This window comes from Anabrus simplex, chromosome 4 (assembly GCF_040414725.1).
Source record: "Anabrus simplex isolate iqAnaSimp1 chromosome 4, ASM4041472v1, whole genome shotgun sequence".
Lineage (NCBI taxonomy): Eukaryota > Metazoa > Arthropoda > Insecta > Orthoptera > Tettigoniidae > Anabrus > Anabrus simplex.
In genome coordinates, this window is record NC_090268.1 from 392,803,547 (window position 1) to 392,947,725 (window position 144,179).

Consider the following 144,179-nt stretch of genomic DNA (forward strand, 5'->3'; position numbering starts at 1 on the left):
TACGGATTCAAGAAAGCGGAAACAGAGGAGAAATTTATTTGCAGGGATGATTAGGTAATCAGATAAGGAGATGACTTGTGGTGTTATTACTTCAGCCTAAAGATGTCCGTTACTAGAAGAATAAATTTTCTCACAGTTTACAACCGACTTCAGTGCAAACGTTTGGTGGCAAATTATGAGTTCACACAATTTGTGTCAGGCCATGGAGATTTCAAATCATATTTTGAACATTTAAAAATTATTTTGACGGGTGACTATTATTGCTTTTATGGGTCTGCTCAGACAGTTGAGCATTTAATATTTGATTGTCCTAGGTTTACAAGAGCAAGATTTGATTTGGACTCTCATTTGAACTGCTTTAATATTCAGCTTTCACAAACATTATACCATATTTTCATACAGAAATGCTGTTACAAACATTTCCAAATTTTCATTCATCGCATCTTTCGTAAACTGTTTCTGTAAATCACCATCATTATGTTTAATTTATAATTGTATGTTTCGACTGTAACCCTAAAATACTTTGTAAAATCGGGTTCATTTGTATTGCATATTCATAATAATAATAATAATAATAATAATAATAATAATAATAATAATAATAATAATAATAATAATAATAATAATAATAATAATAATAATAAGCCTAAAGAGGCAAGGCAGACAGAGACAAGAAATTAAACCAGAAAACTGAAGTAGAAGCGAAATGCAGTACAAGTTACAGCAAATGCCAGAAAAAAGTTAGGGTATGAAATAATGGGCTACACTCCGCATTACAGTTGAAATATAAACCACCCTAAGTGCTATTCGAAGACGATTGTAACCTCCAACGATATTCCGAAAATATCCCGCAGAATGGCAGCTTGACGTCTCTCTAGCCTTCTACCCAACGAACAATCACGAGTTGACGTGAGCGATGACGAAAATGGCATTACGTTACGCCCCTGCTGGCAAGCAGCCAGAGACTTTGTCATGGCAACCAGTAGATGTGTTATCGGTCTGTGCGGGTGTCGGTGTCTCAGCTCAGAGCACGAAACCCGCCAAAATTTAGATTTTCTCCGTCATTTGAAGAGTAAGTGAAGTTATGTGCATAACTTAATTTTTAAATGAAGGGAAGATTCACATATAGTGTATGGATTTTACAGAAAATGAATAGTGTAAGACATAATTGAAAGAAACCTGTTCTGGTTTTCATATAAACACCAGTCTAATAAGAGATTTTTAAATCATATTCAAATTTAAATCTGCTTCTGGATGAGTATACTCTAAATATGAAATTTGGTCGAGATCTATCCAGCCGTTTCGCCGTGATGGTGTAACAGACGGACAAACAGACAGACAAGAAAGCTAAAAAGCATCACAATAAATGAATAAATCACTCCACATAGGGTTCGAGTCTGGAAGGGCATCTAGCCGTAAAACATGACCCAATCCACATCTGCAACACAGATCGCATTTGCGACCCCACCGGGATGTCGGAAAAGAGGTATAAGAAGATCAGTCTTTCATAAAGAATCTAGAATCACTAAAGTAAACCCATTTATTGGAAAACTGAAAGCTTATAGGCCTATTTGGATTTGGATTTCATGATGTATACAGTGGACAGTTATTCTTAAAACAGGGTACGCTGCTATACTACACTGGCGAAAAAATCCAAACACCAAGAAAGGGTTGTGGTAGATTAACGAACGTTGGTAGGCATGTTTATACATCTGAGGAATGGCGTTGATTCAAATTTCCCGCAAATCGCATTAGCGTGGCGGTAGTAGCGGTCCCATGACTTTGCACATCAGGTTCACTTTAAATACGGGATGTACTGTTGGAGAGTATTAGTTACCTGAGAGACTGGACGGAGTGACTGTGAGTGGGCCAAGAATGCCTTTACGACGACGAAGAGGCCAGTATTATCAGCTCACTGCGGTTGAACGAAGCCGCAATTGAGCTACGTGAACGTGGATTTTTCTTCCGCCCTATTGCAGAACTGCTTGGCAGGAATGTCTCCAATGTGCATGCGTGCTGCCAGTACTGGTCACGTGAAGGTACGCTCGAAAGAAGACCTGGCTCTGGACGTCCCCGTGCCACCGCCGAAAGAGCAGATCGCCGTATTCGGCATATGACTGTGGGGCAGCAAACTGCGTCAGCAGCAAAAATTCGAGCGGTAGTTAGCACCAGAGTGACGCAACGAACTGTTCGAAATCGGTTACCTGAAGGACAGCTCCGATCCAGACACCTTGCGGCGTGCATTCCAATTCCCTCAAACTACCGCCATCTGCGACTTCAGTGGTTTCAAAAGAGAGCTCATTGGAGGATGGAGTGGAAGTCCGTTGTGTTTTCGGATGAAAGCCAGTTCTGCCTTCGTGCCAGTGATGTCAGTTAGAAGGAGGCCAGGGGAGCGCCTGCATTGCAGTGTCTGCTGCGTCGAGGCACTGGACCTACATCGGGTGTTCTGATCTGGGGAGCAATTTCCTGTGACAGCAGGAGCACTCTCGTGGTTATCCCACGCACCCTGACTACAGATGTGTACGTCCGTCTGGTGATTGGACCTGTCATGCTGCCATTAATGAAGAGCATTCCCGGAGGTATTTTCCAACAGGATAATGCATGCCGCCCTGCCGCTGTTGTAACCCAACGTGCTCTACAGAGTGTCGACATGTTGCATTGGACTGCTCGACCCACGAGCTGTCCCCAGTCGAGCACGTATATCATCAGTGGACGACAATTTCAGCACCATTCACAACCGACATGAACCGTCCCTCTATCGATCGAACAAGTGTGACCGGCATGGAACTTAATCTGGCACTTATACGACACAATGCATGAATGTTTGCATGCCTGCATTCAACAGTCAGGCGATTACACCGGTTATTAATGGACCAGCATGGCACATTTGCGGTGGCTTTTCTCGCACGGATATTAACCTGAGGTCTTGCACTTTTAATCAATTATATGTGTCGATGAGCCATATCACGATATGCCTCAATATATAAATCAGAATACTGTGGTATAGTTTTATTTAATACATTATTCAGTCACAAGGAATGAAGGCAGGAACCCTGGAGGGCCGTGGCGTAGCTTATGGGAACCCCCGCATCGATCCGGTAGAAAAGGACTCCATGATTTCAAATTGAGTCGTTAGCCGTGAATTCAGTCATGCAGAACCCCTAATTTAACAGCTAGTCCAACAGCTGAGAGCTGGAGTGCAGTATTTGAACGTGGGGATCCGTATACCAGTTGTATCAGGTTAACAAACTTCGCTATCCCAGGGCTGGAATCACTTGAATTTAAGCTGAGATATCCGCAACTGAGCTACATTCCACAGGTCCGAATTTATACGAAATTAAAAACAGAATTATAATATGCAAAGAGGCAACAATAATGACTACTTGTGCTAATTTGAAAGAAGTGTGAAGTTACAGGCAAGGCCGTCGCCCGCTGATCGGCCGATACAAAGAAGTGGCCAATGTTTTTCGGGAAATCACCTTGGCAGTAGCGTCATGGCAAGGCTATATAACCCTGCGTGGAGGGGGAAGCTTTCTCATTCTCATTCTTATTCTCAGTCAGCACTTATTGGTGACATTATTCCGTGTACGCGTAGTGAGTTACAAACACTTGTAAATTATTATCGTTTGAGATTTGCAGATTTCAGAGTGTTTTCAATTCTTGTGTTATTAACAGTAATTATATGCCAAGTGCGGCCTGGCGTAATTCGTAATTTACCTAATTACATGTTTTTGTGAACTTTCTAAGACTAGTGCTCAACAACTGTGAATTAGCTTACCAGTATAAGCCATTCAAATTCGCGTCCGCGAGTCGCGAATTAACGTGTGCGTTCCGTAGATATAACTGCCGCTGAGAGGGATTGATTTTGACCGGGCTTAATCCAATAAATTAGTGGCGTGCTGATCGGACTAATTATTTGTGCGTAGATAATAGCAAATTGTAATCTACGTAAGTTCAAAATCTTGTGTACGTTCACACCAAACGGTAAAACATATGTCCTAAACTCCAACGCAATTACAGACGATTCCCGGATAAGGAAGAAGACGACCATAGCATTACCAGGATTCGAGAGGAGAACCGTTCAGCCAGTGATATTTGCAGTTGTGATGGGCTCAGCTGACCATGTCAAAGCGATCATGTGATTCGTCGCTGATGGGGAGATTGCTGCAAAGATATGTCCTAGCCTTATAAGCATGCATAATATGATAGTCAAAAGAGAGTATTGGGATTCTCAAGTAATTTAAATGTTAACTGATCGTCAGCGAATACTTGTTTTGTTTAGTTTTGCAATATAAGTAAATACGTTCAGGGTTGTAGTGCATGTGTTAGCCCTGTTCAGTGTATATAATTTAATCAGGTGGGAACTAGGGGTAAAGGTAAGTTGGCTAAGTGTGTGTTTTATTTTCTTACTTAGTGTATTTTATTCCCTTGTGTAATGATATTTTGATAGAGTTGTAGGGTAAAGTATTTTAATTATAAGTAGGCTACACGCCGTTCAGGCTTGCGTGATTCTGGGAACAGATTAGAGACAACCATTAGAGTAAGATGTCCTCCTGTGTATGACGCATGCACATCTCAGCTGTGACGAGATGTGTGTTATATTTTCATTCACCGTTGAAAATACAGAAGGATCTTCTCTTTTCAGGGCATGCGAGTTCGGAAGACTAAGGGCATTGAACTGATTATATGTGATGTGAGAGGCTAGAAATGCCGAGCGATGTTGATGGGGCTAAATGAATATTAAAAAGGCAGTATAAGCCGGGATGTCACTGGTAGCACGCAATAAATGTGTTAATGCGCCAGCCTGAGATTTGCTTGAATTTGCACTGGCTGTGCGTATATTATTGTGAGAGAGTCTTTGTGTCGTGTTACGGTGAAGAGAGTTGGCCTTGAGTTCGACAAGTTTGTTATGCCCCCACGGAGACAGCTTTTAATCAGCTGTGAGCTGTGCGCTCCTCTCTAGTGAAAGTATTTACGAGCAGGGTCGTTAGTTCTACGAACTCCACTCCCCGTCCCGGTTATTTGAGTGTTTGTTGTTATCCAGCTGAGCGTCCAGGCCATGTAGAAAGAAAGAGCGACCTTGTCTCGAGTCGAGACAGGAATCGTTAGAGCCTGGCTACGTCGAGATTCAATCCCGACGACTCTATTTATTTCAATTATTTGTATGTATTTAATTTACAGGTGATTTTTGTGTTTATAATTTTGTGTTGTTATTTTTGTTGTGTGCTTTTCGATTTGCTTATGTCGTTGTACAGCGTTGTGTAATGGGATATGCTAGCCAGCAGGATAACTTACAGGAAGTAGGTTCTGTCCTAATTAATTTTCTACTAGTTGCTTACCCCTTATTATAGTCAGTGTTGTTTTGGAAGGTAAAATCAGGGACAGCCCTGAACGAGTGTTATATTTCTTTGTATCCGTATTTCGGAATGTATATATGATTAGTCAAACCAAGAACGAGTGTATCGATTATCACATGCGCACCTAATGGACGGTTTTAGATCGAGCCAACGGGCAACTGACTTGTGGATTTGACGCTGCAGTCACACCATCCAAAACTATGTAACGATATGCAAATCCCATGTAATGTTTTTGGAATCATTATCTCTGGTCGCTACCCGTATTCTCTTTATATATAAAACCTTCTTAATATGTGAATATGTCCATATACGAATCATACACGGATCTGGGTGATTTCCGACAAAAGAGTAGCGTTACACAAATGTTGCAAATTTTGGGCTGGGTAGAATTGGGAGAAAGAAGAAGAGGTGCTCGACTAAGTGGCATGTTCCGAGCTGTCAGCGAAGAGATGGCGTGGAGTGACATTAGTAGACGAATAAGTTTGAGTGGCGTTTATAAAAGTAGGAAATATCACAATATGAAGATAAAGTTGGAATTCAAGAGGACAAACTGGGGCAAATATTCATTTATAGGAAGGGGAGTTAGGGATTGGAATAACTTACCGAGGGAGATGTTCAATAAATTTCCAATTTCTTTGAAATTATTCAGGAAAAGTCTAGGAAAACAACAGATAGGGAATCTGCCACCTGAGCGACTGCCATATATGCAGATCAGTATTGATTGATTGATTGATTGATTGAATTTTTATGACCGTTTTTGAGTCAGGTTTATTTTGATTTTACATTATACTGAGATAAATAATTATGTGGTAAATTTATGTTTTGGAGTAAATAAATCCATCTTACCCGTACACCTGTGTTCTCATTCAGTAGATATGCATCCGTATTCCATAAAACTTTCAGTATAATTTTTTAGCTAGAGATTGTTTTGCAGCCCATCTCCGAACGTACCACGCGCTTTTACTCTGAGCTCAACCGAGTTTGTGACAGGTTACGGTGCATTACCTCGACAAATATATTGACAAAATTTCCGTATTCTACATTCCTTATTTCATTGCGTTAAGATATTGTTTATCCGCCAGTACATTTCTCACATCTAAATATGTATAAATTCGTTACTACCCCGGAAATAGAGGGAACAGACGTAAGAAAGTTTGGCTGTCGTCTTACATATGTATGTTACCAGCTGACGGTAGCCCGTCTGGTGGCCGTGATTGTTAAGGCGATAGTTCTATATGATGTAACACCGTGCTTAGTTGGCTCAAGTACCGAACTCGATAGCTGCAGTCGCTTAAGTGCGACCAGTATCCAGTATTCGGGAGACAGTGGGTTCAAGCCCCACTCTCGGAAGGCAAGAAGAAGACTTTCCGTGGTTTCTTATTTTCACACCAGGGAAGAGCTGTGGCTGTACCTTAATAAAGCTACGAGCGCTTCCTTCCCACTCATATAAATTTCCTGCCCCATCGTCGCTATAAGACTTATCTGTGTCGGTGCAACGTTAACCAACTTGTAAAAAATTTGGCTCAAGCTCCGTTGGTAAAGACATTTTCGCTATCAAAATGTTGACCGGCAGGATAGGAGAGGTGGTGGTACGCAATTAATATTCGCTAGGTCCTTTGCCAAACTCTAATACAGAGTGAGGGCATACGAAGCTGTTGATGGTGATTCGTCCGTCGGATGGATACGTTAAGCCTTCAGCAGACCCCTTAATGATATTCGACGGGAAAAATCTCTGTTTTGACACCGGAAGAGTTTGTGAACTACAAAAGTTAAATATGATAAACATTAACTTCTAGAATTATAGGTTTAGGGCTCATCTCTAATGTTAAGAGGCAGGTCAAGGGGCACTTCGTGTAGAGGTTTTGTCCTTTTCCCCTGACCATTCATACATACTATAAGGGTTTATGTAAAATAAATAATGAATGAATGACTGAATGAACTTGAAGTTTTTGGATTATACAGAACTGACGCTGATACGGAATAACCAGAAATGCGAGAAACTACGCCGACGTGAACGTTATTGTAGCGGGTGACCTCAATTTACCAAATGTCATTTGGTATTGTAATGCGAAGGACAGAAAGCATGATCATCAAATTGTAAATAAGTTAATTTGGGAAAGACAGCTGAATCAGTACGTAATGGAGTTACCTAGAGGGAAGAATATTCTGGACGTGTTCCTGGGGAAACCAGATGAGCTCTATAGTGAAACTGAAGTAATAGATGGTATTAGTGATCACGACTTTTTCGTCGTAGTTAAAAATAAATGCCATCGAAAGGAATGTTGTAAAGGTAGGAATATTTCGTAGTATCATATGGCTGATAACACAGGCACGAGGGAGTTTTTGAAACGTGATTATGATCGGTGGAAAACGGGAAGTAAACATGTAAACAGACTGTGGGATGAGTTTAAAGAAATTTTGAGCAATGTGAATACCGGTATGTACCGTTAGAGGTAGTAATGAATGGTAAAGAACCGCTATATTATAGCAGAGAAGCAAAGAGACTAAGAATGAGGTGCAGGTTGGAAAGAAATAAGAGTTAGAAATGGCTGTGAAAATAAGGAGAAATTGAAGGAACTTAATAGGAAATTGAAACTAACAATGAAGTCAGCTAACGGTAACATAATTTAAGCACATTTGTCAGTCATACAAATTTTAGTTAAAAAAGGAAGGAAATGTACAGGTACTTTTGGGCAGAAGCAGGTTCCAAGTAAGACGCTCCAGGAATCATTAATTAACAAGGAGAGTGTGTAAGTGAGGATATATAATTGGCAGAAATATTCAGTCAGCAGTATGTAAAGATCGTTTGTTACAAATTTGATATCCAGATAGAGGAGGAGGTGACTAATACTGACGAAGAATTGAAATTTACCTATGATAACAATTATGTTTACGATAAGATACAAAATTTTAAAACTAAAAAAGCAATTGGAAATGATAAGATTCCTGGAGATATACTAAAGGCTATGAGTTGCTATATAGTGTCATATCTGAAATACTAATTTGAATAATTTTTGAGTGAAGGAGCTTTACTAAATGAATGGAGAGTTGCCACAGTATCCCCTTTGTATAAAAGGAAAGGCAGATACATATAAAGCCGAAAAATTCAGCCCAGGAAGATTGACATGCGTTGCATGTAAGCTTTGGGAAAGCATTCTTTATTATTATACAAATAGACAGGTTTGCGAAATTAATAACTGGTTCGGTAGAAGGCAGTTCCGGTTTAGGAAATTTTATTCAACAGAAGCTCAACTTGTAGGATTCCAACAAGGTATAGCAGATGTTTTACATTCAGGAAGTTGAATGGACTGCATCGCGATTGATCTATCTTGGAGTTTGATAGTGTATATCATGGGAGACTACTGTAAAAAATGAGTGGAATCTGACTGGACAAAAGTGTGACTGAATGGGTGGCTTTATTTGAAGAAAACTACAACTCACTGAATTAGAGTAGGTGAAGCATTGTCAGTTCCTGTAATCATTAAGAGGGGAATTCCTCAAAGCAGTACTATTGGACTTTTATGGATTTTTATGTATATAAACGATATGAGTAAAAAACTGGAATAAGACAAAAGGATTTCTGTATAGAGTAATAAATGATTAACAAGTTTGTGAGCGACTGCAGAAAAGACCTCGACAATGTTGTGAGATGGACAGCAAGCAGTGGTCTCTCGAATTCACGCCATATAGGTGACCTGCAGGTATATGAGGATGAGGCCCTACCTAAAGCAATCGGATGAAAAAAATCACAACGTCGAAATTGGTCAATTCAGCAACCGCACTGTTTTCCCTGCCAGCAACTCCTCCTCCTTATCAACGGTGCACGTACCGTGTAATAACCCGGGCATCAATGAAAAACAGCCTGCAATAACGAGACATTGGGAGTGAACAGCCGATACCTAATCCGTTGAAGTAAGAAGAAGTAAGAGAAAAAGTATCACTCGCACAGCCTCAAATGAAATCAATTAACTTAATACAACACAAGCGCCAATGATGATCCTTCAGATCTCCTCTGAGAAAACTAAAGTTCATAGAGAACATCAAGCTGGTATCCAGAGAGCTGGAACAGTGGAAAATCAGGCATGAAGAAAAATTGTAAGTACCTCTGTAAGTGAATGGAACCTAACATCCATAAGAAAATTCACTCCCATCGTTTTCCATTTTCAAACCAGCCAAATGCTGGGGCTGTACTTTAATCAAGGCCAAGATCGCTTCTTTCCCACTCATAGTCATTTCCTGTCGCATAGTAACTATGATCACTGCAGAATGCACACATGAACTATCTAGTAATAATAGTAATAATAAGTTAATAATAATAATAATAATAATAATAATAATAATAATAATCAACGAAATATTACAGTACATTGGCATACTGAGAAAAGCCCTAGAGAATGTAAGCGTGCATTAATTCATCCACTTCGTAAAAAAGCAAAAAAATCAGTTATGGACAACTAGAGCGGAATTTCTATACTGTCGATCATCTATAAAATCCTCTCTAATGCCCTGGTTAATAGGTTGGAAGAAAAAACACAGCACATACTGGGTGAATATCAGGCAGGATTTCGAAAGTGGATATCGTGCGTGGAGCAAATATTCAACCTTAAAACTATTCTTCAATTTCGAAATACAAGACAAACGGTGGTCACTTTTATTGACCTGGAAAAGGCACACGATTCTGTAGACCGATATACAGTGTTTGGCGTGTTACAGGAATTTCACGTTGTTAGGTTAACAAGGTAATTGATGTAGCAAACATTGACTGACACAACATCGAAAGTAAATTATTAGGAGAAATTTCAGAACCATTTGAAATCGAAACGGGAGTCAGACAAAGAGATGGATTACCTTCCATAATGTTTAATTTAGTTCTGAGAAAAGTGATTAGGATACGACAAAATGAAACTGAAGGCATAAATATTGCTAGATGTCTCCAAAACAAAATTCACCTTAGTTGCCTAGCATTTGATAATGATATTTCTATTCTGTCAAACAACAGACAGAAAGCAATCCAGTTTGTAGAAAAAACTTCATAAAAATCATACAAAACAGGACTCCAAATTTTTTTGTAAAGACAAAGTATATGAAAGGGAATAAATCGAATTTCAACAGTAAACCAAATAAGGAAATATCGCTTAAGTAGACACATTTATCTTGGTGAAATTATTGAACCAGCAGGATTAAATCGACAAGCTAACAAAGAAAGAGCTGCAAAACTTCAAAGAGGATACAAAATTACTTGGAACAGATACAATAAAATAAGTATATCAAAAGGGGCAAAATTACATTATAACACAGTATTTAAAACAGGAGCATTTTATGCATCTGAAAGTAGTATAATTGGTAGCAAATCTCGAATGAAGGTGATCGAAAATCAATAATGGAAAATCAAAATCTTAGGACCAGAATGAGAAAATGGAATTTGGATGAAAAAATCACATAAAGTCTATCTAGTTACTGAAAAAATCAGACACAATCAAAGGCGTGCTCGGTTCGCCCGAAACGACGTGGGTTCGAATCCCTGTCGGGAAGTTGTACAATTTAAGAAAGATTTCCACTTCCGGAGGTGCACATGGCCCTAAGGTTCGCTCAGCCTACACCAAAATTGAGTACCAGGTTAATTCCTGGGGGCAAAGGCGGACGGGAGTAGAACTAACCACTCTACCCCATCTAATGCCGAGGTTACGGATAGTGGAAGCCTTGACCTTTCAGCCCTCCAAGGGCCTTCATGGCGTTGCTTTGCTTTTTACATAATGATATTTGTTTTTACGTCAACTAATGAATTTTTACGGTTTCCGGAGACGCCAAGGTGCCGGAATTTATCCCGCAGGAGTTCTTTTATGTTCCAATAAATCTACCGACACTAGTCTGACGTAATTCAGCACCTTCAAATACCACCGGACTGAGCCAGAAGTTGGAGTCAGAAGGCAATCAGATTATTATTATTATTATTATTATTATTATTATTATTATTATTATTATTATTATTATTATTAAAATGAACGAATAAATCATAAGTGGAAAGAACAGGAAAGTATGTTTTTCCTTATGTTCAATTTCATTTTACTAATTTTGTTTGGATTGATTATTTTTTGCTAGTTGCTTTACGTCGCACCGACTCAGATAGGTCTTATGGTGACGATGGGACAGGGAAGGGCTAGGACTGGGAAGGAAGTGGGCGTGGCCTTAATTAAGGTACAGCCCCAGCATTTGCCTGATGTGAAAATGGGAAACCACGGAAAACCATTTTCAGGGCTGCCGACAGTGGGGTTCGAACCTACTATCTCCCGAATACTGGATACTGGCCGCACTTAAGCGACTGCAGCTATCGAGCTCGGTGGATTGATTAGACTCTACAATTCTTTGATTCTTCTGTTCTCACCATGCACTGCTGTATGCAGGTTTCGGGAGAGCTGGCTATCAAAAACCACTTATGGCTGAGTTTTCCATGCCTGTCCCATCCTGCGGACAATGTATTTTATATAATGTGTTAGCCAAGGTCAACTCCGCACGTTTAAATGTATGAAGTTTGAAAAGAACTGACAATCCTGATAATTACAAAAAAAAAAAACAGGTTGGAACACTCATGACCTTGTAGCAGAGTAAGATTTTAGAAGTCATCTTTCTTAACTGTAATCAACTGATGACGTGGTTCACTCTGCAGATAAGAGCGATACCACTGTTTAGTATTTATGTGTAGCCACAGTCTGGTTTCAGCGTCAGTGAGTGAAGGTCATATGTACCCTTCAGTGCCAGAGAGGTTGTAATTCTGATTGAAGTAGGAGTGTGAGGTAGGGTTTTCATATTCAAATCGATTCTATTGGAAGTAAGTTGTAGTATAATTTGACAGACTCTGGTGGATGGTAGTTCTGTTGATATACTGATGGCCTGCTTTTATCACCATCTCAGTTAAAAGAATGGTACTTTATTAAATTTTGTGATTTGATTGGGAAGTGGAGCATGAACATGAGTGTTTATTACTTTACTTAAAGAGAACTTCAGCTGGCAGAAGACCATGAAATTGAAGGCCAAGTGATAAATACTAACTGGGTATAGTATTCAATTTTTGATTATATTGTGTTCTAACCTAACCCTAACTACAGCCCTGCAGGGCCATGGCCTACCAAGCGACCGCTGCTCAGCCCTAAGGCCTGCAGATTACGAGATGTCGTGTGGTCAGCACGACGATCCTCTCGGACGTTATGCTTGGCTTTCTAGGACGAGTGATAGAAGTCGAACGGAGACTTAGAGAAACTAACAATGTGCGTTAAGTGTCCTGTATCCTTCACACCGTATAAGGGACGTTTCTTAGTCTATATGGATCATACTCATCTCTCGTCCCATTGCGCACAGGATCATAAACGGGAAGATAAATTTAGCTTATATTTAGTAAATTTCAGTTTCATTTAGCTCAGCATCTAGCAAAGTTTCTTAATACCTTACCATCCTTAAACCCCATATCTGCCCACATTTCTATTTATGGAACATATGCATTAACCTAGTTAATTTTAATATATCTTCTTCCGTGGTGGATAATTTGATAACATCTTTTATTTTATTAAAATTATAATTTGCTTTACGTCGCACTGACACAGATAGAATTCATGACGAGGATGGGATAGGAAAGGGCTACGAGTGTGAAGGAAGCGGCCGTGGTTTTAATTAGTGTACAGTCCCAGCATTTGCCTGGTGTGACAATGGGAAACCATGTAATAGCACATTTAGGGCTGCCGACAGTGGATTCTTAACCCACTATCTCCCAGGTAACTTAATTTACTTAAAATTTAAATTTAAAACTAGGTTCTTACATGTTTAGTGTTCTTATAACTAACTCATTATATGCCAGTATATAAACTAGGTATTAGAGGTTTTTGATTACCTCAGTGGCTTAAGAGCTCTCTGCCTACGCAGAAGGCCGAGGGTCGAATCCTGGTGGAACGTGGGTTGAGATTTTCATCTCAGAAATCCTGTAGGGTCAGGAAGGGCGTGCTGTTGTATGGGTCATCAGTTCATAGACTCGTTTGGTGCAGTATCACATGGTACCCCATCCTATGCTAAACTTTTTCAGTTCTGCGTAACTACTGCATGCCACATCAACTCTAGTCTGTCATATTCCAACGTTGGTCCACCCCTTCCGTTCTTACCGCAAACACTTCCCTCAAAAACAAACTGGACAAGTCGTTCTCCTATCATCAACTCGATTCAGTATCCCTTCATTTGTCATTCGAGAATAAAATATTATAATAGGCTGCGTTCATTTTGCTCATTATATACTTAACATTTACAGAGAGAGAGAGAAATGAAATTAGATTATGTGACTTTTAGCTTCCCCTAACATTCTTCTGTAACACCACATTTCAATGTCAAAGTTCGAAGTACATCTATTTTAAAGAAAAACGTTCCTTGCTTGTGCTAGTCTGCATTTTAGACCCTCCTTACTTCTGCCATATTTAGTTATTTCCTGCTCAATTAAAAACAATCATATACTTCTTTTCAGAATTAATTTCCTGATCTAATATTTCCTGCATCACCTGACTTCGTTCGACTGCACTCCATTACGTTTATTGTGGATTTATTTATTTTTCTCTTTTACTCCTTGTCCAAGACTGTGTCCATCGTGTTCAACAACTTCCCCAAACCTTCTGAAGTCTTGGTTAAAGTAACAATATCATCGGAAAATCTCAGAGTTTGGTTTCCTTCTGCTTGAATTGTGATTTCGTTTCCGAATTCCTCTTCCTTTATTTTCGGTTCTACATAATCATGGAAAATGAGAGAGGACAAAGTGCAGCCTTGCCTCACTGATTTCTGGATTGGTTCCTTTTTTCATACCCATCGATTCTAATCACTGCAGACTGATTTTTGCAAATATTGTAGATTTTTCTTCTTTCTCGGTACCTGATGCCGATCATTCTCGGGGTCTCAAATAGCATGTTCCAACCAAAATTATCGAATATATTTTCTATATTTACGAATGCCATTTACGTAGGCTTGTCCTTCTTGATTCGGTCCTCCAAGATCAGATGTAAATTCAGAGCTGCTTCACGTCTGAAGACTCGAAAGTTACAGTCCGGTACAGGAAGAAAATGATGATAGTGAAGTAGACGGATAAAAAAGATGCTCATACGGTTAGTGCTGTCCACGAGAACAGTGTTCAACTTTTAATTAAAAAGAGAGGAAATCGTAAGTTCAAGACTACTCTGAGTACAAAGTACAGTAAAGGAATGGGAGGAGCCGATTTATCTAATCAAAGTGTCCGTCGCCAATTACTCTGCGATACGAACGAGACTATATATGAAAGTGCTGAGGCACGTATTCATCATTGCTGTTTTCAATTAATTTGTTCCATCCCGAAAGAAAGGTGGGACGGATTCTCAACTGAGTTTTCGTCTCAATGTGGTATCAATGTGGAATTGACAGGAGTATTGTGATTCGACATTGAAACCAAAACGTCCAAGCAGAAATTCCGGAGATCCAGTGCAACGACTAACTGCACGTCTCTTCATATCTGGGAACCCTCCGACCGGAAGTAGGAATCACTTAAGAAAACATGCTGTCAGCCTGCCAAGACGAAGGCAGTGGGAAAATGTCTACTGTTGTGAAGAATATGACGTAGCACTTTGTGCTTGTCCATGCTTCCGAATTTACCACCTGTGAGCAATTTCTGAATGGCCTATAAACCACAAAGTTTTTATAACCTATTGCTGCATATCTGGAAACTTGGGAAAGGGCATCATACTAATGCATGGAACACTTTTTATATTCACTTTATTCGTGACACTTTCCGTATATTTATTTGATCGTTCAGCGTTAATTACGAGCGGTATATGGCAACAATGTACGAATTGTGGAAGGAATCACATTCAGAGAGTTTGCAAAAGAACGTGCAGGAGGAAAGTTGATAGTGACTGCGTGATCAGGATTCTGATATTCATGGCTAAAGACAGCCATGGACAACACGTCCATAGTTTTGAAACTGTACTTTCACACGTGAGCATTATTAAAGCATGGAAGTTTCAGAATCAAAATAATTTCTACAGTGCGTCTCTTCCTTAAAAGACAATACGCGTTAAACGAGGCGCACATACAAAGTTGTGCAAGGCCAGGCACATGATATGACAACAGGCGCGTTTTCGTGATATACCACAATATTTCTTATATACAGTGCCCTATTTTTAATTCGAACTCCAAGGGGAATCAGAAGAATCGAATTGTCTGAAATTCGAGTTAAACGAGGATAATTTGACGAAAATGTAATACAGTACGTCACTGTATAGCTACATAGCATTTAATAAATTGTAATAGTTATTGGTGTAAGAGAAAATTGAAGAAACCTATCCTTGTCTGTGTATAATCCCAGTGTCAGTTCAGTGACTTTAAGTAATATACACATCAAAACCTGCTCCCGAATAAGTTGACTCTAGATATAAAAAAGTACAAAAAAATGGTCTTGGATGAATATATCAAAGTAAGACAATATAAATGAACTTAAAGTTAGGGGAACCCCTGCAATTTTATTTATAAGCTGCCATATTATTATGATTCATGGTGCGGGTTACTGCAGTCACGTCCGAGTTCGTGAACCATGGGCAACTGCTGAGTGGCCTAGTAAGCGGTCCTGAGAGTCGGGATACCAGTTGCTACGGAATGGGAGTGGGCATCTCGGAAATATTCTGAGTCATGGACTTCCTTGTGTTCAGGAGGCTAGGACTACACAAGCCACCGGTGGTCCCTAACACGTTAGAGGAGAGATCCTTTCTTGAATTATACGTAAGAGGGTAGCATCCTGCTTTGTGAATTTACCGAACTACGAACATTTAAGCAAGCCTCAGACCTATGGGAGTAACGCAGTCCCACTCCCATTTGACAGGCGAGGGACTCCTTGGAAACAACTTGCCGAACAAAATTGAATTATATAGCGAGCTATCTATATTAATGGGGCTTGTGGAAGAAATAAAGTAGAACTGGCTGAGTCAGCAAAGAGGATGCATCCGGATGGCATAGTAGTAAGTGACATTCTGGTAAGGAGAGATAACGAGGAAGAGGTAGGATATTATAAAGTGTACTTGACGGGTGTTAAAAAGGGAAAGGCAGAGTGTGGGGCAGGGCTGTTCATCAGGATTACTATTGCATGCAACATACTTTCTGTTAGGCACGTAAATGAGCGAATGTGTGGGTAAATTATGCAGTTGGAGGAATTAGGACGAGAGTTGTCTCAGTGTATTCACCATGCGAGGGTGCAGATGGGGATGGAATTGACAAGTTTTACAAAGCATTGACTGACATCGTATTCAGGGTCAACAGAAAGGATAGGATAGTGCTAATGGGCGATTTAAATGCCAAAACTGGAAATGGTAATGAAGGCTACGAAAGGGTGATTGGTAAATGTGGGGAAGATATGGAAGCTAATAGGAATGGGAAACGTCTTCTGGACTTCTGTGCTAGTATTGGTTTATCAGTTACGAATACATTCATTAAGGATAAGGCTATTCACCGCTACACATGGGAGGCTGGAGGTATCATGTTCAGAATAGACTACATCTTCTCCGACTTCAAATTCAGGAAATCTGTTAGGAATGTACGGGTTTTTCGGGGATTTTTCCATGAAACAGGCCACTATCTGATCTGTAGTGAACTAAGTATCTCTAGGCCTAGGATAGAGAAAGTGAAATCTGTCTGCTAACGAATAAGGATAGACAATCTCCACGACGAGGAAAATGGACAGAAGTACATGGATATAATCAGTGAGAAGTTCTGAAGAATGAACAGCAAGCAGTTTCAGGATATAGAAAGGGAATGGGTGGCATAGAGGGATTCTGTTGTAGCATCGGCAAGGGAATGCCTAGGAACATATGTGTGTAAAGATGGGAAAAGAGAACATCTTGGTGGAATGATGAAGTGAGAGCAGATTTTAAACATAAAAAGAAGGCTTTTCAGAAATGTCTCCAGACAAGGACTGATTCAGGCAGGGAATTTTACGTATATGAAGTAAACAGAGCAAAACAAATAGTTGTTGAATCCAGAAAGAAGTCGTGGAAAGGTTTCGGTAACAACCTGGAAAGGCTAGGTCAAGCAGCAGGGAAACCTCTGAACACTAATAAAGAATTTTAAGAAGTGAGGGAAAAATTAAATGAACAGTGTTTTGGGTAATTCAGGTGAACTCATAATAGACCCCAGGGAATCACTGGAGAGGTGGAGGGAATATTTTTAAAATCTTGTCAACGTAAGAGGAAATCTTCGTGGTGGTATCGCGAACAACCAAGCTTATGGGAAGGAGGAAAATAATGTTGGTGAAATTACGCTTGAGGAAGTAGAAAGGATGGTAAATAAACTCCATTGTTATAAAGCATCAGGAATATATGACATTAGACCTAAAATTGTGAAGTATAGTGGGAAGGCAGGGATGAAATGGCTTCATATAATAATATAATGTGCATGGAGTGTTGGTAAGGTACGTTCAGATAGGACAAAAGCAGTAATTGCACCTATCTATATCAGCAAGGAACAGGAATGATTGCAACAACTATCGAGGTATCCCATTGATTCGTATACCAGGCGAAGTATTCACTGGCATCATGGAAAGGAGGGTGTTATCAGTGGTTGAGAGGAAGATGGATGAAAACCAGTGTGGTTTAAAACCACAGAGGGTCTGATCATGGTCAAGATCAGATATACAGTATTCGGCAGGTAATTGAAGAATGCTACGAGAGGAATTGTCAGTTGTATGTATGTTTCGTAGATCTAGAGAAAGCATATGAGAGGGTACCAAGGAAAAAGTTATTCACCATACTGGCGGACTGTGGAATGAAGGGTAGATTATGAAAATCAGTCAAAGGCATTTATGTTGATAATTGGGCTGCAGTGAGAATTGAAGGCATTTCTTGGTTCAGGGTACTTACAGGGTTTAGACAAGGCTCTATTCTTCCACCTTTGTTGTTCGTAGATTACATGGATCATCTGCTGAAAGGTATAAAGTGTCAAGGGGAGATTCAGTTATGTGGAAATGCATTAAGCAGTCTTACCTATGTTGACAACTTGGTCTTAAAGGCAGATTGTGCCAAAGCCTGCAGTGTAATATGTTGCAACTGAAAATAGTGCAATGAGTATGGCTTAAAAATTAGCCTTTCGAAGACTAAATTGATGACAGTAGGTAAGAAATTCAACAGAACTGAATGTCAGATGGGTGATACAAACTGAAACCGGTAGAAAATTTCAATTATTTAGGATTTGTGCTCTCGCAGGATGGTAATATAGTAAGTGAGATTGAATGAATGTGCCGTAAATCTACTGCAGTGAGCTCGCAGTTGTGATCATCAGTATTCTGTGAGAAGGAAGTCAGCTCCCGAACGAAACTATCTTTACATCGGTCTGTTTTCAGACCAACTTTGCTTTACGGCAGCGAAAGCTGGGTGGACTCAGAGTACCCTATTAATAAGTTAGAAGTAACTGATATGAAAGTAGCGAGAATGATTGCTGGTAAAAACAGATGGGAACAGGGGCAGGAGGGTACTCGGAATGAGGAGGTAAAGGCTAAGTTAGGAATGAACTCGATGGGCGAATCTGTACGTATAAACTGGCTTCGGTGGTGGGGTCATTTGAGGCGAATGGAGGAGGATAGGTTGCATAGGAGAATAATGGGCTCTGTTATAGAGGGTAAGAGAAGTAGAGGCAGAGCAAGCCGGCGATGGCTAGACTCAGTTTATAGCGATTTAAAGGTATATCATTAAATGAGGCCACAGCACTAGTTGCAAATAGAGGATTGTGGCGACATTTTGTACATTCACAGAGGCTTACAGACTGAACGCTGAAAGGCATAAAGGTCTATAATTATGATATATATATATATGGAAAATGAAATGGCGTATGGCTTTTAGTGCCGGGAGTGTCCGAGGACATGTTCGGCTCGCCAGGTGCAGGTCTTTGGATTTGACCCCTGTAGGCGACCTGCGCGTCATGATGAGCTCCGTGCCAGAGAAATCAACCATTGATGGTTAAAATACCCGACCCTGCCGGGAATCGAAACCGGGACCTCTGTGACCAAAGGCCAGCACGCTAACCGTTTAGCCATGGAGCCGGACTATATATGGATGTACACTGACTGACAGAGCAAATGCAACACCAAGAAGGAGTGGTTCGAAAGGGATGAAAGTTGAGTAAAAAACAGAGACGGCACGGACGAATAATTGATGTTTATTTCAAACCGATATGCAGGTTACACAATGCGCACGGCATCGACTCAGTAGGATGTAGGACCACGGCGAGCGGCGATGCACGCAGAAACACGTCGAGGTACAGAGTCAATAAGAGTGCGGATGGTGTCCTGAGGGATGGTTCTCCATTCTCTGTCAACCATTTGCCACAGTTGGTCGTCCGTACGAGGCTGGGGCAGAGTTTGCAAACGGCGTCCAATGAGATCCCACACGTGTTCGATTGGTGAGAGATCCGGAGAGTACGCTGGCCACGGAAGCATCTGTACACCTCGTAGAGCCTGTTGGGAGATGCGAGCAGTGTGTGGGTGGGCATTATCCTGCTGAAACAGAGCATTGGGCAGCCCCTGAAGGTACGGGAGTGCCACCGGCCGCAGCACATGCTGCACGTAGCGGTGGGCATTGAACGTGCCTTGAATACGCACTAGAGGTGACGTGGAATCATACGCAATAGCGCCCCAAACCATGATGCCGCGTTGTCTAGCGGTAGGGCGCTCCACAGTTACTGCCGGATTTGACCTTTCTCCACGCCGACGCCACACTCGTCTGCGGTGACTATCACTGACAGAACAGAAGCGTGACTCATCGGAGAACACGACGTTCCGCCATTCCCTCATCCAAGTCGCTCTAGCCCGGCACCATGCCAGGCGTGCACGTCTATGCTGTGGAGTCAATGGTAGTCTTCTGAGCGGACGCCGGGAGTGCAGGCCTCCTTCAACCAATCGACGGGACGGGAAATTGTTCTGGTCGATATTGGAACAGCCAGGGTGTCTTGCACATGCTGAAGAATGGCGGTTGACGTGGCGTGCGGGGCTGCCACCGCTTGGCGGCTGATGCGCCGATCCTCGCGTGCTGACGTCACTCGGGCTGCGCCTGGACCCCTCGCACGTGCCACATGTCCCTGCGCCAACCATCTTCGCCACAGGCGCTGCACCGTGGACAAATCCCTATGGGTATCGGCTGCGATTTGACGAAGCGACCAACCTGTCCTTCTCAGCCCGATCACCATACCCCTCGTGAAGTCATCTGTCTGCTGGAAATGCCTCCGTTGACGGCGGCCTGGCATTCTTAGCTATACACGTGTCCTGTGGCACACGACAACACGTTCTACAATGACTGTCGGCTGAGAAATCACGGTACGAAGTGGGCCATTCGCCAACGCCGTGTCCCATTTATCGTTCGCTACGTGCGCAGCACAGCGGCGCATTTCACATCATGAGCATACCTCAGTGACGTCAGTCTACCCTGCAATTGGCATAAAGTTCTGACCACTCCTTCTTGGTGTTGCATTTGCTCTGTCAGTCAGTGTATGTATGAAATATTATTCTTTAATGTAGTTGAAAGTTTTACAAGAAATGTACCGGTACTGTATTAACACTAGTGAATAAACAGCATTGACACAAAATTTAGCACATGTAACAATACACTAATTCCATTGTTCACTTTAAAAATTTAGTGATTTTTGTCTGTTCGTGTTTGTTCAATTTTACATGATATACACAACAATTTAGTTTTAATTTAAACATGCTATCACGATTTTGAAAGCTTCAGGCGTGGTCGGTACAAGCTATTCTATTCATTACTGCCCTCCTATTAATCATTAGATAGAATGGAATTTTGTAGCAATCTGGCAGCTTGTCGTCTTCTGACACATCTCCGCATACTGCAACTTCAGGATCAACAGATAAATACACGTCATATCTGACTTCAGGAAATTATTTCTTGCCATCGCTCACGTTCCATTTCTAGTCCTTCTGGAACTGTTTCCTTATTCCAAGGTTGACAACTTTGGGATGGCTGAAGGGGAAGTTTTCCCGAGGCCAAGTGCAGACGCCAATAGAAAAGCGATGGCTAAGCCTGTTAACAATAGGTTCTACTGACCTTAAATAGGAAGCTACAATACTATAATACAATAATTTGAAGGCTTTAATCCGTGGAATCGTTGAAAATGTACTTGTGAAACAATCCTGATTTCGAACTATCCAAATTTAAGCATCGTAAATTCGAATTATAAGATTTTTTTTTTGCATCGATTAGAATAGGAATTTGAAGGGAAATACACTTTTGTACGAATTGCCAAATTTTCGAAATATCCAGTGTTGAATTAATCAGAGACCACTGTACTTTTTTGTTGTATATAATTGTACCTCATGCACTAGAGGTCGATCGGCAATACAGGTGGCAGCGCGCCGGCCTCTCATCACTGGGTACCATGGTTCAAATGCCAGTCACTCCATGTGAGATTTGTGCTAGAGCCAGGACAGATTTTCCTGCGGGTACTCTGGATTTCCCTGTCATCTTTAATTCCAGCGAAACTCTCCAGTATCATTTCATCTGCCAGTCATTAATCGTTGCTTCAGAGCAGTGCGACAGTGTTCATTATTTGGGAGATAGTGGGTTCGAACTCAACTGTCGTCAGCACTGAAGGTGGTTTTCCTCGTTTTCCCATTTTAATACCAGACAAATGCCGGGGCTATACCTTCATTAATGCCACTTCTTTCTCACGTCTAGCTCTTTGCAGTCCCATCGTCGCCATAAGACATCTCTGTGTCTGTGCGACGAAAAGCAACTTGTAAAAAATATATCGTGGTGCAACAGTGTTCTGATCTCGAGGTACTAAAACACCGTGCCACATGGTTTAAAATTTATTTAGTGAAGCTCCTGACTCCTGTATGGCAGACCATCACTTGAGGTGTCATTTGCTTTGCCTCAGTGGGTTGTACATATATATGGCAAAAGACGATCAAATAGAAGTCATGCGAGTAATTTCCATTGTGAGAAAGTGCTAAAAAGGTGCCTTTCTTTCCTAAAAGAGGTGCTGGCCTTCTGATCCATAAATTGGCAGATTCAATCCTGGCCTTTGCCTGAGAAGGGAACTGCAGAATTTAAAGGTGGAATAAGTAAGCTCTTATTAAAGCCAGGAACAGTTCTTCGGCCATTACACACTGTTCAGTTTTGGACTTCTTCTGTAAACTTTTCTCTCTTGCCCCGGGACGATTACATACAACACATTATAGTTTATATTGGGGTACATAATGGTGTAATGGTTTAGCTGCTTGCCTGTTATCCCGGCGACCGATTTTTAATTATTTGGTGTTGCTGGGGTAGGATTTTCAGGAAGGCCATGTGACCTAAAATCCCCGGTCACAATTCCTTCATGGCTCGGTGCATGCAGGAATCCTGAGCAAGCGGTATATACTGTGGAAAAAGAAGCAGAAGAAGATAATGATGATGATGATGATGATAATGATGATGATGATGATGATAATGATGATGATAGTTAATATTATTTGGCTTCCAGCTACAATCATTTGTTGTTTGTGATATAATTGCTGTATACTCGTACTTTGGGGGTTATGAAGTAAAACAATTGTATCTTGGGGATACGCCAAACAAAACGTTTGAATACCACTGCACTATATCATACCTGCTTTCATTAAAAAATGTACTATTTGCTTTACGTCACACCGACAACTATAGGTCTTATGGCGACAATGGGAGAGAAAAGGGCTAGGAGTGGGAATCAATCGGCCGTGGCCTTAATTAAGGTACAGAGTCAGCATTTGCCTGGTGTGAAAATGGGAACCATGAAAAATCATGTTCAGGGCTGGCGACAGCTCAGAGCTATGCGCCCCTAACCGCACGGCCAACTCACTCGGTGCTGTTGGATTTACTGCCATGTAAGAGCACCCCTGCGGTACAAAATTACGCCATCTCTGAGTCCCCGAAAACCTTAAAAGTAGCTAGTGAGATGCGAAGTCCATAACCCAATTATTATTCTTTCCTAAGTTGTGGCAATATTATGGGCAATAAGTGGCTTCAAATTACCGATCACGCGGTACCATATCACCAATGTCAAGCGTCAAAAGGGTCATCAGGAGCGTCCTAACACTGAGGCGTCTGAGGGTCATGAGGCGGCTTCCGTCCTGCTGGAACCCCCGCCGAGCACGTCCACTGCCGCAATGGTGGAAAACAATTTGGAACGCACGGTCTTCATTTTGTGCAAATTCGTTTAGAAGCGAGGAAATAAACAGCCCCGGCAGGTCAACTGAGTATAGGGAGGTTCGATTCCCACCTCAACCATACTCGAAGTGGTTTTCCATAGTTTCCCACTTCCCTCCCAGGCAAATGATGGTTTTGTACCTAGCTTAAGGTCACGGCCGCTTCCTTCGCACTTCTTGTCCATCCGTTCCAATCCACCCATCCTCACCCCAATAATACCCTGTTCAGCATAGCAGGTGAGGCAGCCAGGGCGAGATATTGGTCCTTCTCCCCAGTAGTACCCACGACCAAAAATGTCACGCTCTAGGATACCATTGTGACAGTAGAGGTGGGATCCCTCGGTGAGTCCGAGGAGAAAGCAACCCTGAAGTGTAAACAGATTAAGAAAGGAAGAAAAAAAGAAGAAAAGAAAGAAAGAATAAAAGAATGTAAGTATAAAATTTCATACTCATAATCATACGATCAAATATGAAACATAGGAGTAATTTATATCGTGAAGGAGTGGAAAATTATTTATTTCTTTCCTAACAGGATCGCTGGCCTTCTGATCCCAACTTGGCAATCAAAAATTACGAGATTTTATATTGCGTCAAAACAAACCTATACAAACCTGTTCGAAATTTTCATCGAATTTGCTGCATCTTCTTTGGTCTCTAGTGAGAAATGTCGACAGTAAAAGAGCGTTTTGTGCACACATGAACGTTATATCTGATCGTAGTGAACCTTATCGGTCATTGTTATAGGGGCATGTTTTTAGCCTATGATATCATGTACCTTCAAGACCACCCTGAATAACCTTAGAGATCCTTGTATTTTAATTTATTGTCTGGGAGAAGTTGAGTGGTGCAGTGCTCGTGGGAATGGAATAGCTAAATAATTAGGAAATCTCTGGAATCTCATAAGACAAATTTATGACCCCAAGCCAAGCGCGTTAATTTAGACGCAGGACGCTAAACCCTTTACAAAAGATGGCGTGTCAACAAAGATTTGGAGCGAAAAGAAAATTAATTTATATCTTAAAGCACAGAAGAAATGCATTTAATCTGAGAAGAAAATTGCAACCTCCATAAAATGAGCAAAATTTTGATATGCGACTTGGGTATAACTAAAAGTGCATATGCGAGATAAGTACTTGGCGCGCTTCTTGCAAGGAGACCACCGGAGGGAGAATATCGCGGGGAAATACGTAGCTTGGGTACGCGAGACGTGTTATAAATATGCAGCAGTAGAGCACTCGAGACCGCACTCTTTGACTGTCTCGCGACTGCGACGGTGTGATACTACTCCAGGAGGACATCGTGAATCAGATCTAAGCGGCGAGCTGTTAACATCCAGCACAACCTACCAGGGAATAGAATTTCCCTTCACGTATACAACGTGAGAAACATCGCAGAGAACGAGAGAGAAGAACAGCAAGCTGTAGCAACGGAACAGCTGTCGAGACAACCGAGCATCGACGCGGGGACTCCAAGAAGGCGGAGCTTACCCCAATACCGGAAGAGACTGGACCACCTTCACGGAAGCCGTCGAAGAATCATTCACCAGCCAGCATGAACCCAGTGATCTACATAACTTTGCAGTTGGCAGGGTCATCTGTCAAAATGAAATAAACTTCAAGGTTCCAAAGAGAGCCGCCTCACAATGTCATCGGTACTCCCAGGTCAGACAGATCCAATTAATCATTAGCATGGGCTAGATTAAAATTAAAATTCAAGGTGGCGTCAGCCACGACAGTTATGTAAATAATGGTTGATATAGGATAGGTATGCACAGACCTCGAACTCTGGACGGTAGATATGGTTGTATATTTTTATATTTTCACCTTGTATTAGGTTTGTTTCTGTTCGCGGCATCTTTTATGCATTGGTCACGTTAGCTAGGTCTTTTTGCCAGACACGGGATTTCAGAAGCAGAGGATTTTGATTTCTTTGGTTATTGTACGTAAGTTTTTCATGCTGGAGACAGATTCCTTGACTTGCACAGGTTGGCATGGCTGGAGGTGTTAGACATGGTGCTAGCTCTCTTATGCACGGTAGAGAGAGCTAATCACACGCATGATGAGAATTATATGTATGAGTGCTGTTGAGATAATGAATAATTTTGGTAGTGCCAGGGAATTGAACCCAGGTGTCATGATGAAAAGCCCTATGGAGGCAAAGTATGTGAGCGTAATATGTATGCCCAAGCACTATGAAGGCAGATATTGATGATTTCAGCACTAAAAGGTTAGATGTGTGTTAATGTAAGGGGGAAAGAAGTCCCTATAGTTGTACAGCTGTGCGTAGTGTAGGATGGCGAAAAAATTACTCAGCCATGTGATTTGTGCGAGGCAGGGCAGTCGAGTGTGACGTCATTGACGGGAAGATAGTGTCTCTGTCTGTGTGTTTGTTTTGTTTTCAAGTGCTTAGGGGGGAGTCGCCCTCGGCTTGTGACCTTGCCTATAGCGGCCTGGTAGGACCGCAGTTCGTTTGTTTGGTTTATATTTTCTTGTCTACTTAATCTCGCCACATGTTTATTTCGCCACGTATTGTTGGAGCGGGGATATTTATGGATTTAGTGATATGTGGGTGTACCTTACTTATGTTGGTTCGAGGTCATGTGACGTAACATTTTTACGCACGGGAGATTGCTTTCTGATTTTTCCTTTTGCCCAGATAGTTCTCTTATCTTCCTATTTCGACTTATTCTGTTATTCCACCCTTGTTCCAGCCCGGCAGACCGATGGTTTTGTGACGAAGAGGTTCCCAGCGATATCATATTGGAAAATATCAGATATTCAAACTCTTTGTATATATGATTTTGGCTTTACAATTTTTGTAATAAATTCATCACGTTATTTTATAAATGCAGCTTGGTTTCTCGTATTTTGTTCATTTTTATTTTAGATTATTCTTACCTGATATGTCACATATCCTGTTGTTTATCGTAATTTCCCCCTTCGTTTCCATGGTATCCCTGAGATGTGTGCGACTGAGTTGCTGTGCGAGGATATGTGTTCAGGTAAGACTATGTGCACAAGCTCACGTTTGTGGGAGTTTTTTTTCACTACTGTGCTCTGGGTTCGAGACCGGTATTCGCCTGGCCGGAACCACAGGGCCCTGTAGGGCACAGTAGGATCGAGCAAGTGGCTGCGAGGCTTGGGATCGCGTAGCCATAAGTTTGCATCGGGAGATAGTGGGTTCGAACCTCACTGTCGAGAGCCCTGAAAATGGTCTTCCGTGGTTTTCTATTTTCACACCAGGCAAATTCCGGGGCTGTGCCCTTTCCTTTCCCATACTCGCTATGGCACTCAACAGTAAAGAAAGAAATTTATAAATCGCTGTGTTTAATACTAATGGGGGAGAATTGGTAGATTTACTCGTTTATAGACCAAGGTTAGGTGACAACTGCTACATATATTCCATGATCTGTTCCTCATTTCTTCATTTCGAGCTATGGTGAACAGACGTCATTAAGTGTTCAATGGGAAGAACCCAATTTTTTCCCCACCGTTCAACTTCCTTTTCCGGTTATTCACTCGATAGATTTATTCACGAGGTATAAATGATCTAATTTACTTTAGACGAAATTGTTGTTGCCCTGGGCTGTGTATCTGTAAGCATGGATTCTGGAGATGGTGAGTTCGATCCCAGTCCTAACCTTTCCGTATACTATCTTTTCCTAATACCCTATTTTTGTTGGTGTGAAATTAAACCACAAAGAAAAAGATAAAACGTTCTTAATATTAAGAGTGAGTAATTGAGAATATTAGGAACTGAACATTCGTAATCTTGACATTTTCAGCTAAAATGATACGCCAAGGTATCTTGAAAATTGGGAGCCTACACCCAGTGACATGTGTGCTGGCCTTTAACAGATATACCAGCGCATCTGCAGTACAACCTGATCTTAATCAAGTGAGACCCTATGAGGAGATTCCAGGACCCAAGCCACTTCCGTTCATCGGAAACGTTTGGAGATTTGTTCCAGGAATTGGTGAGAACCTTCACATATCCGTCACCTAAATGTTATCTATGCCCAATATTCTTGATGTGAATGCTGATGGTATTTCTTGGACGTGAGGCCAGAAATGTCCGAATTAATGCTGATTTCACTAACATTTCAACACCCCAAAGGAAGCTATTGGTCAACATATATTGTCAATCGTTTTTGAGAATGATTTAAACCATGGGAGTAGTGTACTATTCAACATCAAGTGCTGGTGGTGTTCACCCCATGTTAGGTAATATACATCTCTCGAATAACATAAAAACAGCACTTCAATTTTCTCATCATGCACAGGACCTATATTGCTGTACGTTTGCGAGACTATAGAAGACTATAGAAAAAAAGATTCTCAGACAAATGATCTGAGCACCAATGTTGTAAAATAATTTAATAATACGCTGGGACATCCGAATTCAAACAAACAAATCACAAAATATGAATACTAAGATAACCAACCCAGTCAAGCCGTCTGGGCACTTCTACTTTGTAATGAGCTAAAAAAAAAGCACTTAAAAAACGAGACCCTTCGTTAATTTGCAAATCTTTTATACATTAAAAAAAGCTTTGTCCAGCCCGTTCCTCCGCTCTGCTGGACCGGTTAGCTTCATTCTTGTTCTGTTCTCTCCGGAAACACCTGGCGGTTAATAATCAGGCATATCTAAGTAAGCTACAGTAAATTTTGAACAATCCTAAAATAAAATCACTAAATGACCACACTAATACGAGGGTGAGTCAATAAATAAGTCGCAAACATGTGTGTGCCTTATACCATTTGAAATTACGCGCGCAAGTTTTGCCAGCAGATGGCAGCATATGTATGCTTGACGTACGACATCTCGCAGGCACTCAGTCAGTCAGAGGCTGTTAGTGCACGATGGCACATATGTTGCATGACTGTACAAGAGAAAAGCAGCGTGCAGTTGTGCGTTTTTTGTGGGCCAAAGGACTGTCCACAGAAGAAGTGCATCGCGAAATGCATCCCGTCTATGGTGAAAACTGTTTCTCACGGAAAGCTGTGCTCAATTGGATCCAGAATTTTCACCATGGAAGGAAAGGTATCAGAGATGGGGAGCGTCCTGGTCGTCCTGCGGAGAACGCTTGGAATATCCACCTTACAGTCCTGACTTAGCCCCCAGTGATTTTCATCTGCTTGGGCCCATAAAAAACATTTGGGTGGCCGTCATGTTCATACAGATGATGCCGTAATCTATGAGGTTACACGTTGGCTGCGACAGCAACCAAAGGACTTCTTTTCTGCTGGATTTCAAGGACTTGTAAAGAGATGGTATAAGTGCCTGAGTGTACAGGGCGTTTATGTGGAAAAGTGAAATAAATGTCAGAAAGTTACTTTGATTATTTTTGCCTCAATTCAGTTTTGCGATTTGTGTACTGACTCACCCTCGTAATAGCAGGCGAAGGCTTACCCTAGCCTGCTATTCATCGATAAAAACTCGTGGTAGACTGGAAATAATTCTATAATAAGAGCAATAATATTAATAATAATAATGTTATTGGTTTTACGTCTCGCTAAATAATTATTTCTACGGTTTTCGGAGACGCCGCAATGCCGGAATTTTCTCCCGCAGGTATCCGTGCAGGAAGTCTACCGACACTAGGCTGGCGTATTTGAATACCTGCCAACACAAGTTCATAATGCCAGCATAAAATAATTGAAGAAGTTGCCGCTACATTTTAAAATAAACTACCTGTAGTACCCCTCGTTGACGAAACAATAATATATCATGTGCAAAGTTATCTAACTATACACATTTTCCGCCAATATTCAGGTAGACTGTTTTACTCGGGACGTAGCAGTAATCTCATTTATCGGAGATTAGTGGCAGCAGAAGAGACAAAACACGACACTGCAGTGGTCAAGGTAATGCTATTGTTGATCAGTTTTATGAGCTTTCTATATTGTAGGCCTTCACATTTTGTTTTCTTTCGACTCTGCGATATTAGAGCATCTAATGTAAAGGCAGTCCTTCTCTTTTATTCTCCAAACGAGCATTCCTTTACGATTTTTTTCATTTTTTATAATCATCTTCATAATTTCCCTTGTCTATACGCCAGATGGCCATGCAGTTTTACACTTTTAGACAAGCATGACAATAACTATCGCCAGTTAACAGGATTAAACAACATTGCAATGCTCGGCTTTGATATGGACTAGGCAACAAATGTCTAAATTCATGAATTCTATTATCATAGCCTGTATAGAGAAAATGTATGATATAAATAATTGGAAAGTGCATTCTCTAAAACTGTGCTTATATAATATTCTCGATGGGACCAATAGCATAGGTCTTTAAAAATTAAATGTTATGCACCTTCCCCTAAACTGCCATTTCATCCACTGTGAATAAAAATTATTTACAGCCTAGTCTGTAGCACCTTATTTCCAGACTTAACATACCGATTTTCATTAAATTTTGTTCGCTCATTTCCTGGTGGTTCGGTGCTGATCTGGACTGAGCAATAAAAATCGAAATTCATGAATATCTCTGTTATCACAGGCGGAACGGTAAACATGATCGGAAATTTAGTTCTATGTCATTGTAGTTATGTAGTATTTGTCCATTGGACCACTAATAACATATATATGAGAACTAACGTTTATACCTTCCCTAAACTACCATTTCACTCAGCGTGAATAAAATTATTTATAGCCTATATTTTATTGTATCATTTTCCGACTTTATATACAAATTTTCATTAAATTCTCATCAGCCATTTTATCGTGAAGCGCGTACATACAAACAGACAGACAGACAGACAGACAGACAAAAATGACGGAGAATTAAAAAGTGCAGTTCCTTCTTATACTGTGGACACGACCGATATGGAAGAACCATCACTTTTAAATTCTGAGCAGTGTACAGACAACCCTCTTATTTTATATATGAGATTTGTCTCTAGAAGGCAGTTCCTCGTAGTAAAGGGACCCAGTCGTGAACTGATTGAGAAACACTACTGTAAGGTACATTTTGGCCTCTAATGTTTCAAAATGTTTGCATACCCGCGGTCTACAATTTTAATTGTGAATCTCAGTTCAATACGGGAAAACTGAAGTTTTTAACTTATACCCGTTTTCTATTCTACTATCTGACACAGAGGGAATTCTATATTATTCATGTCAAATTACTCGTACGCTGAAATTTTGTGTTTATTTTTATCTTTCAGGAAATTTAGCAAACCTCGAACTCAGCAAGCGGTTAGAAGAACTTTACAAGCAGTACGGAAAAATAGTCAGATTGTCCGGTATACGGGGTCGTAAAGATGTGGTTTACCTGTTCGATCCACAGTATATTGAGATGGTGAGTTTTATTATGTGATGACATACTTGACGGTTTCTTGAATGGTGATTTCGTGTTTGTAATATAACTGAAACTGGTAAATGGAAAGTCTCGAATAATCATTTCAAATTAGTATTACATTTTATCAGGATACAATTGCAGTACCACCCTTGTAGAATATGATGGGTTGGACTGCCTAAGCTACGATCAGCTTTGGTAACATATCTGTGCTAGATCATGCTTTCTCTAAAACGGTTATACCTTCAACAAAAATTTCCTGCATACATACACAGTCTAGATCCTCTAATTATTATATTGTTTGGAAATATTGGCAGCTCGATAGAACTCATGGACATTAATTTTTTTTCCTTTTCGTTGTGATTTGTGAGACTTATTAGCAGAATCTCAAATGCAGGTTGAGTTCTGGAAACATATCAGAAGAAAAGAAACAAATAGTACCATTGCAGGTATTAAAGATAAAAATACAAATATTTAGATCTTCGGTAACTTTATTACACTAGTTCTTGCAGGTTATATCTTGATTGTATTCGTAAATTCATTACTGAATCCCGAGTTACTAAGTTATTTCGGAAGTACAGATCTACTTTTCTTACCTCATCTGATTAAAATAAAAATATATTTGAGTTATGTACTTCCAAATTCGATGTATAAACAAAGGAACAGGAAGGAGTGACACAACTATCGAAATATTTCTTTAATAAGTATACCAGGCGAGATATGGACAGGCACTTTAGGAAAGACAGTGGGATCAATAATATAGGTTAGATTATATGAAAGTATGCGTGCTTTGTGAAATAACGGAGAAATGTCAGAGGCATAGATACAAACGTACCTATGGAAAATATGTTGACCATGTTGTAGGTTTATGAAATCGGCCGAAATTTATCACAGCCAATCAAAATCATTTATATTGGTAATCAAGCCACAGTGAGAACTGATGGTACAATGCTTTGTTCTGCTTGGTTCAAGCTAGTGTTAGACAAGGCTATAGTTTTCACACTCATCGTTCAAAGTTCACAGCGGTCATTTACTGAAGGTTATCATGTGAATGGGAAGGATATAGTTGGCCTATACCGACGACGTGCCCTTGATAGAACAGTTTCCGCCTCCATAGCACAACGGTTATCACTATTAACTAGTCCTCGTGGACCGTAATTCAATTCCTGGTACTGTCAGAAATGTATTGTTTGCTAAGTGGTAGGTAGTATGTTAAATGAAATCGATCGAAGGAGTAGCAAAACCAGTGCAGCGAGCTCATAGTTGCGACACATGCCAAAACACTTATTTTAAATTACGATCTCACGGGAAAACCAATTAATGTATACATTTTGTAAATATAACATTAGTACTACCATTTATAGTACTAGCTAGGCGATTTACCTAAAAATCAAACGTAATCCGAAATATGCGGCTTTAAAGTAACGTGATGTATACCGAACAAGTCAAGTTCACTGTCCCAATGGAATAGCAACTGAAATCCACATCTAATACTACACTTTAAAAGATTTTACTCGCATACTATTGAAAATGATTAGGTAGTAGTATCTCTCCACTTCTAGAAACGTTCATTATTTAAGTTTTCTGTGTGAAGTGCATGTGAGTTTCATATAAAAAAAATACAAATACTTTCAGATAGATTCCCTGAAAAAGTTGCCACAAGGAACTGAATGAAAAGATTTAAATGAATGCAGTATTCAGAGTTTCATTATTTGTTCCTTCAACAATATCGAATATTTTGTTTGAGACATTTAGAAAGATGAATACAACTTATTGGACAAATTTGGGTTACAATGAATGTGAAGGAACCTAACCTGTTTTGCGTTGTTATCCGTAATTATAATTGGAACAAAAAGACCACATGTTTCAACTGTAACGTTGTACGATCTTGAATGCATAAGTCATGCATCACCTAATTTTAAAAACGGTAATACTTCTAAATAGATCAATTAAGCTGTCATTTATGCAGTTTTATGGAATATTATTGTTAAAGAACTTTAGAAATTTAGCATGTGTTTCAAAACTTTCAATAATCGTCGCCATAAGACCTATCTGTGTCGGTGCGACGTAAAGCCCCTAGCAAAAAGAACTTTCAATAGCTCTAAATTTGAAATATGTGATGTCGATCACATTTTACCAATTGTTGAGCAGGAAAACCCAGCAATGGGTTTTACTCTATTCGATATCAGTCATCTTAAAAATTCGGAAAGTCTATGTTTTGACAAATAAATTGTTGAGATCCTATGGAAATCTTATTAATGTCCTACGACTTATGATGACGTGATCAAAGGATCCACAAAATGGTAAGATTATTTGCTCGTTTGTTTGTTCACTCCCAGAAGGTTCTCTAGTATTGAACCCTTGAACTTACCATTCCATCGTTGGTCGGCCACGGCTGCTACAGTAGAACAATCTAGAATTCTTAAATCATGGGTCGTTGCGGGAATAAATTCGGTCACGATCTTAACCAAACGATGGGGTTCAGAAGAGAGCCTAACTACTTGAAACGAGGAGCAAAATGTGCTTACTGACTTTTATTAAATCGAAATAGCACGACAACATTATTAATTTAATATACATTCTTGAAATAAAAAATGAATTATTTATTATTGAATGTTTCAAACACAGTCACATTGCATAGCGTTGATTTATTTCTTACAATATCGAAGAGTTGCTTCGGAAAAGTTAGTACATTAGTGGACAGCGAAACTGAAAAACTGAAAAAGGGAAGACCTGAAAACCGGGCACCTATTATTCCAAACGAGAACTGAGAGTTAATCCACACGACCCGTGGAAAATCTGACTTTCAACAAGTAGAACGCCTGATTTTCTCTCAATTAAGGTTATCCACCAGTCGAATACCCTTTACGAATACGGAACACCCGCCGAATGGACCCTTAATCGAACCAAATTGACTATCAGTAGCTTTGGATAGGTTGCGAAATATTATGGGAAAGCATGGTGTTCACTATGAGTTAACAGCATCATTCACAATTGAAATAAAATTCCACCATGTATTTGTCATTCATGACACCCTTAAGTGATAAGGTAATCCCGATGCTAAATGTGCATCACCCAAACAGCTGTTCGGAAGGAACCAACAACAACATGATCCGTGAGGATCTTACGTTATGTCGTTCTAAAGGATCAAAACTGCGAAATGCAGGAAACACTTATTCATCATGCATTTAGAAGAAATGCCAAATACTGAAGTTAATTAAAAAGTGGAAAGTCACTTGAAAAGTATTATTATTGAACCGATTTTCAGGTTAGAAATGGTTTTGTTACGCTTAATAAAATTACCAGTCCACATTGAAAAATATTACAACTTTAAGGAATTCTTTCCCTTGAAAAACAATGACTACCATTACAGATCTATCTATTTATTGTCTGTCCCAACACACTACTTATAAAGTGATTACTTAATCAAATTCAACTACGAATAAAATTAAAGTACGACAAAGATTGAAAATAAAATAGTGCTACTGGCTGACGAATCGAAACCGCATTCGCAACTCAAGTCTCACACTAATACACTGAGTGTCAATATGCACACTATCAAAACGAAACGGACGTCAGAACGACAAAACAATTAAGTCCGTAAAATAAAATAACATATCGAAGTCATTAAAACTCAACACGCACGGAGAATTACAGTAAAAATATTGAATCTCCATCAGGTCGATATCCAATCTTTTGGGCAGCCCTCATTCGCCGATAGCGGCCCTGTTATCTTAAGGAACACCAACAGCTGTTGGAGCTACGCACTAGTAGGCCTCATCATTACCGAACTGACCCTCTTCATAATTTATATTTTACTGTAGGTGCTACCTTCGTCCAGGCCACTTCGCAAAAACAAAAGAAACATCTAATCTGAGACTTGAGTGTGTACAGCTGACATCCCAAACCTATCGTCGGGCTCACTTAAAATCTGTACACCTTAACACTAATCTCTATGTACATGATACCTTCCAAATTCTATCGTCGGGCGTGAACTAGGACGTCTCATCATCAGTAACTCCAAGGATAACATGTGACGTCCTAAATCTATCGTCGGGCGTCAAAAATGGGTCGTACTACGCATCCCTTAACATATCAGGCGAACTAGCAACTTCAAACAAACTCTGACATTTCAATACTAAACCTGGTCAGACTAATAACACACAACGGAACAACGTCTCTTACTATTAAACGAATGCAAGTCGAAAAATACAGTAAGTCTCTTTATCGTTACAATACGTGAACTCGAAAATAAATATACTTGACGAACAATTCTCCACCTCAAACACAATCTCAGCCTCTGCAATGAAGTTTTTAGGGAAGCAATGATAATTCCCAACACACGTCTACCATTTAGTGGATGCCTTCAAAATAATAATCATCACTACCGCATTAGAAACTCTCAAATCGCCTATCGTCAATTCCAACTATTTATATCAATGACATATCCAGTGAAACGAAATTCAATACAACACCAACCATGTGTTCTAAATGCTCTTTCATCCTTGAGGTCACATTATCTTAATATTCATACTGCACACGCTCACCTCCTGAGTCCCAGACTAGCATTTATCTCAGGGGTGATCAGTTCGAAAACGATAAAAAAATATTATATAAAGAAAATCAAAAAAATATATATCGGCGCATCAAATGAACACAGGGATGAACGGGGCATGCAAATTTAAGGTTACGGGGGACGACTCATTCATGGATACCAATTTTTGACTCCACAATAGGACTGGGAAGTGACAACTTAAATTCCATGGGCATATTGGACTAACTACAATGAAAAGATATGGAAACTGTTTCCTATTGAAATTGCAATGAGGAGCAATTTATTCACTTATTTTGCATACTACACATGATGACAATTTTACATTGGGGCACTTTTAATCCTGAAAAATAAATGACATAATACTTGGATTTTACCTCACTACTCTGGTAGTGTAAAACATCTGGTGAATTCGCCCCAATTGGTTACTGGGGATCGAATTCACATCCGTATGATTGGACGTTTCACCGCTGGAGATCTTCTTTCGGAGACGAAGGCACGACAGTAACATTTTACTGTCGTCTCCTCGTTCCGTTTGGACATGAGACACTTCCGGTATGTACATTCTGGTGAGCCGGACACCCACCTTGGAAAATGTTATCGCCTCGAAAAAAAACGGGAATTTATAATACGGACAAACTCTAGCCTATTATTTCCAGATTCACAAACACGCCAGGTAGAGTTCATTAACTCAAAGCCTATTTCAATATTTACACTTGTCAATACGACAAGACGTACGGAAAGGTTCATTACTATGCTCTGACCATGAAAACATGTGCCGTCCGTGGGTTATTTACGTATCTACCGCTAACAATCTCCCCGTGAAAACCCAACATCTGGTTCGGAGCAGTTCGACACAGGATGACTGTCCCTAGCATATCCTCCTATGATCATTAAATAATATCATTACCATTCTTTATCTGATCATTATCATATTCTTTGACTACCATCAATTAATTTTATTATTATCATTAATTTCAATTATAATCCTGTATTTGATTATTATCCTTTGTCATCCGGGATGATTATATGCCAACCCTTGCCGACGTTTCAAACGAAGGTTAGTTCTTCCTCCTAATTTATCCGCGCAATATAATGATCAGCTTCCTCATAAATATTTTTATTATTATTATTATTATTATTATTATTATTATTATTATTATTATTATTATTATTATTATTATTATTATTATTATTATTATTATTATTATTATTATTATTATTATTATTATTATTATTATATTCGTAACAATGAATCATCGCCCATTAAATATCTTAATTTCCTTTCATCATAATTATTATTCTCAAATTACTATTGCAAGTTCTCTCCTTCAACTTTTCGTTATTATTATTATTATTATTATTATTATTATCATTATTAACATTATTATTAATAGTGGAAATCGTGATTATCGTAACCCGCAATCATCCTCGCTATAATACTTCAACTTCTCGCTCTGATTATTTTCATCAAAATAATAAAAATAAAAAAGTAGCTTCATTGGTTATTCTTCTTCTCCTCCTTCAAATATTTTATTTATTATTATTATTAGTTAAAAATCTGAAATTTTCCATTTCTACTCCCAACATCATTATTATGTCCAAAATATAAAAAAAATTCTTCAAAAAAAATTGTAGCTTAGTTTTTATTTATTATTATTATTAATTTCAGAAAAAATTAATTTTGCCTGTTACACGGTAGTTCACTCTTAATATGTTTAACGCATAACCCCTTTTACGATTCCGATTTATCTTGGCACTAAGCACTTGATTTAAGACAAGATTCACTTGGAGTACGATTATTGTTATTATTATTATTAAAAATGGAAAGATGATATTTTAATTTCCACTCTTTAGAATTTAGTCACATATGTTAAATCCCGTTATGACCCACTACATACTCTGGCTCTTTCATAATCTGGCTGTCTAATAGAAATTATTCCTAATTAAAATACAAATGATCACCGCAGTGAATGAAATTCAAATAAATGGGTTAGCACAAAAAAAAAAGGAATTTAACACTTGAAATGAACTTAAGTCAAAGTATTACAAACAGCATGCATTAATTGAAAGAATTATATCCCATATTTACATTATATACAACAAATAAATACTCAAATTAATTAATCTAACCCATTATTACGTTAATATACATTAGTTCGTCCGTCTAACAAAAAAATAAAATCATGGACTCGGGAGGCGGACCATGTTAAGTAACCATAATTAATTTACACTGAACCCCGTTTAGTCGCGATAACATCCCCCAAATATCAAAATTGCGTACTCATTCCTATGTAGAATTCCATTGTCTCGTAGCGGATGAGATATAGGCCTTACGGCCCCATGGTGATCTACTCGTCCATCATGTCGCACAATACAAATTTAACACAATAAAACACTTCTGGGTGACTACCCATGATTAATACCTTATTACACTATTGTACACAAGAATACCAATAACAAAAGAAAACACTTATAGGTGCTCCTAGACCCCTGACACTCGCACAATATAATCTTCATATACGCCCGAAACACACGTCGTGACACATTACGACGAAATGTCGTTCATTTGAACCGGCGCGTATCGCGTCTTCAACCGGCACTTCCTGGTTTATTTCTAAGCCGTCTTGATAGTCGCCTAGCTCCTATGGTTCCCTGCTCGGATAGTTATTCACCGTCTGTCTTGACGTGTTTACTTCAGGCTCCGCACACTGCCTTCCAAAGGTACTATCGGCGTTCCGTTAATTATTTATTATTCAATCACATGGCATTTATTAAATTCAACATACCGTTGTACTGATTAGTTACACTCGGTACTATGGATAATTTCACTGTTCGTATTCATTCTCCTGATAACTCACGCACTTTCAGCTTTAACTGACTTCGAATGCGTCCCGAGGTACTGACTTACAGAGTCAACGTGTCAGAGTCTCAACTACTTCATACGACTGACACGACTGGTGACCGATAACGACTGGTGACTGGTAAGAACTGAGTGATGTGAGGTCCGCTACTGGACTTTTATGGACGATATGATTTCCCTCCGGGGTCATCCGCGGTCAGCTCCTGGAGATGGGGGTTGGTTATCCTAAATCGGCATATGCAGGTGGATTTGGATCTCTTGCTTTATCCTACTTAATACACTGGCGATACACATTCATGTGTCGTATTCTGAACTCATATCGTTCGGTGATCATGGAAATATCACTTAATTTCTGTCCTCCACCTTTCGCGCGCTAACTCGGCGTCCCTGATGGCGTGCTCATCTCGACCAATGGCGAGATAGCGTGGGTCATTTCCACGAATTCATTACTTGAATTTATTACGATTACATTTAATCAACATGGGAACGATATCACAAAAATCCCCTCTATTCAATTATGTGGTTGGAATAATTTAATTATTGTTATCGGAGAAGCTAACTGGAGTTCACTCTGAGTTTTTCTTATGTTGGTTTATCTGCGGGCCTATGATAAATTTTCTCATTGGTCAACACCGCTTCGGTTAGTTTGAAATCTCTTCCTTGTAACGTTGACAACACCAAATGCCTCGGGCGTGGAAAAATGGCACGTCACATTCTCGGTATTGGTGATACATCTGCTCGCCCTTGGTCCGAAATATATACTCTTTCACTTCCTCGAAGTCATTATTCTGTTGTTGTGAGCTCTAGATTTAATCCTCTTATCTTCTGGCCAAGAAACATTTTCCCCATAATGACAAGCTTACTGTGGCGACTGACAGTCGCGATATGTCTAGCTTATGTCGAAATTATACCGTCCACACAAAACTGACACTGTATTCATTTAATATTCCTTTATATCTGTATTTCTCGTATCAAAACCAAATCATGAAAGATAGAGCCTATCTCATCAGGGTACATTTTCCTGTTGCTCGGTAAAAAAAATCTTGTGATAATCATGAGATTTTTTTATATATCCGCATCATACTTTCATCATGATTTGATTACTGCTTTCGTTCCTTTTCGATGGTGACTGATCTCGTCCCGCAGATTCTGGTTATTGAGTCTCAATTCTTCATTCTCTCGTTGAATCAGGTGGATCCTGTTAACAAAATCTTGGACATCGCTGTCGGGCTCTCCGCATTCTTTGCATGGTCTTGCTTCTATTTGCCTATGGATCAGCTGGACTTCTTCTTCTCTTCCGTCTTCTTCTTCATCATCCTCTCCTTCGTCCTCATCTTCTTCTTGGCCATCCTCTGCTTTATTGAAACTCTGTCGTTTTCCTCCTAGCTCCGAGTTGTCGTTCGTCCTCGAATCTAGGGGCGTTTGGATTTAGCTGGCTACTATATTGAGAATGTGACAACGGCGCGTTCCTTTCCCCGTAGCGACCACCATTTGCCTCCTTATTCCATTTGTCTTCTAAATATTGCTTGGTCTCCTGATGTAGCTCCTCCATAGTTTGTATCGTCGAATCTATGTATGGTTTCCCATCGTCTCGGTCCCAAACACTGCATGGCTTGTCGTCCTTTCGATCATGATTTTGGATTGCCTCCTTCCATTTCCTCTTCTTCAGCTCATCGAGGTACTGCTGGGTTTCTGGGTGTCGATCATCCATATCTCTACGGGATTCCTCCGTGTAAGGTCTTCGGTTACTGTGATTTCTTCGGTGGTACGGCTGAGTTTCGCTCCTTCCATTCCGATATCCACGGTATCCCCTTTCGTCATGGAATTTAACATGCTTCTTTTGCCAGTTGCCTTCCGCAAATCCTCCTCCGTGATTCCATTGTCGGGGTCTCCATCCTGAATCATACATCCTCTTGGGTTCTGGATCGGTACTCGTTCCTTGACTTCTAGTACTGATGGTTCTAGTTTCCGTCTGCCTCTCGACGTTATTTATCTGTTGTTCTCTAGGCCTGGGTTGCCTCTGGTTAGAGTGATACGTGGTCTGATCTAATTGACGTAACAGAGCTTCCGCTTGTACTGCAGTCTGAATATTCGACGCAATCATCATCCGCTGGACCTCAAATGGTAACTGCTTCCCGATAGCGCTAATGAGTTCTGTCTCACTGACCGGATTGTCTAATTCCCGCATCTTATGAAATTGGGATACGAAATACTCTGAATATTTAGTTGGGGACGATGTTGAATAACGTCTAGAATAAAACTCCAACCTAAGATCTTGCTGTTCTTGGATACTCCAGAATTTTTGCAAAAACGCCTGTCGGAATCCCATGAAATCCTCGAATGTGTATAAGAAGGCCCTGAACCACATTACAGGTGCTCCGTCCAAAAACTTCTCTACAGTTCGTAATTGCCGCTCCGCCGGAATTTTATTTTCACTAATATAGTTAGTGATCTCGCGGATGAAGCCTTTAGGGGTTATATGTCCTCGAGCGTCGTATCTAGGTGGTTTGTCGTCTGACATTTTGATGACGTGGACCACAGATGTCGGAAGGGCATTTGATGATGATGACGATCCGTCTCCTACTTCAAACTTAAGTCCGGTCGTATCGGCTTGTGACATGCCTTCCTTTTTATGAAAGCCCTGATTGTCTGGGGTCTCGAACTCTCGGTACTGGAGATGGAAGTCCTGAAGTGACCCTGGCTGTTCTAACCTGGCCTTGACCTGTTTCAGATCCTTTCTAATCTCATCCAGCCTTTCGGTATTACTGTCTGACATTTGCTTGGCCACTGAATTCTGCCCCGTGTGTACATTAAATTGTTCCACTATTCTGACCTCTGTGTCAGCGATCGTCTGGCTTTGTTCCGCCAACCCATCAGTCTTTCTGAACAATGCTATATTTGCCTCCTCACACTGTGTGAGTCTACGGCTACGATCTTCCGAATTCGTCTTTATATCCTGAATTTCATTTCTGAGACCGGCTACTAGTACTAGGGTACGAACAGTTTCACCTCGTAACTCATCGATTCCCTTTTCGTGCCTGTCCAAAGTATTTGCAGTATGTGCACCTTTACTTTCCACGTGGCTTCGGATGATATCGTTTTCCTTGCGACATTCAACCCTCACCTCTTCGATGTGCGCCTTTAAATCTTCGCGGTCGACCAACCTCTGAGCTGAAATCTCCTGAATACTGGCCTTTAATTTCTCCTTAATTTCGTTACGTTCTAGTAACGCCTCATCCCTGAATCGGTCAACCTTTTCATTGACACTAATAATACAAGAGTCGATATGCCCTTTCAATTCGTCCTTAGCGACATGACACGCCTCTTGGACTTGGGTCATTTGGTCCCGTAATTCCTGTCCTAGTGATATACTGGCAGCATGAACCTCAGCTATTTGTTCTGTGAGTTTTATTTTATTAAATTCACACGCGGCCTGTACCATATCGACTTTATTTTCTAACGAAACGTTAGCGGCATGTATTTGTTCCGTCAGTTCCTGTCTATTAGTCTCAATTTTACGCTCTAGTGAAACACTCGCGGCCTGAATTATAGATGTCAGTTCCTGTTTAGTAGAAACACTAGCGGCCTGCATTTGTTCCGTCGTTATAGCCAAACCTCGCATCAAGTCTTCCAAAGTTAGAGCTTTCACCTCTCCCTGTCCTTCTAACTGTTCACCTTGGGGACGCTCCCCACCTTCGTCTGACATTATATCAAATGAGAAAAGAGGGCCGATCAGCCTCTCATCTTATCGCACACGATTACGACAATGTTGGGTCTAGGCCCTATCATACGGATATATCCTCGTTAATAATTTCTAAAAATTTTAAATTTCCAAAATCAAAACCAAAACAATATTTTTCGCTTTCACATAGCGAATTATTATATAACGTAATTCAAATTTGCATATTAATTGCCATCACGTGCTTATAATGCCTGAAATTCATATCATTAGTCACTCCAGACTATGACAATAACAACAACAACTATCGATAATACCACGAAGAAAAAATTGAAGTCACCTGTCTTGAAATAATTTAAATTTAACTTACACAGTTCCATTATCTTTTTATTAATACTTGAATCTGGTTCTCAGTCACATATTTACCAAATACAGTATTCCTAATAAATTTTGCCTATATAAAATCCCTGCCCATGGATAGTTACATTTATGTGGAGTCTCACTAAATCACAATAAGTTTTAATTTTATAGAATAGGGAATTATTAATTTAATGAGCCTTTATAGCAATAACTACTCTTGTATAATTATCAAGTCTAGCCCCGTTCGAAACTAACCTTACTTTAACATGAATTACTACTTGACATATCTAAAACCACTATTTAACTTAACCGTGATGCGGTCAAAATTTAATTAAAGATCCCGATTGGGTTTACATTGAAGTTAAACAACTGGGCCTATCTATAATGCAATCGGGCACTGAGCTGGTCGTTAATGATATCGTCGCTAATACAACAAAAAGTTCAGATGTGTTTTTTTTCGTAAAAAATATAAAGTCACCCGTTGCACAAACATGATGCAATAGGCCCTTTTACGTTGGGCGCCATTATGCATCCGCTCACCTCCTGAGTCCCAGACTAGCAATTATCTCAGGGGTGATCAGTTCGAAAACGATAAAAAAATGTATATAAAGAAAATCAAAAAAATATATATCGGCGCATCAAATGAACACAGGGATGAACGGGGCATGCAAATTTAAGGTTACGGGGGACGACTCATTCATGGATACCAATTTTTGACTCCACAATAGGACTGGGAAGTGACAACTTAAATTCCATGGGCATATTGGACTAACTACAATGAAAAGATATGGAAACTGTTTCCTATTGAAATTGCAATGAGGAGCAATTTATTCACTTATTTTGCATACTACACATGATGACAATTTTACATTGGGACACTTTAATCCTGAAAAATAAATGACATAATACTTGGATTTTACCTCACTACTCTGGTAGTGTAAAACATCTGGTGAATTCGCCCCAATTGGTTACTGTGGATCGAATTCACATCCGTATGATTGGACGTTTCACCGCTGGAGATCTTCTTTCGGAGACGAAGGCACGACAGTAACTTTTTACTGTCGTCTCCTCGTTCCGTTTGGACATGAGACACTTCCGGTATGTACATCCTGGTGAGCCGGACACCCACCTTGGAAAATGTTATCGCCTCGAAAAAAAAACGGGAATTTATAATACGGACAAACTCTAGCCTATTATTTCCAGATTCACAAACACGCCAGGTAGAGTTCATTAACTCAAAGCCTATTTCAATATTTACACTTGTCAATACGACAAGACGTACGGAAAGGTTCATTACTATGCTCTGACCATGAAAACATGTGCCGTCCGTGGGTTATTTACGTATCTACCGCTAACAATCTCCCCGTGAAAACCCAACATCTGGTTCGGAGCAGTTCGACACAGGATGACTGTCCCTAGCATATCCTCCTATGATCATTAAATAATATCATTACCATTCTTTATCTGATCATTATCATATTCTTTGACTACCATCAATTAATTTTATTATTATCATTAATTTCAATTATAATCCTGTATTTGATTATTATCCTTTGTCATCCGGGATGATTATATGCCAACCCTTGCCGACGTTTCAAACGAAGATTAGTTCTTCCTCCTAATTTATCCGCGCAATATAATGATCAGCTTCCTCATAAATATTTTTATTATTATTATTATTATTATTATTATTATTATTATTATTATTATTATTATTATTATTATATTCGTAACAATGAATCATCGCCCATTAAATATCTTAATTTCCTTTCATCATAATTATTATTCTCAAATTACTATTGCAAGTTCTCTCCTTCAACATTTCGTTATTATTATTATTATTATTATTATTAACATTATTATTAATAGTGGAAATCGTGATTATCGTAACCCGTAATCATCCTCGCTATAATACTTCAACTTCTCGCTCTTATTATTTTCATCAAAAAATAAAAATAAAAAAGTAGCTTCATTGGTTATTCTTCTTCTCCTTCTTCAAATATTTTATTTATTATTATTATTAGTTAAAAATCTCAAATTTTCCATTTCTACTCCCAACATCATTATTATGTCCAAAATATAAAAAAAAATTCTTCAAAAAAATGTAGCTTAATTTTTATTTATTATTATTATTAATTTTAGAAAAAAATAATTTCGCTTGTTACACGGTAGTTCACTCTTAATATGTTTAACGCATAACCCCTTTTACGATTCCGATTTATCTTGGCACTAAGCACTTGATTTAAGACAAGATTCACTTGGAGTATGATTATTGTTATTATTATTATTAAAAATGGAAAGATGAAATTTTAATTTCCACTCTTTAGAATTTAGTCACATATGTTAAATCCCGTTATGTCCCACTAAGATCTGCTTTATATCGGTCGGGACAACACGGTATTCGGGACCGTACCTTCACTTTCGTACTGCCGTTAATTTTATATGGGGACACATGTCCTCCCAAGACACATCTCACAACCTATGGCACATCGCGGCTGGGCAAATACCTCCAATGCCGGCGATTGCTAAACTATTCCTTCCAATTTGAACTCCATTTCCTTTCATCGGAACTTTTCAAACATTTAATTCATAAATTAATCCTCGGTGCGTGGATTCTACCACTAATAACACTGGCATATGCATTTATATCATCTTAGGCCTTGAGATTCATCTATTTCATCATTACAAACAATACGGCTCAATTTATTTCACGCCGGATATTCGTCCCTCATGACTTCCAACTCTAAATATGGGCTCAAATCATACTGGGCTTTTAACATATCGTGACCATTCTAATTCACGTGCCTTTATCGCTTTTAAACAAATATTTAATGGTTAAAATAAAGTCCAAAAACGTAAAATCAAAAATTTACGTAGACTCAAACTGATTACGCGAATGAAATTCTTTAACGCTACATGTCATCTCCACATTGATTATTATATTTGCACTGGTTAACTCACGAAGCACTGACATTATTATTATTATTATACTTTAACTTGCACACGCCCAAATATTATTATTATTATTATAATTTTACTTTCCTTTGTCAACTCACAAACATGATTATTATTAGTATTTTAATGACCTTCCGTACGCAACACAAATCTTACATACTCTGCCTCTTTCATAATCTGGCTGTCTAATAGAAATTATTCTTAATTAAAATACAAATGATCACCGCAGTGAATGAAATTCAAATAAATGGGTTAGCACAAAAAAAAAAAGGAATTTAACACTTGAAATGAACTTAAGTCAAAGTATTACAAACAGCATGCATTAATTGAAAGAAATATATCCCATATTTACATTATATACAACAAACAAATACTCAAATTAATTAATCTAACCCAGTATTACGTTAATATACATTAGTTCGTCCGTCTAACAAAAAAATAAAATCATGGACTCGGGAGGCGGACCATGTTAAGTAACCATAATTAATTTACACTGAACCCCGTTTAGTCGCGATAACATCCCCCAAATATCAAAATTGTTACTCATTCCTATGTAGAATTCCATTGTCTCGTAGCGGATGAGATATAGGCCTTACGGCCCCATGGTGATCTACTCGTCCATCATGTCGCACAATACAAATTTAACACAATAAAACACTTCTGGGTGACTACCCATGATTAATACCTTATTACACTATTGTACACAAGAATACTAATAACAAAAGAAAACACTTATAGGTGCTCCTAGACCCCTGACACTCGCACAATATAATCTTCATATACACCCGAAACACACGTCGTGACACATTACGACGAAATGTCGTTCATTTGAACCGGCGAGAATCGCGTCTTCAACCGGCACTTCCTGGTTTATTTCTAAGCCGTCTTGATAGTCGCCTAGCTCCTATGGTTCCCTGCTCGGATAGTTATTCACCGTCTGTCTTGACGTGTTTACTTCAGGCTCCGCACACTGCCTTCCAAAGGTACTATCGGCGTTCCGTTAATTATTTATTATTCAATCACATGACATTTATTAAATTCAACATACCGTTGTACTGATTAGTTACACTCGGTACTATGGATAATTTCACTGTTCGTATTCATTCTCCTGATAACTCACGCACTTTCAGCTTTAACTGACTTCGAATGCGTCCCGAGGTACTGACTTACAGAGTCAACGTGTCAGAGTCTCAACTACTTCATACGACTGACACGACTGGTGACCGATAACGACTGGTGACTGGTAAGAACTGAGTGATGTGAGGTCCGCTACTGGACTTTTATGGACGATATGATTTCCCTCCGGGGTCATCCGCGGTCAGCTCCTGGAGATGGGGGTTGGTTATCCTAAATCGGCATATGCAGGTGGATTTGGATCTCTTGCTTTATCCTACTTAATACACTGGCGATACACATTCATGTGTCGTATTCTGAACTCATATCGTTCGGTGATCATGGAAATATCACTTAATTTCTGTCCTCCACCTTTCGCGCGCTAACTCGGCGTCCCTGATGGCGTGCTCATCTCGACCAATGGCGAGATAGCGTGGGTCATTTCCACGAATTCATTACTTGAATTTATTACGATTACATTTAATCAACATGGGAACGATATCACAAAAATCCCCTCTATTCAATTATGTGGTTGGAATAATTTAAATATTGTTATCGGAGAAGCTAACAGGAGTTCACTCTGAGTTTTTCTTATGTTGGTTTATCTGCGGGCCTATGATAAATTTTCTCATTGGTCAACACCGCTTCGGTTAGTTTGAAATCTCTTCCTTGTAACGTTGACAACACCAAATGCCTCGGGCGTGGAAAAATGGCACGTCACATTCTCGGTATTGGTGATACATCTGCTCGCCCTTGGTCCGAAATATATACTCTTTCACTTCCTCGAAGTCATTATTCTGTTGTTGTGAGCTCTAGATTTAATCCTCTTATCTTCTGGCCAAGAAACATTTTCCCCATAATGACAAGCTTACTGTGGCGACTGACAGTCGCGATATGTCTAGCTTATGTCGAAATTATACCGTCCACACAAAACTGACACTGTATTCATTTAATATTCCTTTATATCTGTATTTATCGTATCAAAATCAAATCATGAAAGATAGAGCCTATCTCATCAGGGTACAATACGGGCTTTACGTAACAAGTCACTGGACGTTTACTACCATGTTTTTTAACCTTTACTAGAGTCGTTTTCACTTGGGATCTTACTAGAAATCTACGGTGCTTCACACAGTAGTCGTCTCAAATTTCGGATTGGTAGCGGAAAACACTACAGCCTGTCTCAATACAGCCTGTTTCCTAAATACTTCCTCGGCAAAATATAGCCTGTCTCAAACTCATTCTCCTCGCCTTATCCCAGCGGTATCACTTAAAATCCGTTCTTCATTTAATCTTCAATATTCCTATCCCTCTCATCTCCACATAGATATAAATTCTTCGCTCTCAATCCTTTTTTCTTATATTTCCAAGACCCTTTTTCATAATTCAATCCTCTGGTGAAAACAACGACCACTATAAAACACACCTCTCACTTTACTGTTATTACGACTTTCGGACCTCAAGAATCCAAGAACACACCGCGATTTTTCTCGTATCATTGATATACACGATGTCCCAAAATTTTATTCCCCATGAGTAAATGTAACTCTATCGAATTTCACTGAAATTTTCTTTGAATGCCTGCGATCCTTGTAAAAATGTACTGGTTAGATGCACTTTTAACATAGAAAAATTTCTTTATCCCGCGGTAGACATTATTATTATTATTATTATTATTATTATTATTATTATTATTATTATTATTATTATTATTATCGACAAACATTTCCGAATTCAACTTATATTTGAAATTTAGATATTCGCCACGACTAATTTACACTTATAACTTTCCAAAATTCCTCGCTTTGGACAATATCTCATCGAACATTAACACCAAATTTAAACGTCGCATTTTACAGTTTCTTGACGTGAAATTTACACACTGAAATTTTCACACGCTGACCAAAAATTACAACACCTTTCGCCTGATAATTACAAATATCAACCCCACAATCATCTTGAAAAATTTGTTGGGACAGAACAATAAAATCTAACTACGACATAATACAAATATAGACAGACCTGCACAATGGAGTCATTCCCAGTATTCTGGCTACATCGTCGCCAGCTGACCTCGTGCCTTTAGCCGTACATTTGCACAAATAACATTATCATTTCCAACATCTCACCCTTACAAACACTTTCTTTTTCACACGATATTAAATTACCACACAAATCACGCACTTTTCTCTATAATTTACACCACGAACTTCCCTCGTTCTGCAGTCAACTGCGACTGTCTGGTTCGTTCCCAAAGTTGTCTCTCTCTGTTACTCCAACAAAACAGGTGTTCAACAGATAAAGAAAGCAGAACTACTCTGAATAGCTTCCCCAACTCTCTTACCACTTTCAAACGTACATGAGGTGATATAATAAAATCTGCTGTGTATATTTTAACAAACGCCTACACTTTCATAGTTCGTCGGCAAACGTTCAGAACTTTTCAGTCACCTTCTCTTGCTAACAGAGTATGTGGACCTCAGCCACGGACATGTATTTAGTTGTTTGTAGATCAATCTGGTGCAATTTTCCACTGACGACGGGCGTAAGCTCCCGCTGCTTCAAGATCCAGATCGACACTGAAAAATATACGGTGGGGGGTTCCTTTTATAATCCCAGGAGGGACGCTATCCACACTATTAAGCTTGATTGCGTAATCTGCCAATTTTGCGTCCAATAGATCGATTTTTATGAGTCCCAGAATTCCGGACAGGCTTGTAATTATTTTAGATGTTAATCTTATAATTTTACCACACTCACAACAGGGGAAATAAATTATTTCTGCCCGTGCGTTTCGCGCGTTTTCTTCATCCATTGACCTTGGCACGTGGAGCTAGTTCACTGATCTGACGCTGACATGTACTTAGGCTTAACTGCATTTATGTTTTTCCCTGGGGGCTCTGTCTTCACGTAGGGTTTACGAATAATTTAACTTATTTATTTCTTTATTTACTGTATTGCCAAAATCCCTCGTTATATAGAATTCCGTGAATTTAAAGAATTATCGGGCACTCGAGGTCCGCCGAGGTGTCACGGTATTTCACGAGCTTGCTGCAGGTGAGATCTTTCCCACGCGACATCGGGGCTCTTAGGAGCGCAACATGGCTGCCCTCAAAAATAAACGTAGCTTGTTGATACGAAATAAATATTGAGAAAAAATATTTTTCTCACCGTAGAATTATGGGTTCAGTATAATGCTTTAGATCGGCATAAATAGGCATATCAAAACATTTACGTTAAAGCAACAGATTAATCTTATAATTAAGGTTCAATTTCCATTAACTTTTCATCGTATAGAGTATAATATAATCATATTAATGTTGTCCTCGAAGAATATGATACATATTTTCAACTGTTCATTGGAATTCTGTAAGGTTTCTAAGATGCACCTCACAATTCATTTTATCAAAGGAACTAATACAATTATTTCTCTTGCAGGCTTTCAGAAACGAAGGACAATGGCCACTGAGGACGACCTTCCAATCAAATATAAAATACCGAAGTGAACTGAGACGCGATTTCTTTAAAGGTTTTGAAGGAACAGTGACTTCGTAAGTCGTTATTTGTACATATAACCAACTGCATGTAAGGACAATGGAACCTGCACTAAATAATAGATCGAAATAAGGCATTCAAGATGACACGGTTTAATTCGTAGTTTTAAAGAATCATCTGCCTGTTATAACTTGCTTCGTGAGATCTATTCAATCACAATTAGATGCTGCTGCTTCTACTCCTGCTGTTGATGTTGGTGACAATTATTTTTATTGTTTTAAGAAGTTTTGAGGGAGCAGGACTGCCCAGTGTTATTGTCACTGGTTTTTCACAAAAGCAGTCGTGGTCCCACTCCTTGCCATTGTACATGCAAATTTTGAACTGAAAAAAGTCCGTTTCAATGGTTTGCATTCCATGTAAAATTTAAGATCTATAATCCGTGGAAGTGTCATTAATATTGCAATCTAATTATTACTCTAATCATCGTCAAATTTCATGGACAACATGTAAAATATTGTTTATAAATGAGTTAATATGATGTTCTTTTTGTTGCAGTCAAGGTAAAGCATGGCAGGACTTCAGAACCAAAGTTAACCAACCTATGTTGCAACCACGTAACAAGAAATTATATGCTGGACCAATAGACGGCTTGGCTAAGGAATTCATTGAGAGGTAAGTTGTAAATGTTTGTATTTTCAATATAATAGGAACATATTATAATACCGAGGTTAAATATTCGTAAATCTTCCGGCCTCCAAATAGGGCGACCAATTGAATCCAGAATGCAGTCAAAAATAAGTGTGCATACATTTTGAATTTATATATAGAATTGGAATATGGTAAGAAAGAACTGTTGCCGTTTTGGGTCATCAGTATAGATATAGATCTGCTGCAGGCCTCCATGACACCCCAATTTAGTGCTAAACTGTCAATTCCCTTTCAACTATTGGAATCCACATCTACTCAGGTTTGTCACATATTTGGACATTCATGCCGACTGTAGTCTCTGTAGCAACCATTTTTGACAAGTCTTGAGTTTCTCAAGATACAAGCTATTATTCCAACCTCCAGCTGATCAAATTTTTTAGAATCGTCACTTTTCCAAATGTATTCATTATGTTGTATCCGACCACCCGTCCTTTACCTTTCTGCTTGTCATAACTACACGAGCTCCGTTATGGGCACGTGAAATGAGTTTGTTTGACTCTTCCTAAGCGAGGATTATTGATATCAGTTCGCGAGTTCATTCTCACAACTAGTCAGCGTACTGTATCTAACTGTCACTTTGTTTAACTATTAGGATCACGGCGACGAGCGACATGCACACCGCGTCTCAGACAATTCAAAGTGTGGTTGCGAAGACCCTGCTCGGTCTCATTTAAGGTCTAGTCCCTTCCTTTCCACAAGAAACATTTCCTCTTCCTTCTACTCTGGCACACTTTCTCTTTAACGGTCAATCAGAAATTGTTTATTTTGCTTATATGGCACAGTTAACGGACTTTAAGTGTCCTAGGCACTTGATAAACAACAGGATAATTTATCTACATTCTAATTTCGCTCCAGACAGACCAATAACGCATATCCGAGCTTGTTTTTAGATTATTCCAGTCCTGTCTTCGCTCATATTTCTGCAGCTTTCGTTGCTAGTAGGGACACATCCTGACAAAGTTCCTGCCTTCGTTCTCTGTCATTGGCTAACTGCCTCTCTGTCATGTGAGGTTAAGAGCTGGCTACCTGTTAAGGCTTATCCCTACCGCTCCTAACCTCACAAAACATAATTTTATTAAAGAATGTTTTTAAGAAAATTTACAATAAAAATAGCAAAAAGCACTGCAATATCATGATATAAAAACTGGCATAAAATGTCCAGAACTGTCCTTTTATAACATGAACACTACACTACACTGCACAAACACTAAGAACTCACTACATCACTGTAGTGCGTCATGATCGGGAAAGCAGTCTCTTTCTGCTTCACAGTTACAACCGTGGCCTCAAGTGACCTTACTACCCCGGTAGTCACCTTGAGAGGCTGGGGGAAACCGTGGGAAAACCCCAGTCAGGGTACTTAGTCACCTCTGTCGGACACCGGTGATATGCTCCATATAGATGTCGCGCGTGAAGCTTATTGTGTCTGACACACACAGTTTCTTGAACAGATTGAGATACTTTTTGCTACAGATGGAGAGTAGCACCTTATCATTAGCTGGGTCCCAAGATCCTAATGACCCAACTAATATAGCGTCCACCTCAACAGATGTAAATCGAGAACGAAGAGCCGTCACCAAGGTCGCATACTTGTCTTTTTTTGGTCTGTCGGGCATCTTCGAAGGCGGATTTCCTGTTCTCAAACGGAATAGAAATGTCCAGAATCAAGGCTTTACCATCTTTTACTAGAACCAGATCTGGTCGTAGATTGCCGTGAACGACCTGGTTTTCACTGAAGATGTTATACCTCGTTGCAGCTGCCCTTTTAACCCTGCTCACTACAGCATTGTGTCTCTGCTGATAGAGTGCAGAGTACCTCATGCAATGATTGACTACATGAGGCAGGGTTTCGTTATCATAACCGCATCTACTACACCTCTTGTTGCCATCAGATTTTGAACGGTGACTCACATTGAGCGGTAAAAGATTCAGCCTAGCTCGGTGGATAAATCTCCAGTCTGCAAATCTGGTGAATAGACCGGTCCTCAAGAAGTGGGAGCTAGCTGTGTCTGCGGCTACACATTCCATAACTTTCCCTTGATCGGGCAGATTGATCAGTCTATTAAGGTGCTTGGACTGTAGGTTAATTCTGAGGGTCTACAGCACCTTATGACGATCATTACTGAACAAGGTTTTTTCATTAATAGTTAAAGATGGGACGAAGTCTACAAACTTCCATGTAGTCTGGTTTCTAGACGATGCCTTCCGAGCTTGAGTGCAGACAGATTGTAAAGGATTAGAGTTCCGTCTGAACTCGCCCTCGTTATGACCGTTTAGTTAAGCTGAAATGTCATCTTGATCAGCAGGTCTACCAATTCTCTTAAGGACCAAGATCTTCAGGTCATCCAAAGCAAGCTCAGCAGTGCATAAATCCGTGGATGTAAGGAGCTTGAACGCATTGTCGATCAGATGATAATCAGAGTCACAGTCTGTAACTGGCAATCCAACACACCCATACTTCGTTGGGCCGTACAAGTAGTCATTACTGGCCTCTTGAGACAGGTAAAGAGTCTTTTTGACCTCGGCCTTAATGATGTTGTCAAGTTTTGACCACTCGCCCTTTTGGTGTTGTGCATTTCTCATGAGAAACTGGCTACGTGTCCAGGCTTAACCTTACCGAACTTAACCTCATATAACGTAACCTTACGCTTGCTACGTGTCCAGGCTTATCCTTACCGAACTTAACCTCACATACGTAACCATACTCTGGGTACGTGTCCAGGCTTATCCTTACCGAACTTAACTTCTCAAAACATAACCTTACGCTGGCTACGTGTCCAGGCTTATCCTTACCGCTCTCAACTTCACATAACGTAACCTTACGATGGCTACCTGTCCAGCCTTATCCTTACCGCTCTCAACCTCAGATAACGCAACCTTACGATGGCTAACTGTCCAGACTTAATCTCACCGCTCTCAACCTCACATAACATAACCTTACGCTGACTACGTGTCCCGGCTTATCCTTACCGCTCTCAACCTCACATAACACAACCTTATGCTGGGTACGTGTCCAGGCTTACCCTTACCGCTCTTAACCTCACATAACACAACCTTATGCTGGCTACGTATCCAGGCTTATCCTTACCGAACTTAACCTCACATACGTAACCATACGCTGGGTACGTGTCCAGGCTTATCCTTACTGAACTCAACCTCTCAAAACATAACCTTACGCTGACTACGTGTCCCGGCTTATCCTTACCGCTCTCAACCTCACATAACACAACCTTATGCTGGCTACGTGTCCAGGCTTACCCTTACCGCTCTTAACCTCACATAACACAACCTTATGCTGGCTACGTATCCAGGCTTATCCTTACCGCTCTCAACCTCACATAACACAACCTTATGTTGGCTACGTGTCCGGGCTTATCCTTACCGCTCTCAACCTCACATAACGTAACCTTACGATGGCTACCTGTCCAGGCTTATCATTACCGCTCTCAACCTCACATAACGTAACCTTACGATGGCTACCTGTCCAGGCTTATCCTTACCGCTCTCAACCTCAGATAACGCAACCTTACGATGGCTAACTGTCCAGACTTAACCTTACCGCTCTCAACCTCACATAACATAACCTTACGCTGACTACGTGTCCCGGCTTATCCTTACCGCTCTCAACCTCACACAACACAACCTTATGCTGGCTACGGGACCAGGCTTATCCTTACCGCTCTCAGCCTCACATAACGTAACCTTACGCTGACTACGTGTCCAGGTTTAACCTTACAGTCCTCGGGTTGGACCGCAGGCCTAAGGGCGTTAACCGTAGACTACAGACCCTAGTTCGAAGACTAAATTTAAAAATCATGTTGGTCTTGAACTTATGCACGCGTGAACCTCCACTCTAATGATGGTTTTACGATATTCCTCACTTTCACATCGAGACGATATATCTATGTCGCTCTAGCATGAAAACTATGATCTGTTCTAAAAATTCTCGCAACTCAGCAAAAGCCTACATTTATTCTCTCCTATTATAACCTGTACGAAAGGCATGTTCAGAAAAAATGATTGGAAATGTAATTTTCTACAGCATTTGTTATGTCGTATTTCTCGATAGAACAGGAACTAACGCGATTATACGAAATGTATTGTAGAGCGGTGTCCTGACAATGTGCACATCTCAGCAGAAAAATTACTTTACGGGGTCGAAGGCCGGGTGTTTTAAATAAATGCAAGCTTTCAATGCATAGTCATTTAGTTAGCATGATATTCTGCAGAACAACAGAAGGAGCCCTCAGGCTGAGATTCATCTTTTGAGTAATTTGAGAGTTGTATTATTAGAAATTCATCTCTCATGGAACGACCAATTCATATCCATAGTTGCAAAAAGTGTGGAAAGATATTTCTCCGGAGTTATCACAAGAGACGCCATGAGATGCACCCGCCCACCTCCTGAGTCCCAGACTAGCATTTCTCTCAGGGGTGATCAGTTCGAAAACGATAAAAAAATTTATATCAAAAAAATTATATATATATTGGCGCATCAAATGAACACAGGGATGAACGGGGCATGAAAATTTAAGGTTACGGGGGACGACTCATTCATGGATACAAAATTCTGACTCCACAATAGGACTGGGAAGTGACAACTTAAATTCCATGGGCATACTGGACTAACTACAATGAAAAGATATGGAAGCTGTTTCCTATTGAAATTGCAATGAGGAGCAATTTATTCACTTATTTTGCATACTACACATGATGACAAATTTACATTGGGACACTTTTAATCCTGAAAAATAAATGACATAATATTTGGATTTTACCTCACTACTCTGGTAGTGTAAAACATCTGGTGAATTCGTCCCAATTGGTTACTGGGGATCGAATTCACATCCGTATGATTTGACGTTTCACCGCTGGAGATATTCTTTCGGCGACGAAGGCACGACAGTAACTTTTTACTGTCGTCTCCTCGTTCCGTTTGGACATGAGACACTTCCGGTATGTACATTCTGGTGAGCCGGACACCCACCGTAGAAAATGTTATCGCCTCGAAAAAACGGGAATTTATAATACGGACAAACTCTAGCCTATTATTTCCAGATTCACAAACACACCAGGTAGAGTTCATTAACTCAACAGCTACTTTAATATTTACACTTGTCAATACGACAAGACGTACGGAAAGGTTCATTACTCTGCTCTGACCCTGCAAACATGTGCCGTCCGTGGGTTATTTACGGATCTACCGCTATCTCCCCGTGAAAACCCAACATCTGGTTCAGAGCAATTCGACACAGGATGACTGTCCCTAGCATATCCTCCTATTATTATTAGATAATATCATTACCATTCTTTATCTGATCATTAGCATATACTTTGACTACCATCAATTAATTTTATTATATCATTAATTTCAATTATAATCCGGTATCTGATTATTATCATTTGTCATCCGGGATGATTATATGCCAACCCTTGCCGACGTTTCAAACGAAGGTTAGTTCTTCCTCCTAAATTATCCGCACAATATAATGATCAGCTTCCTCATAAATATTTTTATTATTATTATTATTATTATTATTATTATTATTATTAGTGGAAATCGTGATTATCGTAACCCGTAATCAACCTCGCTATAATACTTCAACTTCTCGCTCTTATTAAATTCATAAAAAAAAATATAAGTTTAAAAAAAAAGTACCTTCATTGGTTATTCTTCTTCTCCTTCTTCAAATATGTTATTTATTATTATTATTAGTTAAAAATCTCAAATCTTTCATTTCATCTCCCAACATCATTATTATGTCCAAAATATAAAAAAAATTATTCTTCAAAAAAAAGTACTTTTCTTAATATTTATTATTATTATTATTATTATTATTAAAAAAACTTAAATTCGCCTGTTACACGGTAGTCCACTCTTAATATGTTTAACGCATAACCCCTTTTACAATTCCGATTTATCTTGGCACTAAGCACTCGATTTAAGACAAGATTCACTTGGAGTATGATTATTGTTATTATTATTATTAAAAATGGAAAGATGATATTTTAATATCCACTCTTTAGAATTTAGTCACATGTGTTAAATCCCGTTATGAACCACTAAGATCTGCTTTATATTAGTCGGGACAACATGGTATTCGGGACCGTACCTTCAACTTCGTACTGCCGTTAATTTTATATGGGGACACCTGTCCTCCCAAGACACCTCTCACAACCTATGGCACATCGCGGCTGGCAAATACCTCCAATGCCGGCGATTGCTAAACTATTCCTTCAAATTTGAAGTCCATTTCCTTTCATCGGAACTCTTCAAACATTTAATTCATAAAATAATCCTCGGTGCGTGGATTCTACCACTAAGAACACCGGCATATGCATTTATATCATCTTAGGCCTTGAGATTCATCTATTTCATCATTACAAACAATACGGCTCAACTTATTTCACGCCGGATATTCGTCCCTCATGACTTCCAACTCTAAATATGGGCTCAAATCATTCTGGGCTTTTAACATATCGTGACCATTCTAATTCACGTGCCTATATCGCTTTTAAACAAAATTTTAATGGTTAAATTAAAGTCCAAAAACGTAAAATCAAAAATTTACGTAAAATCAAACTGACTACGCGAATGAAAGTCTTTAACGCTACATGTCATCTCCACATTGATTATTATATTTGCACTGGCTAACTCGCGAAGCACTGTCATTATTATTATTATACTTTAACTTGCACACGCCCAAATATTATTATTATTATTATTTTACTTTCCTTTGTCGACTCACAAACATGATTATTATTAGTATTTTAATGACCTTCCGTACGCAACACAAATCTTCCATACTCTGGCTTTTTCATAATCTGGCTGTCTAATAGAAATTGTTCCTAATTAAATTACAAATGATCACCTCAGTGATTGAAGATCAAATAAATGGGTTAGCACAAAAAAGGAATTTAACACTTGAAATGAACTTAAGTCAAAGTATTACAAACAGCATGCATTAATTGAAAGAAATATATCCCATATTTACATTATATACAACAAACAAATGCTCAAATTAATTAATCTAACCCATTATTACGTTAATATAAATTAGTTCGTCCGTCTAACAAAAAAATAAAATCATGGACTCGGGAAGCGGACCATGTTAAGTAACCGTAATTAATTTACACTGAACCCCGTTTAGTCGCGATAACATCCCCTAAATATCAAAATTGTGTACTCATTCCTGTGTAGAATTCCATTGTCTCGTAGCGGAGGAGATATAGGCTTTACGGCCCCATGGTGATTTAACCGTCCATCATGTCGCACAATACAAATTTAACATAATAAAACACTTCTGGGTGACTACCCATGATTAATACCTTATTACACTATTTTACACAAAAATATTAATAACAAAAAAAACACTTATAGGTGCTCCTAGACCCATGACACTCGCACAATATACTCTTCATATACGCCCGAAACACACGTCGTGACACATTACGGCGAAATGTCGTTCATTTGAACCGGCGCGTATCGCGTCTTCAACCGGCACTTCCTGGTTTATTTCAAGCCGTCTTGATCATCGCCTAGCTCCTATAATTCCCTGCTCGGATAGTTATTCACCGTCTATCTTGAGGTGTTTACTTCAGGCTCCGCACACTGCCTTCCAAAGGTACTATCGGCGTTCCGTTAGTTAGTTATTATTTAAACACATGACATTCATTAATTTCAACATACAATTGTACTGATTATACACACTCGGTACTATGGATAATTTCACTGTTCGTATTCATTCTCCTAATAATTCACGTACTTTCAGCTCTAATTGACTTCGAATACGTCCCGAGGTACTGACTTACAGAGTCAACGTGTCAGAGTCTCAACTACTTCATTACGACTGACACGACTGGTGACTGATAACGACTGGTGACTGGTAAGAACTGAGTGCTGGTAAGAACTGAGTACTGGTAAGAACTGAGTGATGTGAGGTCCGCTCGGTCACAACTGGTGACTTCAAACGACTGAGTACTGGTAGGAACTGCTGTGATGTGAGGTCCGCTACTGGACTTTTATGGACGATATGATTTCCCGCCGGGGTCATCCGCGGTCAACTTCTGGAGAGGGGGGTTGGTTATCCTAAATCGGCAGATGCAGGCGGAGTTGGATCTCTTGCTTTATCCTACTTAATACACTGGTGATACACATTCATGTGTCGTATTCTGAACTCATATCGTTCGGTGATCATGGAAATATCACTTAATTTCTGTCCTCCACCTTTCGCGCGCTAACTCGGCGTCCCTGATGGCGTGCTCATCTCGACCAATGGCGAGATAGCGTGGGTCATTTCCACGAATTCAATACTTTAATTTATTACGATTACCATTAATCAACATGGGAATGATATCACAAAAATCCCCTCTATTCAATCATGTGGTTGGAATAATTTAATTATTGTTATCGGAGAAGCTAACTGGAGTTCACTCTGAGTTTTTCTTATGTTGGTTCATCTGCGGGCTTACGATAAATTTTCTCATTGGTCAGCACCGCTTTGGTTAGTTTGAAATCTCTCCCTGTGAAACGTGGCCACACCAAATGCCTCGGGCGTGGACAAAACCCGTACGTCATATTCTCGGTATTGGTGATACATTTTGCTCGCCCTTGGTCCGAAATATATACTCTTTCACTTCCTTGTAGTAATTATTCTGTTGTTGTGAGCTCTAGATTTAATCCTCTTATCTTTTGACCAGGAAACCTTCTTCCCCTTAATGACAAGCTTACCGTGGCGCCGGACTGTCGCGATCATGTTGAAATACTCCCGTCCACACAAAACTGACACTGTATTTATTTAATCTTCCAATATATCTGTATTTCTCATATCAAAATCAAATCATTAAACTAGGGGCTATCTCATCAGGGTACAATATCTATGTCGCTCTAGCATGAAAACTATGATCTGTTCTAAAAATTCTCGCAACTCAGCAAAAGCCTACATTTATTCTCTCCTATTATAACCTGTACGAAAGGCATGTTCAGAAAAAATGATTGGAAATGTAATTTTCTACAGCATTTGTTATGTCGTATTTCTCGATAGAACAGGAACTAACGCGATTATACGAAATGTATTGTGGAGCGGTGTCCTGACAATGTGCACATCTCAGCAGAAAAATTACTTTACGGGGTCGAAGGCCGGGTGTTTTAAATAAATGCAAGCTTTCAATGCATAGTCATTTAGTTAGCATGATATTCTGCAGAACAACAGAAGGAGCCCTCAGGCTGAGATTCATCTTTTGAGTAATTTGAGAGTTGTATTATTAGAAATTCATCTCTCATGGAACGACCAATTCATATCCATAGTTGCAAAAAGTGTGGAAAGATATTTCTCCGGAGTTATCACAAGAGACGCCATGAGATGCACCCGCCCACCTCCTGAGTCCCAGACTAGCATTTCTCTCAGGGGTGATCAGTTCGAAAACGATAAAAAAATTTATATCAAAAAAATTATATATATATTGGCGCATCAAATGAACACAGGGATGAACGGGGCATGAAAATTTAAGGTTACGGGGGACGACTCATTCATGGATACAAAATTCTGACTCCACAATAGGACTGGGAAGTGACAACTTAAATTCCATGGGCATACTGGACTAACTACAATGAAAAGATATGGAAGCTGTTTCCTATTGAAATTGCAATGAGGAGCAATTTATTCACTTATTTTGCATACTACACATGATGACAAATTTACATTGGGACACTTTTAATCCTGAAAAATAAATGACATAATATTTGGATTTTACCTCACTACTCTGGTAGTGTAAAACATCTGGTGAATTCGTCCCAATTGGTTACTGGGGATCGAATTCACATCCGTATGATTTGACGTTTCACCGCTGGAGATATTCTTTCGGCGACGAAGGCACGACAGTAACTTTTTACTGTCGTCTCCTCGTTCCGTTTGGACATGAGACACTTCCGGTATGTACATTCTGGTGAGCCGGACACCCACCGTAGAAAATGTTATCGCCTCGAAAAAACGGGAATTTATAATACGGACAAACTCTAGCCTATTATTTCCAGATTCACAAACACACCAGGTAGAGTTCATTAACTCAACAGCTACTTTAATATTTACACTTGTCAATACGACAAGACGTACGGAAAGGTTCATTACTCTGCTCTGACCCTGCAAACATGTGCCGTCCGTGGGTTATTTACGGATCTACCGCTATCTCCCCGTGAAAACCCAACATCTGGTTCAGAGCAATTCGACACAGGATGACTGTCCCTAGCATATCCTCCTATTATTATTAGATAATATCATTACCATTCTTTATCTGATCATTAGCATATACTTTGACTACCATCAATTAATTTTATTATATCATTAATTTCAATTATAATCCGGTATCTGATTATTATCATTTGTCATCCGGGATGATTATATGCCAACCCTTGCCGACGTTTCAAACGAAGGTTAGTTCTTCCTCCTAAATTATCCGCACAATATAATGATCAGCTTCCTCATAAATATTTTTATTATTATTATTATTATTATTATTATTATTATTATTATTAGTGGAAATCGTGATTATCGTAACCCGTAATCAACCTCGCTATAATACTTCAACTTCTCGCTCTTATTAAATTCATAAAAAAAAAATATAAGTTTAAAAAAAAAGTACCTTCATTGGTTATTCTTCTTCTCCTTCTTCAAATATGTTATTTATTATTATTATTAGTTAAAAATCTCAAATCTTTCATTTCATCTCCCAACATCATTATTATGTCCAAAATATAAAAAAAATTATTCTTCAAAAAAAAGTACTTTTCTTAATATTTATTATTATTATTATTATTATTATTAAAAAAACTTAAATTCGCCTGTTACACGGTAGTCCACTCTTAATATGTTTAACGCATAACCCCTTTTACAATTCCGATTTATCTTGGCACTAAGCACTCGATTTAAGACAAGATTCACTTGGAGTATGATTATTGTTATTATTATTATTAAAAATGGAAAGATGATATTTTAATATCCACTCTTTAGAATTTAGTCACATGTGTTAAATCCCGTTATGAACCACTAAGATCTGCTTTATATTAGTCGGGACAACATGGTATTCGGGACCGTACCTTCAACTTCGTACTGCCGTTAATTTTATATGGGGACACCTGTCCTCCCAAGACACCTCTCACAACCTATGGCACATCGCGGCTGGCAAATACCTCCAATGCCGGCGATTGCTAAACTATTCCTTCAAATTTGAAGTCCATTTCCTTTCATCGGAACTCTTCAAACATTTAATTCATAAAATAATCCTCGGTGCGTGGATTCTACCACTAAGAACACCGGCATATGCATTTATATCATCTTAGGCCTTGAGATTCATCTATTTCATCATTACAAACAATACGGCTCAACTTATTTCACGCCGGATATTCGTCCCTCATGACTTCCAACTCTAAATATGGGCTCAAATCATTCTGGGCTTTTAACATATCGTGACCATTCTAATTCACGTGCCTATATCGCTTTTAAACAAAATTTTAATGGTTAAATTAAAGTCCAAAAACGTAAAATCAAAAATTTACGTAAAATCAAACTGACTACGCGAATGAAAGTCTTTAACGCTACATGTCATCTCCACATTGATTATTATATTTGCACTGGCTAACTCGCGAAGCACTGTCATTATTATTATTATACTTTAACTTGCACACGCCCAAATATTATTATTATTATTATTATTTTACTTTCCTTTGTCGACTCACAAACATGATTATTATTAGTATTTTAATGACCTTCCGTACGCAACACAAATCTTCCATACTCTGGCTTTTTCATAATCTGGCTGTCTAATAGAAATTGTTCCTAATTAAATTACAAATGATCACCTCAGTGATTGAAGATCAAATAAATGGGTTAGCACAAAAAAGGAATTTAACACTTGAAATGAACTTAAGTCAAAGTATTACAAACAGCATGCATTAATTGAAAGAAATATATCCCATATTTACATTATATACAACAAACAAATGCTCAAATTAATTAATCTAACCCATTATTACGTTAATATAAATTAGTTCGTCCGTCTAACAAAAAAATAAAATCATGGACTCGGGAAGCGGACCATGTTAAGTAACCGTAATTAATTTACACTGAACCCCGTTTAGTCGCGATAACATCCCCTAAATATCAAAATTGTGTACTCATTCCTGTGTAGAATTCCATTGTCTCGTAGCGGAGGAGATATAGGCTTTACGGCCCCATGGTGATTTAACCGTCCATCATGTCGCACAATACAAATTTAACATAATAAAACACTTCTGGGTGACTACCCATGATTAATACCTTATTACACTATTTTACACAAAAATATTAATAACAAAAAAAACACTTATAGGTGCTCCTAGACCCATGACACTCGCACAATATACTCTTCATATACGCCCGAAACACACGTCGTGACACATTACGGCGAAATGTCGTTCATTTGAACCGGCGCGTATCGCGTCTTCAACCGGCACTTCCTGGTTTATTTCAAGCCGTCTTGATCATCGCCTAGCTCCTATAATTCCCTGCTCGGATAGTTATTCACCGTCTATCTTGAGGTGTTTACTTCAGGCTCCGCACACTGCCTTCCAAAGGTACTATCGGCGTTCCGTTAGTTAGTTATTATTTAAACACATGACATTCATTAATTTCAACATACAATTGTACTGATTATACACACTCGGTACTATGGATAATTTCACTGTTCGTATTCATTCTCCTAATAATTCACGTACTTTCAGCTCTAATTGACTTCGAATACGTCCCGAGGTACTGACTTACAGAGTCAACGTGTCAGAGTCTCAACTACTTCATTACGACTGACACGACTGGTGACTGATAACGACTGGTGACTGGTAAGAACTGAGTGCTGGTAAGAACTGAGTACTGGTAAGAACTGAGTGATGTGAGGTCCGCTCGGTCACAACTGGTGACTTCAAACGACTGAGTACTGGTAGGAACTGCTGTGATGTGAGGTCCGCTACTGGACTTTTATGGACGATATGATTTCCCGCCGGGGTCATCCGCGGTCAACTTCTGGAGAGGGGGGTTGGTTATCCTAAATCGGCAGATGCAGGCGGAGTTGGATCTCTTGCTTTATCCTACTTAATACACTGGTGATACACATTCATGTGTCGTATTCTGAACTCATATCGTTCGGTGATCATGGAAATATCACTTAATTTCTGTCCTCCACCTTTCGCGCGCTAACTCGGCGTCCCTGATGGCGTGCTCATCTCGACCAATGGCGAGATAGCGTGGGTCATTTCCACGAATTCAATACTTTAATTTATTACGATTACCATTAATCAACATGGGAATGATATCACAAAAATCCCCTCTATTCAATCATGTGGTTGGAATAATTTAATTATTGTTATCGGAGAAGCTAACTGGAGTTCACTCTGAGTTTTTCTTATGTTGGTTCATCTGCGGGCTTACGATAAATTTTCTCATTGGTCAGCACCGCTTTGGTTAGTTTGAAATCTCTCCCTGTGAAACGTGGCCACACCAAATGCCTCGGGCGTGGACAAAACCCGTACGTCATATTCTCGGTATTGGTGATACATTTTGCTCGCCCTTGGTCCGAAATATATACTCTTTCACTTCCTTGTAGTAATTATTCTGTTGTTGTGAGCTCTAGATTTAATCCTCTTATCTTTTGACCAGGAAACCTTCTTCCCCTTAATGACAAGCTTACCGTGGCGCCGGACTGTCGCGATCATGTTGAAATACTCCCGTCCACACAAAACTGACACTGTATTTATTTAATCTTCCAATATATCTGTATTTCTCATATCAAAATCAAATCATTAAACTAGGGGCTATCTCATCAGGGTACAATATCTATGTCGCTCTAGCATGAAAACTATGATCTGTTCTAAAAATTCTCGCAACTCAGCAAAAGCCTACATTTATTCTCTCCTATTATAACCTGTACGAAAGGCATGTTCAGAAAAAATGATTGGAAATGTAATTTTCTACAGCATTTGTTATGTCGTATTTCTCGATAGAACAGGAACTAACGCGATTATACGAAATGTATTGTGGAGCGGTGTCCTGACAATGTGCACATCTCAGCAGAAAAATTACTTTACGGGGTCGAAGGCCGGGTGTTTTAAATAAATGCAAGCTTTCAATGCATAGTCATTTAGTTAGCATGATATTCTGCAGAACAACAGAAGGAGCCCTCAGGCTGAGATTCATCTTTTGAGTAATTTGAGAGTTGTATTATTAGAAATTCATCTCTCATGGAACGACCAATTCATATCCATAGTTGCAAAAAGTGTGGAAAGATATTTCTCCGGAGTTATCACAAGAGACGCCATGAGATATAGTGTGCCCGTCATAGTCAGTCTGCGAACACGAGACACCCCAGGGGTGCTCAGTTCGGTGGCTGTAGGCTTATAAAATAAATGAATGTTACAGGATTTTATCATAGGGTTCATCAAATAAGCACGTTCCAAGTATAGAACAAATGTGACACTTTTATTTAATTAAATGCAATATTGGCCATCCTGAAATCTGTGATTATGATTATGATCGTTACGTTATGGAATTTAATATGGTTCTTGATGTAACAAACCTAGGCACAAACAAATGGGATGGTACACGGCAGTTGTTTCCCTAACATTCTAACAGAGTATTTACATTGTGAAAAAAATTTATTTTTTTATCGTCTTTAAAGTTATTAAGTTATTTGTTTAAAGTTGGATTAAAAATTTTCATTCAGAAAAAATGAGGTCTGGGCCAAGCCTTCATCGACAATCTGGAAAAAATGCAGTAATTGTAAGAACGAGTATAATAAAGAAATATCCAGGATTCAAAAAGTTAACACTCATAGCAAAAAATAAAATTTACAGTCGTTATCTAACAATTTTGTAATTAGAAAATGAAAATTTGAATTTGCCTTGGTTTTCTCTAAGTTAATCCGAGACGTCGGATATACCTGTTCACGTCATCTCACATCTCTTTTCGTGAGAATTTATACTGAACGTTAAGTATTTGACCAATAATTAAACAAAATAAAACGCCTCCTGGGCTTGCAAACGTAAGTAAATGGGGAGAATACCATCCATGTGGAAATCCTGTCCACTATCAATCGATAATATCAGTGTCACACATTTCAGAACAGAACACATAAAAAATAATCCTCTAAATACTAACAAATTACTACTTCTACAGCTAACTACGGAAATTGTCAAGAAGACTGTAAGTACCAAGAAGAAAATATCTACACTATGTACATGTCGACGAGTGTCGATCAACCGTATTACTCTCCTGTTAACGAATTTATTGAGTTACAGCAAGATTGAGTTATCACATGAGAGCGAAAAATTGCATCAACGAATGAGCTGATATAGTCACGAATCAGATATTATTTAGATATTTCGTCGAAGACCTGTTCTTTAGACCTAAGGCCTTCTCGAACATTCATCTGTACCTTGAGCTTGAAATGACTGGATTACTTGAGAAAAGTTGGGATATTCCCACGAATTAAAAAGTACATCAATTAACATGGACTTTCATTTTCTTCATCTGAAGACACCAATATTAGGCTACACTGCATTTATCGCGAATAATCCATTAACATGTGAAAAGCTCTGTTTCACGAAGATTTGTGTCATGCACAATTATTCCATATACTCTACACGTACAGTGTACCACAATGACGACCCTAACTTGTCGCATCCTAATCTCAAATATGTTTAGTCATGAAATATCAGGACCTACCAACGTCCTACAAATACATAATATCCACTTAAAAGTGTCTCGATGATTAATTACTCCAACTAATTATCACATGCTCCCAATGCACATGTTCACATTAAATTCGTACATAGAATTCGGACTCAATATCCCGATGACACGTTGTCTCAGACACGAGGTACAAGTAGAAGTTCCATTACAAGGAAAATATAGAAAATGTGGACGAAATATCCTACCATTAAATCCATCGGACATAAATTAATTCATATTCGTGACGAAATTTACTCAATAAGCAAAGATGGTGTCGATAACACATGGATAACTCTATCAGAACCCTCACTGTCAAATTCATGGCCACATGGTCATTAAGTAATCACATGTGTCAGTTTTACGACGTATTCGAGCAAATAAACAACCATAAAATGTGTCAAAATAGCTTACTAAGAAGAAAGAAAGAATAGAACAAAACTACATAGAACAGATATAAATGAGACGTAATCGACTTAACTTATAGAGAAATCTTCATGTCTGGAAGTCTGGGTTCTCAATCAGCCATGCCAGGATGAAAGAATCTGCATCCCGACGCCGCTGACGATGGTCGATAGTTTAGAACTTCATGGTGAAGCACTGGTAATCCATGATGCGAAGTTCCGTCCTCTTCTGGAAATATTCACGTCCACGTCTTCCGCGTCCACTCGTGAGAAAGCTGAAACTTACACAAAGTGTTTTAGCATAAACTCCAAACACACACGTAACTGTATTTTGGAAGTGACACGTACTTAAGGGATTAATATCTGCACATTCGACGTCTGATCACAGCACTGTTCTAAATTGTATCCAATTATCAGAGGTGTAGAGCACAGGAGTGAAGCCAGTATTCACGACGTTCCACGCTGAGCGACTGAAGGTGATAGTCCAGGAACACGCCAGTGTGTGAGAATGAGTATTCGTATCACATGACTTAAATATCATGTCTGGTGCACATGCACGGAAGTAAAGTCAATTTAGACACTAAATTCTTCTACTGTACGAATCTACACTTCATCACCATTTCAGCCACAAGGTCGTGTAAATTATTTCAAAATTTCAGTTTTTTAATTTATATCCCCTAAATGTGCTATTTTTTATCCAGTTTATTTTGATTTAATCCTTGAGCCTTCCGTAATTATGCACGTCGCCACCAAAGATATTACAAATATTTCATTCATATCGTTCCTCGCAATTACAGGTGACACGCGCTGGCCTCCTTCTTTCACTCGCCAACCTTCATTTTTTTATTTTTATTCCGTTAGCCAGCCGGCCGCTCTCCGCACAAAAAAAACTCGTTCTCGCCCTTGTCCAAGGTCGCGCGCACCCCATCTCGCCGACAAGCGAACACAAGCCGCACCAACACCTGTTCACTCATCGGTGGCCTCACGGTCACATCCACCTCTTACTGGGACAAAAAATTTTAAACAAGGTTAAAATATTTTAGATCATGTTCATTCCTTAAAATGTGGTCCGTATGCTGTCTACTTCACTGTTTAATTTTCCATGGTATTTATAATTTCCAAGCATCTGTCAGTTGTCTGAACGGTAATCATTCTGCACGACACAAACTGGTATTTCTTCGACAGCCGACCTGGGTCTTTTCTTTTTTCTTTCTTCGCTCTTCTGCTTTACGGTAGAGTCTTAGGTTCGAGGCATTGAATATAACTGTTCATAGGAGAGTAATAGTTTGATATCTTCACATTGGAGCCTTTCTTCTGGCGCCCTGATTTTCAGGTTGATATTGTGGTGCCGAAGGATTTAATCTATCGTCATGAGGTGAATTCCGGTGTCGCTGGAACTGTGGGCTCTCGGCTCCCATCATATCTGGATCGGTGTCTTGATTATGAATGGCGTCCTTCCATTTCGAGCCTTTTTCAGTTTCCTTCCTTAATTCTTCAATGTACCTCGTGCTTTCTCGATGACGGTTCTCCATCTCGTCTCTGAAATTCTGGTAGTTACGATCCGAATAATATCTAGGTCTATCATACGGCCTATTCCGTCTGTAGTCCTGTGGTCGGTCCCGTGTCCTGTAATTTCCCCTTCTTCGGACATTCTTCGGATCTTCCATCCTGTCCTCTCTGGGTCTCGTTCTTCTCTCTTCCCATCGGCGGTCGTACGCTCTGGGATGGTTTTTGTACTCTTTAGGTCCACTCTGATTTCCGTTTTCAGGCATTGGAGTCGAATTCCGGTTTTTCGGAGTGTCTATTACGTTGACCTGGTAAGTATTGCTCCTTTGAGTTTTCGGTACTGTTGAGACATTCATAGTATGGTCGAGTTGTCTGAGGATAGCCTCAGCCTGAACCGCGGTCTGAACATTGGCAGCAATGAGTAAACGCTGTACTTCCACAGGAAACTGCTTTGTTATCGCTTGAACCAACTCATTTTCAGATGGTGGAGTGTCGAGGTCTTTCATTCGTCGTACTTGATTACAGAAGTATTAGCGTACTGCGTCTGCCCATCTATGGAATATTTTCGTGAATACAAATCCAACCGTAGTGCTTGTTGCAAATCCGCTCCCCAGTATCTCTGTAGGAACAAGCGCTTGAAACCTTCATAGTCTTCAAACGTATAACGGAAAGCATGGTACCAGTTGAGCACGTCTCCCTCTAAAAATTTCTCCGCTGTTCGCAGATGTTTTTCAGTAGGGATCTTCTGTTCACGAATATATTCATCAAGGTCCCTAATGAAATTTTTAGGTGTGACCCCGTTTAAGTTGTTGAATTTTCTAGGCCTGTCCTCGCTCATTCGGATAAAATTAATGATTTGAGGTACACTTTGGGCCGGTGTAGTACTGAGATTTACTGTGGGTTGTTCGATATGGGTAATATTCTGAGACGATTCAGCTACGGGCGATATTCCTTCTGTTACAGTAGATTTAGCCTGTACGACCTCTTCGACATTACTCTGTCGGTCCATTAATGATGTCACTAAGACTCTAGTGCTCCTATCCTGCAACTTCAAGAATCCTACTTCCTTTTCTAATTTTTGGAGGGCGTCCATATTTTCCTCCATCTTCTGTTTCCCGGACTTGACATCTCCGGCAAGATTAATAATTTGTTCGAGTATTTCCGACGTGTCCTTGTCAATCATGCTCTTGATATCATCGAACTGAAGTGAAATATCTTGTATCTCCATTTGGTTGACTGAGATACTGTCCTTTACGGATCGGAGATCATCGTCGACCTTCTCTTTTATTTTCTTTAAGTCTTCTGTGACCTCTCCTCTAAGATTTTTCACTTGTTCTGACATCTCTTCTTGTGCCGTAGAAATCTCTACCTTTATAACATCTATCTCCTTCCTCACGGATTCAATGTTATTTCTTACTAGGACTACGTCACTCTGAAGAGCGGTGACCTTCCCGGTGATAACCTTATTATCTTCTTTAATCTGGCTTGTCAAAGTAACAACTTGTTCCAGGGTTTTTTTCTGATTTTCCCTGCACTCTAACACGATATTGTCAATCCGACAACTAGTTTCCTCCAGTTTTGCATATAGTTCGTCACGACCCTTTTTCGCCTCTTCCTGTATCGCAGCACCCATAATGTTCATTTTTTGACTCAATCGTTCATTACTATCTTCCTGTATTCCCTGTATTTTTCTGAGTTCCTCTTTATTCTCTTCCTGTGCTCTCCTACACTCTTCCTGTGCTCTCCTACTCTCTTCCTGCATTTTTCTGAGTTCCCCTTTATTCTCTTCCTGCATCTTCCTAAATTCCTCTTTATTCTCGTCCTGTATTTTCCTACTCTCTTCCTGTGCTCTCCTGCTCTCCTCTGTCATAGTTTCTAATAACTTCCTAATCTCCTCGAGATCCATTCGATTATTCATAAAGTGACCTGTGTCAGCAAACGCCGAAATGCAGAAACTTTCCCCCAGACATGTTGATTGTGATAAGGCAAATTCAAGTTTCATGAAGAAAATTCCTAACCCTCATTTTTCCATGTGAAACACATCATCATAAGTAAAATATTCTGAAAATTCCGCGTACTCTGTTAGAATTCTACCTAACTGGGATGGCATTAAATCTGAAATGAACCTGCCGAACCTTGAATAATTAGTAATTTGAGCAAGTCAATTTAAACCACGTGGAGAAGCAATTAATCAAATTCCACGATGGATTAAGCCACTTTTTAAGCCACAAATCGAGCCCCACGGAAGGGACTAGCCACTAAGATGTGCCCGTCATAGTCAGTCTGCGAACACGAGACACCCCAGGGGTGCTCAGTTCGGTGGCTGTAGGCTTATAAAATAAATGAATGTGGCAGGATTTTATCATAGGGTTCATCAAATAAGCACGTTCCAAGTATAGAACAAATGTGACACTTTTATTTAATTAAATGCAATATTGGCCATCCTGAAATCTGTGATTATGATTATGATCGTTACGTTATGGAATTTAATATGGTTCTTGATGTAACAAACCTAGGTACAAACAAATGGGATGATACACGGCAGTTGTTTCCCTAACATTCTAACAGAGTATTTACATTGTGAAAAAAAATTTATTTTTTTATCGTCTTTAAAGTTATTAAGTTATTTGTTTAAAGTTGGATTAAAAATTTTCATTCAGAAAAAATGAGGTCTGGGCCAAGCCTTCATCGACAATCTGGAAAAAATGCAGTAATTGTAAGAACGAGTATAATAAAGAAATATCCAGGATTCAAAAAGTTAACACTCATAGCAAAAAATAAAATTTACAGTCGTTATCTAACAATTTTGTAATTATAAAATGAAAATTTGAATTTGCCTTGGTTTTCTCTAAGTTAATCCGAGACGTCGGATATACCTGTTCACGTCATCTCACATCTCTTTTCGTGAGAATTTATACTGAACGTTAAGTATTTGACCAATAATTAAACAAAATAAAACGCCTCCTGGGCTTGCAAACGTAAGTAAATGGGGAGAATACCATCCATGTGGAAATCCTGTCCACTATCAATCGATAATATCAGTGTCACACATTTCAGAACAGAACACATAAAAAATAATCCTCTAAATACTAACAAATTACTACTTCTACAGCTAACTACGGAAATTGTCAAGAAGACTGTAAGTACCAAGAAGAAAATATCTACACTATGTACATGTCGACGAGTGTCGATCAACCGTATTACTCTCCTGTTAACGAATTTATTGAGTTACAGCAAGATTGAGTTATCACATGAGAGCGAAAAATTGCATCAACGAATGAGCTGATATAGTCACGAATCAGATATTATTTAGATATTTCGTCGAAGACCTGTTCTTTAGACCTAAGGCCTTCTCGAACATTCATCTGTACCTTGAGCTTGAAATGACTGGATTACTTGAGAAAAGTTGGGATATTCCCACGAATTAAAAAGTACATCAATTAACATGGACTTTCATTTTCTTCATCTGAAGACACCAATATTAGGCTACACTGCATTTATCGCGAATAATCCATTAACATGTGAAAAGCTCTGTTTCACGAAGATTTGTGTCATGCACAATTATTCCATATACTCTACACGTACAGTGTACCACAATGACGACCCTAACTTGTCGCATCCTAATCTCAAATATGTGTAGTCATGAAATATCAGGACCTACCAACATCCTACAAATACATAATATCCACTTAAAAGTGTCTCGATGATTAATTACTCCAACTAATTATCACATGCTCCCAATGCACATGTTCACATTAAATTCGTACATAGAATTCGGACTCAATATCCCGATGACACGTTGTCTCAGACACGAGGTACAAGTAGAAGTTCCATTACAAGGAAAATATAGAAAATGTGGACGAAATATCCTACCATTAAATCCATCGGACATAAATTAATTCATATTCGTGACGAAATTTACTCAATAAGCAAAGATGGTGTCGATAACACATGGATAACTCTATCAGAACCCTCACTGTCAAATTCATGGCCACATGGTCATTAAGTAATCACATGTGTCAGTTTTACGACGTATTCGAGCAAATAAACAACCATAAAATGTGTCAAAATAGCTTACTAAGAAGAAAGAAAGGATAGAACAAAACTACATAGAACAGATATAAATGAGACGTAATCGACTTAACTTATAGAGAAATCTTCATGTCTGGAAGTCTGGGTTCTCAATCAGCCATGCCAGGATGAAAGAATCTGCATCCCGACGCCGCTGACGATGGTCGATAGTTTAGAACTTCATGGTGAAGCACTGGTAATCCATGATGCGAAGTTCCGTCCTCTTCTGGAAATATTCACGTCCACGTCTTCCGCGTCCACTCGTGAGAAAGCTGAAACTTACACAAAGTGTTTTAGCATAAACTCCAAACACACACGTAACTGTATTTTGGAAGTGACACGTACTTAAGGGATTAATATCTGCACATTCGACGTCTGATCACAGCACTGTTCTAAATTGTATCCAATTATCAGAGGTGTAGAGCACAGGAGTGAAGCCAGTATTCACGACGTTCCACGCTGAGCGACTGAAGGTGATAGTCCAGGAACACGCCAGTGTGTGAGAATGAGTATTCGTATCACATGACTTAAATATCATGTCTGGTGCACATGCACGGAAGTAAAGTCAATTTAGACACTAAATTCTTCTACTGTACGAATCTACACTTCATCACCATTTCAGCCACAAGGTCGTGTAAATTATTTCAAAATTTCAGTTTTTTAATTTATATCCCCTAAATGTGCTATTTTTTATCCAGTTTATTTTGATTTAATCCTTGAGCCTTCCGTAATTATGCACGTCGCCACCAAAGATATTACAAATATTTCATTCATATCGTTCCTCGCAATTACAGGTGACACGCGCTGGCCTCCTTCTTTCACTCGCCAACCTTCATTTTTTTATTTTTATTCCGTTAGCCAGCCGGCCGCTCTCCGCACAAAAAAAACTCGTTCTCGCCCTTGTCCAAGGTCGCGCGCACCCCATCTCGCCGACAAGCGAACACAAGCCGCACCAACACCTGTTCACTCATCGGTGGCCTCACGGTCACATCCACCTCTTACTGGGACAAAAAATTTTAAACAAGGTTAAAATATTTTAGATCATGTTCATTCCTTAAAATGTGGTCCGTATGCTGTCTACTTCACTGTTTAATTTTCCATGGTATTTATAATTTCCAAGCATCTGTCAGTTGTCTGAACGGTAATCATTCTGCACGACACAAACTGGTATTTCTTCGACAGCCGACCTGGGTCTTTTCTTTTTTCTTTCTTCGCTCTTCTGCTTTACGGTAGAGTCTTAGGTTCGAGGCATTGAATATAACTGTTCATAGGAGAGTAATAGTTTGATATCTTCACATTGGAGCCTTTCTTCTGGCGCCCTGATTTTCAGGTTGATATTGTGGTGCCGAAGGATTTAATCTATCGTCATGAGGTGAATTCCGGTGTCGCTGGAACTGTGGGCTCTCGGCTCCCATCATATCTGGATCGGTGTCTTGATTATGAATGGCGTCCTTCCATTTCGAGCCTTTTTCAGTTTCCTTCCTTAATTCTTCAATGTACCTCGTGCTTTCTCGATGACGGTTCTCCATCTCGTCTCTGAAATTCTGGTAGTTACGATCCGAATAATATCTAGGTCTATCATACGGCCTATTCCGTCTGTAGTCCTGTGGTCGGTCCCGTGTCCTGTAATTTCCCCTTCTTCGGACATTCTTCGGATCTTCCATCCTGTCCTCTCTGGGTCTCGTTCTTCTCTCTTCCCATCGGCGGTCGTACGCTCTGGGATGGTTTTTGTACTCTTTAGGTCCACTCTGATTTCCGTTTTCAGGCATTGGAGTCGAATTCCGGTTTTTCGGAGTGTCTATTACGTTGACCTGGTAAGTATTGCTCCTTTGAGTTTTCGGTACTGTTGAGACATTCATAGTATGGTCGAGTTGTCTGAGGATAGCCTCAGCCTGAACCGCGGTCTGAACATTGGCAGCAATGAGTAAACGCTGTACTTCCACAGGAAACTGCTTTGTTATCGCTTGAACCAACTCATTTTCAGATGGTGGAGTGTCGAGGTCTTTCATTCGTCGTACTTGATTACAGAAGTATTAGCGTACTGCGTCTGCCCATCTATGGAATATTTTCGTGAATACAAATCCAACCGTAGTGCTTGTTGCAAATCCGCTCCCCAGTATCTCTGTAGGAACAAGCGCTTGAAACCTTCATAGTCTTCAAACGTATAACGGAAAGCATGGTACCAGTTGAGCACGTCTCCCTCTAAAAATTTCTCCGCTGTTCGCAGATGTTTTTCAGTAGGGATCTTCTGTTCACGAATATATTCATCAAGGTCCCTAATGAAATTTTTAGGTGTGACCCCGTTTAAGTTGTTGAATTTTCTAGGCCTGTCCTCGCTCATTCGGATAAAATTAATGATTTGAGGTACACTTTGGGCCGGTGTAGTACTGAGATTTACTGTGGGTTGTTCGATATGGGTAATATTCTGAGACGATTCAGCTACGGGCGATATTCCTTCTGTTACAGTAGATTTAGCCTGTACGACCTCTTCGACATTACTCTGTCGGTCCATTAATGATGTCACTAAGACTCTAGTGCTCCTATCCTGCAACTTCAAGAATCCTACTTCCTTTTCTAATTTTTGGAGGGCGTCCATATTTTCCTCCATCTTCTGTTTCCCGGACTTGACATCTCCGGCAAGATTAATAATTTGTTCGAGTATTTCCGACGTGTCCTTGTCAATCATGCTCTTGATATCATCGAACTGAAGTGAAATATCTTGTATCTCCATTTGGTTGACTGAGATACTGTCCTTTACGGATCGGAGATCATCGTCGACCTTCTCTTTTATTTTCTTTAAGTCTTCTGTGACCTCTCCTCTAAGATTTTTCACTTGTTCTGACATCTCTTCTTGTGCCGTAGAAATCTCTACCTTTATAACATCTATCTCCTTCCTCACGGATTCAATGTTATTTCTTACTAGGACTACGTCACTCTGAAGAGCGGTGACCTTCCCGGTGATAACCTTATTATCTTCTTTAATCTGGCTTGTCAAAGTAACAACTTGTTCCAGGGTTTTTTTCTGATTTTCCCTGCACTCTAACACGATATTGTCAATCCGACAACTAGTTTCCTCCAGTTTTGCATATAGTTCGTCACGACCCTTTTTCGCCTCTTCCTGTATCGCAGCACCCATAATGTTCATTTTTTGACTCAATCGTTCATTACTATCTTCCTGTATTCCCTGTATTTTTCTGAGTTCCTCTTTATTCTCTTCCTGTGCTCTCCTACACTCTTCCTGTGCTCTCCTACTCTCTTCCTGCATTTTTCTGAGTTCCCCTTTATTCTCTTCCTGCATCTTCCTAAATTCCTCTTTATTCTCGTCCTGTATTTTCCTACTCTCTTCCTGTGCTCTCCTGCTCTCCTCTGTCATAGTTTCTAATAACTTCCTAATCTCCTCGAGATCCATTCGATTATTCATAAAGTGACCTGTGTCAGCAAACGCCGAAATGCAGAAACTTTCCCCCAGACATGTTGATTGTGATAAGGCAAATTCAAGTTTCATGAAGAAAATTCCTAACCCTCATTTTTCCATGTGAAACACATCATCATAAGTAAAATATTCTGAAAATTCCGCGTACTCTGTTAGAATTCTACCTAACTGGGATGGCATTAAATCTGAAATGAACCTGCCGAACCTTGAATAATTAGTAATTTGAGCAAGTCAATTTAAACCACGTGGAGAAGCAATTAATCAAATTCCACGATGGATTAAGCCACTTTTTAAGCCACAAATCGAGCCCCACGGAAGGGACTAGCCACTAAGATGTGCCCGTCATAGTCAGTCTGCGAACACGAGACACCCCAGGGGTGCTCAGTTCGGTGGCTGTAGGCTTATAAAATAAATGAATGTGGCAGGATTTTATCATAGGGTTCATCAAATAAGCACGTTCCAAGTATAGAACAAATGTGACACTTTTATTTAATTAAATGCAATATTGGCCATCCTGAAATCTGTGATTATGATTATGATCGTTACGTTATGGAATTTAATATGGTTCTTGATGTAACAAACCTAGGCACAAACAAATGGGATGGTACACGGCAGTTGTTTCCCTAACATTCTAACAGAGTATTTACATTGTGAAAAAAAATTTATTTTTTTATCGTCTTTAAAGTTATTAAGTTATTTGTTTAAAGTTGGATTAAAAATTTTCATTCAGAAAAAATGAGGTCTGGGCCAAGCCTTCATCGACAATCTGGAAAAAATGCAGTAATTGTAAGAACGAGTATAATAAAGAAATATCCAGGATTCAAAAAGTTAACACTCATAGCAAAAAATAAAATTTACAGTCGTTATCTAACAATTTTGTAATTATAAAATGAAAATTTGAATTTGCCTTGGTTTTCTCTAAGTTAATCCGAGACGTCGGATATACCTGTTCACGTCATCTCACATCTCTTTTCGTGAGAATTTATACTGAACGTTAAGTATTTGACCAATAATTAAACAAAATAAAACGCCTCCTGGGCTTGCAAACGTAAGTAAATGGGGAGAATACCATCCATGTGGAAATCCTGTCCACTATCAATCGATAATATCAGTGTCACACATTTCAGAACAGAACACATAAAAAATAATCCTCTAAATACTAACAAATTACTACTTCTACAGCTAACTACGGAAATTGTCAAGAAGACTGTAAGTACCAAGAAGAAAATATCTACACTATGTACATGTCGACGAGTGTCGATCAACCGTATTACTCTCCTGTTAACGAATTTATTGAGTTACAGCAAGATTGAGTTATCACATGAGAGCGAAAAATTGCATCAACGAATGAGCTGATATAGTCACGAATCAGATATTATTTAGATATTTCGTCGAAGACCTGTTCTTTAGACCTAAGGCCTTCTCGAACATTCATCTGTACCTTGAGCTTGAAATGACTGGATTACTTGAGAAAAGTTGGGATATTCCCACGAATTAAAAAGTACATCAATTAACATGGACTTTCATTTTCTTCATCTGAAGACACCAATATTAGGCTACACTGCATTTATCGCGAATAATCCATTAACATGTGAAAAGCTCTGTTTCACGAAGATTTGTGTCATGCACAATTATTCCATATACTCTACACGTACAGTGTACCACAATGACGACCCTAACTTGTCGCATCCTAATCTCAAATATGTGTAGTCATGAAATATCAGGACCTACCAACATCCTACAAATACATAATATCCACTTAAAAGTGTCTCGATGATTAATTACTCCAACTAATTATCACATGCTCCCAATGCACATGTTCACATTAAATTCGTACATAGAATTCGGACTCAATATCCCGATGACACGTTGTCTCAGACACGAGGTACAAGTAGAAGTTCCATTACAAGGAAAATATAGAAAATGTGGACGAAATATCCTACCATTAAATCCATCGGACATAAATTAATTCATATTCGTGACGAAATTTACTCAATAAGCAAAGATGGTGTCGATAACACATGGATAACTCTATCAGAACCCTCACTGTCAAATTCATGGCCACATGGTCATTAAGTAATCACATGTGTCAGTTTTACGACGTATTCGAGCAAATAAACAACCATAAAATGTGTCAAAATAGCTTACTAAGAAGAAAGAAAGAATAGAACAAAACTACATAGAACAGATATAAATGAGACGTAATCGACTTAACTTATAGAGAAATCTTCATGTCTGGAAGTCTGGGTTCTCAATCAGCCATGCCAGGATGAAAGAATCTGCATCCCGACGCCGCTGACGATGGTCGATAGTTTAGAACTTCATGGTGAAGCACTGGTAATCCATGATGCGAAGTTCCGTCCTCTTCTGGAAATATTCACGTCCACGTCTTCCGCGTCCACTCGTGAGAAAGCTGAAACTTACACAAAGTGTTTTAGCATAAACTCCAAACACACACGTAACTGTATTTTGGAAGTGACACGTACTTAAGGGATTAATATCTGCACATTCGACGTCTGATCACAGCACTGTTCTAAATTGTATCCAATTATCAGAGGTGTAGAGCACAGGAGTGAAGCCAGTATTCACGACGTTCCACGCTGAGCGACTGAAGGTGATAGTCCAGGAACACGCCAGTGTGTGAGAATGAGTATTCGTATCACATGACTTAAATATCATGTCTGGTGCACATGCACGGAAGTAAAGTCAATTTAGACACTAAATTCTTCTACTGTACGAATCTACACTTCATCACCATTTCAGCCACAAGGTCGTGTAAATTATTTCAAAATTTCAGTTTTTTAATTTATATCCCCTAAATGTGCTATTTTTTATCCAGTTTATTTTGATTTAATCCTTGAGCCTTCCGTAATTATGCACGTCGCCACCAAAGATATTACAAATATTTCATTCATATCGTTCCTCGCAATTACAGGTGACACGCGCTGGCCTCCTTCTTTCACTCGCCAACCTTCATTTTTTTTATTTTTATTCCGTTAGCCAGCCGGCCGCTCTCCGCACAAAAAAACTCGTTCTCGCCCTTGTCCAAGGTCGCGCGCACCCCATCTCGCCGACAAGCGAACACAAGCCGCACCAACACCTGTTCACTCATCGGTGGCCTCACGGTCACAGTAGTGTAAGACTATTTTTCAGTACAAACACTGTAGAAGATAATTCAAAAACGCTTACAACGGGCATCTCCATGAAAACGCGTGTAGTGTAGTTTCATCGAAAAACAACATTAAAAAGCTCAAACGTATTCATGCAGATACTGATTTATTTTTGAAAAGTACACCTCTGCCAGAGATTTTAAATTCAACCTCTACCCCTGCTGCAAGTTCTGTCACTATGCACACATCTCAAGATAAATAGAAGCAGGATGATAATAATGATGACCATGATGATGATGTAGATGATAAAGAAAATCTCATTGTTTCTGTACCATCAAAGCTTTTTATTTTTACTTCATTCCCTAAGCTTAGTACACGTTCTGTCGCCATGCAAACTTATAGAGAAGAACACAAGTATTATGATCTAGAAGAATAAGCAGAAGAAGAAAGAAAGCAAAATAATAATAATAATAATAATAATAATAATAATAATAATAATAATAATAATAATAATAATAATAATAAAATGAACATTTCTACGCATCTTTGCCTTCACACCATGTTCAGTTTTTACCTACAAACGCCATCACAGAAGCACGTACTACTTCAAAACAAGTTCTACCGTTTCCTACACATCAACTCTCTGCATGTAAGCGCAATATTAACAAGAAGTCTCTGTTACCCTATATAGATGTACGATACTGTAAAGAATCATCCGATTCATAAAATGTTTGCAACTGCTAAGAGTCTATCACGAAGCTAGTTACACACTGTACAAAGCATACATTTCAGAAATAGAGCAGGAATTACGTCGTGCGGGTATTATTAAAAAAAGTAGATCTTCAAAGCGATGACGTCACCTGTAAGCCACCTCTCTTTAGAGTACAGCACTTAACACCGCATATACACTGACTGAGCAAATGTCATGGGATAGCCGAGCACTGATGTGCAGGTGTGTTGTCTGCGCACCAGACGCCCCCTTTGCCAGCGGCAGTTGTATAGGAGACCTTGTGAGCAGTGGCTGTGCATGTGACAGGTGTAACATGGAACGTCGTCGTGAGCTGATACCGTTCGAACGGTGTGTGGTGGTCGGTTCCTGACCGATGGGCAGTGCGATTGCGGAAGTGGTGCGGGAATTCGGCTTCACACGATCAACCGTGTCCAGGGTGTATCGTGAATGGTTGAATGCGGGTATCACTGTCCACAACAGACGAACAACCGGCCGTCCAGCCACCCTCGATGACCGTGACCGGCGACATATGGGACGGATCGTCAATAGTGACAGACGGGCAACCGTTCAAAGAATCACGGTTAAATTCAACACAGGCCGTGATAGACACGTCTCCCGGTGGACAATCCGTAGGAACATGGGTTCTATGGGGTATGGGAGCCGGCGCCGCACACAGGTGCCACTGTTACCCCAACGTCATCGGGCACAACGACGCGCATTTTCGCCAGTCACCAGGGATGGACAGTGGAACAATGACATAACGTGATATGGTCGGACGAATCACAATTTCCACTGCACCTTGCTGATGGGAGACACCGTGTATGGCGCAGACCACATGAAGCGATGGATCCCGCCTTCCTCGAAGGTGTGGTCCAGGGCGCTGGTGTATCTGTCATGGCCTGGGGTGCATTTTCCTGGTATGAAATGGGCCCTCTAGTTGTTCTGGAAGAGACTCTGAATGGTACGCGGTATGTTGGGCTGCTCGGAGACCATCTCCACCCATTTTTGGCCTACCAGCGCCCAGACGGTTCTGCGGTGTTTGAAGATGATAACTCGTCACCACATCGTTCCCACGTCGCCCGAAAATGGTTCCAGGAACATGCAGTGGAGGTCCAATGAGAGCCATGGCCACCCAGGAGTCCCGATATGAACCCTATCGAGCATATCTGGGATGTCCTGGAACGCAGACTCCGTGCCATGATCATGCACCCATGAACAGACCACCATTGGTGGCCGCTCTGAAAACTATTTGGTGTCAGTTGCGTTCAGAGGATTACCAGGGACTTGTCGACTCACTTCCACGGCGTCTCACTGCAGTTCGCAGGGCCAGAGGAGGCCCCACACGCTATTAGGTGACTATCCCATGACATTTGCTAAGTCAGTGTATATCACTCGTATTTCCTCTAATCATAAGCCTTCTATTTTGTAACATATAATAAACAACAATTAAGAAACTATTTAGTAACCCTTCAGGATGTTAACTCCGCCTCTAGCTCTAGAGCCAGTCTCAAGCCTGGATAAAGGAGGACAGACATAATAATTCGAACACAAGTTCACATGAATTCAACGCACGCTTTCAATGCGTCGTCATTTACTTAGCATGATACTCAGCAGTCCAAATGGAAGAGCCCTGGCTTCTATTCCCTCTCATATGTAGCGCGAACATTTTTTCCGGTTCTGAACACAAAGTTTTAATCTCTACGTGATGTAAATAATGTTATAAGCTACTATTAGTCTCTAGAGTTCAAGTCCGTAAGATCCAAAGTGTTAAAATAAAAAAATTCAGTAGTAAAATAAAGCACATGTATTAAATCTTGCACCATCTTCCTAGTCCCGTGTTACCATATTATTCCAACTTCAGCTCTGTCCTTTTGCCATTCTCTCTTTTCTGCCCATCTGCGTTTCTGCCATTTTGCATCAGTTCAGTTGCTAACGTCTTTGACTCTGCAGCCGCCCAGCTTCAAGACATTGAAGTAGCTTTGCTTTCTAAAGTTATGTCCCTATGAATAAAGCACATGTATTAAACTCCACACCATCTTTCTAGTCCCGTTTCACAATCTGTTCCAAGTTCAGCTGCAAGCCCTAGACCATAGTTCATTCCCTCTTGCCGTTCTGCCCTTTTTCCGTTTTAGACTTTAATCTATTTGTCATTTAACCCATTTTCCCTTTGGTCCGTGAGCCGTTTTGCCGTTTTGCACTTTCAACATTTAACCCTTTTTGCACTTTTGCCATTTATGCGGTCGATCAACTCCAAGACCTAAGGTCGCCTTTCGGCGTTATGCCCCTATGAATAAAGAATATGCATTAGGTCTTACACCATCTCCCTATTCCTATTAGTACAACGTGTAGCCGCTAAGCTCGTGTAGGGATGGGCAACCGTTAGCTTAACGCATGGTCAGCGTGCGGTTAAGTCTAGGGTGTAAAGTTATGACCGAGCTGGTGTAGGGAAGGACAATCAGCCAAAGTTCAAACGTATGCATAAGTTTTCACACGCAGACCAGATAATAACGTGTATGAACACCTGCACAGAAAGTTACATTCGCAAATCTTTTCTAGGTTAGTAACCCTCGCTGCTTCACATGACAGCTGGCTACGTGTCCAGGATTAACCTTACAACTCTTAACCTCACATACAATAAACAATAATTTGAATATAAGGAAATCTTCATGTGACACTGGAGTGAAGTCGGGGAGGTTTAACGCACTAGTATTTACTTAGCATGACATTCAGCAGTCCAAAGGGAAGAGCCCTTGGTCCCCTTCCCTGTCATGTGTGTACTGCGAATTTTTCGGTTCTGATCACAAAATTTTAATCTCTAAGTCTCTAAAGTTCAAATCTATACACTCTGCCGTTAAATTAAAAAATGACTGTTTCAGACACGGACAGCGCGTTACGCGTCAGCACAGGCACCATGTTGTTCCAAGTTCAGCTCCAAGCTTCCTTAAGTCATCTTCGAACGTTACGCCCCTATGAATAAATCATATGTATTAAGCCTAGCTCCCTAGTCCCATGCCGCCATCTTGTTCCGAGTTAAGCTCCAAGATCCTGTGAGTGTCTTTCAACATTACTCCCCCTACAAATTAAGCATATATATTAAGCCTCACACCATCTCCCTAGTACTATTAGTTCAACGTATAGCCGCTAAGCTCGTGTAGGGAAGGGCTTCCGGTTAGTTTAATGCCTGCCTGGTCAGTGTAAGATTAAGCCTGCACAATTAGCTTGGGTGTATGGGAGGGTAACCTGTTAGGTTTTCGCCTGGTCAGCGTAAGGTTCAGCTAGCAATTTTATGCGGTTATTCCGGGTATAGATTTTAAATTCTGTTAGGTTAAGCTTATACGATTTTTGCGGTTAGCCTAGGAAGTTAGGTTCAGCTTCGAGCCTCAAAGATGTTTCCAAAATGTAATGTCCCCTATGAATAAAGTATAGATATTAAGCCTTACACCATCTCCGTAGTCCAATCTGCAGCCGCCATCTTGTTCCTAATTCAGCTCTGAGCTCCGAAGTCGCCTTCTGATATTACGCCCCTATGAATACAAATAAGGCATAAGTATTGAGCATTATAGCCGCCATGTCGTTCCAAGTTCAGCTCTAAGCGACCTTAAGTCGCTTTCCAACTTTACGCCCCTATGAATAAAGCATACGTGTTAGGATTTATTTATTTATTTATTTATTTATTTATTTATTTATTTATTTATTTATTTATTTATTTATTCACGAAGCACAAGATACAGCTACACTGAGCAAATTCCACCTGCACTGTCAACAGACTATTTAAAAAACGTAAACTTTCATAATAAAGTATATCCGCTAAATTCTACTAAAAATCCGCAAAAGTTCCGCCAACATATCCGATCGCAAATAACAATAATAATAATAATAATAATAATAATAATAATAATAATAATAATAATAATAATAATAATAATAATAAAAATAATAAATATAAATAATAATAAATATTATTATTATTATTATTATTATTATTATTATTATTATTATTATTATTAAATGTATGCACTCATCTGATCTGTGAGTTTCATTGGGATTAACCCACTGCCGGCGAGCTAAAACTTGTAGCCGTTTTACTGCCGGGTGCAAACTAGGTGAATCCCCTACATCAAGGGCCACACACAGAACAGGCAAGTTCATTAAACGGTCTTCCTTCATACATAAATATAAATGCTACTCTTTCCCAGTTTCATTATCCGTCGTCATCCGTCAACTAAGAGATAAGTACCCATTCCCCACGCATTACAAATTTATGATATCTTGATCTCATGACATCAAATCCAAATAACATGTTTTCCTCATGTCATTGCTAGCTCCTGACAAGAAATATGGAATAGCTCGGAGACTGACTGGAGTACACTTTTAAAAAACGCAAAATGGATAAAATACTAAATTCCGCTATAACAAATCTAGAATTCTGCCAAAAAATCCGCTGTCCGCTAAATGATATATTTCTCCGCCGACAGTCTTCTAATTCTGCCAAATTTAGCGGATAATCCGCTAAGTTGGCAGCACTGAATATAACAAACATAACAAAATACTGTATAACAATATCAGGTACACGGCCTACTAATAACAACTGTCCAAATCGAAAACCATGTGAATGTCCATGTTCATAGCCAAGTCGTCGTGGGTCAAGATGACGGTATAATCCCTTCACATCAACTTATCTTTAAGAGACAATTTAAAACCCTCTCGAATATTCTTTTATTTGATGCTATATCAACCTCTTGTCTCCTAATAATATTGTTAAAGAGTGTTGGGATGCGGATTCGGAAAGATCGTTGAAGTATTGAGTGCTGAGTGTGGGGAATGTGGAGAAGGTGTTTGGTTCTGGTGGAGCGGGAAGGAACACGGAGAGAGAAGAGTGGGACAAGATGTTCCGAGCAGTAATGTCCATTTAAGATCCCTTGGAGGAAACTCAGGTCAGCTACTTGTCGCCTAATGTGCAGCGGTGATATATTAATTGCCATTAATACCCGCTGCGTAGACAGATTCCTGAGCTTGGGGTTTCTGTTCCTTACAATTGCAGCAAAGAAGGACACTGCTCTGTATAACTGGTTAGTATTGGAGAAGGAGGCTGTTGTCCAGATCGGAGAGCAGTGGTTTAAGAGGGGTTGAATGATCGTGAGGAAGAAGTGAAGAGCAATGGGGTCAGAAATATCTGTGAAGCGGTAGAGAATGCCCAGTAATTTCCAAGCCTTGGTTGTATATGTTTCTATATGGGTCTTAAATTGTAATTTTGTATCGAATATTACACCTAAGTCACGCTGTTGCATAAATACGGTGATGGGCTTGTCGAGTAGATAATATGATGTCGGTAGAGGAGATTTACGTAGTGTTATGGTCATGTGGCTGCATTTTTGTGGATTGGGGATAAGTTTCCAACTACGTCACCATTTCGAGAGGGCATTAAGTGAGGACTGTAGCAAAGCTGCATCTGCTGTATTCCTGATCTCCCTAAATATCTTGCAGTCCTCAGCAAAGAGTAGGGTATTCGCTGTTTCGTTGAGTTCGGACGGCAGATCGTCCATAAACAAAGAAAACAGCAAGGGGCCAAGAGTATTGCCTTGTGGGACACCGGAATTGACTGGTAACCATGAGAATGAAGTGCCTGATATTACCACTCTCTGCCAACGGTTATGCAGGAAGCCAGCAAGAAGGGTCAGAAGACTTCCATGTATATTAAATCGTTCGGAGAGTTTATGGAGCAACAGAGTAAAAGCTTTCGAAATGTCTACGTAGCAGATATCCAGCTGTGATATAGCTGCAATGGCATGTGATGCAAAGCTATGCAGAGTGGCCAGGTTTGTTAGACAAGAGCCACTTGGTAGAAAACCATGCTGCTTGGTTGAGATATACGGCAAAGTGAGTGCGAAGAGACGCTGGTGCATAATTTATTCAAAGATAAAGGAATTGTGAGGAGACGAGAAATTGGTCGGTAAGATGAAACATTAAATTTGTTGCCTGATTTGAGAAGTGGAACAATATTTGCCTGTTTCCAGGTAATACGAAAATAGCCCGCGACAAACCATCTGTTATAACCACCATATTGTTCCAAGTTCAGTTCTAAGTGCTGGGAGGTTAAGTTGGGTTAACGCGTGGTCAGCATAACGTTAGGCCTGCAGTTAACCTGGGTATCGAACTTGAAGTCTGAAAGCATACTTATTAAGCCTTATAGCCGCTATCTTGTTCCAAGTTCAGCTACAAGACCTGTGAGGTTAAGTTAGGTTAACGCGTGGCCTGGGTAAGGTTAGGCCTGCAGTTAGCCCGGGTATCGAACTTGAAGTCTGTTAGGGTACGCTAGCACTCTTATGCGGTTAGCCCGGGTGTTGAACTTTGAATCTCTTAGGTTAAGCTAATATTCCTAGGCTTCGAACTAGGGACTGTACGGTTAGCGTCCTTAGGTCTGCAGTCGAACCCAAGGTCTGTAAGGTTAAGCCTGGACACGTAGTCAGGGTAAGGTTATGTGAGGTTACGAGCGCGCTCTTATCTATGACCCCGCACCGCGCTGTTACGTCACTCACCGGGTCAGGCCTCGTCCAGGGGCCCAGAGGTGGTGGTGGCGGCTGAACAGTCCAAGAGTACCTACCAATTATGATGCAATAATTGGATCCAATTTTCACGCCAACCAGAAGACTATGAAATAAACTTGCAGAGTTAAGTAATTACTCATTCTATGCGTGATAGCGTGGCATAGACTGCATCACTCTGGCTCGGAATATTGTGTAGATATTATTAACCTGATTTGTGAAACTCCAAAATATTTCAGTAGCAAGGCTCTAAGGACTGAGACTAAATTTGGTTCAACACGTGACAGGCGGGTCTGTAAAATCCCTGAGACCCCAATAGTCTCAAAGATATGCTACCAATGTAACGGAGGTAATTGACAGGTGATCGACATAATATACAGTGCTACACTCCACAGGAAATCCTGCAGAAAAGTATTTCTTATGCGTATATCTATGATTTAGGTGTGCGCATTTTGAGAGGAAATGGCTTTTTCTATGGAATAGTGTAAACCAAAAGTTTTCTAATGCTGTGCCACACCTCGTCTTTATGATCTGTCGGATTCCGTTCGGAGTGATAACAATGTGAAAATATTCTTATATAAGTGATTAATCATTAAAATAAATCTATGAGGACATTTAATTTTAAGAGTCATTTCGAACGAAATTTAAATCAATGATAGAAAGTATAAATACAATTAGGATATGGTGATTTATTAATGTTATTTACAAAAGATTGTGTGACATATTGTGCTTGTTACTAACTGCATTACATTTTACTTTCCGTCCAAAGAATGAAGGATCTACGAGACAAGAATGGACAGCTCCCTGATGACTTCATGAACTACGTACTTCGATGGGCATTAGAATGTAAGTATACATCTCATAAAATGGCGTTCACCACAACCCGCTAGAACAACTCTCAGTCCTTAGAAACACCCAGAACGTACGCAATTTAAGCGTTAGTGTAAAAGGCGCGCGTATGCGTGTGTGTGTGTGTGTATGTGTGTGGTTTTGAAAATCATTTATTAGCAATGTGCGCTATTGCAGAATGTAATACTACATGCTTGTATATACATAATGACAGTACTAATTAAGAATGGACAGCTCCCTGATGACTTCATGAACTATACACATATGAAATTTGTCAATATTACACTTAACTGCTATCACATTGTAAGATGTCAAAATTTGTATTGCTTACAAATTTATGAAAATACTTTAGGTGTTTGTCCACGACGTTCGTATTTCTCCACCAGGCAGTGGCCCACTAACATTATAACACTTCTACAAAATTTATCTCTCTCGGAGTTAACTTCACTCAAAAATAATATGATCAACTCTCTGATGATTTGTTTCACCGCACACCTTGTATGGTCTTTTGTTATTTTGAACCTAAAGTAGTATTCACCAAATTTTCCCTGGCCTGATGTCATAGCTCTCATATTACGACTTAGATTTATTTTAATTTTCATTGTACTCCGTACATTAGGAAAGTATGATTTTGTTATGTTTCCGTTTGTAGTGTTTTCCCACTCACTCTCACACATACAAATGGTCCCAGGTCTTGTTTCATTGTAAACCACTTCTAAGTCCAGGTTGTTTCCAGCTTGTTTGGCCAAATGGTCTGCAAGTTTGTTTCCTTCTTTGAGAACATGAGCCTTGATCCATGTACACTGACTGTCAGAGCAAATGCAACACCAAGAAGGAGTGGTCAGAACTTTATGCCAATTGCAGGGTAGACTGACGTCACTGAGGTATGCTCATGATGTGAAATGCGCCGCTGTGCTGCGCACGTAGCGAACGATAAATGGGACACGGCGTTGGCGAATGGCCCACTTCGTACCGTGATTTCTCAGCCGACAGTCATTGTAGAACGTGTTGTCGTGTGCCACAGGACTTTACGAGGGGTATGGTGATCGGGCTGAGAAGGGCAGGTTGGTCGCTTCGTCAAATCGCAGCCGATACCCATAGGGATGTGTCCACGGTGCAGCGCCTGTGGCGAAGATGGTTGGCGCAGGGACATGTGGCACGTGCGAGGGGTCCAGGCGCAGCCCGAGTGACGTCAGCACGCGAGGATCGGCGCATCCGCCACCAAGCGGTGGCAGCCCCGCACGCCACGTCAACCGCCATTCTTCAGCATGTGCAAGACACCCTGGCTGTTCCAATATCGACCAGAACAATTTCCCGTCGATTGGTTGAAGGAGGCCTGCACTCCCGGCGTCCGCTCAGAAGACTACCATTGACTCCACAGCATAGACGTGCACGCCTGGCATGGTGCCGGGCTAGAGCGACTTGGATGAGGGAATGGCGGAACGTCGTGTTCTCCGATGAGTCACGCTTCTGTTCTGTCAGTGATAGTCACCGCAGACGAGTGTGGCGTCGGCGTGGAGAAAGGTCAAATCCGGCAGTAACTGTGGAGCGCCCTACCGCTAGACAACGCGGCATCATGGTTTGGGGCGCTATTGCGTATGATTCCACGTCACCTCTAGTGCGTATTCAAGGCACGTTAAATGCCCACCGCTACGTGCAGCATGTGCTGCGGCCGGTGGCACTCTCGTACTTTCAGGGGCTGCCCAATGCTCTGTTTCAGCAGGATAATGCCCGCCCACACACTGCTCGCATCTCCCAACAGGCTCTACGAGGTGTACAGATGCTTCTGTGGCCAGCGTACTCTCCGGATCTCTCACCAATCGAACACGTGTGGGATCTCATTGGACGCCGTTTGCAAACTCTGCCCCAGCCTCGTACGGACGACCAACTGTGGCAAATGGTTGACAGAGAATGGAGAACCATCCCTCATGACACCATCCGCACTCTTATTGACTCTGTACCTCGACGTGTTTCTGCGTGCATCGCCGCTCGCGGTGGTCCTACATCCTACTGAGTCGATGCCGTGCGCATTGTGTAACCTGCATATCGGTTTGAAATAAACATCAATTATTCGTCTGTGCCGTCTCTGTTTTTTCCCCAACTTTCATCCCTTTCGAACCACTCCTCCTTGGTGTTGCATTTGCTCTGTCAGTCAGTGTAAAATGTATGATACAGTTTTCTTGCTTAATATATCGTAAAATACTTTGTATTTCTTCTATCATTGCATTGTGCTTGCGGCTGTTTCGTAATATATCCTAGGTTAATTTACTGTCAGTGTGTATTACAGCAGATTTTTCAAGTACATTGTCTATGCCTTGTTCCTTCTCAAGGGCCTTCAGTACCGCAATTTGCTCATCCTGATTGTTTGAGCATCTATGATATAATTTGATTCTAAGTTTGTGAGTTAGTTCAGAGTTGATATATGTAACTATTCCAGACCGGACACTCGATTCAGTTTCGCTGCCGTCTGTGTACATCTGGACTGTATACTGTACTTCCTTTTTTGACTTGTATTATCATGTTTTCAGCTGGGTGGGGCCAATTTTTGTAATTCATTGTAGAGTCACTGTGATTAATTGTCCCTTTAATGATATTGTAACAATTTGCAATTTCCAATATTTTAATAATAAGTTGAGTCATTCCAGCTAGAACGCACAATGATTCATGTGACGTCGTTCTGAAGACCTTCGTAACTTTAATATTTACTACCCTCAGTACTCGTTTTAATTTGTTTACATTATGGGTTGTTTTTAAGGCGCCGTGGTGTAGGGATAGCGTGCCTGCTTCTCGCCCGGAGGCCTTGGGTTGGATGCCCAGCCAGGTCAGGGATTTTTCTCTCGACGTGAGGGCTGGTTCAAGGTCCACTCAGCCTACGTGATTAGAGTTGAGGAGTTATCTGACGGTGATATGGCGGCTCCGATCTCGGAAGCCCAGAATAAAGGCCGAGACGATGCGTCGTGCTGACCACACTGCCCCTCGTAATCTGCTGGCCTTCGGGCTGATCAGCGGTCGCTGGGCAGTCCAATGCCTTTTAAAGGGCGTTAAGTGCCGTGGGGTTTGGTTTGTTTTGGTTATTTAAGGCATCTGGCCGAACGGGAACTCCATACGTGAGTAATGGATGTATTGCTCATTTGTAAATGATATTCATTACATCGGAACGCAATTTCAAATTAATGATAGCTGACTTTGATAAGACGTGCATAACTTTCGTAGACTTTTCGGCTATATGTTGTATATGACTGTTGAATCTGAACCTGCTGTCGACTAATATCACCAAATATTTCATTTAATTAGTCTGTTGAATTTTTTCATTGTTGATATATATGCGTAAAATCTGTGGGTTTTTTCTTGGCTTTCTCCTAGACACCAGCATTACTTGAGTTTTTGTTATATTCAAAGATATTTTATTTACTTTGTCCTAATTGGAGATTTTCAACATTTCAATATTGGCCTTGCTTTCAATTTGGAGTGCGTTTTCGCCTCTAGTCAGGGCCAAGACATCATCTGCAAAGCAATCACTTCAGTGTCCTTCTTCTACTTTAGATTTAACGAGCTGTACAGAACATTCCACAGACCAGGTCCGCAGCAAGATACTTGTGGGCTTCCTCTGCTTACATTACTTTCTATCTCTTAAGGGGCCCATTCACAGTCGAGCGGGTTGGCGAGCCCGTTCGTGACCTTGGTCGCACTGACCGGCTCGAAGGTGTATGGGGGGTTGTTGAGGGTTGGGCTCGAGGTTGGGTCCGTGTTGGCGGTTCGACTGCTAAACCAGCGAACCCGACCGGTTCGCCAACCCGTCAGTGTGTGTATGGCCACTACCTGACCGGCTCACTGTGGTTTCGTCTGTAGCTTTATTTGGTTTCTGTGCGAGTTAATTAGGCCTACCTCAACTAACAATGACTTTTGAGAAGAATAAGCAGTTCCGGGAAGAATTCATTGAAATGTACCGGGCGAGTCCTGTACCTTTCCCATCCTTGCGTCACGCAATGCCTTCCATGTGTTAGTGCGACATTCGAACGCTAATAATAATAACAATAACAACAATAATAATAGTAATAATAGTAATTTGAAGAAGAAGAATCCATGGTCTCCCGATATTCTCGTACAAATATTATTAGCCTATAGACCATTGTGCTATGACATATATGACTCTCGCGCCTCTGCACTTAACTTGTTAATACTGTAAGTAGGCTATGTATCATACATTACTACAGTAGTGGAATTTTCTGTATGTCATAAGTAGTAGTGAATAACATTTCTAAGTAGTACTGAATAACATTTCCCAAACTAATCACTTTCAAAGAATATTTGTTTGTTTTATAAAAACTATCTTATAATACATCACAATCAAAATTGTGTAGGCCCACTTACGTGCAAATATTCCAACTGCAACGTATCGAAGATTGCCCAACACGTCTCAGGAATGATTTTTCCAAGTAGCTGAGGAGATATTACACTGCTAAATTTCAGGTCTTCATAACTTTTCCCTGTCGCTAGAAATCGCAATGACCGAGCTCGATAGCTGCAGTCGCTTAAGTGCGGCCAGTATCCAGTATCTGGGTCGGTGCGTCGTAAACCAACTAGCAGAAAAAAAAAAAATCGCAATGTTACAATTAACCTCTCTTCAGCACAGATGGTATCTCTCATGTGTGTCTCCTGTTTCTCTATGTTTGGCCGAATCAACTCCAACAATTTTTCGCAAAAACTGTCGCTATCCATACGCAGAAAGGTCTTATAATCTGCAGGTTCTTGTACGCACAGAGTTCTTAATAGGCTAACGTGTGAAAATCCTAGTTTATCTCTCAACCATTCCTTCATTCACACACGTTTCTTCTTCTTTACTTCATCATTGCACAAATTCTGCAACAGCTACAGCCACTTTGGAATGTTTTCGTTGGGCCATAACAAAAACATTTTTTTGCTAGTGGTTTTACGTCGCACCGACACAGATAGGTCTTATGGCGATGATGGGATAGGAAAGGCCTAGGAGTTCGAAGGAAGCGGCCGTGGCCTTAATTAAGGTACAGTCCCAGCATTTGCCTCGTGTGAAAATGGAAAACCAAGGGAAAACCATCTTCAGGGCTGCCGACAGTGGGATTCGAACCCACTTTATAACAAAAACTAGGCAATGCACGTACTATTTGCAATACAGACTGGCGGACTGGTCCGCCAACGGGTTCGCCAGTGTATGGTCACCGTCGAGCCAGTCGGGTTCGGGGTGTGGATTTTATACATGGACGGGCTCGCCAACCGGCTCGACTGTGAATGGGCCCCTTTAGCTGTTAATGGTTAATGTACATCTCCTCTCACTTAATTAACTTTTCATCAAGCAGTAGAGGTTCTTAGGACAACGAATTCCTTTAAAGCATTAAGAATCTCAGGCCACCAGGCACTATCAAAGACACCGTTTATGTCCAAGCTGATCATAGCCACACTGTCCTTACTTGTCAGTGATTCATCTATGTAGTCCTTGACTGCAGTATCTGGGTCCACTGTGCTGGATTGAGGCCTGAACTCGAACTGATTGTCGTGTAGGATATTATTTCGGTTTAAGTGATGCTTTAATCTGTTTGTAAACAGTTTCTCTAACACCTTCCCCATTATATTTAATAAGCTGGGTAGTCGATATTTGCTTACACCTGAGTTTTTTTTTACCTGGCTTGGTTATTGGGATTTATGGCTTGTTTTCCAGTGTTTAGGAAATATTCCTGTTTCTAGACATTTCTTGTACAGTGCATACAAGGGTACTATGGCGGAAATATGTAGGAATATATCGCTCATCACCCCATCCTCTCCTGGAGCCTTCTCTCGATCCATACTCTCAATTATTATCCTTATTTCTTCTTTTGAAAATGACCTGTCATGATCTGTGTTAGGTAGTTGCATTATTTTTATTCTTATGCTTCTGTGGCATTCACTGTTGATTTTGTCATTATCTGCCGGTGTAAGTTGACCAATAATATAATTCATTGTATCAGTTAGACCTGTTGAATAGGTCCCATCTGTTTTCTTACGTCTGGGCAGAGTGTAGGTGTGTCTGATTTCTCCAATTGCTAAATTGGATTAGAAGATATGTTGATACTACAGAACTCTTTCCAAGATTTCGTTTTCTCCTGTCTAATAGCATTCTGATATTTATCGTGTTATTTCATGATATTGTAATTTCATTTGTCGGCGAAATAAGTGATGTGAGTGTGTGTTTTAGACGAGAAACAACGTTACAGCAGTACAGTAGACTCCTTCTAGTTCGACCACCTCTGGACCGGACGCTAGGCCAGATTGACGAAAGGCCAGACCAACCGACAATACGCTATAAATACCAATATTTTGCTTAAGCAAAATGCAGTACATGAAAAAGAACAAATTATAAGGCGAGTAGTATTAAATGGTTCTTCACCAAGTGTACTCATCCGAAATGAGTTTACTTCTTTATGATATCTCCATGCACTATTGAAGTGTCACTCACAGTGCTGGTGGAAAATTAAATGAAAAAAATTACACAAACCCAAAATTTAATTTGTAATGATACACTAACACTTCGTATAAACATCACAGACTGGCGTAAAAAAAGGAACTCACATTACAGTGTATTACTGCATCAAAAACTCGGCAGAATTCAAAAATTGAAAGAAATCGGTTACCTTTTTTGTGACAATTGCTTTTTTAGAATCAAAATCACGTCACTTCTTTATAAAAATACATCAACTGCTGTTGCTTCTCTCTGTTACTCGATTGAGAAGCTGCACTTCCATCAGCGCGACTCATTTTTCCGATCTTCATTCAAAGACAGGTGCCGTCCGGATTTTCCGGTGGCCGAACTAACCGAAGATGACTAGAGGGATTCTACTGTAGTTCGAAATGAATTTCGTTGGCACACTCAAGACAACGCAACACGATGGGCGTTCTCCTCCAACTCTGATTGACTGGAATTAACAAACCATTGTGGTGTATTAGACCACATTCCTTGACTTCCTCTCTTCTTTATCATAGCCCCAGTCACCTCCTTTAATTTTTTGCAGAGAAAAGAGCCTGACCCTTGATGTGTACATTTTCTGTACATTTACTTTACAGAGTTTTTAAAATCTGATTAACAGCAATATCGCTCATCGCTTTGGATACCCGACTGGGTTGTCTGCAGCCAAACAACAAGCCAGATTCGGAAACTGAAAGGATGATCAGAGCTGTAGACGATGTGTTCAAGGCTTTTTTCACTCTCGACATGCAGCCATTTCTCCTTCCGTACAAGAGAAAGAAGTGCTGGAAACAGTTGGTCGATGACCTGGATCTCTTCAACGAGTAAGTTGGATTACTTCATGACTCTAATTTCTAGATTACGAGATTTCGATTATTATTTCATCTTGTCATTAAAAACCTTTCCACTCCTGTGTAGAATGTACAATAGTTTATAAGAACATGGGTCTGACAATGCTTGGCTAATGAGAGCATAGTCTACAATCATTCGGCATTTCCAGTCTTTATCTTGCTGAAACTTAAAAATGTGAATTTCACATTAAAGGGAACAGATTAATTATCTTTTAAAAAAAAGAAAGTAATTATATTTCATGAGGAGACTTTAAGAACTCTTCGTATTCACTACGTCGGAAAGGTTATCACAACGTCACAGCAGTAGTTCAAAATGACTTTCGTTTGCACACTGGAGGTAACACAACACGATGAGCGTTCTTCCCCAACTCTGATTAAATTATTTTGTGAATGAATATGGACAAACAATACTTTAATGAGTGGTACAGAACATTCTATAGACCATGTCCGCAGCAAGATATTTGTGGGCATCCTCTGCTTACAGTACTTTCTATCTCTTAGCTGTTAATGGTTAATGTACATCTCCTCTCACTTAAGAATTTAAGAATCCCTGGCCACCAAGCACTATGAAAGGCGCCTTCTGCGCCCAAGCTCATCACAGCCACATTGTCCTTATTTTTCATGCACAACAAACTCGCTAGCTCTGTTATAGCGTAGTCTGTTTCTTTATAAATGGCTTAACATTTTTGAAAATACTGAGAGGACAATACTGTGGCAGCACATGATGATCTAGAAATAATCCAAAAAAGGTTCCAATAAAGTTTTTTCTCTTTAGGTTGATTAGATCAAAACAGACCTCCAAGAATAGATTACAAAGACAGAAGTGTGAAGAAAATAAGAGTGTGGCAGGCTTGCGTCGGATTATCTGCAGAATAATCAGGATATAAAGAAACATATAAAGCAAGCATTTGACTCTGTTTCGTCTCTACTCCATTGTTATCCCAACATACACCTCAAATGCTTCGGCATCACAAAAATTAATATACGTCTGAGCATCTTATTTTTCATATGGATGAATATAGCATTTCTACGAAGTCATTGTAATAAATATCAATCAGATCGGAGAATTGCAAGTGGAAGTGTTTCCTTGTAAGCCCCATTAATTGCTTCAATTCAGCAAACGATTTAGATGACCTGCATATTGCTGCTCATTTTTTTCAATTTTGGGGACATATTGTTACTGCAAATTAGACATTTTGGTACAATATGATACGACATTAATTTATTTATTTATCAAGAAAACAAGTGCATTGTTCATTTCATTGTTATTATTAGCTATTGAACATTTCTTAGCATTGTTTACACATTTTTAATTTGTAAGCTACTGGAGTAAAACAGGAAAATTAGCATAATAATGGTAAATTAATGGAAACCGTAAGACAGAAGAGTGCATAAAAAATACTGTGGCAGGCTTGCGTCCGATTACCTGGAGAATAATCAGGATCTAAAGAAAAATATCCATCAAGCATTTTATCTACGCCAGATCACTATTCATGCAAACTGTGTCGCAGACCTAAAGAGCTATACGACAAAATTGTAGGTCTATCTATATTAACAAGTTACTTTCCAAAAAAGGACCAAATATAGCTTGCTCTCTTTAGGTGCATTACATCAAAACAGAGCTCCAAGAATGGATTACAAACCTCAACATTTTTCCAATGGCCGTTCAGCTCAGAATAAGAGTAATACTGTTGTGAGAGTAACGGGTTGTCTCACAAGTATCGGTGGGTTAAGATATGTTTTCCAATACTTTTCGTTCGTGTCTCTCGTATGATGGCACATTTGCTATTCTATATCAATGATAAAGCTCCAAAAATAAATTACTAAGGCATAAAAAGTACGGCCCCGCGGTGTAGGGGGCAACGCGTCCACCTGACACGCGGCGGCCCCGGGTTCGATTCCCGGCCGGGCCAGGGGTTCTTAATTGTAATGATTAATGTCCCTGGCCTGGGAAGTGGGTGTCTGTGTCGTCCTTAATCTTCCTCTACCCACACACAACATTCCACATTACCGACATTCCAATTACACGCAGGTTCATACAATATGGTGCCATTAGGAGCAGAAAATCCCCTTAGGTCGACGCCCCGAACAAATAGCATCAAAAAGGTATAAAAACGTTAAGAATTACAATTCATAAGCCTTTGTGCTCAGTTAAGTATACTTTATTACCCCAGTAGGAAAACTAATAATTATTCCTCTTCTTTACAGAGTGGCCATGAAGTACATAAAACAAGCCCAAAACAGAATAATGCAGAGGTCACCTGACGCTGAAAAGGATATGAGTGTGCTAGAGACTCTTCTCATCAAGAATGAAGACCCTATGATTGCGTGCGTGATGGCACTGGACATGATACTTGCTGGAATAGACACGGTAACATAGTATTCTACAAAGGATTTTTTTAAATCAGTGTTTTACTAGTTTGTAATGACCGAGCTCGATAGCTGCAATCGCTTCAGTGCAGCCAGTATCCAGTAATCGGGAGATAGTGGGTTCGAGCCCCACTGTCGGCAGCCCTAAAGATGGTTTTCCGTGGTTTCCCATTTTCACTCCAGGCAAATGCTAGGGCTGTACCTTAATTAAGGCCACGGCCGCTTCCTTCCAATTCCTAGACGTTTCCTACCCCATCGCCGCCATAAGACCTATCTGTGTCGGTGCGACGTAAAGCAAATAGCAAAAGAAAAATAATAGTTTGTAATGAAATTATATGATAACTCCCGTAGTTCATGAAAGTCATACAGGACCTTGGCCCGTCTGTATTCTGAATTGGTGGCATTGTCATGGTCCCTAATTCTATTACTCGAAAAGGTTCACTCTCTCTTATATCAGACAACTGTTATGTCGGTCATTGACGCAAAATGGATTCAACGGGTCTTTCTGAGGGGTTATGGGCACAAGTTTTGTCACAGAATATGTATCACGTGACAAGAACAATTCTCGAAATAAAATATCCTGTAAGGTGGGTTTGAAATGTTATCATTGATATATATTTTTAAAATTCTAGACCAAATTTTCACATCTTCAGGACAAAGTCTTTGTTTAGTGGGCCTGGAATGTCAGAAGTAACACAGATACAGAAACGGATTCTCGACAATATTACAATATAACGGGCGAAATTTAAATACGCATTTGTACCACCCAGAGTTACGGGACTGCGAGGCTGAGTGGCTCAGACGGTTGAGAACCTGGCCTTCCGAAAACAACTTGGTAGGTTCGATCCTGGTTCAGTCTGATTGTACTTAAAGGTGGTCAAAGAACTCAGTCTCTGGTTGGCAGATTTTCTCCCACGGAAAAGAACTACAGCGGGACAAAATTCCGGCATCTCGGCGTCTCCAAAAACCATCAAAAGTAACTAGTAAAATTTTAAAACAATATTATTATTAGTAGTAGTAGTAGTCATTGGAGCTTCCATGGACGCATCCATGCCTCTACATAATCACCAAGATATCCAATATCAACTTCCAAGAAGTCCAAATCGTGCTGTGTGTTATTATTGAGCCGAAAATGGATACTCATTGAGTTACTGGCGATCTGACAACCGTGTTTGGATCTGTGAACGGCAACATATTAGGACGAAAGAATGTTGCATTCTTAGCCACCTATGAAAGAAGTAGTTACGAGTCGCCCATAACGTCCCGTGTGATCTGCACGGTATGTAGGACGGCTGACCTAATCGTGTGCATTCTTACGTTAGTTTACAGTGCATTGCCTCTTTTTCATTTTGATCCTCTTTGGAACAATCTTGTCTTGGAGGATGTGAAATGAATGAAAGGTCTTTAGACCACGCTTGACAACCTGTATTGTAATGTCACAGCATCAGGATTCGCAACTTGCTCTTACCAGTAGATCGCGCTGGGGCGAAGAATTATGTCAAGTGTTTAAAATGACGTTCCTTCTGTTATAGGTAGGCTTTTACTCTTCGTAATACAGCTAAGACAAGCCGTAATTAATGACACTTAGATTGGGATGAAGGAATCTAGCAGTTTTCAATAAAGTAAATAAATAAATAAATGTGTATGTTCTCCTTTCTGTTTCAGACTGGTCATTTAACCTCAAAAACAGTTCATTTTCTGTCAAGGAACCAAGACAAACAGGAAATTCTTTATCAAGAACTTAAAAGAGTACTACCGAGCAAAGACCAGCAAATCACGGTGAATAATTTAGAAGACATGAAGTACCTTAAAGCATGTATCAAAGAAACACACAGGTATCATTAATATTATTATTATTATTATTATTATTATTATTATTATTATTATTATTATTATTATTATTATTATTTGTTGTTGTTATTATTATTATTCAGTTTATTGCAAATGTACTAAGCATTTCGACCAATCCCGACGACTTAGTCTTAATGGCAGACAGCGCTAAAAGCCTACAATCTAATACTTTGGATCCTGATAATTGGCACAGTGAGTATGACATGAAAATGAGCAATATCAAGACTACAGTGATGTCACTAAGGAATAAAACCTAAGAGAATTAAATGTTCGGCCGCGAATAAAAATCAGGAATATGTAGATTAATTCAAATATTGCCGGGCTGAGTGGCTCAGAAGGTTGAGGCGCTGGCCTTCTGAACCCAACTTGGCAAGTTCGATCCTGGCTCAGTCCAGTGGTATTTCAAGGTGCTCAAATACAACAGCCTCGTGCCAATTGATTTACTGGCACGTAAAAGAACTCTTGCGGGACTAAATCCTGGCACCTCGGTGTCTCCGAGAACCGTAAAAGTAGCCAATGGGATGTAAAGCCAATAACGTTAATCAGTATTAATTCAAGTATTTAGGATGTGAATTCTCCCAGGATGGTAGTATAGTCCGTAGTGTTAGTTTTTTGTAGAATAACAATATCTTACTTGTATCTTTATGTTTATATTTTTAAATTTCATTATTGAAAGTGGTTAAGTGTAAGAGAGAATCGTGAGCCTTATTTTCACTACAATGTAAGACAGGAATAAATAAGTAAATAAATAAAAAATAGGAAGAGAAATTAATGAAGGTGGGATGAAGCCAATGCAGAGGGCTCGCAGTTGCAATCAACATTATTCTGTTTTCAGACCAACTTTGATGTACGGCAGTGAATGCTGGGTGGACTCATGATGTCTTATGTTAGAAGTTAGAAGTAAATAGGCTACAGTAAAGGGCTGAGAAGGATCGCTGGCACGAACAGGTGAGAACAATGTCAGGAGGGCACACAGAATGAGGATATGTAGGCTAAATTAGGAATGAACTCATTGCATGAAGTGGCAAACATAAACCGGCGGCTGAGGAAGGATTGGTTACCTAGGAAAATGATGGACTCGATTCTGGATGGTGAGAGAAGCAGAGGGACAAAATACGATGATGGTTAGTCTCAGTTTTCAATGATTTCAAGATACTAGGTATGGAAGTAAGTAAGGCTACAGAGCCAGTTACAAGTAGAGGATTATGGAGGTGCTTAATTAATTCACGCAGACGTGCAGACTGAGCGCTGAAAGGTATAATACTCTCTACTGAAAAGTATGTATGAAGTATTTTATTAGTATTATTATACTACTTGATTCATTATGTCCAACTAAGGAGCGCGTTGGAACTTATTATCACTTTTTGTTTGTTTTTTTCTTCTTCTCCCGATATCTCATCCTCTCGCTGCGTTCCTTTCTACGTCGTTCAGTCCATTCCGTATTTAGTCTGGTGGTCTTTACAGAAAACTCGTATTTGTGAATTAGGGTTCTGAATTGTATTCTGTCTTGAATGTTTCCTTCATTGATGCCAATTACATTCAAGTCTTCACTGTGTTCCTTTAGCTAATTATTGTGAATTTTCATTGATGAGGCTTTCTAAAATTTTCTTTGCGAGCCTGTTGTTATCCATTCTATATGAGTGACTATATAATTGTAATCGCCGTTTCCTGACTGTATCTGTTATTTTTCTGTAACTTGATATATTTCTCGTGATTTGTTTTTCATCTAAATTCCATTTTCAAATTTTGGCCCTAAGATTTTCTTGAGGAATTTTTCTTCTTGTTTTCCTATCATCGTTTTTCGGGATTTGCCGGAAATTATAATAGTTTCAGTGCATCTGTTTTAACTGCTATATCATAATGCCGTTAATTTGACTTTTTATATAGTTATTTTATTGTTTCAGTTCCAAGTACTTTTGTACAATGTTTGAAGTTTTGCAATTCTTTGTAACCTTTCTGATTTAATCCTGATGTTTCAATAATTTCACCAAGATACTTAAATGCGTCTACTTGAGCGATATTTCTATATTTGTCGCAATTAACCGTTGACTGTTGACACTTGATCTAGTCTATTCCATATACCTCGCATTTTCCTACGAAATTTGGAGTCCTTTCTTGACTGCTATTTCATGGAGCTTTTCTACAGACTGGATTGCTTCCTGTCTGTATTGGATAGGATAGTAACGTCAGCAGCAAATGCTAGGCGATTAATGATGTATCATATTATTATTATTATTATTATTATTATTATTATTATTATTATTATTATTATTATTATTATTATTATTATCATTATTATTATTATTATTATTATTATTTTCATTAGAATGCTTTTTAAGTTAATACGATGTGCTACACGATAAGTACAAATTCTGGATTTGTATACTAATTCTATTGAATACAGTGTTTCATCATACTTCTCAATTGAACAAAAACACTGTACTGATATATAGCTAGTTAATCTACACATAAATTAATTAATTCAAACGCATTTCTGAGAACGGTATATAAGTCTGCATTTCAACATAAAATATTTAAAGCATTATTTAACTTCATCTCGTAATATTCTCTTTCCAGTGCCAAATTTAACAGTAATTGGGCTCTATTTGTCATAATCCAATAATTTTTCCGTAATATAATAATGGAAATCGGTCTTTGGCATTTTAAATACCATCGAAGCTGATAACAACTGGACTGGCAGGAGATGAAGAAGAGTCTTAAGGGAGAAAGTCTTTCATACATGGTCTTCTCACTCTTTGAGAGGAAGAGGCATCTCATTATACGCTGTCTTACCCAAAGCAACTTTCGGGTCAATAATCGTACTAGAAGTTAACTGTGTGTCTTCTACGGGGTCGTACAGAAGAGCAGACATAACTGTCATTCATCCAAAACGCACACTACTTTAGCGCTGTATCCGACTCTTCGTTTTCAAAGTGACATGGAACAGGGAATTGAGGCTGACACGGAAAAAAGAGATATTATTAACATTACAATACTATAAGAATTAATGATAATGAACATACGTCGTTTAGTTTGATAAAACAAACATAGCTAAATGTTTACACGGTACACCAAATACACTTGCTTCGTACCCAGTGACAGTGTTGATGGTTGCAGAAAGGCGGTTTTAAATTAAGTAACTGAAACAAAAGAAGTCATACTTAACGTAATGGCAAAACAACAGAGGTCTTACGCCAGCGAATTATAGAAATCACTTTTGCTCTCATACAGTTTGCGTATTCAGAAAAAAATGGGTGCGATCTGGAGGCGTCCTGTATACGAAATTTTCAGATTGCTTACGTCATGTTTTGTAACAGCTCTAGATCACTCTTTTACGGTTCTACGTCACTATATTTACGGAGCAGTCTGTACTTCAGGATAATATACCCATTTTCTATTCTCATTTTTTCTAAATATGGACACATAATACAGCTTAAAAACGTCAGAATATTCTAAAATTTTTGATAATTCATCGATCTATCATTAATTACTGAATACTATAAATTCACAGATATCATACAATTTACGTAATGGACAAGCTTTTGACGTAAAGAATAGCTTTGCATACATGATGAATTATATACCTAAAGTTGATGTACCTTTAATTCTTACAGAATGGCACCCATCGTACCAGTTAACTTCAGAGAAACTTCCGCTGATATTGTCATCGGCAACTACCAAATTCCGAAAGGGGTAAGTCTGAATTAATAGTAATTTCAGATTGTCAATATAAGCTGCTTATAACTGCATATCGTCGTTGCCGGGAAAAAAACCTCCTAAGTGATAATATTTTTGGAGATATACTGACACGCAGCACATACATTATGAAGAGCGAGAATGCCCTGACAATATTCACACAGTATTGCACCTTAGATGACAGAACTTTACCGGCCAAATTTCTAAGCAAAAATATTTCAAATAGGTGGTTTTGTCCCGGCAGCGACGATATATTGGATTGCATGGTAATAATAAATGTGACATTTGATTCACAATTTCTGACGTTCTTTGAAGCGACGGCACTGTCTCCCCGTCGAGATATATCCAGCCATTTCCCCATGAGGGTGAAACAAACGAATAGGAAAATGGATAGACAAACTGACAAACAAACACTAATGCTAAAAATTATCAATACGGTCATAAGTTGACCTAAATAGGATATTTGCCACAAAAAAGGCAAAATAAACGAAATTACAGACAACGGACCCCCTTACAACTTTACACAAATAGATTACAGGCAGCGGACCACCTACAAAAGTTTTCCTTATAGATAATGGAAGCCATTTAATGTAATGGTTTTTTAACACCACATTCGTCGTTCTGTTATCGTGAGAACAAACGAAGAGTAGTTTACTACTACTAACACCGGGGTATGCGTCGTACAGTTAGCCGGGTTTCTGATCATGTGAATTGTTGGTAGTCGCCGCCAAGCACGGACTGACAAGTAAACTGAACACGAAAACTGGTAGACAACCTATGTTATAGTCGTATGTGTGGAACTGTGTGCTGTTGCTTTTTAAATGTAGGGTTAGGATTAGTGCTTTGGTACTCGAAATAATGTCCTACTTAGGCATTTCCTATGGCGCGAACCACATGGAATTACCACACTGATAACGACCGCTGTGGACGTCCAGATCTGAACTACAGAACTCCCCACAGTGCGGTAAATAAAGCACTTAACCAAAGAAGAAAGAAAAATGATCGTTAGTGTTCCAGTTATAGCTGATCAGCACAAAGCGCACCCTATGCTGCGCTATGTCATCTAGGAGTTACTGTAAAATATTGCGTTAAGGATATGTCCCTTGTTAAACTTTCTATCGAAAAGGCATGCAAAAGAAGAAACATTGAGAATTAGATTTCCATCCAGGTAGGTACATTTCCATTCACGTTTGTCATGTGTATCTTGTGGGAGAGTAAAAATGTCTCGGCATTCATAATCTCCAGTCACTTCCGGGATTTTGAAATGTTACGGAATTTAAAACCTACATTTGAATAGATGGATTCAGAGCAGGAAGTTTGGTTAAAATATGTCCAATAGTTTCTCAGTTATGTGAAATCGCCTGTACGAGCACCTGCTTTTGGGCTAAAACCACTGGGACTGTAAAATTGTCCATTAATGACATCTCCTTTACTAAACCTCCTACCATAGAAGTGTACCTGAGGAAAAAATATCAGAAATTGGTAGATTTCCATTAGACGTAGATATCCATTACGGTAGGCAACGTATATTTTGTTGGAGAGTACAATCACTTCTTCGGTCTTCCTATAAACCCCCAGTAAGTTCCGGGATCTAGAAATTGTATGGACCTTAAAACTTTCCTTGGACAGGTGGATTCTAAATATGAATTTTAGATTATATATATATATATATTGCTACCTTTCCACCCCACACCATTTGCCGCATAGAACCAAATGACAGCATGATAATCCCTAAAAAAAAATCGGGATACTGCCATATAGCACCATACGCCAAAGCGCCTGATGGAAAGGGACCTTTTTAGTCTAGAGTCAAATGCCACCTCATCAGGAAGGAACAAAAAAATTCAGAATGATGGGTGAGCAAATGCTCTTCCGACCGTGCAAGGGTCTACTGCACCCTTCCGTTCCAAAGAATCAAACCACCGACCTCCCAAGGCCATGGTACGTTCGCGGCAGAAGATCAAAGAAAATAACACATAGCTAGCTTAAAGGCATAAATGAACGGAAGGAAACCTGGGATACAATGTTATTCGGCAAAATGACAGGCAGGCAAAAATTTAAATACCTATTTATTGAGCCTTGATAAATCAAATTAATTAAAGGTTGATCCTGAATATTTATAGTATATTAATATTGAATATGCAATGTCCAATGGACTAAATACAAATTGTAAAGTGTCAAAAATTTTATTTCCCCTTTACTTCTTTCTTCTTCCCGACATGATGATAAATATTACATCATAATTTGTATAACATACTTTTCAAATAAAAAAAATCAGAAATATCCTTATAAATGCGACGGTTATCATTAGTAACTTTCTTCACTATCAGAAGAAGCAATTATTTATACAACAAATTAAATTGAAGATAACTTGAAGTGGTCACCTAGCTAAATTAATTATATTACAAAAATAAACAAAAAATAAATGAATGCTAGTCGTTATAATCCTAATCAAAATAAAATGACTGATGTTGGGTCCAGAAATCGAACCCACATCCCAATGGATCCAATGACAAAAATTACGAAAAATAAACTCGATTTGTCATCCACATAAAGAGTGAAACACGACTAAAAGAATGTATAAAAAGGAAAATATGTGCACAATATGAAAATAAACAATAACAATATATACAAGCAATTGGCTGTATATATAAAAAAATGTGACAACAAAAATCCATGGTTGCCCCTGAACTCGAACCAATGATATCGAAGATGGCGTCGACAAACGGGACTAATAAAACTACCTTTCTTAATTAATCATATGGTCAACAAATAAATGAAAATACTGGCGTTCCAGTTAGTTAAATATTATTATAAGATCATACATGAAAAAGTCAAAGAACCCTTTAAACAATAATCGGTGTCATACAGCTTTCATTCTAAGCGGAATAGCTCGAACAATACAACATACGGTAACCCTCTTCAAGAGCCAAACCCTTTTCACTCTCCCCTCATCGTAAATCTCTGGACGTCAAAGCGCGGCTAATAATGGCTCGGTGTGGCAGGAATATCCTTTCAACATCTCAAGGTGAAAGCAAATCGTTTCCCTTGGAACACATATTTGTTAAATAATCTTATTTCATTATATATTCTCATATCATATTTCCAAAGCTCCACTGGCTTATAAATTCACTGTCCTGCCACAATTATATAATACAATATCAATCCACTGTTCATTGTCTCATATTCACATCCCTTAACTCAGAATGACCAGCTTCGATTCCATCCGATTACAGAATACAGCCTAGGTTTTTCCTACATTTTAAAATCAAATCAATAAAATCAAATATGGATTTTAAACATATCCATAAGGATATTCTCATATTCAGAAAGGGAAATTATTCGACATTAAAAGAAAACGCTAATCTCAATAGGGAGGCGTTTGTTCGATGTCTAGGCATGTCACAAGTTACGCATATAATTAATACAGCCATCTACAAATATATCATCATGTGAATTACATGAAAATAAGAGTGCCTTGCTATCCTAATGTTAACAGTCGATAATCCATTTTTACAAGCATAATCACCATGCATTATGATAATAAGGTTGGATATCACGTAAATAAATTATACAAAATTACGGCTCGGCTCAGTGCCAAAAACAAATCCACTATCTATTACATTTACCTAATCTAAGCACTCTGACTAACTAATATTTTATCATCACGTCAAATACATGCATTACGTTAATTATATATATATTTAAGCCCATGGAATAGACTATAAATTCCATGAAATGAACATAAATAAATATGAAGACCACTCACAAGTTCACTTTCTAATTAAAAAGAAATACATGCAATTTACATGTCTAACCTAATTTACGTGATCTGCATAATGAATAACCGCGCATTTATAAAAAAAATTATTTCATTTTAGTACTTATCATCATGTCGTAACAATCCAAGGTTCGGGTCCCGGGTAAGACTCTGATTCTTTCCTTTTAAGCTTCCATGGTGTTGACGTTGGTCACGGGTTCATGTCCGTTGCTATTCCCGCTGAGCACGTTCATATTCCAATGGTTATCTTCTACACTTATAACACTTTTTATGAGATTAAGACTTGTTGCGTCACTTTAACACAAAACAGACAATTATTACAATATAATGAAAATACTCGTTGCATCACTTAAAAAGTTACAATTATACCGTTCTGGCGATCACATAACTTCAACTTTTTTTTTAAAATACTATTGTTTGTAGACAATTACAATAGTCTCGAAGATATAAACTGTACATTTACAGTCTGAAACACTAAATACATCAGAACACCATCAAACCGTGGTTCTGCTTTGGATCCTTCGCGTGAAGTGGATGGGTTGTCATCATCGCGGTTCCTTTTATAAACTTTCCCCCTTCCATGCAAGAGACAATGGATAGTCCCCACTACTTTTTTTTAATTAATAGTTCCACGTGTCGTATGACATCGGTAATACTCTCAAACGTGTGACTCAGATTCTTAAGTAGTCCGGTTATGTGCGGAACCTGAAATGTTCGGCCATTTATTCAAAATTAATTATCAAAATAATGCCCCAACAATGTCTTCCATGAGGGTGCTGCGTACAAGGGACGCTTAGCGCGTTATATAATGCAACGATTGCGTATTCTTCCATACGTTAATATATTATAAAGAATTAGAATTTTGACAGATGTCTATAATTAAATCATATAACATCCCGAGGTTTCTCATATTAAATATTATGCATGTCTCGAAATCTCATCAAAATAATGCGATTCGCGAGCTGGCAACATCGTGTTCGGCCATTTTTTCAACGGGTGACGGTATCATTATCGATTTTTCTGGCTTGAGATTTTCTTCCCTCTCTCTCTATCTGTGTATCCTTTTAGTTAAGACGGAGTGGTGTTTAGCAAGTTACAAAGGTTGTGTAAGCATGTGCAACCTAATGCAACTTTTTGTAACAAGTACGAGGGAGCTTTACAAAGGTTTTTCACTGCCAAATAATTAATAAATAAATATGTACATGACCGATAAGGTCACAATATATATATATATATATATATATATATATATAGAGTAGTCTTCCAGTTATAATTATTGATCAGCCCTACGAGCCCCCAATTCTGTCCTTCGTCCTCTAGGACTTATACTCAAAACTATTCCGTTAATTATATATATATCGTATTAATCATCATGTCAAAAAATGAACATATTAAAATGTTTAAAAATAAAAATAGATTTCCATTATATTAGGTAGATTTTCATTCAGGACGGTGATGTATATTTTGTGGGAGACTAATATTACTGTTTCGGTCTTCCTATAAACGTCCAGTCAGTTCCGAGTTTTTAACATGGTAAAGACCTGAAAAGCCATTTTTGTACAGGTGGTTTCTAAGTATGAAATTTGGTTAAAATATTCCCGTTAGTTTTCCAGTTATAAGAAATCGGCTGGACGCGCAACCACTTTGGGCTAAGTCCGCTGGGACAACGATTGTAAATCAATCGATTAATGATACCTTTCTTATAATTCCTCGTATCAAAATGTTTTAGATAAGAAAAAATTAGAAATTTAATTTCATTAAGGCTGGTATATTTTCCATTAAGCATGGCCACGTGTATTTTGTCGGAGAATAATATCACTGTTCAGATCTTCCTAAAAAAAAAAAGAAAAAGTCCATTCAGGTATTTAGAATTGTTATGTATTCTGAAACCTACCCAAGAAGTGTGGATTCTAAATGTGAAGTTTGGTTGAAATATGTCCAGTAGTTCTTCAGTTATTAGAACTCAGACAAACAAACACCAAATGTAAAAAGTTTGTAGGCGATCATTATTACACCTGAAACGAATAGTTATAAGATTATTTCGCGAAAATAATAAATGTACAGAGACACGGTCGTTACGATTTTATGTATATACATTTGCTTGAACTTCCCGTTCATAAGGTCTAAGGCCCCTTGCAGACTATGTTGTTGTTCTACAAACAATAAAAGCTATGTAATAAGAAAATCGTATTTTACCTTGTTAGGTTTGGCGAATTCCTTCATAATATACTCATTGTAAAGGCTATGCGCTTAAATAAGCTAAAAATGTGATATTTGTGGCTTAAAAGAGATCAGTGTTCGATATTTTATAATAGTAATATTGTCAAAATCAGGAATTAAAAGGGACTTCTTGTAATTTTACTGTAGTTTGATGGTTTCTCATAATAATGATTGTTTTATACAATTACGAAAATGCATTCGGTATAGTAGTTTGTCAGGCAGAAAGACATATTTAATTTAAGTGGCCAAATGCTACACACTGAGGTATGGGCAATCACACAACCAATGCAACAATTTAAAACAAAATTCCAGTAGTCATACTTGTTATAGCAATCTTACCAAATTAAAGTATGAATTTCACTTCACATTTTATTGGCTGTAATATAAACCACATCATTCTATATCACATTATACACATGTTTCAATAAGATATATCAAAAATGTGTTAATTTGAAGAAAAAATAAATTTATGATTTTAGGAACAAGGATAATTAAATAACAATTTAACAAATTGAATTTCATTTAGTAGACAGTTATTTTTGTTAATTTCCGGATTCACTAGTGTTAACATGGTTCTATTATCCCTTTGATATCGTTTATCTGGTGTAATGAGGCGGGCTAGATAAGTAAACGATTGTACTTGAGGTAACTTGTCACCTTCCAACAAAACGTAGAGGAACACGTTTACAACTATATCAAATTTCAAGTTCTTCTTTCGCAATTTGTTCGTTAATTATCCAAAATTTTCTTCTGTTGGAAATAAATGTGTACTGTTACGAGTGCTTCCGAAATTGCTCGATATTTTCCATATTGTTTTCTCACAGGTTGAACTCATCATGGGACAAAGGCTATTGTCCAATCTTGAAGAACATTTTCCAGAACCTACCAAGTTCATTCCAGAAAGATGGCTGAAGGAAAATGATCAACTTCACAAAGCGCATCCATTCGTAGTAGTGCCTTTTGGATTTGGACCCAGAATGTGCCTCGGAAGGCGGTTCGCAGAGCTGGAGATAGAGACACTAATTGCGAACGTAAGTACCATTAAATATTTGTGTCAGACTTGATCCCATTGTTCAAAATATTTGTATTCTTCGATTACAAAAACTGTCTATTCAGCTAATAAAATTTCATGTCTCGTATTACTGGCCCGCAACTACGCATTTCGTTCCCCGTGAATTTAAACTTCATCTTCAAATTATTATCTGTCCTACCTTGGAAACATCAGTTCAAGCTTATTCGTCTACAAATATCATTCCACGCTATATCTCCATTGACAGTTAAGAAAGTACCATTTAATCGAAACCGACTTTCAACCTATTAGGTCGTGTTACGTATATTTAGTACGTGTTGAAGAGATGTTGCTCTAGAGCAACCGACGCGAAATCGGAAGGTTGTGGGTTCGGATCCCACTGGTGTCTGGTTGGCCATTTTTGTTCTGTACTTAACATCTCTTCAACACGTACTAAATATACGTAACACGACCTAATAGGTTGAAAGTCGGTTTCGATTACAATGCGGTCGTGAAAATTCAATATTCAAAGTACTATTTAGTCGAGCATCTCGTCTTGTTACTCCCAAGTCTTCCCAGCCCAAAAATTGTAACACTTACGTAATTCTACTCGTTTGTCGGTAATCACCCAGACAAATCACGCTGCTTTCTTATTAAGGATCTTTCCAGTTCTCGAATCATGTAATCCTGATGAGGGTTCAGTACACCGCAACCATACTTTAATTGAGATCTCACAAGACCTCTTCTTTACATCCTTATTATAATCCCAAAATACCTTCATAACCACATGAAGAAATCTGTATGCTTTATTTACAATCCCGTTTATGTGATTATCCAAACGAGGATCTTTCCTTATATTAGTACCTAAGAATTTACTACAGCACCCATGAGATACACACTCTCCATAAACACAGTAACTAGAAGTGAGGAGACTTTTCTCCCTTGTGAAACTTACAAACTGTCTTTTCACCCCGTTTAACTTAATTTCACTGTCTAGTGTCAACCACGAAAATTCGTCAAGGTTTTGTTTTGCAACTGCTCACAATGATATAGCTTATTTGTTACTTATATACAGTACAACATCAGTCTAAAAATGCCTATCTGTGATTCCAATTAATTTCTCATATTAACAATACATGTATGAAAATATAACGAAACAATAATATTGTCTTGTGAAACATCCACCTTCAGTATTAAAGGATCAGGTAATGCTTCACCTGCTCAAATTCTCTGAATTCTGCTTTCTAGAAATGTATCCACCCATTCAATAGTACTATATCCATAATCCTAAAATTAAGTATGTATGTATGTTTAGTCCTCAGCCCTAAGGCTGGTTGCATCCTCAACAGCTCCGCCATCAGTTGTCATAGATGGCCTAGGCATCACTGAAGAGGCGTACTAGAGAAATGAGGAGTGATGTAGTTTCCCGTTGCTTTCCTCACTGAGCCAGAAGTTGCTATTACATATCAGTCTGCCAAGCCCACTGAAATGCATGCACCAACTGACCCTAAGAGCAAAATTTTCACACCATTCATAGCAGGGACTGGCTGCATAAGGAATGACATTACTAGCATCACTCATACCTCAGTCAGTTTGATTTTGTCAAAGCCAAGGATAAAACTGAGACAGATCAATGAAAGTAATAATATTTCTCTAGCCCATACCAGAAGACATGGTGCACTGTAAACACTACGTCCTGCCAGCAAAAGCATAAAATTAAGTATGCCCTAGATAAAGGAAATATATGTAAAATGTGAGAATTGAAGGACTCACAAGCCAAAATCTTCGAAACATACGATGAAAGGCGTCGCTGGGTATGTCAAACTACACATATGAACATACCCAATATACACGTATTAAAATATTTATTTGTTTTATAACTTGTGTTTAATTTTTTGAAAGCGACTTAATTTGATTTAATTGATATGTAATCATAGTTATATTTAAGAAAATCTAAATTAATTATTTTCGAACATGATGGAACATTTTTACGCTAATGGCAAAATAGTTGAAAAAATTATGCTACCCGAGAGAGAATATACGGAAATTTTGTATTAATTACTCTACATCAACCTCAATCAACGACAATTATGTTTTAGACGGTTCAACATACATGCTAATCCTTTAAACTACAAAATGTTAAACGTGTAATACCTTTTCTGTGTCGGATATGGCTAAATGCTGGTGTTCTATCTCTTTCAGATTTTTCGCAATTTTCGTCTGGAGCATGACGAAGATTTGAAGGAAGAAATGCTAGGCTTGGCCAACATTGCAAATAAAATGAACTACAGACTTGAAGAGAGATTGTAGTCTTACATGACATTTGTTTCTACCGACAATCCTAATGCAGGACCATATCGAATTGTAAATATATATGTTTTAATGAATACAAAATTGTACAAAAAGTAAATACAATATGACGGTGCAAGCTCGTAATTAAATTAATTTCCCCTCATAAGCAAGACGTCATGAAACGTTTGCTGAAATATTTATACTAGATAAAATATGGTGAATTTCCTTTGAATGTAAGCTACGGGTGTCTCCTCGCAGATAGCCACTTCAAATCTCTTAAATCAGCTAAACGATTTGATATTTGTATACAAAGTTGTAAATAGCATCTTTGAAAATTCCTGTTTTCTTTCATAAATAAAATTCAATTTCCCACAGGCGAAAACGCGTTTAATTTACGTTCTACTGTGAAAATGTGAGTACTTCCAGCCAAAATAACTCACCACTTCACAAAATATTCAATAAGCACAACAGAATGGCCGTGAACAATATGGAGCTAGATTTAGGTTTCAAAAAGCAAAATTTCGTCCATCAGCTCAGGCTCATGATTTCGGCACTAAAAAGTTTCAGATTTGATTATAGAATAATTATACAGTAATTAAATTAGTAATGATTATTATACGACGTTGTTACCAACCTTGCCATTAGTATGTTAATTTCCTTATTTTCTCATTAATCCAATCTCATTTATTAAGTATACTGTAATTGGATACTTGTTCTATGTTTTTCATTAAAATAAAATAATTTGAGAAACCAGTAAAAAGCTAGCTTCATTTGTGGGTTATTTGCAGAGTATTTTTCTCAAGAACTCATGAACATGTGTTCAAAGCCGGAGAGGAAAGGAAATTGTGGAGATAGGAATCAAAGTGTATTCAGGCCGCGTATCATACTATGTAGTAGTGTAAAATAAAAAAGAATATCTGAAGACATACTTAATGCATACCCAACTAAATAAATTACAACTTGGCAGATCATCCAGCAGTGTTTTGGTCCTTCTGCCGCTTAATAGGTTACAACAAGCACTCGTGTGCTTGGTGACTCTATTTTGAGGCACGATTCATAACAACAAATTATTTTAAAATGAACAATATGAACAATTAATCATATCCAACTAAATAAATTACAACTTGGCAGATCATCCAGCAGTGTTTTGGTCCTTCTGCCGCTTAATTGGTTACAACAAGCACTCGTGTGCTTGGTTACTCTATTTTGAGGCACGATTCATAACAACAAATTATTTTAAATTGAAGAATATGAACAATTATTATTGTTGTTATTATTATTGGCATGAACACAAAACTTCTCCCGCGAATATTAATTCAACTATTAGATGTTTTAAGTTTGAAAACATATCGTCGCTGGAAAGGTAAAAGGTTGTATTCCACAAAGCTCTTCCTATCAATTATTCTCCTTAAGACTGGTCACGCCTCCCAGCCACGTATGGATATGCAGTCCATCAGAACAAATTTTGTTGTGTTCATTTTCCTATGCCCATGTGTAAAGAAAAATGAACCTTACAGTACCTTACTGTAGGAATGTACGTTTGCATTACGTATTTACGCACTCCTAGTGTACAATGCATGTAAGGTTCATTTTCGTTTAGTCGTCGACATAGGAAAACGAACACAACGGACATTGTTCTGATGGACTGCGTATCCATATGTGGCTGGGAGGCGTGACCAGTCTTAAGGAGAATAATTGATAGGAAGAGCTTTGTGGAATACAACCTTTTACCTTTCCAGCGACGATATCTTAGCAGACAAAGTAGGATTCCCATACTACGAAAAACGTAAAATTAAGCAATTTCCTCAATTGTGTCCAATGTTGAAGGGCTAAAGGGTCCGGAAATATTTCAAATTGTGAGTATTGGATAGCTCTATCAATCTAAAAAACAAAATCCGGAAAACACTTCCGAACTAACTGCATTTGCGAAAAAAAAGCCTAAAATTGCTTGTTTCTTTACTCGTTTTCTTTCCTTATCCATATCCTGGCCGAATTAACTTATTAATATTATTCTTTCTGTAATGCGTTTGAATACCCTCAGACATTTTTGATTTTCTGAAAAATATCCTCACCGAATGTACTTGTAAGGGCTTCTGTTAATATTTGCATTGACTCACATTAGCGCTCGTAGTGGCAGAAAGAGGAAATCTGCTAATCTAATCCGCAGGATAGCAATGATTAAGAAAGGGATTGTAATCTTAGGAATAATTATAGAATAGATTCTCATAATTAGTTATAATTTATTTACGTAAAATTCGTAGCTCATATACCTAGAATGTTTTGAACGTTGAGATGCTTGCCTAAAGGGCTAGAACTGTGAATTTTTAATCAATTAAAATAATCAAAAATATTAACAAACGGCATTCAAACGTATACTTTTTTTCAAAAATTACAGCATGTGGCTACTTTAAATGCTAAGGTTGCCGGGTTGGTGGATGGTACAAATCATATTTAAACAACATAAAATACGAACTAATTCCTCCTTATATAGCTTACGGATAAACTATATTAAATGTCCTTCCATTTTGAGCTAAGATGAATGGTGTGTTTGTCTTTCCAACTCTTGAGAAACTTTCGTAGAATTGACTGTGGGAGAAGCACCGTTCCCGAAGAAGGAGTTTTACAACTTTAACCGATGGTTCTTGTGTCTTGTTGATGCACATAGAGGAACGCAAACAGACGGAGAACTGCAGATGTCCAAACTGAAATGATATATCTGAAGGGATTATTTAATTTAATTTCCGGGATGAACCGTGTTGTACTTGTACGCATATCACGTACAGTTTGCCGACGTTTCGAATACATTGCAGTATTCTTTGTCAAGGCGACTGAAATACCCCTACTCGATCCGAGGTAAACAGTCTCCCAGGCAGAAATTACACTACTAGAGTGGCCTTGATCTTGGCCTTTTATATCCTAGCCTTTCTGGCTGACGTAAGCCCTGGCTGTCTCGCGAGACTTCTCGAAAGTATTTGTCACAGCCAGGTAGTGGGGGCTTGCCCGCGCTGTTATGTAATGGGGTTGCGGCCCGTGTGTTTATGTTGTGGTCTGTATGTCTTAAACTATGAATGATAGGCATCCAGGAATTACTGATTTTGTATCCTTCTTCTAAATTTATGTTGTTCGGATGTTTCTTGATTTCGATAGCCTCGCGGATTTTCCTTTCCAGATTCCAAGGGATAGCTGCTAGGATCTTGGTCTTGTCAAATGATATTCCGTTCCTAGTTTCGTAGGAATGCTTGGCTACTGCTGAAATATCTGTGTTTTGGTTCTTGGTGTGACGGATATGTTCTTTTAGGCGGGTGGAGATCAGACGTTTTGTCTCACCTACATAACAAGCTCCGCAGCTACATTCAATGTGATACACTCCAGGGGCCTGTAATTCTATTGTGTCTTTTACTGGTGGTAGATAACGGGCTAGCTTACGGTGAGGTTTATAGATAGCTTTTATGTTGTACTTGTCCAGTATCTTGCCGATCCTGCCTGTAGTGTTTATAATGTATGGCCGTATCGCTGTTTTCTGGCGGGTCAGTTCTTCTTTCCCGTTGTTTTCTCCTGCGGCGGCCTTTTCTTTGTTCTCTTCTGATTTTTTAAGGACTCGTCGGATGTTATTGAGCGAGTAGCCATTTTTCCTAAGGGTTTCCGTGAGGTGTTCTTTTTCTTCCTCGAGGTGCTCTGCGTCAGATATCGCTATGGCCCTGTTCACTAATGATGTTATGACAGCCTGCTTTTGTGATGGGTGATGATGAGACGAGGCGTATAGGTACCTGTCTGTGTGAGTGGGTTTCCTGTATACTGCGCGACTCAGCGTCCCATTGGGGTTACGTATTACTAGCACATCCAGGAACGGTAGTTTTCCGTCTACTTCTATTTCCATGGTGAACTGAATATTTACGTGTATGGAGTTGAGATGGTCGAGAAATAGCTGTAGGTTATTGCTCCCGTGAGGCCAGATTACAAAAGTGTCGTCCACAAAATGGAGAAAACATTTCGGTTTCAGGGCGGATGTAGCTAAGGCTTTCTGTTCGAAGTGTTCCATATACATGTTTGCTATTATTGGAGAGAGTGGCGACCGCATAGCGGCTCCTTCTGTCTGTTCGTAGAACTTCCCGTTGAAATAGAAATAAGTGGCGCTGAGGCATTCTTTAGCTAGTGTTGACAGGTCTTCTGGAAGTTTCTGGTCTAATAGCGGAAATACCTCTGTTAGCGGCACCTTGGTGAACAGTGACGTGACATCAAAGCTTACTAATAGGTCCGTACTTTCAATTGATTGGTCCTTAAGGAGCTGGATGAAATGTCGGGAGTCCTTCACTTAGGTTTCAGTGTTACCTGTATGTGGCTGAAGTAGTCCAGCTAGGTAACGGGCGATATCGTGCGTGGGAGAGCCTATAGCGCTCACGATAGGTCGCAGAGGTATGCCTTCTTTGTGGATTTTAGGCAGGCCATACAGTTTTGGAGGTATCGGGTCCGAGGATATCAGTTTTTTCTGTATTTCGGCTGGGATACTGGAATTTTTTACTAGTGTGTGGAGTTTGTTCTTACTGCGGTTGGTGGGGTTCTTAATTTTCCTGTATGTAGAATCGGTGAGTAATTGTTCTGTTTTCCGAGTGTAGTCTGTGCGTGTCATTATCACCGTAGCGTTGCCTTTATCTGCGGGTAGGATAATTGTTTCCGTATCTTGACGTAGTGTTTTTAGGGCATGAATTTCTTCTTTAGTTAAATTGGATGGCGGCGGCTTTGCGGATCTCAGTAGACATGATATATCCTGTCTGATCTCCCCTGCAGATTCGGTAGGAAGGTGCCGGATTGCAATTTCTACTTTGCTAATTATTTCTTCTACCGGTATACTATTCGGAGCTACTGCGTAGTTGAGTCCTTTTCTCAAGACCGAGGTAGTAGGTTCACTGAGTGGCTTGTCTGTGAGGTTTACTATTACATTCTTCTTCAGTGGAGCAGGTGGTTTCGGTTTATGTTTTTGTAAGAGGCGGGTGAATTTCTTGCTTTGCTTGGCACTGGCTAGTTCCAGTGTACGCTGGGATTGTGTGTTGCTAATGCTGTCTAACGTGGTCCAGTCATTGAGCGACAAAGTGCTGGCAAGTTGCAGGTGGAGATGAAATAATTTATTGTTGAGGTAGTCCAGAGTCTGTCTTGTGTCACTGATACGTTCTCTGAGGAGTTTTATGCTGGTTTCGTGAAGGTGTAGGTGAGACAAAACGTCTGATCTCCACCCGCCTAAAAGAACATATCCGTCACACCAAGAACCAAAACACAGATATTTCAGCAGTAGCCAAGCATTCCTACGAAACTAGGCACGGAATATCATTTGACAAGACCAAGATCCTAGCAGCTATCCCTTGGAATCTGGAAAGGAAAATCCGCGAGGCTATCGAAATCAAGAAACATCCGAACAACATAAATTTAGAAGAAGGATACAAAATCAGTAATTCCTGGATGCCTATCATTCATAGTTTAAGACATACAGACCACAACATAAACACACGGGCCGCAACCCCATTACATAACAGCGCGGGCAAGCCCCCACTACCTGGCTGTGACAAATACTTTCGAGAAGTCTCGCGAGACAGCCAGGGCTTACGTCAGCCAGAAAGGCTAGGATATAAAAGGCCAAGATCAAGGCCACTCTAGTAGTGTAATTTCTGCCTGGGAGACTGTTTACCTCGGATCGAGTAGGGGTATTTCAGTCGCCTTGACAAAGAATACTGCAATGTATTCGAAACGTCGGCAAACTGTACGTGATATGCGTACAAGTACAACACGGTTCAAGCCGGAAATTAAATTAAATAATTCTTCACTCCGTGGAAGCTTCACTTCTAAGATACGAAACCTTTACGGGGAGGATATTCTCAAAGCTACTCGGCAGTTCGACAACCTTCGGAAGAAAATGAGTAACTACCTGGCTCGACTCGCCTTTCTGAAACGCTGCAGGGACAACAGCATTATACCAGCATGTGTGAGACTGAAATATCACACCAAGAACCGACGAACTGACAGTATTCTTCACGAAACCTGCATAAAACTCCTCAGAGAACGGATCAGTGACACAAGACAGACTCTGGACTACCTCAACAATAAATTATTTCATCTCCACCTGCAACTTGCCAGCACTTTGTCGCTCAATGACTGGACCACGTTAGACAGCATTAGCAACACACAATCCCAGCGTACACTGGAACTAGCCAGTGCCAAGCAAAACAAGAAATTCACCCGCCTCTTACAAAAACATAAACCGAAACCACCTGCTCCACTGAAGAAGAATGTAATAGTAAACCTCACAGACAAGCCACTCAGTGAACCTACTACCTCGGTCTTGAGAAAAGGACTCAACTACACAGTAGCTCCGAATAGTATACCGGTAGAAGAAATAATTAGCAAAGTAGAAATTGCAATCCGGCACCTTCCTACCGAATCTGCAGGGGAGATCAGACAGGATATATCATGTCTACTGAGATCCGCAAAGCCGCCGCCATCCAATTTAACTAAAGAAGAAATTCATGCCCTAAAAACACTACGTCAAGATACGGAAACAATTATCCTACCCGCAGATAAAGGCAACGCTACGGTGATAATGACACGCACAGACTACACTCGGATAATAGAACAATTACTCACCGATTCTACATACAGGAAAATTAAGAACCCTGCCAACCGCAGCAAGAACAAACTCCACACACTAGTAAAAAATTCCAGTATCCCAGCCGAAATACAGAAGAAACTGATATCCTCGGACCCGATACCTCCAAAACTGTATGGCCTGCCTAAAATCCACAAAGAAGGCATACCTCTGCGACCTATCGTGAGCGCTATAGGCTCTCCCACGCACGATATCGCCCGTTACCTAGCTGGACTACTTCAACCACATACAGGTAACACGGAAACCTACGTGAAGGACTCCCGACATTTCATCCAGCTCCTTAAGGACCAATCAATTGAAAGTACGGACCTATTAGTAAGCTTTGATGTCACGTCACTGTTCACCAAGGTGCCGCTAACAGAAGTATTTCCGCTATTAGACCAGAAACTTCCAGAAGACCTGTCAACACTAGCTAAAGAATGCCTCAGCGCCACTTATTTCTATTTCAACGGGAAGTCCTACGAACAGACAGAAGGAGCCGCGATTCGGTCGCCACTCTCTCCAATAACAGCAAACATGTATATGGAACACTTCGAACAGAAAGCCTTAGCTACATCCGCCCTGAAACCGAAATGTTTTCTCCGTTTTGTGGACGACACTTTTGTAATCTGGCCTCACGGGAGCAATAACCTACAGCTATTTCTCGACCATCTCAACTCCATACACGTAAATATTCAGTTCACCATGGAAATAGAAGTAGACGGAAAACTACCGTTCCTGGATGTGCTAGTAATACGTAACCCCAATGGGACGCTGAGTCGCGCAGTATACAGGAAACCCACTCACACAGACAGGTACCTATACGCCTCGTCTCATCATCACCCATCACAAAAGCAGGCTGTCCTAACATCATTAGTGAACAGGGCCATAGCGATATCTGACGCAGAGCACCTCGAGGAAGAAAAAGAACACCTCACGGAAACCCTTAGGAAAAATGGCTACTCGCTCAATAACATCCGACGAGTCCTTAAAAAATCAGAAGAGAACAAAGAAAAGGCCGCCGCAGGAGAAAACAACGGGAAAGAAGAATGGACCCGCCAGAAAACAGCGATACTGCCATACATTAAAAACACTACAGACAGGATCGGCAAGATACTGGACAAATACAACATAAAAGCTATCTATAAACCTCACCGTAAGCTAGCCCGTTATCTACCACCAGTAAAAGACACAATAGAATTACAGGCCCCTGGAGTGTATCACATTGAATGTAGCTGCGGAGCTTGTTATGTAGGTGAGACAAAACGTCTGATCTCCACCCGCCTAAAAGAACATATCCGTCACACCAAGAACCAAAACACAGATATTTCAGCAGTAGCCAAGCATTCCTACGAAACTAGGCACGGAATATCATTTGACAAGACCAAGATCCTAGCAGCTATCCCTTGGAATCTGGAAAGGAAAATCCGCGAGGCTATCGAAATCAAGAAACATCCGAACAACATAAATTTAGAAGAAGGATACAAAATCAGTAATTCCTGGATGCCTATCATTCATAGTTTAAGACATACAGACCACAACATATACACACGGGCCGCAACCCCATTACATAACAGCGCGGGCAAGCCCCCACTACCTGGCTGTGACAAATACTTTCGAGAAGTCTCGCGAGACAGCCAGGGCTTACGTCAGCCAGAAAGGCTAGGATATAAAAGGCCAAGATCAAGGCCACTCTAGTAGTGTAATTTCTGCCTGGGAGACTGATAACCTCGGATCGAGTAGGGGTATTTCAGTCGCCTTGACAATGAATACTGCAATGTATTCGAAACGTCGGCAAACTGTACGTGGTATGCGTACAAGTACTACACGGTTCAACCCGGGGTTAAATTAAATAATTCTTCACACCGTGGAAGCTTCACTTCTAAGATCTGAAGGGATGGTTTGAAGACCACTTCGCCTGCGGCATGTCCAGTCATGATGGTAGTAGCTTCACTAGTATTGGGCATCAGTTTCGTGACTGAGAGTATTTTTCCGTTGTAGAGGGAAGGATGATTCATATTCCTGAAAAGGATAATCTGTGCTCCATGATTTTCGAGCGTACTCCAGGTGACTGTAAATTGTTCAAAAGCTCTGTTATGTAGTGGACAGCCTAGTCTGTATTACATGTTGTGTAGATGGTCTATGGAATTTGCATAACACTAGGTAATTCTTGTATATGTTGCTTGCTGATGACGTTAAAATCTCTATTTATTGAAGCAAGAATTGTTCTCTGACGCTGCATTGCTGATTGGTGAAATTCTATGCCCACCTATGACAAATTTCAGATCTCTGCATACCGTAGATTCAGCTGGACATCGCACAAACAGCCACGGATATTACGGACTGAAGGAAAATGGCTTCCTGTGCCATTGTCTTAAATGATATGCGTATGTATTACTATTACCTTGACTAATATATAGTAGGCCCATATAGTTGTTGATGAAACGAAGCCTCGCATGTCAGTATGCTCTTCCCATCCATTATCTTCCTTAAGTCTGGTCACTCATCTCAGCCATAGACGGATATGCAGTCAACCAGAATTATTTTCGTTGTGTTCATTTTCCTACGCTTATGTGTAAAGAAAAGTGAACCTTATGGTCTCCTGCTCCTGGAATGTATATTTTCGCGGAGAATTTACTCTTTTCTACAGTGTATTTTTAGTGTTCTTTTTTGTATACAACTTCCCGTAGGGAAATGAACACAACGAGCATTGTTCTGATAGACTGCATATTCATATGTGGCTCGGATGCGTGACCAGTCTTAAGGAACATAATGTGTATTGTGACATACATACAGAAGAGAGTACCTAGACGACGCCGCAGATGATGACTATCGCAGCAGTGGTCGAAACATCTGGAAGGAATGAAGGGAGTGGACCACGGCATAATAGCCCAGAAGATTTTTATTATGACACCGGCCGTGAAAGCCTTCATACCCTGATACGATGTTTGATTTCTTCACCGACGGTGTATTACTATTCCTTATATATTATTATCTATATCATGTAACCATTTGTCTAAATAAAATGTAAGGCAGTTGAAAGAAAATAATGTTCATTTTTTTCCGATTGAGGGAAATCCTCTTATTCCCTGATTATAAGTGAACGAAACGAATATCCTGTATATATGAAATGGGGTGTATAAGTACATAATAAAAATAATTAAAAGTAATATAAATTAAATAAAGCAGGTCTGTACCTGTAGAGAGATTCATTTAAAGATACGCCTGAAAATTTAAGAGTTCTGTACCCCGTGGATTTGGCCGAACATCGCACACATACAGACAAACAAACACTTCCGGATATCACGAACATGTTATGGCTCCTCGTGTCGGGGACGGAAAATGGCTTCCGAAACAATGGACTTAAAACGGCACCTTGACTTCTATTACCTACCTTCTGGGCGTTGCCTAGCGACATTGAATCTATACACTTAATCCTGGTGACAGCACATTGGATTGTCATATTCCAACACACGTATTCTGCCGGGAATTTTTGTTCATAACTCTCTAATGAACATGAAAATAAAAAGTCTGGCTTCGAGGTGCATTTAGATATCCTTCCATCTATGTAACTTAATTATGTTCAGCCTTCAGCTTAGAAACCTGGATGCCCCACTGTCGGCAGCCCTGAAAGTGGTTTTCCGTTGTTTCCCATTTTCACACCAGGCAAATGCTGGGGCTGTACCTTAATTAAGGCCACGGCCGCTTCCTTCCCACTCCTAGCCCTTTCCTGTCCCATCGTCGCCGTAAGACCTATATGTGTCGGTGCGACGTAAAACAACTAGCAAAAAAAAAGAAACCTGGATGGTCATGGGGTCATCAACCTCAGGGACTTAGTTAAGGCCATATGCCATTCTAGCATCATTTTTCTTGCGGTCATAATCCACAATGACTTTAAAGTAACATAGACGTTTAGAGGTCGGTCCATGAAATAGTCGCAGGTCACATCGATTCAATTAACGGTACATGCCGTACAACCACTGTGCGGCACACACCAATTGGACTGCCTTAATTTTTCCCAGAGTCCAGAGTTCGAGTTACGAGGACTGGACCATCAAAAATCATTATGATGGTACATGCAGTCTCACATGAAAGCCGAATTTAAGGATTTCCGGACTTTCTTTTCTTCATTTAATGTTTGAGACAATGGTTTCTAGTAAGGATGCCCATCAGGCAGTTAAGTCAAAGGCTCAAACCAGTATTCTGTTCCTCTGTGTTAAATTCTAGTGGCGTTGAGTGGACAAGATTGAGTCCAAATTATATTGAATTTAATATTTCCATCGTGATTTCATCAAATAAATATAAAATATTTTGAATAGAACTTTCATTTGAGTAGATAGATTAGGATTACTGAACCCTACATTTTACCTCAGCAAGTGACGAAGAACCCGTAACGACCCAAGAGACAGATCTCATGAAAATTGCTGATAGGTAAGGAAGGTAGGTATCCTTCATAGTAGCCCAAGGGTTCAATACGAATGGCATTGCAGGGCATATCTGCAGCCTCCTCGGCTCTGGAGCATCAGTAGAACAGTGTAACACATCGTACACTATCAGAAGTGACAGTCCGTCGCCATTTATTACGGTCTGTGTTACCGGCGCGTACGTTCTCTCACTTCCACAGTCAAGCTCGTACCTACAACTGACTCCTGTCCTTATCACATGCTTAGATCAGTATTTATTATTACTTATAATAACTTCGGTATCGTTAATCAAACTAGTGATTATAAATTATAGATCGTTCAACAAGGCAATTCCACCCAGAAGTTTTAGGGAGTTAATCTCGACATATCCTTGACCTGCGGGCAGCACTAATAATTCCAGAACCACGCCCTTTAAGCGAATGAGAAAAGGATCTTGATCCCATGAATAATTTAATAACCGATCAAGTAAGTGAATGCCTTCCGAACCTTCTCACAGACCATTCCCCTAAGGGGAAAACATGTTTGAAAAACAAAAATACTGTTCTCTTTGCTTTTAAGTAATATGGTTTCCAAACCAGTCTGATCGGATTTCCTTATGTAAGGTAGCAGGATATTAATCAACACATCCCCAGCGCTGTATCTAGCAGATTTCTTTCAACCTTTTTTTGCTAGGCACTGAGTGTATGGTAAATTCAGTCACTTCCATGAAAATTGTCACAGTACTCTAGGGATTTACATTCTACATTTTGCAATAAACCATGTATCTTTTGCGTAATACTGAATAATATGAAATTTGGTGGAAATGCCCCAGGTTGGTTAGAGGTTATAACGAAAATATATTGTTATAGATACCGTACGCGGCAAGACCGACATTGAATAGTTTATTAAATAACTGTATGTGTTCTGTATGTGTTCAAAATACGTACAATCAAGTGGTACAGATTATTTCGTAAAGTTTGTAAAGATTATTGAACATATTGATTAACAAAGGTTGGTATAAGGACACAAAAATGACATTATCTCCTCTCGCCATTGGTGAATATTATTTGTAGGTAGGTTTAGGATAATTTATAACCTGCCTCTGTGGCTCAGACGGCAGCGCGTCGGCCTCTCGCCGCTGGATACCGTGGTTCAAATCCCGGTCACTCCTTGAGAGATTTGTGCTGGACAAAGCGGAGGCGGGACAGGTTTTTCTCTGGGTACTCCGGTTTTTCCTGTTATCTTTCATTCCAGCAACACTCTTCATTGTCATTACATATCATTTATCAGTCATTAATATCGCCTTGGGAGTGGCGACCCCATTGTAATAATAGCCTATATGTTTCATTCATTACATCCTTGACCCGGTCAAAGACTGGAAAACAGGTTGTAGGTTTTCACCATAATTTATGTCGTTTTAAAAGTATAGTAGTACTCGGTCTTACTAATAAGTTTTGAATGAAACACTATATGACCATAATATATAATATTAAATGGCCAATAAATGTATGTCTATTTAATTCATGGCTCCAGTTACCAATCTGGTAGACTTTGAGTGCAAGAGGAATATAAACCAATCAGCATCTCCCAATAACCACAGTGTTATCGGTTTCGTATAAGCGCATTCGTATGAGGGCTGGGGCGTAAGTCCTGTCAAGTATTTTGTTCGCAATAATGAGGGATGTATAAAACAAATTGATATAAAGAATCCTCTTTTCACTTTGCTAAAATCAAATTGTCATAAATGCAAGTGTGAGTGGGGAGCGTATAAGGTGCTGCGGAATGTATGAATAATATCGAGTAGTGAGCAAACTCTCAGCCTTGAGATCCTTGTGCTCCATAATGTTCATTCTCAAAGATTACAGTGACCTTTACACTAATCCCTCAAACTAGTTCCCTAGATTGCTCACAACACGTTGCCAACGATGCGAAAAAAAGTCGGACACCAGTTGTCTCAACATGTCTGAATTTTGACGTCTAATGCTTGACAGCATCGGCAATCCGTCTCCCACCCAATGCGTCTTTCACTTTGCGAATGATGCCAAAATCGGACGCAGACTGGTCCGGTTAGTGTAATGGGTTTCCCAGTACTTCCTACGCTATTGTTGTGTCGTTACATCTATTCTGAATAGAGTCTGACTCACTACCGCAGTCCCATCGCCCTGTGCGCGGTTCCCGTCTAACGCACTGCCATCTCGTGATGTTTCCGTGTACTATGAGTGTCATGCTTTCCAGGACACATGATCATTGCATGGTAGCGCCATGCAAATATGAGGTAAAAAGTACACTGACTGAGCAACTGTCATGAGGTAGCGGAACACTGATGCGCAGGTGTGTTGTCTGCGTACCACACGGCTCCTGTGCCAGCGGCAGTTGTATAGGAGACCTTGTGAGCAGTGGCTGTGCATGTGACAGATGTAACATGGAACGTCGTCGTGAGCTGATACCGTTCGAACGGGGTATGGTGGTCGGTGCCCGACGGATGGGAAGTGCGATTTCGGAAGTGGTGCGGGAATTCGTCTTCACACGATCAGCCGTGTCCAGGGTGAATCGTGAATGGTTGAATGCGGGTGTCACCGTCCACAACAAACGAACGACCGGCCGTCCAGCCACCCTCGCTGACCGTGTCCGGCGACATCTGAGACGGATTGTCAATAGTGACAGACGGGCAACCGTGCAACAAATTACGGCTCAATTCAACACAGGCCGTGCTAGACACATCTCCAAGAGGACAATCGGTAGGATCATGGGTTCTATGGGGTATGCGAGCCGGCGCCGCACGCGGATGCTACTGTTAACCCAACGTCATCGGACACAACTACGCGCATTTGTCACCAGTCACCAGAGATGGACACTGGAACAATGGCATAACGTAAAATGGTCGGACGAATCACGATTTCAACTGCACCATGCCGATGGGAGGCACCGTGTAAGGCGCAGACCAGATGAAGCGATGGATCCCACCTGCCTAGAAGGTGTGGTCCAGGGCGCTGGTGTCTGTGTTATGGTCTGGGGTGCATTTTCCTGGTATGGAATGGGCCCTCTAGTTTTTCTGGAAGAGACTTTTAATGGCACGCGGTATGTTGAGCTGCTCGGAGACCATCTCCGCCCATTTTTGGCCTTCCAGCGCCCAGACGGTTCTGCGGTAATGGTTCCAGGAACATGCAGCGGAGGTCCAACGACTGCCGTGGCCACCCAGGAGCCCCGATATGAACCCTATCGAGCATGTCTGGAATGTCCTGGAACGCAGGCTCCGTGCCATAGATCCTTCACCCACGAAGAGACCAGCATTGGCGGCTGCTCTGCAAACGATTTAGTGTCAGCTGCGTCCAGAGGAGCACCAGGGACTTGTGGACTCACTTCCACGGCGTCTCACTGCAGTTTGCAGGGTCAGAGGAGGCACCACACGCTATTAGGTGACTATCTCCTGACATTTGCTAAGTCAGTGTATAATTGTCATGACATGCGCCCCATCCCTCCTATTACCGTTCTTGTTCTTGTAAATTAATCAAAATAATGCAATGAAATCCCTTTTTATCTTCTCTGTTTTAATATCTGTGTGCAGAGGTAACGAGCACTGAGTCACAAATATGCCGCTTTGCAGGAGAGTTGAATTTGTTTCGTTGTGTTTGTATCACTTGCTAATTCCGTAAACATTCTCTAACATAATAACACAAATATACTCCGACTCTTTAGAGCCAACTTCTCAAATTATTATTCCTTTAATTTGTTTTCGACGTTCACCTGAGCTGATGCGTTAAAACTGGCTAGCTCGCTTATTATTTCACTTAACCGGTAGTGCCGTGCACTTAGAAAAGTGTGAGGAAAATAGAGTAAACATATCTCAAACCATCATTTTCTTTTTTTTTAACTGGACATTACGTCCGGGGCACAGGTATCATCCATCAGTTATACTTTTAAGTAAATGTGCTTTTCTGATGAAGCCGACAGCCGACATATATTCGGTCCAAAGGATGTCAATGCAAAAATAAAATGGAACAATTCGGCGTTGAAGGTTTTGTTCTCTGTCTAGATTATGAATACGTATGTATTTGGTTAGTTTTAGATGTATTTACTTTTATTATAATTATTTAATTCATTTTGTAGTTCTTTCATAATCCATTTTCCGTTCAGGGCTGGTTTCAAGAAAGCGGGAAGGAAGCGGCCGTGGCTTTAAGTTAGGTACCATCCCGGCATTTGCTGGAGGAGAAGTGGAAAATCACGAAAAACCAGTTTGAGGATGGCTGAGGAGATAATTCAACACCCCTCTACTTAGTTGACCTCCCGAGGCTGAGTGGGCCCCGTTCCAGCCCTCGTACCAATTTTCAAATTTCTCAGCAGAGCCAGGAATCGAACCCTGGCCTCCGGGGGTGGCACATACTCACACTAACCACTACACGGCAGAAGCGGACACATTTTGTACTTATTCGCCAAATAGTTATCTCAAAATGTCTTGAGGTCTTGTTATATAAATACAGATTATCAGCTTCTTACTTTTGATTGTGCCTGTACTTTGGGGCATACAAATTTCCAGCAGACCGCTTTAGGTTATTCAGAAAGTGTACTTTCAAATATATCTGAGTTAAAAATAAGGTGCACAGATGGCAAAGAAAAAAATACTCATAATAACCTGAAGCAGGCCTACTCTTCAGTTCGGTTCGGCTCCTTGGCTGAAGGGTTGGCGTAAATCTCCTTCTGTTCAGAGGGCCGCGGGTTCGAATCCTGGATGGGTCGGAGATTTTGTCCTGAAGTGGTTAATTCCCTCCGGCCAAGTTTTAGCGTATATGTAATAGTCCCAACATCTCTGCAACTCATACATCATACACAGCACACAGAACTACCTTCCACAGCAATAAGACGCTTTTTACCGTACTCGGCAGACACTGCCCACTCTCGTTGGAGGATATGGCTTAGTAGGGCAGCACAATGCTAGCAAAAGCCGCACGAAATTGTTACTTCAATTCGTCTCCAGTTTTGATATAATAGAGGTCATACCTTACAGCAAAACCGACGACTGTTTTAATTCACTAGGGCTCACTTATCTTGTTGTTGTTTGGTCGGAAATGTACATGTACACATGTATGAGTTGCAGATCAGTATTGATTGATACTCTTCAGACAACCCTGTACCGTTTCGATAAGCTGAAGAGAATGCGATTGATCAATAAAGAAACAGAACTGAAAATGAACTTGCTACGCGATGACCAGTATCATCCGATTGCCACGATTCTTGTGGTACTCACATGGCATATTGGATATCCAGTGGTCAATTTTATGGTTAGTTAAATCTGGTGAAATATTTGAAACAGAGGCGACCATCCTTTACCGCTCAATCGATCAACGTTTCTTACTTGGCAATTGAAACATCTTACCAAAACCAAACACGATAGAATTTCACTCAGTTAATTAACTTAAACGGACGGACTGCCTCCAGGTGTAACATAAATTGAATTAGATTAGGAGGCACTAACTACGCCGCAAATATGCTGTGTATTCGTAGGTATGCTGTATAATGTAATATATTACGAAATTTACATCAGACTGTTCATAAAGTAAACATTATTTCTGGTGTATGACTTAAAGGTGGTAAATTCCAGTACTCTCTGTTTGGTAGTAAGTCGAGTAGGCTATTCATCTTCACTCACAGTCATGATCCCCAAGGATTACCCTTGTACGGCTAGTAGCTTTCTGTAACTGAATATTATCATTCTCTAATAGAAAGCAGTTCACATTTAAAACAATGACTTTATTATGAACCCGGTAATCCACCGCCTTGAGAAAGAAAGTAATTGCGTTGCATAAAGATGTCATCAACCCTGCGCGTGGATTTAACCACCTAGACCGAAATTTCGAGGAATAGGCCCTACACTCCGAATCGAACAGCACATTGAACAAGAGGCTGTTGTCAACGATGCATAGAAGAGCATATACAACCAAACAACCCCATACTTGATGGAGAATATGCGCGTTACCAGCTTCGCTTTTCATCAATGATTGCTTTTTTTAAAGGAATTTTTTTTCAAAATTCGGCTTCATAATTTTGCTATTATAGCTATTATACATACATACATACATACATACATACAGAGATACATTATATATATACGTGGAGATTTATTTATTTATTTATTTATTTATTTATTTATTTATTTATTTATCTATCTATTTATCTATTTATTTATTCTCTTAGTCCTTTCCCATCCGCAATTTTGTTGTAAAACCTTTATGTAATAATAATAATAATAATAATAATAATAATAATAATAATAATAATAATAATAATAAATCGTATGGTCTCAGCTACCGTGTGATGGCATTTTAATTTCACTCCTTCTGGTTGATTGTTCGTAAATTTCGACGTTCAATTTTACTCCAGGCCTGCAATATAGCAGAGTAATGCAAATCTCTATTGGGGGCCTCAAATCATTTTCTCGGGTAAAGACCAATGTGTCACCAGAAATCTTTTATATGCCAACACAACATGGACTGTAAATTTGACTTTTGTCGACGCTTCAAAAATACATTTAACTCTGTCGCGTTTGAACCTACGATTTCTGTCTCCGGGGGTCGACACTCTACCACTGATCCATAGAGGGAATTCCATTCTATGGTTTTTTGACGTGAAATAAGCAGCATAAAAGAACGATTTTATCCCATAAGGTTGTATATAGGAATTGTGCCGGCTGTTGAAACCTGAGAAAAATCCATCCCAAGTCCGCTCTGTCCAGCACAAAGCAGACGTGGAGTGTCCGGGATTTCAACCACGGAACCCAGCGTTCAGGGGCCGGTGCGCTGGCGCGTGAGTTACGGAGATTCTAGGGCTTCTTTAGAGTTCGTGATAATACTGTAGCTTAGCCTCCTGAAAAAATCTCACAACCTCTATTATTTTCAATTATTAAATGGAGAAAATTCAAAATAAACCATAACATACCCTGCCCGGATTCATATCCAATTATCTTCCATTTTCCCTTCGGAAATCCTCCCTGATGGATGATGTGGGACTGTTACGGGTTTTTATTATACAAATAAGTTTTAATACCTAATATGAAGAAGAACCAATTTAACATCCACAAGCATGGCGATGTAGCGTCTGATTGTCTGATGTGGTAAAAATAAAATGGCGTATGGCTTTTAGTGCCGGGAGTGTCCGAGAGAATGTTCGGCTTGCCAGGAACAGGTCTTTTGAATTGAAGCCCATAGGTGACTTGCATGTCGTGATGAGGATGAAATGATGATGAACACGACACATACACCCAACCCGCGTGCCAGCGAAATTAACCAATTTTGGAATCGAACCCGGGAACCCAGTTACCAAAGGGCAGCACGCTAACAATTTAGCCATGGAGCCGGGCGCCGATGCGGTGATGTACGGTGTTGTCCGCCAGTGCTGTGTCATTTTCGAAAATCATGACGAAGACATGAGTTCAGTAACAGAGATCACACAAAAATAGCGACAAATTCACAAAGGAAATTATCACCTGATCTTACAGCAACAGGGAGCTTTGGTAGATTCAGGAATTGCAGCTGTACTTGTGTTTCTAGAACATATCTCTTCAAACATCCAAGTACCCATAAACGACGAGATAAGGACAATCACACTAATGGAATATCGTTTCTAGTGGATGTACATATCGTTAGGTTAAACAGTGTCTTAGATATCAAGAAATTATGTTACCGGTCTCAACCAATTAGAACATTTTTTCCATAATATTAATAAAATAGGCTGATCTTAACTAATTTTTATACGCTGAACATGAAAATGACAGTAAAAATTTCGTAACACGTCACGTTTTTATTTTATAGAATGTACTTTAAATATTGATTTTGATTATAAAAATTACTTTGTTCTCATTTTAGTATGAAAATTGTCAAGGGTAGGTTAGATTTGATAGAACTGGTATATTAATAATTGACTAGCTATATAGATTTATAAATATTCTTCATGCAATAACATAGAGAAAAATACCTTATTTTTTCTCTTGTGTGAAATGGAATCCTCCCTTTGTAAAAACCAGCAATAATCGCCCAGCATCGGAGGATCCCATCTTCCTTGATACCGTTGCTCCATTGCAGCAATGTCTGGTGAAATCGTTCTTCCTGCTTATCACTTACAGCCCACAAGTTCTCAGGAAAGAAATCGAAATACGAAATAAGAAGTGGATCTTCAGTGACATTCGGCAGCCCATTTCTTTGAAGTTTCTTAGTAGCGTCTCTATTAACTGGCGATAATTTTATTCGTTGTGAATTCCTAAAAATCACTAAAATTTTCCATGCTTGTAATTCCTTAGGGTTAAGTTTCTTTTCAAAAATGCTGTCGTTCAAAAGTTTTCTAATTTTTGGACCGACAAAAAATGCCTTCTTTTAATTTAGTATCACTGATTTATGGGAACACAGTCTTTAAGTACTGAAAGGCTTCTCTATTCTTATCTAGGGCTTTCACAAAAATTTTAATTAGCCCTATTTTTACATGCAGAGCTGGAAGAATTACTTTTTACGTCCCAGTAGTGGAGAATATTTAATATCAGGTTCACCAGGAATGTATCCTTTTCTGATAGGCTAGTCCTTCACCACACAATGCTTTGCTGTTGCTCGACTGTGCCACAAACATAAAAATTAACAAAACTTAGTAAACCCTCCTTGTGACCCAAGCAACAAATTGCCCAGTGATGTCCATTATAATTTACTCCATTCAAAATTAGTGACATTCATAAGTTTATTTCATAGCAACTGAATGAGTCACTGTAATAAAAAGGTTTTGTACTACCAATGTATAATAAAACTGCTTTTAAGCTTAGTTATGATGAATCGATGAACAGTCTCCATTCTTCTGGATTGTGTTCAATATCTAGTTCATCCATGAGCCCGATCACATTTTTGTACGCACAAACAGAATTTTCCATTGCAAATCTTTGTATCTCTTGCCAATAAGTTCCATTATTGTAATAAGAACGTAACAGTTCAGTATGTTGCTTGGAAAGTCCTAAATCCCTAACTAGATCATTAAGTTCTGCCTGTCCTATCAGATGAGGTGTTTTATAATATTCGGGAATGTAGGTGGGTGAAGCGGAAGTTGAAGGGTAGTCTGAGGATTCAAATGGTTCGCGTTCCTCTGAAATGACATAATCTTCCCCACTTGGCGGGGGACGGGGTTAGGGACGGGAAGCTCTCGACAATGTGGTACGTGTCTTGTAGCTGATGGCAGATTACGATACACAATGTTACCTTTAATTTTTCTTGATAATCCTCCGGTTTTAGTAGTACAGAAGTAACAATTTTCCAGCTGACTGGTAGACTATCGCCAAATCATTGGAACAGCAAAAGACAAACTGTTATATTTCCCCTGCAACCACTCTGTTAACATCACGTAACACGTTACACAACACACATCTGGTGCCCAAATTTTACCTATATCGCCTCCTTTACAGCCAAAATACAAGTAATTTTTTTTACATTGTCTGTAACTGATCGACGTTATGATTTCAAAGTTAATTCCCCACAAACATAGCAGAAACTATTTCGATAATTTTTATATGAAGAACGATTGCGATCCATTTAACACTGTTGCAGAATAACTAGTACAGCTCACAACACTTCCGCAATCATAACATTTCTTGTCTCACAATACAACACCAAGCAACCGTATTTTCAAAATACAATGGCAAGCAACCATTAGTCAGTTATAGTCGGATGTGCCTATCCTCCGTGCAGAAGCATAATAAGGGTAATACAACAATAAAACAACACGAATGGTAATATTCATCCAAGAGAAAAGAATGTCCAAATGGTACTGTAAAAGAACGGAAATTATACGTATTCGTGCAAAAGATCTATGTTAAGGTACATAACCTCTTTTAATGTGAGTAGGTTTTAACACATTTTCATACGATGCGCTAACTCAAAAATATGAGTTTGTAAAAAATGTGACGCGTAAGCAATTTTCTAAGGCCATATTCGTAATCAGAACATACAAATTACATAAAAATACTTATTCTTGTGCATGTTATGAAAACTTTGCTGAGTAGTGATAGTTATTCATCAACTGTTGGCGGGGCGTTATCAGACATTACGTCTCCAGATTCTTGAGATAAAGTTACAAGACATGAAATTGCAATCATTAAGAGTCGGTTATAAATTAAATAGAGATATGGCAAACTGGTTAAACATTCAAGTACGTTTTATGATCAACGAGTAAATGCATTGCCTGATGCAATGCAGATTGTATATTTCAAACACTGCATCATCTTATATCCTGTTTTCCTCTTATTACTGACTTAAGTAGCTACTTGAAGTCTTGTAGCTGAACAATAAGAGTACGTAAACAAAGATATGAAAAGAAACACAAATTACAACGCTAACACGTTTCTCTTTGCAGAGAGTTAGCAAATTATACGAGCAACGAAAATAAATTCAATACGGTAGGCAAATTACATAAGATACTTTGTAGCTGGCTGAATTGTTAATTTACTGCCCTTTGGTTCACAGAGCCCTAAGTTCTATTTCTGGCCGGGTCTAGGATTTCATCTGCATATGGCTAATTTCTCTGGCTTGTGGACTGCGTGTTTGTGTTCGTCCCAATACTCTCATCATTCATATACGACACACCACACTACTAGCCATCACAGAAGGATGTAAAATGAGTACATTCCTTCACACAGAGTAATCATCTGGCCAAGATATACATACAGGGCCCACAGCAAACTCCAATACACTGAGGAAAGGCCATGGAGGAGAAGATAAACTGCATAAGAGTAACAAAAATACACCAAACATAACAAGGAGATGCATGACAATGAAGAACGAATACTACAACTATTAAAATGTTTTCATTCGTCCCCTGAAGGGAGAGGCGGGCCTCTTAGACGGTGAAGGAGATGCACGGAGAAGATGAGAGGGTTGGCGGCCGTGGCCTATACTAGGAACTGTCCCGGCATTCGCTCTAGTGCAGGAGAATGGAAAACCACGCAAAACCATTCTCAGCACAGCCGACGGTTGGGGCCAGCCGTGAGGTCCAGCCCTGTCCCGTCTCCCGAATATAGAGTGCGGAGCTGTTGGACCGCGGACCAGCCTTTGCTACTTATGGGCCGAGACCCACTCTGCATCTACCGACGGAAATAATAAAATGTAATGAAACAATAAATCGTTACCATTAAATTTCACTTGTGAGTAGTGTAACGTACGAATTAATACGAAGTTTACAGAAAGTAAAATTATTCCCTAAATATAACATAATTGGATATTTATCAGTGGAAGGAACTGTCAGGTTTTTAATTTGAATTTCTTGCTACAGTGATGCAGAGGATCAAAGAGGATTACATATCATCAAGATCAAGTCTAGAGAAGATAGTAAAGGGTTCATAAGTCCACCAAGAGATGGACGTGGTGTTAAATACTCAAGCTATCTCATATGAAATGTGGAATGAATGGCACATTCATTTCTTTTGATTAGTGTTGATTAGTGTTCCTTTCTCCGGTTGCAAATGGTATTAAAATAACGGTTTCTTCTTAATGGGCATAGTTTCCTTCCTTGCGATTCTAATGTCTTTCTTACATAAGAAAGGAAAGTAGCCACAAAAAAAGTTGCCAGTGATCCTAAACTGTCAGCGTCAACTGTGTACCACCTGGATATTAGCATGGTGTCCATCTGAAAGAATGATACATTGATATTAAAACTGGCCATAAGGAAAAAGGCGTAAAAGGCATCCTGTCAGCAATTTTAGAAGTTAGCTACTTTATATGTTCTACACCACTCGGATAAATTAACGATTTTAGATACATGATTACATTTGACCAACGAAAAGAATAAAGAGTATTATTTGCATTTCTGGTACTAATAAATGTAAAAAGGTGCACATTAAATACAGTATTTTCGGGGCTTAGAAACTTTCATAAATTGTGATTTTTGTTTATTTCTCAGTGTAGTAATCTTAACTTCATCATCAATATATTGTTAAAGATCAATCGAAGTTGTCATTTGTTCCTTTAATTTAATTCACATAAGTAAATCACTTAAATTGAACGTCAGAGAGAGATTCTTTTCAATAGCTCACCATTCAAAAATTTGGCACTTTGCAAATTTCTACAAATAAATATTCAGCTGGGATGTAGTTAGTCAACGATTCAACCAAGATTTACATGACACAAATTAAAATATTTTATTAGGGCTTGCATCGCGAAATAATTACAAGGTAATCACATACAAATTAACCATCAACTTAAAAAATTCCAATGTCCCTTCACACAATTATTCACAGCAGATTGAGAGGTGGATTTACATACTTCTAGCTTCTTGTTGTTTTGCTGTTTGTTGTTGTTGTTACTGTTGTTCGGTTTTCAGTCCATAGAGCGGTTTATGCAACACCCCATGCCACCCTATCCTTTGCTAACCTTTTAATTTACCGGGCGAGTTGGCCGTACGGTTAGGATCGCGCAGCTGTGAGCTTGCATTCGGGAGATAGTGGGTACGAGCCCCATTGTCGGCAGCCCTGAAAATGGTTTTCTGTGGTTTCCTATTTTCACACCAGGCAAATTCTGGCTGGAACTGTACCTTAATTAAGGCCACGGCTACTTCCTTCCCATTCCTAGGCCTTTCCTATCCTATCGTCGCAATAAGACCTATCTGTGTCCATGCGGTCTAAAACAAATTGAAAGAAACTCTTAATTTCTACGTAATTACTACATCCTACATCTAGTCTAATCTGTTTGTCATATAGATACCTTCGTCTTCTCTTACCGTTCTTACCACCTACACTTCTCTCAAAACCTAAGTGGACAAGTTCTAGGTGTCTTAAGAGGTGTCCAAACGTTCTATCCCTTCTTCTGGTAAAATTTTGCCACTGTTCTCCTTTCAACAACTCTTCATTCGTGATTCTACCTACCCATCACACCAACATTTTGCTGCGATCGGGTGCGTTGGCCATGCGGCGAGGGACGCGCCGCTATAGGCTGGCAGTCAGGACATGGACGGTTCGAACCCCACTGTTGGCAACCCTGAAGATAACCATTCGTGCCTTCACGTTTTCGAACAAGACAAATACTTGGTTGTACCTTAATTAAGGCCAAAGATGCTTCGTTCTCTCTAGCCCTTTCCTATCATATCGTTGAATTGGGCCTGTATGAGTCGGTGCGGCGTAAAGCAAATTGTAAAAATATTAAAAAATATACTTGGGTTTAAACCACATTTCCAAACCTTCCATTCTCTTTCTTTCTGAATTAGTTATCATCCATGTATTACTTCCATTCAATGCCACGCTCTAGAAAAATATTCAATAACGTCTTTCTAATTCCTATATCAATATTGGAAGTGGGTAAATTTATTTTCTTAAGAAAAGCCTTCTAGTCTGAATTTTATGTCCTCTTTAATTCATCCATCGTCAGTTATTCAACTACCCACGTAACAATAAGCTACCTCCCTTAAGAATTTCCTGCATCAGCTAACTTTATTCGACTGCACTCCATTAGTATTGTTTGGGATTTATTTACTTTCATCTTGGACTCCGCCACTAAGGTTGTGTCCATATCATTTAACAGGTGCTCCCGATCTTTTCTAGACTCGGATAAAATAACAATATCACCGGAACATCTCTCAGAGTTTTGATTTCGTCTCCTTGAACTGTGATTCTGGTTAAAAATTGAGAGGGTGTTCGCAAAAACAGGCTAAGCATAATTTAGGTAAAGCTGGGAAATTAAATTAAATTAAATTAAATTAAATTAAATTAAATTAAATTAAATTAAATTAAATTAAATTAAATGATTATTTTCTGTATTTTTTCTTGTGATAGAACCTCCTGTTTATCAATTTAGCATAATTTTTATCACTAACAAACATTACATTGGACATATTGCGATTGAAATATTAGGGCCTAAGTTACTCGTAATCTAAAGCATTGAACCTGTCGTCTCAGGGGAATGATTTTGGCTCAGTTCCAAATAAAACTTGTGGTATCAGGGAGGAACCTATTTTAAGAGATTCTAAAAATTCTATAACTCGGCTGCATTATACGTTCTTGGCGGCACAATGTTGGCAAGAAATGGTCTACCTACTTTTGTTTATCTTGAAATATCCATGGCATCATATTCTTCGATGCACCAATAGGAAAATCTAAAGAAGTACTTAAATGGTTCATCCTTCTTTTTATCATTACCATAGATACGTTACTTAGTTAACTTCTGTTTACTGTCACATACCATTCTTATATTGAATTTATCTAACAGCGAATCAGTACTTATAAACATATCACTCGTCATTTTTGTTACATGAAATGGAGTTTTAACTCTCGCCTTTTTTACCAAGTCCACCCACTCCTCAGGCAGAAAAATCTAAGAAACAGCACGTTTCTTTTATTTTCTATTACACCAAAGTCCCGGTCACAAGGGAGGTAGGAATTGCCAGAAACTAAATACTTCCGCTCTATTATGTCGAACTTCCCGCACTGCACTAGACTAAAAGCTCATAAGATTTATATTTTTATTTCGAACAAAACAGAAACATTTCTCTTAGCTCATGTTTGCAATAAATGATTCATGATTTCAAAATAGCATAAACTTCTAAGCCCTCTCCTTAGTTAAATAAGCCTCTCTGGTGTTAGCCCATTTCATAGAAGATAGTTCACACATTCCACCATAGATGGCACAACATAACTCAATTTCTGTAAGAAAATCAATCAATCAACACTGATCTGCATTTAGGGCAGTCGCCCAGGTGGCAGATTCCCTATTTGTTGTTTTCCTAGCCTTTTCCTAAATGATTTCAAAGAAATTGGAAATTTATTGAACATCTCTCTTGGTAAGTTATTCCAATCCCTAACTCCCCTTCCTATAAATGAATATTTGCCCCAGTTTGTCCTCTTGAATTCCAACTTTATCTTCATATTGTGATCTTTACTACTTTTATAAACGCCATTCAAACTTATTCGTCTACTAATGTCATTCCACGCCATCTCTCCGCTGACAGCCCGGAACATACCACTTAGTTGAGCAGCTCTTCTTCTTTCTCTCAATTCTTCCCAACGCAAACATTGCAACATTTTTGTAACGCTACTCTTTTGTCGAAAATCGCCCAGAACAAATCGAGCTGCTTTTCTTTGGATTTTTTTTTGTTCTTGAATCAGGTAATCCTGGTGAGGGTCCCATACACTGGAACCATACTCTAGTTTGGGTCTTACCAGAGACTTATATGCACTCTCCTTTACTTCCTTACTACAACCCCTAAACACTCTCATAACCATGTGCAGAGATCTGTACCCTTTATTTTTACAATCCCATTTACGTGATTACCCCAATGAAGATCTTTCCTTATATTAACAGCTAGATACTTACAATGATCCCCAAAAGGAACTTTCACCCCATCAACGCAGTAATTAAAACTGAGAGGACTTTTCCTACTTGCAAAACTCACAACCTGACTTTTAACCCCGTTTATCAACATACCATTGCCTGCTGTCCATCTCACAACATTTTCGAGGTCACGTTGCAGTTGCTCACAATCTTGTAACTTATTTATCACTCTATAGAGAATAATATCATCCGCAAAAAGCCTTACCTCCGATTCCACTCCTTTACTCATATCATTTATATATATAAGAAAACATAAAGGTCCGATAACACTGCCCTGAGGAACTCCCCTCTCAACTATTACAGGGTCAGACAAAGCTTCACCTACTCTAACTCTCTGAGATCTATTTTCTAGAAATATAGCAACCCATTCAGTCACTCTTTTGTCTAGTCCAATTGCACTCATTTTTGCCAGTAGTCTCCCATGATCCACCGTATCAAATGCTTTAGACAGGTCAATCGCGAAACAGTCCATTTGACCTCCAGAATCCAAGCTATCTGCTATATCTTGCTGGAATCCTACAAGTTGAGCTTCAATGGAATAACCTTTCCTAAAACCGAATTGCCTTCTATCGAACCAGTTATTAATTTCGCAAACATGTCTAATATAATCAGAAAGAATGCCTTCCCAAAGCTTACATACAATGCATGTCAAACTTACTGGCCTGTAATTTTCAGCTTTATGTCTATCACCCTTTCCTTTATACACAGGGGCAACTATAGCTACTCTCCATTCATCTGGTATAGCTCCTCTGACCAAACAATAATCAAATAAGTACTTCAGATATGGTACTATATCCCAACCCATTGTCTTTAGTATATCCCCAGAAATCTGATCAATTCCAGTCGCTTTTCTAGTTTTTAACTTTTGTATCTTATTGTAAATGTCATTGTTATCATATGTAAATTTTATTACTTCTTTGGCCTTAGTCTCCTCATCTATCTCGACATTATCCTCGTAACCAACAATCTTTACATACTGCTGACTGTGTACTTCTGCCTTTTGAAGATCCTCACATACACACTCACCTTGTTCATTAATTATTCCTGGAATGTCCTTCTTGGAACCTGTTTTTGCCATAAAATACCTATACATACCCTTCCATTTTTCACTAAAATTTGCATGACTGCCAATTATGCTTACCGTTTTCCACCGATCATAGTTACTTTTTAGAACTGCCTCATGCCTGCTTTATCAGCCATATGGTACTGCCTGATAGTCCTACTTTTAAGACCTTCTTTTCTATCGCATTTATTTTTAACTACCACAAAAACAGCTTCATGATCAGTAATACCATCTATTACTTTAGTTTCCCTATAAATCTCATCTGGTTTTATCAGCACCACATCCAGGATATTTTTCTCTCTGGTTGGTTCCATCACTTTCTGAATCAGCTGTCCTTCCCATATTAACTTATTTGCCATTTTTTGGTCATGCTTCCTGTCGTTCACATTTCCTTCCCAATTGACATCTGGCAAATTCAGATCTCCCGCTATAATCACATTTCTTTCCATGTCGTTTCCCACATAGCTGACTATCCTATCAAATAATTCCGAATCCGCGTCAGTGCTTCCCTTTCCCAATCTGTACACTCCAAATATATCAAGTTGCCTATTATCTTTAGAAATGAGCCTTACACCTAGAATTTCACGTGTCTCATCTTTAACTTTTTCGTAGCTTACAAATTCTTCTTTCACCAGAATGAACACTCCCCCTCCCACCATTCCTATCCTATCTCTACGATGCACACTCCAGTGCGGTGAGAAAATTTCTGCATCCATTATATCATTTCTCAGCCATGATTCAACTCCTATTACAATATCTGGTAAATATATATCTATTAAATTACTTAATTCTATTCCTTTCTTTACAATACTTCTACAGTTCAACATTAACAATTTTATGTCATCCCTACTTGATTTCTTGTTCAATGTTCCCTTATCACCGCTCCCCAGGCCATCCCGTTCCCCTGAATGTACCTCCCTATTACTCTTCCAAACAAATTTCCTAACTTATACGTACCACTGCGGTTTAAATGAAGGCCATCTGAGCGCAGATCCCTATCTCCTACCCACCCATTAGGATCTAGAAATTTCACTCCCAGTTCCCCACATACCCACTCCATAGTCTCATTTAAATCCCCAATCACCCTCCAGTCAGTATCCCTCCTACACAGTATTCCACTAATAACAATCTCCGCTTTCTTAAACTTCACCCGTGCTGCATTTACCAGATCCCACACATCTCCAACTATGTTGGTACTAATATCAGTTTGCCTTACGTTGTTGGTACCAACGTGAAACACTACCACCTTCTCCTTCCCCTCCTCCCTCTCTTCTACTTTCTTCAACATCTGCCTCAACCTAATTCCTGGATAATATTCTACCCTTGTTCCCTTTCCTCCACACACTTTCCCCACGTGTCTAATGATGGAATCCCCCATGACCAGAGCCTCAACCCTACCCACCTCATTTGATATCCCCCCCCCCCCGTCCCGGTCAGCCCTGTCTTTCCTGATAGCTGCAGAAGCTACTTCCTCCTCCCTTTTCTCCTTCCCATGACCCTCTTCCACCTGTCTTTTCCTATCCTATACTCTACATTTCACTTTCCTATCTTTTCCCTTCCTCCTACTTCCACACATCTCACCAACAGTTCCCTGCCCCTCATCTTCCCTCTGTTGTTCTTCCTGGAGTGACTGGTACTGATTTCGCACAGACACCTGTCCTAAATTCTGATCCTGAATAGAGCCCTTAGCCTGCAATCTCCTTCCCCTTAGAACATTAGACCACCTGTCTTCTACAACTCCCCCCTTTCCTTCCCCTCCCTCTTGTACACCTAGTGTAACCTGTACATTGTTTGAGGGAGTCCTATCTTACTTTCTGTCTTCTGTAAGAATCCTAATTATCTCCCTCAAACTTTCCAACTCCTCCCTCATACCCCTCAATGCCTCGCCACACCCACAGTTCGTACACTCGCGCTCCTTAGCTATTGTTTTCGGAAACAATGAAATTAAAATTAAAATAACTTATTTGCAAAAAAATAAATATTGTCTGGGATAGTACTCAAAGATCACACAATAAGGTAATTAATATACGACTACACTCCAATACTACTTAGTCGTGCTCTATTTTTTTATCCTACAACCCCTAACAGGATAAAAACTGCTGTTAATTACTGAATATCGAAAGTAATACACAAGAACTACACAATTCCAAACTGCAATTAAGCCTATCCTAATTACAACAACAGTATTTTAGTACGAGTTTCTACGGATACCTCTACTATACCAGTACTACACAAATATTTTACAATAATAAAATAAGCACACTAAATTCTAATAGGATATTACTCGTATACTAATGTACAGTACACTACAGTAATTTTTAAACTACTTTCAGACGTATCCTAATTACAATACCGGTACCGTATATCACTACTACGCACAAACACAAAATAAATTTGCAAGAACTACTGTACTCAAAGATTACCAACGAAGCAAAATGCTTAGACAAATTATTATTAGTATTACTGTCTAATACACACGAAAGACAAAACACGAATATAGCGGGCAAGATACGGCACTATCTAAATGTACTGTATCTATACTACAATGTATCTACACTACCGGTACACTACACTGAGTTTATTAAAATGCTTAAGTAGCGAAAGGATTGCCGTACACAAAGAAAAACACGAATATAACTGGATAGATACTATCTAATATACCTTATTTTCACTACAATTCTACTGAAATGTGGTTATGTGATTATTACAGCTGGTGGATTAATATTATTTTCCCTACTCCGCCGGACGGAGAATAAAAGTGTCCTTAATTAGGCCTACTGAAAAATACTAGGTTGTCTACAATAATTTCTCAAATATTTCTATCAAAACTACTACTACTACTTCAGGGACTTGAACTGCAGTTACTGGGATATATGAACTTTATTATTATTAGCTAACCGCTCATAAATACTGAAAGATCGAGGGAGCGAAATAAAAATTACGGATACTTTAACTACCTAATCAGAAGTACATATGATTGGAATACAAGGTTAGCTGATTTTTGTATATATTTACTTGACTACACTACTCCCTTTGTTCACGACTGTAGCCAACAATGCAATATTTGAATATGAGGAGCGGCAATAATCAATAACAATACAACGACTGTTAACTATTACCGTGTAATCTCTTTAACTACTTTTTAAATGGAAGTTTACAGGCGTATCGTGTTTTTTAATGTAGTAAATTATTACCTTCGCGATAGTTTGGACGGATATCTATACGAAATACCGGAGAAATTTCGGTGGAAGTTACGGTACTATTCCTTACTATAATCTGCCTTTGTAAGTATTATACATGAACATCAATCAGTAAAAAAACTTAGAAATACAAAACTTCTTTAAATTATAAGTTCTTACACCTCGCACCAGGGTGCATGATCATAGTCTTCAGTAGTGTCCTCTGTGGAAGAATGTCCAAACTTCTTGCTGTATAGCAAACTAAACTAGTAGAAATTCAGTTGGTTTAGGAAACTTCTCAATAACAAAATTACATCATATTTCTGTGGTGACATCTTCTGAGTGAAGTTCTAAGTCGGTGTAGTTTCAGTTTCACTGTTTTACCAATAAAGGAGTTCATTTACGTGCTGAATTTGAATGCGCGGCGTTGGGATGTACCCCCCGGTACAATTATTATTATTATTATTATTATTATTATTATTATTATTATTATTATTATTATTATTATTATTATTATTATTATTTATTTTACTTTATGTTTATTTTATTTTATTTATTATTTATGACCGGCCCCACCGTATAGGGGGCAACGCGCCCTGCTGTCACCCGGCGACCCCGAGTTCGATTCCCGACCGGGTCAGGGTTTTTAATTGTAATGATTAATATCCCTGGCCTGGGGATTGGTTGTTTGTGACGTCCTTAATCTTCTTTCCTCACACAAAACATTCCACACTACCCCCATTCCAATTACACGCAGGTTCATTCAATATGGTGACATTAGGGGCAAAAGATCCACATGGGTCGACTTCCCGAACAAATAGCATTTTATAAAATAAAAACTACTTTTATGATTTTCAGTTACTTCGAATTACCAGAATTTGGTTCTGCAGGAATTCCATTACGTTCCAGAGATCCTACCGACATGAGGCTACTGTATCTGATCACATTCGAATACCAACAGAATGAGCCGAGGTCGAACCCACTAACTTGTGCTCAGAAGGCAGGCACTCAGCCCATTATATTATTATTATATTATTATTACCTGCCCCGTAACTAAACAGCCGATTATCGGACTCTTACGTAGGCCGTGAGTTTGATTTCCAACTAATAGATTTATTATAATCCTGGAGTGAAGGCTGAGAAAAAAGTTCTCGCAGATCCACAGTTAAACTGAAAATCTGATTAGACACTGTATCCAGTCACGGATAATAAGCGATCGGCTGAAGAAATCACCACGCCGATCATGTGACACACCAAAATCTCCAGGCCATCTGAATGGGCAACAGTCATATCGGGACATAAGGTGCTTATGAAAGCTGTACATATTGCAAGGTTTCTATTGTATTCTAGTGGTTTGATGTCGCAATAACATCGAAAGTATTCGGCGGCGGCATGACGGGAGAGGGCTAATATTGTGAAGGTAGTGGCCGTGCACTCAGTTAATTACAATCTCAGCATTTGCCTTGTGTGGAAATGGAAAGCAAAAAATCTTCATTTTTGTATGATGATGATTATTGGTGTTGTTATTATTATTTCAAGTAATTAAAATAAAGGATCTAAGGACACGGGGTTCGATTTCTGGCTAGTGTAAGGATTTCAATCCTTGCCTGAAGGCTAGAAAGTAGTTCACACAACATTGGGATTTCAACTGAGAAGCTGTCTGTTACTCCGAGGCACAGTTTGCACTCAGGAATACTAAGCAACATGACTGAGAAACTTGTCACAAGGGCCACGTGGTAACCTATCACCCTCCTTTCACTCACATAATCACACCTTCGAGCCGGGTCGCAATCAAAGCTATATCCAGTAAGTTAATTCCTGAGAATTATGAATTCTCCTTAACAGCCTTCTTTATTTCCTTAACTTTCAAATTTTTATTTACTAACATTAACGTAAATTTCAAGTCCTTTTCTCCAGGTTGTAAGATATCCTGAGTCTACATAGCTTTCAGACTCGTACTTAAATCCAGGCTTGAAAATGAGCTAACGATAATATCGTCTAGAAACGCAAGTCGTTATTTAAAATTATCGTTGATCTTAACTATGA

General features: G+C 39.4%; 1 protein-coding gene across 2 annotated transcripts; it reads left to right on the forward strand.

Moving 5' to 3' along the window:
- Window positions 1-12,046: 12,046 nt before the first annotated feature.
- LOC136872029 (probable cytochrome P450 49a1) lies at window positions 12,047-112,295 on the forward strand. Of its 2 annotated transcripts, none has more exons than XM_067145851.2 (12): window positions 12,047-12,148; window positions 27,347-27,538; window positions 30,734-30,867; window positions 49,825-49,937; window positions 50,437-50,553; window positions 86,904-86,980; window positions 94,078-94,279; window positions 96,515-96,677; window positions 98,342-98,511; window positions 102,142-102,220; window positions 109,049-109,255; window positions 111,436-112,295. In XM_067145851.2, exons 2-12 carry the CDS (start codon window positions 27,352-27,354, stop codon window positions 111,541-111,543), a joined length of 1,557 nt encoding a protein of 518 aa, XP_067001952.2. In that variant the 5' UTR covers window positions 12,047-12,148; window positions 27,347-27,351; the 3' UTR covers window positions 111,544-112,295. The 2 variants fall into 2 exon arrangements, with proteins under 2 accessions (XP_067001952.2, XP_068083404.1); XM_068227303.1 differs by lacking the exon at window positions 12,047-12,148 and adding an exon at window positions 12,164-12,407.
- Window positions 112,296-144,179: the final 31,884 nt, after the last annotated feature.

Coding starts and splice junctions, on each gene's coding strand:
- LOC136872029 (XM_067145851.2), top strand. CDS start 27,352: ATGATACGCCAAGGTATCTTGAAAATTGGGAGCCTACACCCAGTGACA. Junction 30,868..49,824: donor ATCCACAGTATATTGAGATG/GTGAGTTTTATT, acceptor TTTCTCTTGCAG/GCTTTCAGAAACGAAGGACA. Junction 98,512..102,141: donor TGTATCAAAGAAACACACAG/GTATCATTAATA, acceptor TAATTCTTACAG/AATGGCACCCATCGTACCAG.